The sequence below is a fragment of the Mesoplodon densirostris genome, chromosome 10 (assembly GCF_025265405.1).
Source record: "Mesoplodon densirostris isolate mMesDen1 chromosome 10, mMesDen1 primary haplotype, whole genome shotgun sequence".
NCBI lineage: Eukaryota > Metazoa > Chordata > Mammalia > Artiodactyla > Ziphiidae > Mesoplodon > Mesoplodon densirostris.
In genome coordinates this window covers 14,303,917-14,411,471 of record NC_082670.1, presented here as the reverse complement: position 1 = coordinate 14,411,471, position 107,555 = coordinate 14,303,917, and the positions used below count along the sequence as shown (strand labels likewise).

Genomic DNA, 107,555 nt, shown 5'->3' with positions numbered 1-107,555 from the left:
AAAAAGGTGAACTGGCCTCTCTAAATAAATTAAGAGGGTGTTTAACAATAATGTAAGCAAATCAATGCGAGCAATTTTTAAGAATCTTACTTTGTAATTTACGCATGTTGGGAATATATCTTAATTGCTTAGGCCTTTCCTCTGGAAGTATTCCCAAGCTTTGAAAAACTGGGATGCTTAGATCTGCTGATGATTCTTCCTAAGAACCAAGCAGCATTTAGGTCTCTGGGAAATAGTTGTGCATTTGACACAGGATGGAGATATGTTGTTGGATAGTCCTGTTTGATGGGTTAGACTGAGATTTCTTCTTAGAATGTGGACAGGACACTGAAGGATGAGAAAAGTGGGGTAAGAGATAAGAGGAGACGAGACTCTTGAACATCCTCTTGCCCTCCAGGTTATCTTCCCTTTGAAAGATGGATACGGAACTCCACACTAGGTTTTGGTTTTGTGCAAGTCACGTTTAACTGGATGTTGCCTCTCCAGGGATAAGAAAGAAAGGGAAAGAAGGCAGAAGATGTGGGAAAGAAAAGGGGAGTCATTCTCAGAAGCAGGCCAGAGGACAAGTGCAACTGAGCATGTAAGAAAAATGGTGGGAGTTTTAAAAAATATGCATTCCTAGATTCAACCCTAGAGATTCTATAGATCTGGTTGGGGCCCTGACAATCCATGTTTTAAATGCTTCCCCTCTGCTGCTGATGCCAGATTTGGGGACTACTGTGGAAAAGCAAAGTTTGTGCCTAAAACAAACCAGGATCTAATTCTTTAGCTTTGACATTGGGGGTAAAAAAAAAAAGGGAGGGATGGGGCCTGAGGATGTTTAAAGTCAGTTGGTTAGGATACTTTCCTTGATTCTCGCCTTATTCTCTCTCCCCCTATCAAGAAAACTGTTTCGTATTCATTGCCTGGCAGGGGATGAGGGTGGGGAGGATAAGCCAGGGTGAAAAGGAATAACCTTCCAAAAACCTAAGATCCTTAGGGGAATTAGATACACAGGAAAAATATTTGAGAGCTGGAGGGTGAGGCCATGCCCAGAAAAAGACTGAAGAAAAAAAAAAAAAAAAGAAAGATTGTTTAAGCAGAGGGTATTTAGAGAGGGGAGGGGAACAGAGAGGACACAGGTGCCTGGCGTGCTCCAGAGGAACTACGTGCCCTTCCCACCTGAGGCGGTAGGATTCAATGGCGAAAAGCCTCAGGCTTCACTCCCCAAAGCAGAGGCCTGGAGTGCAAGGAGACCCTGGAGAGGGAAGGGCTACACCGTGCATCTCAGCCCAGGAGGACCCGGAGGAATGCAAAGGCCTGGACTGAAGGGGGCAGAAAGAAGGCCAGGAAGGCGAGGTGCCTTGGCAACAATTTGCAGGCACAGAGGACATCAAGAAACACATCCCTCCCCACAGCATGACGTGCACCCTAGGAACGACTCTAGGAAGAGGCGGGGTGCTGAGACCTGACTTGACTTAGTTTATGTTTCTGCTACCTCTAAAAAATGGGGTTTTGGAACAGAAATTCTGTTGAGTTCAAGAAATAGGAATTTACATTTCTTGAATACCTGAGTCACGGACACTCTCATGTCTGCTCATGTCAAGACATGTCTGCTGCACTAGAAGCTAATCGAATGAATAATGGCAGCATCCCATGATAAACCACGGAACAGCCTGGGTAGGTATGGGGAAGGGATGATGGGCTTGCCGTTGAGTTTCCTACATTTCCGGTCAATAGCCAGGATATCTTCATTCTAAGCTAAAGATCACGTGTAGAGTTGTAAGTTACTCCAGCATGCGTGCAACTCTCTCTAATTCTAATCCAAGACATTCTGAAATAGTGCCAAGAAGCAGGGTGGCCAGATTTAGCAAAGAAGTTGTCCCATGCATTATTTGCACAACTGGAGACATTCTTCTACTAAAAAATTATTCGTTGCTTTTCTGAAATGCAAATTTAGCTGGGTGTCTTCTAGGTTGTCTGGCAACCCTACAAAGAGGGGAACTCACAGGTGAGGGGGCCCAATAAGACATCTCCCACTGTCCCCGACCTGTTTAGCAGAGCCCTTACTCCACTCCAGAAACCCTGCCAAGGCCCTGGCTGAGAAGCAGCTGGACAAACCTCTGGTGAGAAGAGGCCGGAATGTCAGTGGGCTGAGCAGCTTCCGTAAACATCTCAGACTCCACCCCCTGTGCCCGCCCATTGGCTGTGGGAAGTTCTAGAATGCTGCCTGGCTTAAAGAAAGGAACACAGGTTTTGAAATTAGTCAGATGTGAGTTCAGAGCCCATCATGTCAACTACCAAGTGTATGACCTTGAGTGAACTCCTTAACCCTTCTCTTTTAGACAGCTCCCTAAAAGACGTTTTAAGGATGAAAAAGAATGAAAAAGAATGCACGTAAAGCACACAGCGAAGTGTATGGCTCACAGTGGGTACGCTTAGTGCTATTTTTTTAAATAAATTTATTTCTGGCTGCATTGGGCCTTCCCTGCTGCGTGCGGGCTTTCTCTAGTTGCGGTGAGCGGGGCTACTTCTCGTTGTGGTGCGTGGGTTTCTCATTGCGGTGGCTTCTCGTTGTGGAGCACGGGCTCTAGGCTCGCAAGCTTCAGTAGTTGTGGCTCGCGGGCGCTAGAGCACAGGCTCAGTAGTTGTGGCGCACGGGCTTAGTTGCTCCGTGGCATGAGGGATCTTTCCGGACCAGGGCTTGAACCGGTGTCCCCTGCATTGGCAGGAGGATTCTTAACCACTGCGCCACCAGGGAAGTCCCCCCTTAGTCCTCTTATTTCATGCAATTAATTACTAAATAAGAGTGTGGGAAACTTTAAATCGTATTCCTTGGTCTCTTCCTCTCCTCTGGAAGATCCTACTTGGATATTGCAATTATTTGGGGACACAATTTGTCCCGTTGCAAACTCAGGGCTATGTATCTCAGTCCAGAGTTTACATTTTACAGTATTTTCTTTTACCCTGTTCTGTTATCCTAAAGAATTTATTTACATCTAAACAAAGGGCTAGGGAATTCCCTGGCAGTCCAGTGGTTAGGACTCTGTGCTTCCACTGCAGGGGGCCCGGGTTTGATCCCTGGTCAGGGAACTGGGATCCCACAAGCCACATGGCCATAAAAATAAATAAATAAATAAATTTTCAAAATGGTTAATTTTTAAAAATAAATAAATAAAGGAATAGCGTACTCAATTCATTCCTTAGTTGAGCATCCTGATCACAATTCCACTGAGCCCAGGGTATGGGGACAAATCTGGTTTAGGTGAAGCTGTTTTCTGACTGAAAATTGTTTAAAATAAAGAATGTAAACTTACAGCCATTTATGCAATACATATTTCCAAAAGGAAATTTATCTGCATTAAGTATTTATTCAAAACCCTTAAAGTAAAAGTATAACCATTTCTACTTGTCCCTAAACGGCAGGCCCTATGTCGTCATCATGTTTCTATCTGCAGAACATATGGCTCAGAACGCTAGTAAATATTTGTTGCATAATATTCCAAAGGTCTGGTTTTAAAGGATATATCCTCCTCCTGTAGTTCCTATTTTGGTATAATCCCTGAGGGAAAGCACTATCTTCATCCAATTACATAAAAGTGATTTTTTTCTGTTTACTTCTGACACAGCAAGTAGTACATGGTCTAAGGTAAACTGTGTTTAAAAAGAAAGGGAGGATTAAAGGTGTTTTAATAATAAAAGATTATTTTAACAAACTAAAGTATTTTTGAAATACACAGAAAAATAATTCCATCACATAAAAGTGGTTGAGGGAAATAACAAATTGAAATAACGAACCTCTGTGAATATGCATTCAGCCATCTAGTAAACATTTATCCAATTTGCACACGGTACTCTGGATATAAAATGTTAGGAAACCATGATGTGGCAATAATGAGGGGCTTTTCTTTCTAATGTATTATTTATTAGTCCTTCATTATTTACGACGTTAGTAAGTGATACTCTGCACGTCTGTAGCACCATTCCTGCAAAGTACCCCTCATCCCTCCTTCGTTTATTTTACAGCATGTGAATTTGGATCAACAAGAAGCCAGTCTAGACTCAGAAGACTGACTTACGAAGGGTCAATCCACCAAAGGTGAGTTCAGGTCGGCTGCGGACCTGGCAGAATATTTGACTGAGTTTTCAGGAATTGCTCATCGTGACTATTTGTCAGAATTTAAAATTTGCTCTTCCCTGTTTCTCCTCAGCCCTCCCTTCTTCTCTCTATGTCACCCCTTAAACATTTCCCCTTTCTTTTTCCACATTGTTGGCATGGGTAGGAAGTTGTCAGTGAAAGTTGCTGAAAAAAATCTAAACAAATGATCTTACTTGTCTTGTTTTGACTTGATGTAGAACTGGTCGCTGTACTTTTATTTTCCTTAGTTTGAACTTAGGACAGAAAGCTTCTAAGACCTATTGCATTTTTTTTCCCCTCCATCTCAGTCTTTAAGACTTTTCAAAAAATCCCGTTCTAAAGTTAACGATGGAGCAAATGAAGGGGAAAAGTCAGCTCCTTTTTGTTTGTAAACTCAAAGCAAACCTTGAGAAAAGGAAGAGGCTGTTATCTGAGGAAGTGTGGCTGCAAAGTGTGGCTGCAGATGATGAGTTAAGGAGAGGCATAGTCGCAAGGGCCAGCAGTGAAAAGAGAAAAATGGCTTTTCCTTCTTAACTGTCTACTCCTAGTGGCCTTTTGCAGGTCTGTGTCCTCACCACCTGTTTGCAGAGTAACTGCCGTTCTGCATGGCACCATCTAATCTGGGAGAGACAAGGGATTATACTCCAGTGTGAGCAGGCATGAAGCTAAGATCATTCACTGATCTCTGCACCTCAGCTGAAAGACATGGGCTTAAAAGCAGGTGCTTCTTATAGTAAGTGCTTAGGAGTTACTGCTGCTTCACAGAAGGGTCAAGATTTTATGACCACACAAGTGAAAAAGGGCTGGTTTAACTCTTACTAACTTAAAGCATCCAAGTTGTGGCTTGGATTTAATCGTGGCTGGTAGAAGCTGTGCGTTGCTTGGTTAGGGCCTCTGCGGAAACTTTTGACGTGCTTTGATGTTTTAATTCTGAATCTAAACCTTTGTGGGCAGAGGTAGCTTTCTCTAACCGGAGGTGGTCTGTTTAACAGGCTTTGCTCCATGTCTGCAGAGTTGCCTTTGTTTGGCAACACTGCCTATTTAATATTACATGTAGAATAGTTTAACTTCCCTCATATTTGCTTTGGAGAATATTTGTAGAGTTCTTTTTGTTTTCTGGTTCTGAAGAACCATGTTGGTGGTGACTCATGATATGCTGTTGTCCTTATAATGGACCCAAACAAGGTGAGATAGTTTGAAGACAGGCCGTGGGTTATAGGTACTGGCTTTAAAATCATCTTGTTAACCGTTATGTTTGGTTAGTTGCTCTGTTAAATCAGCTCTGCTATCTGCGATAATAGACACTAAAAAAGTACTAAATCCAGAATTTCATTTCAGGTAATAGTCTAGCTTCCTTTGAAAGAAGAAGCTAATGAAAATTTTAAATGTTTAATTTCATCTCTGCTCACATTGTGGTAAAGGTGAAATGTACCAAATGTTAAATAAGAGGGAAAAAATCTACAAAAAAAATCTATAAGCTGCAGGTTCATCAACTCTTACTTAAATTGTTGATTGCAGACTAATGAAGAACAGGGATTCCTAAGCCTGCTCTTTACAGAAACTTTGGTTAACTTCAATACCTTGATGTCTTGATGTGTAAGTTGTTCATATGAACAAGTGTGTTTATATTTGGCCTATAGGAGGGGAGGTATGTGTGAGTCTTTTAAAAACGATTTTTCATTTCTTGTGTTTCACAACTTTTTAGGCCTTCCCTGTTGTAAGAGTTAAGAGCTATAGGTGTGTTGTGGAAAGAATACTTTTGATGACCAACGTCAGGGAAGGAATTTTTACTCTAAAGATCCATTACTATTTAATTATTTTCCACAAGTAATTTTTGGAGAAAATACTGTATCGGAATTTTGTCTTGACTTCATAGCACCTACGTAGGAGGTCAGGCTATTAGTAGGTGATCTATTTAATTGCTTTTATAATTTGTTAAGTAGAAAGCTGCCGTCATTTGTGTCCTGACAGTTTAGGAAAGTGAAAAAATCTATAGATTTTACTCCAAGTTGCCTGACTTCTTATCCAACATTTTAGATATTAGTTGCTAACCCAGTACCAAGAATATTCCCCCTTAAGAGTTCCTACCTTAGTATTGGTTTTGTGAGTGTTTGGAAAAGAGAAAAGCCACAGCAATTCTAAGGAAGTAGTCTGATGTTTCTTTTCAGAATTCCTCTCTGCTCACAGCTTCTGGGATTGTGAGATGGTTTACTCTCCATCCATGTCTTTTGTTTCTTGTGAATTAATTCTAAAAGAAAATTTGTACAAGTAAAGAAGGATAGTTGGGAATTAGCAAAGTGCTCTTTAAAGTGCTCAAGTATGTTTCATAACTGATGTTTAGTTTCAGACTGTTAACGTTTCAGATGTGCTTTATGAATTCTACAGCATGGTTAATTCTTAAAACAGTGCCTCTCAGATGTCCTGTGCATAGAAATCACCTGGCGATCTTGTTGAAAGGCAGATTCTGATTAAGTAGGCCTGGGATGATCTTTATTCTAACAAGCTCCCAAGGACTGGTGCTGCTAACCCCTGAGTAGCGAGGGGCCAAAAGACACCCTTTAAGCTAAGTAGGTTGTACCTTTCTGGTGGTGGTGGGGTGACGTGTACAGTAGGGTTGTTAACATGTTAATTAGTAGAATGCTCTTGAAAAGAAGTCTTAATAAGTTAGGGTCTAATACATTCCAGCATTCCCTACAAATGCTTTTAAAAAATGAAAATGCTTGGTCTCACTGTGAGCAAATTGAATTTTGCAAACGTTATAGTTTTACCTAGATTGATGTAATGATGAGGCCAGTTTTCTAATGAAACTGAGGAATTATATTTAAAAAAATAAACTAAGCCATTAGATGTATTGTATGGGATGAATTCAATAACAGGTGTTTAGAATTTAGAAAGTAGAATTTGGGAGTAATTATTAGTGTTACGTGCTAGGGGTTAATAAGAGCATAATACAGTAAACTTTAAGAGAATTCAGTAAAATGATAAAGTATAATGCACTATGTGGACAGAGCTCGTTTTAATGTTTTGTACACTGACATATATACTAAATGCTGAGATTAGAAATCAACACATAGTAGGTTCAACACATAGTAGGTGTTAATGTTTAGATTATGTTTGTAAATTGTTTATAAATATCTATATCCTCCTTTAGCCTTGATCTCAATTGTTTATGTTTACCCTAGTTTACATTTTGCCTATAGGCTAATATATGTTTAATCTTTGTTGATTCATTAACTGTCTTAAATAATAGGATGGGACTGGTCTTCCTGAATTTGGTTATTATTTCATTCAGTAAAACTGAATTTCCATTTAGGATTGATGAATTTAAAATGTGCCTTCAATTATAATGGAAGGTACATAAACACATATATGCCAAAAGCTACTATATATTGACATACGCAGTCAGGAAGAAGAAAAATGTTATTGGCATGTTGGAATTAAGTGATATATATAGTTAATCAAAATTTGATTATATTAGTTAATTCAGTTAGTCTTAAGTATTACTTTATTCCCCAAAGACAGAGAACACAGTAAGTTAATGAGAGTATAATGATGTACATCTTTAAATATCTTCCCAATGCTGTGGCCTCTCTGTCCCTAAAATACAGACAAAAACCCCAGTACTTTTCTAGAATCCCAACCCCACTTTGAGTTTTTCCAGCTGAGATTGAAGTTCATTATATCATTATAATACATTTTTTTTAAAAACCCACTAGTTTAACCTTATTTTTCTATCTAATGAAATGCTTGGTAATAATTATCACATAGAAATGTCTGTTGGAAGATCAAGGAGATCTGTCTAAAACTACTCTCAATAAAATAATTTGCTTCAATACACATCATAGCAGATACCTCATTTTGTGTAGGTAGGGTAAATACATACCTTTCTAACTCCTTGTAACTGTCATCTCTAAATACTCCTTTGGCCAGAATTGTCTTACCTTTTGAAGAAGATACAAAGGCTGTTTTTCAATCCAGGTTGGGTGTAGACCAAATTGTATTTCACTTGTAATTGGTGGATATTCCTTATCTCTAAAGAAAGGTCAGAAACCTCTCTATTTGCTAATTTATAATTGTCAGATGGATACCATATTATATGGGGAAAAATAAAGACGTTTCTTTGTAGGGAGGGACTTTAGTAGTAACAGTCTTCTCATAAATTAAGATCTCTTCCAATACACCATCTGTTTTGGCTGAAAAAAACTGGATCCATGTTTAAGTGAAGTTGGTCTAATTTTTGTTTTCAACTTACTGAGATGGAATTTCTGTCCTTCTGTGTTTTGTGTCCATTTCTGCCACTTGATCTGAATATGAATAGCTGTCTTTTTTTTCCTTATCCTTCATAGAGACAAATACATTGAATTCTACTGATTTTGCTAACATGGCTTCTCTCTGTGATTTGGAGGTCTGATGTACAATATCCTTTCTACCCCAATGCACCTGCTGATGTACTCTTCACTCCCATCCTTCAACATGTCCTCATATCCCCATGCCATGATGGGAGTCCTGGAATTCCCAGGTGATCCTAAGCCAGCTATTTGAGTCTAGTCTTTCCAATGGCTATCATATCATACAGGTGGCAAATGTCTATGCTCACTATGCAGTAAGACAGTACTAGGATCTCAACATTTTAGTCAACATGAAGGCCATCACAGAGAGAGTTTTTTAAGTGTGAAGTTCTCCACTGAACTGGAAAAAAAATCTTAAAAAAAAATGTTTAAGTGGGCTTCCCTGGTGGCGCAGTGGTTGAGAGTCCGCCTGCCGATGCAGGGGACGCGGGTTCGTGCCCCGGTCCGGGAGGATCCCACATGCCGCGGAGGGACTGGGCCCGTGAGCCATGGCCGCTGGGCCTGTGCGTCCGGAGCCTGTTCTCTGCAACGGGAGAGGCCACAGCAGTGAGAGGCCCGCGTACCGCAAAAAAAAAAAAAAAAAAATAGTTTAAGTGGTAGTTAGGTTCCTAAATTGGCTACAAAAATGGCAGAGTGATGGCAAAGGTAAGAGGATAATAATTCCTGCATAATATTTTCATAGGGATCTGTTTACAATGCTAATGAGTGCTTTATCATGAATAAATAAATGAATTTGAGAAATATTAATTTGTTATGCAGTATAGGAAATGAATGTATGCAAGCTAGGAAAGGTTATATAAAGTAGTTCATCTGTATTCATCATTGTATTATTTATTACAATAAAATGGAAACAGTTGGCAATGGTAGTAATTGGATGTTGGGCAAATGAGCTAAAGTATATGTAGAGCTACTGCTATGTGTCAACACTCTTCTATGTGCTCAGATTATAGCAGTGAGTAGAAAAATCTTGGCGTTTAAAACCTATTAGGGGAGAAATTAGTTTCTATTAAAATACTCCCAGTGAAACAACCCAAAACACAAGATCACTTCTCAGAGTTATTTCAATTTTGTCTAGACCTAAAGACTGATGGGAATAGAAATAATGAAAAAAGGATGAATAAAGAAGATAACCACTTTATAATAGAAAATCTGCAAGTGATAGCTTCCAATTCTGTGAACTACAGAATATCATAGGTTTTGTAGGGATTAAATTTTATCATTTATAGAAATTGCTTACTTACACGTACTAAATAATACATATTATTCCCTTCCCCCCAAACTTAACTCCTAATATCGCTGGAAGGATTTCAAGAATACCTATTATTATTCCATGCCATTTGATATTTTTCCCAACTTATATATAGTATCTCTTAGAGAAATATCCAGTAATTATTTGTATGTTTTGAAGGTGGGCAGGTTAAGTTTTATAATCAGAATAACTTATTATAACGCATTCAACTACTAGTAATTCCTAACTGAACAATGAGTTCTGTACCAAAAGTGTGTGAAGAATTCTAGATTTGGTGATTTGTAACTCCAAACTGAATTTCAGCACAGACACCATATTATTTTAGAGTCTCAAAGTATGTACAAGAAGTTATTTCATCCCATAGCGAGGCTGATACTATTTCAGGGTAAAATTAGGCAGTGGAAAGTTTAGGATGCAGATTTCTTCTTGCTTCTTATTGCTTCTCTGCTGTCAAGATTGGTAAAGTTTCCAATAACTCAGTTACCTGAATGTGGGACTAAAGTATTATTGTTCCCTCACATTTATTTTACTTCAAAGAAATAATCATAAAATGAGTTAAACAACTGAGATCAAGGCTAAAGGAGGATGTGGATTTTTCCTTATCTCCCTGAATCCTACTAATCTTCTGTTCTGAAGTTTTATCCGAGTGTGGCCCAGCTCTTTCACATGTCCTTTCCTTTCAGAGCTCGGATATGAATGCTGTCTCATACACCAAATAACAGCCCCCAAGAAAGGAATGATTTTTGAGTCCCAGCCAGTTTATTCTCCTGTGCTGGAAATTTTGAGTTTGGTAGGGTGAAGAGGGCAAATGGTATGTGGCTATAGTTCAGTCTCCTATATATGAAGGGCAGTTAGAGATTCAGGTACAGATGTTTCCTGGGAGTTGGCTTATTAGGCATTACCTTACTCTGCTTGTCACATACCTAGCTAAGAATCATGAAAGACAACTGTATTGAAGAAGGATGAAGTGCTTCAGGGGGAAGAGCTTGTATACCTGGAGAGTTAGTGGTGGAAGGGAGCATGAAGCTAGGACACTGAAGCACAAAAGGAGGTAATTAATTTTGTCTATCCTATTTGGGAACTTTTTATAGTCTTGGTGGTTATAGTCAGAGGTGCCATTTGTTCTGTAAGCCTATGCCTTATACAGCATGATTCTTTAGGTGCTGGAAGGTACTACAAATTCCAAGGTACTGTTAATTTGGCTTCACCTTTTTTTTTTTTTTTTTTTTTTTTGCGGTACGCGGGCCTCTCACTGTTGTGGCCTCTCCCGTTGCGGAGCACAGGCTCCGAACGCACAGGCTCAGCGGCCACGGCTCACGGGCCCAGCCGCTCCACGGCATGTGGGATCTTCCCGGACCAGGGTATGAACCCGTGTCCCCTGCATCGGCAGGCGGGCTCTCACCCACTGCGCCACCAGGGAAGCCCTGGCTTCACCTTTTGACTTATATGATTTATATAGTGATTGGAATATTGTAGTGAAGTTTGGTGGTAGAGATGGTATAAAAGTCTTGAAGTTAGTTATTTGTATCTGATAACTGGATGATATTAGATGCTTTGTATCTAAGCATTTATTATGAACTATACAGAGATACATAAATCCTTTCATCAGAACCACCAACCTGTTGAGGTTAATATTCATTCTATTTGCAGATGAGGAAACTGAAGCTTAGAAAGAGGATCAGTAACTTCCCCAAGGCTACACAGCTAGTAAGTGATAGATTTTAAATTAAGTTTATTTGACTTCGAAGTTATTTATAAGCTTTAAAACCAATTATCTCAAATGGAACATTAAGCCTATGTTTCTTCACAGTAGATTTTCTCCCTAAGGTTACTTGTTTGAACTCTTATAGAAAAGCTGGGTTATAGTCCTCGCTTTGACTGCACAGCTCAGTGTCCTCCAGTATGCCACCTGAATTCTCTGGACCCCTGTCTTGTCCGTTGAATGAGGGCTGGACCACGTGATCACCAAGATCTTTCTAACAGTCAGCTCTTACAATCTCTCTACTTTGTGGATGCAGTCTCTGAGCCTAGCTCGCTTATTCACTTTCCTAAATATAATGCCCTCAATTTGGGGCAAATATATGTATATTTTTATTACTGGTAATATACCACTCACCTCTAATGTGAGCTGACTGCTGTAGGTAATCATTTATTGCATTTCTTGTATACCAGGAAATATACTAAGTGCTCCATTTGGATGATCACAACAGCTCTATAAGGTGGATTTTAAAGTTCCCGTTTTATAGGGGGGAGGAAGGTTTTGACTTATCCAAGGTCAAACTAGAGAGTGGTGGAGTGAGAATTCCAGCACTTGTGTGTTTTGACAACAAAGCCCTTATATGTTAATGGAACATTAACGAAACTATGTATTTTCTATTTCTGCTTTAGGCTTAAAGATCATGGACATTGTCTTTTCAACCAGTTTTTTTCTTTTTATAAGGTATTGTTAGCTTCTGTCTGTGATTTTACAATCTGCTCACTTTCTGCCCGCTTTACCAACCACGGGGAGAAGGAGACTGGGAAGGAGGTTACTCTTTTTGTGCTAAACGCCTCTTTCGAAGTCTACGTTTGCAACGAAGAGCAATAAAGCGAACGGAACCCCTGGCTTTGTGCCTCTGCGGCGAACCGTCCATCTCCTTCCGCGTCCTGAGAATTCGCCTTCTTCCGCTGAACTACGTTTCCCAGCGGCCAGCGCAGCCGAGAGCGCGGGCTCGACCCGCCCTTCCTTCCTCCTCGCCTATCACCCGGTCGCAGCGTGATGATGCAAACTAGTCGGGCGCTGACAAGTGACGACCTTCTGGCTCACGACTGCAGCGGCTTTAGCAGCGTCAATAGACGCAACAGCGGCGACTGCAGGGGCGACGACAACGGCTGGGCGGGCGCTGTGCGCAAAGGGGAGGGGTAGGCGGGCGGCGCCGGCGGCTTCAACTGCGGCAGCTACGGCTAGGGCGACGGAAGAAGAATCCCCAGCAGCCGGCGGTTGAGTTAGGCCTAAGCAGCGCCCGGAGCCGCTCGCACTGTCCTCTGCGGGGGAACCTCCACAGAGACGGTGACATACACAGAGGCGGGGGTCCGCGGGAGCCTGCCGGACCGGAGCCAGCTCCTCGGCCTCTGTCGCCGCCACCCCCTTCTCTGCCGCCAGCGCGCGTTCTCTCTCCGCTCCTGCTCGCAGCCCCGCGATTCCCGGTGTGCCTGTGCCCCGCTGTGTGGGCAGCGCGTGCGTACTTCTGGGCTGGGGCCGGGCGGGGGGGGGCTCTAAGGCCGTCTCTGCCTCTCCCGCCCCGGAGGGGGAAGCCGCGGAGGCTCACGCCATGGCCTCGGGAGCTGGAGGCATAGGAGGGGGCGGTGGCGGCAAGATCCGGACTCGGCGTTGCCACCAGGGGCCAATTAAACCTTACCAGCAGGGGCGACAACAGCACCAGGTACGGGACCCCGGCGCCGTGGGGGCCTAGCGGGTAGGGAACTGGGCGGGAGTGGACGGGCGGCGAGGGGCCCCGGCGCCCCACGTGGAGCGGACGGGAGGGCCTGAGCGGAGGCCCGAGCGAGGCGGCGGGAGCTCTGGCCGCTGGGGCGGCGACGGGAAGTGGGCTGAGACGGGCCAATCCTGCGGCGCACACGTGTGGTTCGGCCGCCTCTCCCCAGCCCTCTCCGCCTGGGGCTTTCCCCCGACCGGCGCAGGGCGGGAACAGAAATCCTAGGCCACGCTGGGCCTAGAATTCTTCCGTTTTTTGGCGGGGATTGGGGGTTTGGGGGTATTACTCACGTCCTCTCGAGGGAGAAGGAAAAAGATGTGACTGGAGGCCCCTACGCCTGCTGTTTGCTAGTCTCCCGTGTCTTAGCGTGTGTGGGGAGGGGGCTGCCCGGAGGAATCTGCCTCCGGGGCACCCGGGGGTTGTCGGTGCCGCTGTTAGGGCGGAAAGTGGAATAACTTACAACGCGATTAATTAATTCTCCATCTCCTGGTGTCCCTCCCCGATCTGAGAGCACTGGCTTCGATTTTGTTTTGTTTGTTTGTTTGTTTGTTTCTTAACCGGCTTATAGTTAGTGGCACTGGGGCATTTTGAAAGTCCCTCTCCACACTTACGTCCCTTTTCCGTCGCGAGACTCTTTCCTCTCCACTTTTGTCCAATCCCCCCCCCGCCTCCCCACCCCCCCCCGCCTTTTATTTTGGAAGCTGGAATTGGCCATTCTGCACAGCTGACCGGGACTCCAGTTCTGATCTCACGCACAAACTATTTTAATGTTACGGGGCGTATTCTAGAAGTTTAGGTACTTTTGACACTCCAGGAATGTTGGTGGTCTTATAATCTAAGCACCCTGTGCATTCGTGGGTGTTTGAAATTATGAAAAGGAGTTTATCCTAATTGTAACTAAGACATTTGATTCTGAGACAACTCCGTTTTTAAAATTTTACTTGTTATGGGGATTGAGTAGGAATATGTTAAGAATATTCTAATAAACGTCACTTACAACACTTTTCAGGGATACTAGGTAGAAGTAAGTGTGGGTCTTAAACCTATAAAAAACACAAAGGTATAGCAAAAGGGTCTGATAACTTGTTGCTTACTGTTAAGGGTAGACTTCCTAGATTGCCTTATTCTGGATGATGATGAATATTGAACACTTCAACATGTTTGGTGCTGGTGTTAAATTGTATTATTAAAAACAGAATTTTAAAAGATTTCAGAGAAATTTCTTAATAGTAAAAATTGTGGTTTATAATATTAGGTAGCTTTCTACTTAGGGTTACAGGTCTTGGCCTTACTTTTACCTCCCACCGGTTTTCCCCCAGATATATACCAAAAGAGCTTGGTTTTCAGATTCCTTTGTGAGGAGCAGGGGTACTTGCAGGCAGATTTAAGATTAGAATTCAGGTCACAAGCCTGGCCATTTAACCTAATCCTTTGGTTGAGTGGAAGTTAAACACACATGCTTTCTGTTTTTCCTAAGAATAAATGTCTTTGAGTGCTTTCGTAGATCTCCTCAAAAGAAAGTTACTACATAAAAAAAGAAATTTGTAAATACAGATCATTGGATGGTCTGGACAGAGTTTAGAAAGGAGCTCATATATTCTGAGTGGCAAAAGCCAAAAATCACACCTTATTTTTATTTTTTTTTATTTTTGCGGTACGCGGGCCTCTCACTGTTGTAGCCTCTCCCGTTGCGGAGCACAGGCTCCGGATGCGCAGGCTCAGTGGCCATGGCTCACGGGCCCAGCCGCTCCGCGGCATGTGGGATCCTCCCGGACCGGGGCACGAACCCGTGTCCCCTGCATCGGCAGGCGGACTCCCAACCACTGTACCACCAGGGAAGCCCCACACCTTATTTTAAAATGTACTTAGATAAAAATCTAATTTGGCGGAGATGATGCCTTAACGACGTAACACCTATGATCCAAATGGTCTTAGAGCTGGTATGATTTCAGACTGTGTGGTTTTGTTTTAAAGCCTGATAGTTTATCATTCCCCCCTATCTAAAGTACTTTCAGCTTTTTGCCCCACCCATTTAATTGAAAAAGAAAGTACATTTTTAGCTTTTGAATTGGATCAAAGGTGTTTGGGGGTTTCTTAATCAACACTGCAGGTATTAATATTGGCAGATACTACCAAAGAAAAGTATCCAGGAATATACAAAATAATACTTTAAGGATTTTTTAAAAAAAATCTTAAAATAAGGACTTTCTTTAATCCTTACTGGAACTTTTGTGCACTTGTAGACAGACTACCTGGTTGCTGTCAACTATCCTAGGCTGTCACCTCTCTGTTTTGCAGCAACTGCTGAGTCATCATGAATAGCAAGGAGCTTCATGACATGGCATGTTTTGTACTAATGTATTTTGATTAAATGTCCAGTGGTTTCTGGGCAAAAACGAAGTTTTTGGGTTGTGTAGTAGAGGCTTGAAAGAAGAATGAGCGATCTGGCACTGTTAGTTAATGGATGTTTGCCATTGCTTGTCAGGCCAACTGGCTTGTGCAGTCACGCAGTACCTGCGACTTTCGCATGTGTTCAACTGACTTGTAATTTCCTGTTTTGACTTATTCTGGTTTAGCTCTGCTGAGGTATATCTAAAGTTCACATTTTTTTTCCTATTAACTTCTGATCTTTAAAATGGCATCTTGCTTCAAGTTGTGGAGACAAAAATCCATTGTCTTATTCAACTAACTGAAGGGTAGTAACTTAAGAATTGTAGAAGCAAAAATGAAGAACAGCAGCAAATGATTAAGTTGATCATTTTCACTTGCCTTCTTTCCTACCCGCTAACTCTTAGCCCAGATGCATTTAGGAAATGGTATCATTTTTCTAGTGGGAGTGAACAGGTCAGTAAAGAGAATGTGCTTAGTTCTTGTCACCTGTTCAGTCTCCTTTCCCCTTTCCTTTTTGTGCAGATTGTCAGGCCCAGAAAGTCAGCTCTGGAGAGGTCAAGCTGCTTTTCTTAATAGCCACCACAAAAAACTTGAGCCCATGGGCAAACCAGAACATTGCCTCTGGAAGAATCTACTGCCACCTCCTGGTGAGAAGGGAACTACTTATTTTTGCCCTTTTTTGGGGGGTGTCCTTCAGAGGTTTTGTCTTCTGGTTTGGAGCTAAGGGAATCCACTCATTTTATCTTCCTAGATGCAGTTTGTCTTACAAGTCAGTTTCTGCATTTAGCTATTTTTTAAAAAGGGGGGGAGGAAACCCCTTTATCTATTCAGTAGCTTAAATCAGGAGTCTGCAAACGTTTTCTGTAAAGGACCATAGAGTAAATATTTTAGGTTTTGTTGCTGCAGGTTCTTTGTTTTGTTTTTATAACCCTTTAAAAAATGTAAAAATCATTCTTAGCTTGCCGCCTGTATGAAAACAGGCTGAGGGCTGAATTTGGCCCACAGACCGTGGTTTGCCTAATCTTGGTTTATATGATAGTGTAGCTTTTTTTGTTGTTTTGGTAGCTTCTGTATGATACTTTGTCCCAAATAACTATGTCCTGCTTGGATTCTGATGGCAAAAGAGTGTTCTCAGTTTTGAAAAGGAGGGATATTTAATGGCTGAATAATTAACTCATTCCAGAAGTCGCTGAGTAGTTTTGACTTTTATCTTTATTTGCTTTATCGTAGATGTTTAATTAATACTGTTAGTGAAAATAGAAATGGAAATAGTTGATAGGAAAAAGATGTGCTGTAATACAGTCAGAACCGCTGAATTTGAATCCCTATTCTGCCAGAACTTGGACAAGTTCTCTCTGCTTAATTTACTCATCTGTAAAGTGGAAATTGTTGGGAGGGGTTAAATGAGATAATATAAGGAAAGCTCTTAGAACAGAGCCTGGCATATAGAGTAAGGACTCATTTGAAATTGTTGTGATTAAGTAGAACCTTTTGATTTAAATGTTTTATTGTCTCTGAATTTTGCTGCCTCTTAGTAGAGGTATTTTTCTTTTATGTACCAAAGTTCAATCTTTTATAGGTTTGTACTATATTTAAAAACTTGTTTTCTTTTCTTTTCCTTTAAACTACCTTAAGCTACATAAAAATACATTATTTTTAACATGTTCCTCATAGAAATGCCAGTCATTTAAGTGTATAGGAAAATAAATCCAAGTGTTAAATTACTTAATGCATAGTAGGTTTTTTTGTTTGTGATGAGAGGCCCTTGTGTGTGATAGTTTATCAATTTACTCACCAGTTTTTCAGATAATGACAAAAGAGCCCAGGTGTCTCCATTTCCTGGAAAGTCCTTTGATGAGGCAATTACCTATTACTTAAGTAGAATGGTCTGATGTCACTAATTAAAACCATTTCATTAGGCACAGAATATTATTGCAAAGATGTGATGACCTTGTATTTTCAAAAATGTTTTATTTGTAGCTACTTGGCTAATGGTCATGGTTGTTTTATATATATATACATACACACACATATTTCTCTTTTAGATATCTGTTTTTGTTTTTTTTTAAGATCTTTACTGGACTATAATTGCTTTACAGTGTTGTGTTAGTTTCTGCTGTGTAACAGGGTGAATCAGCTATATGTATACATATATCCCCATATCCCCTCCCTCTCGCGCACCTCCCTCCTACCCTCCCTATCCCACCCCTCTAGGTGGTCACAAAACACTGAACTGATTTCCCTGTGCTATGTGGCTGCTTCCCACTAGCTGTCTATTTTACGTTTGGTAGTGTATATATGTCCATGCCGCTCTCTCACTTCGTTGCAGCTTACCCTTCCCCCTCCCTGTGTCCTCAAGTCCATTCTCTATATCTGTGTCTTTATTCCAGTCCTGCCCCTAGGTTCTTCAGAACTTTTTTTTTTAGATTCCATATATATGTGTTAGCATATGGTATTTATTTTTCTCTTTCTAACTTCACTCTGTATGACAGACTCTAGGTCCATCCACCTCACTACAAATAACTCATTTTCGTTTCTTTTTACGGCTGAGTAATATTCCATTGTATATATGTGCCACATCTTCTTTATCCATTCATCTGTCGATGGACAATTAGGTTGCTTCCATGTCCTGGCTATTGTAAATAGTGCTGCAATGAACATTGTGGTAGATAACTCTATTTGAATTATGGTTTTCTCAGGGTATATGCCCAGTAGTGGGATTGCTGGGTCATATGGTAGTTCTAATTTGAGTTTTATAAGGAACCTCCATACTGTTCTCCACAGTGGCTGTATCAATTAACGTTCCCACCAACAGTGCAAGAGGGTTCCCTTTTCTCCACACCCTCTCCAGCATTTATTGTTTCTAGATTTTTTGATGACGGCCATTCTGACGGGTATGAGGTGATACCTCATTGTAGTTTTGATTTGCATTTCTCTAACGATTAGTGATGTTGAGCATCTTTTCATGTGTTTGTTGACAATCTATATCTTCTTTGGAGAAATGTCTGTTTAGGTCTTCTGCCCATTTTTGGATTGGGTTGTTTGTTTTTTTGATATTGAGCTGCATGAGCTGCTTGTATATTTTGGAGATGAGTCCTTTGTCAGTTGCTTCATTTGCAAATATTTTCTCACATTCTGAGGGCTGTCTTCATCTTGTTTATGGTTTCCTTCGCTGTGCAAAAGCTTTTAAGTTTCATTAGGTCCCATTTGTTGATTTTTGTTTTTATTTCCATTTCTCTAAGATGTGGGTCAAAAAGGATCTTGCTGTGATTTATGTCATAGAATGTTCTGCCTATGTTTTCCTTTAACAGTTTTATAGTGTTCGGCCTTACATTTAGGTCTTTAATCCATCTTCAGTTTATTTTTGTGTATGGTGTTAGGAAATGTTCTAATTTCATTCTTTTACATGTAGCTGTCCAGTTTTCCCAGCACCACTTATTGAAGAGGCTGTTTTTTCTCCATTGTGTACTCTTGTCTCCTTTATCAAAGATAAGGTGACCATATGTGCGTGGGTTTATCTCTGGGCTTTCTATCCTGTTCCATCGATCTATATTTCTGTTTTTGTGCCAGTACAAGACTATCTTGATTACTGTAGCTTTGTAGTATAGTCTGAAGTCTGGGAGCCTGATTCCTCCAGCTCCGTTCTTCTTTCTCAAGATTGCTTTGGCTATTCGGGGTCTTTTGTGTTTCCATACAAATTTTGAAATTTTTTGTTCTAGTTCTGTGAAAAATAGCAGTGGTAATTTGATAGGGATTGCATTGAATCTGTAGTTTGCTTTGGGTAGTATAGTCATTTTCACAATGTTGATTCTTCCAACCCAGTAACATGGTATATCTCTCCATCTGTTTGTATCATTAATTTCTTTCATCAGTGTCTTATAATTTTCTGCATATAGGTTTTTATCTCCTTAGGTAGGTTTATTCCTAGGTATTTTATTCTTTTTGTTGCAGTGGTAAATGGGAGTGTTTCCTTAATTTCCTTTTCAGATTTTTCAACATGAGTGTATAGGAATGCAAGAGATTCTGTGCATTAATTTTTTAAAATTAATTTATTTATATTTTTGGCTGTGTTAGGTCTTCGTTGCTGCACGCGGGATTTCTCTAGTTGCGGTGAGTGGAGGCTACTCTTCATTGTGGTGCGCGGGCTTCTCACTGCGGTGGCTTCTCTTGTTGCAGAGCAGGGGCTCTAGAGCACAGGCTCAGTAGTTGTGACACAGAGGCTTAGTTGGTCTGCAGCATGTGGGATCTTCCCGGACCGTGGCTTGAACCCGTGTCCCCTGCATTGGCAGGCAGGTTCTTAACCATTCTGCCACCAGGGAAGCCCCTGTGCTTTAATTTTGTATCCTGCCACTCTACCGTATTCATTGATTAGCTCTAGTAGTTTACTGGTAGCATCTTTAGGATTCTCTATGTATAGTGTCATGTCATCTGCAAACAGTGACAGTCTTACTTCTTTTCCGATTTGGATTTCTTTTATTTCTTTTTCTTGTCTGGTTGCTGTGGCTAAAACTTCCAAAACTATGTTGAATAAGAGTGGTGAGAGTGGGCAACCTTGTCTTGTTCCTGATCTTAGAGGAAATGGTTTCAGTGTTTCACCCTTGAGAACAATGTTGGCTGTGGGTTTGTCATATATAGCCTTCATTATGTTGACGTAGGTTCCCTCTGCCTACTTTCTGGAGAGTTTTTATCATAAACGGGTGTTGAATTTTGTCGAAAGCTTTCTCTGCATTTATTGAGATGATCATATGGTTTTTATCCTTCAGTTTGTTAATATGGTGTATCACATTGATTGACTTGTGTATACTCAAGAATCCTTGGATTCCTGGGATAAACCCCACTTGATCATGGTGTATGATCCTTTGAATGTGCTGTTAGATTCTGTTTGCTAGTATTTTGTTGAGGATTTTTGCATCTATGTTCATCAGTGATATTGGCCTGTAGTTTTCTTTCTTTGTGACATCCTTGTCTGGTTTTGGTATCAAGGTGATGGTGGCCTCGTAGAATGAGTTTGGGAGTGTTCCTCCCTCTGCTATATTATGGAAGAGTTTGAGAAGGATAGGTGTTAGCTCTTCTCTAAATGTTTGATACAATTTGCCTGTGAAGCCATCTGGTCCTGGGCTGTTGTTTGTTGGAAGATTTTTAATCACAGTTCCAGTTTCAGTGCTTGTGATTGGTTTGTTTATATTTTCTATTTCTGGTTCAGTTTCGGAAGGTTGTGCTTTTCTAAGAATTCCAGGTTGTCCATATTATTGGCATATGTAGTTGCTTGTAGTAATCTCTCTTGATCCTTTGTATTTCTGCAGTGTCAGTTTTTACTTCCCCTTTTTCATTTCTAATTTTATTGATTTGAGTCTTCTCCCTTTTTCTTCTTGATGAGTCTGGCTAATGGTTTATCAATTTTGTTTATCTTCTCAAAGAACCAGCTTTTGGTTTTATTCATCTTTGCTATTGTTTCCTTCATTTCTTTTTCAGTTATTTCTGATCTGATCTCTATGATTTCTTTCCTTCTGCTAACTTTGGGGTGTTTTTGTTCTTCTTTCTCTAATTGCTTTAGGTTAGGTTGTTTGAGATTTTTCTTGTTTCTTGAGGTAGGATTGTATTGCTATAAACTTCCCTCTTAGAACTGCTTTTGCTGCATCCCATAGGTTTTGGGTCATCGTGTTTTCCTTGTCATTTGCTTCCTAGGTATTTTTTGATTTCCTCTTTGATCTCTTCAGTGATCTCTTGGTTATTTAATAATGTATTGTTTAGCCTCCATGTGTTTGTGTTTTTTACGTTTTTTCCTTTTATTGATAACTAGTCTCATAGCATTGTGGTCAGAAGAGAAACTTGATACAATTTCAGTTTTCTTAAATTTACCAAGGCTTGCTTTGTGACCCAAGATACGATCTATCCTGGAGAATGTTCCATGAGCACTTGAGAAGAAAGTGTATTCTGTTATTTTTAGATTGAATGTCCTATAAATATCAATTAAGTCCATCTTGGTTAATGTATCATTTAAAGTCTGTGTTTTCTTATTTTCATTTTGGTTGATCTATCCATTGGTGAAAGTGGGGTGTTAAAGTCCCCTACTGTTATTGTGTTACTGTCGATTTCCCCTTTTATGGCTGTTTGCATTTGCCTTATGTATTGAGGTGCTCCTATGTTGGGTACATAAATATTTGCAGTTGTTATACCTTCTTCTTGGATTGATCCCTTGATCATTATGTCATATCCTTCTTTGTGTTTTGTAATGGTCTTTATTTTAAAGTCTATTTTGTCTGATATGAGAATTGCTACTCCAGCTTTCTTTTGATTTCCATTTGCATGGAATATCTTTTTCCATCCCCTCACTTTCAGTCTGTATGTGTCCCTAGATTTGAAGTGGGTCTCTTGTAGACAGCATATGTATGGGTCTTGTTTTTGTATCCATTCAGCCAGTCTGTGTCTTTGGTTGGAGCATTTAATCCATTTACATTTAAGGTAATTATCGATATGTATGTTCCTATTACCATTTGCTTAATGTTTTGGGTTTGTTTTTTAAGTCTTTTCCTTCTCTTGTGATTCCTGCCTAGAGAGGTTCCTTTAGCATTTGTTGTAGAGCTGGTTTGGTGGTGGTGAATTCTCTTAACTTTTGCTAATCTGTAAAGGTTTTAATTTCTCCATCAAATGTGAATGAGATCCTTGCTGGGTAGAGTAATCTTGGTTGTAGGTTCTTCCCTTTCATCACTTTAAATATGTCCTGCCACTCCCTTCTGGCTTGCAGAGTTTCTGCTGAAAGATCAGCTGTTAACCTTATGGGGATTCCCTTGTATGTTATTTGTTGCTTTTCCCTTGCTGCTCTTAATATTTTTTCTTTGTATTTAATTTTTGATAGTTTGATTAATATGTGTCTTGGCATGCTTCTTCTTGGATTTATCCTGTATGGGACTCTGCACTTCCTGGACTTGATTGACTATTTCCTTTCCCATGTTAGGGAAGTTTTCAATTATAATCTCTTCAAATATTTTCTCAGACCCTTTCTTTTCTTCTTCTGGGATCCCTGTAGTTTGAATGTTGGTTCGTTTAGTGTTGTCCCAGAGGCTTCTGAGACTGTCCTCAATTTTTTTCATTTTTTTTTTTTATTCTGCACTGCGGTAGTTATTTCTGCTCTTTTATCTTCCAGGTCACTTATCTGTTCTTCTGCCTCAGTTATTCTGCTATTGGTTCCTTCTAGAGAATTTTTAATTACATTTATTGTGTTGTTCATCTCTCTTTGCTCTTTAGTTCTTCTAGACCCTTGTTAAGTGTGTCTTGTATTTTCTCCATTCTGTTTCCAATATTTTGGATCATCTTTACTGTCATTACTCTGAATTTTTTTTGGGTAGTTGCCTATTTTGTGTTCATTTATTTGGTCTTGTAGGTTTTTACCTGCTCCTTAGTCTGTAATACATTTTTTAGTCGTTTCTTTCTTTTTTTGGGGGTGGTGGTGGTGCTGTATTCCTGTCCTGCTGGTTGTTTGGCCTGAGACATCTAGCGCTTGAGTTTGCAGGCAGTTGGATAGAGCCAGTTCTTGATGCTGAGATGAGGACTTCCGGGAGGCCTCACTCCGATTGATATTCCATGGTGTCTGAGGTTCTCTGTTAGTCCAGTGGTTTGGACTCAGAGCTCCCACCACAGGAGCTCAGCCCTAACCTCCGGCCTGGGAACCAAGATCCTGCAAGCTTTGTGGCATGGTAAAAAAAAAAAAAAAAAAAAAGAAAAGAAAGAGAAAAGGAGCAGTACAGTATCAAAGAATAAAAAAGAAAATAAAATTAGAAAGATAAAAAATATATTAGGAAAAATAAAACTGTAGTTGAAACAACTGCAACAAGGTAAAATAAAACTACAACAGATAAAAGAAAAACAAGGGGCGGGGGGACAAGCCAAAAGGAGAGAACAATGACAAGGTATAAAGAATAAAATAAAATTAGAAAAATAAAAGATTTATTAGGGAAAATAAAAATATAAAAGAATTGGAACAATGAATCAACAAGGTAAAACAGAATCTCAATCTAAAAGAGGAAAAAAGAAAATAAAAAAGCCTTGGCTATGGGAGTCAAAAAAAGCTTGGTGAAGTTTAGGTGTGGGTGGAACTGAGTCAGGAGCGAGGTTTGGCGTTGGGTGGGGCCTAGGCAGGGTGACTGTTCAAGCGTGGGGCGGGGCCTCTGCTTAGGACCTGCTCGGAAGGGGTGAGGCAGCACCTCCACAGGGGGGCCTGCAGAGTGTGGAGCTCCAGGGGCTCTGGTCAAGGGTGTGTGGGAGGGGTGTAAGCCCAGCGCGTTGGAAGGGGTCTCAGAGGCGATCTGAGGGTAGAGGTGGGGCCCTGGGTGGGGGGCAGGGGCGGGACTTGGGCTCTGCGCAGCAGGAGTGGGGCTCCGAGGGCAGAGGATTAGGCCTGGGAGACCAGCAGGCGTCCTGGTGCCCAAGCGGACAGGGAGAGCACGCCCCGTTCCCTTCCGTTCCTTTGTGCCCCTCCCCCACCGTCTCCCCCAGTGTCTCTCCCGTAGCCCGTGGACCCCTAGCCGGGGTGGGTCCCGCTGCTGTAGGACCCCCTCCCTTCCCCTAGCCACACCTCAGGGGTGCCGGCCCCAGAGGTCCGGCCTTTACTTTTGCTCCCCCTTCCCTCCCTCCCACTCCCTCAGGACCCATGCAGCTGGAGGGGCCCTTGGGGCCCTCAGCAGGCTCCCGGGGGCCCACGTGGGCAGGGGAAACCTGGCCGTGCTCCCTTTTGATCCTCTGCCCCCCAGTGGTTCCCCAATTTCCCCCTTCGGGCGTGGGATCCCTTCCCCTCCCCCAGCCGCCCCTTAGGGGCACCAGTCCCGTCCCGCCTCCACTTCTCCTCCCCCTTCACTCCCCCCACGCCCCCCGTCCTACCTGGTTGCTGGGGGTTCTTCCCGTGTCTGTGGTCCCCCACTGGTGCCTGGTAGGTGCCCTAGTGGTGAGGAGACGCGAATTCAGCGTCCTCCTAGTCCGCCATCTTAACTCCGCCCTCTCTGTAATATATTTTGAAAGGATTTCTTCTGTGTTGCTAAGCCCAGTTGAAAGTCTTGCCACCAGATACAATTTACTCTGTTTACTATTGGAAAAAGGATGGTAGAATGCCTCTTCTGTCTAAAGATATTTCAGTTTCCCTGCCCCTTTGCTTGTGACTTAAAGAATAAACTTTTACACCCAGTTTTCAAGCAGATTGTGAAAGGAAAGTGACAATATCTTGTAGATAACTTTTAGTGGATTAAATTGCTTTAGGCTTTTATTGTGTCTCCTATTGCTAGTTTGAAAGGTCTTTTAGGGACTCCTTTTCTTGTCCTTGTTGTTTGATTACTGTTAATTATCTATTAATACCACCTGTATAATGTAGATCTCTAAAAATAAGAGACTAAGCCAGGTCATGTTTCTCCTTCCTGAATTAGTGTTAGAGTCTTAAAGGACGTTGAAAATTGTGGCCAGTTGTAATTTAAAATTTTCTTAGCTACAATAACTATTATGCTCATTTTTTAAAAAATTAATTAAGTTTATTTTTGGCTGCATTGGGTCTTTGTTGCAGCGAGCGGGGGCTACTCTTCATTGCAGTGGCTTCTCTTTGTTGCAGAGCGTGGGCTCAGTACTTGTGCCGGCAGAGAGATATGGGAGAGCAAGGTGTATGGGTTTGGTACTACTGGGTGGAGAGGAATTACGGCCTCATTGATTAGTCGGAGGTCCTGGACCAGGCGATAATCCCCAGAGGCCTTGCGGACAGGCAGGATGGGGGTGTTGCAGGGAGAGTCAGTGGGGATAAGGAGTCCCTGGTTTAGGAGTCTGGTGATAATAGGTTGTAGGCCCCTAAGGTGAGTCTCAGAGATGGGAAATTGGGGCCTTGATGGAAATTTGGAGGGGTCCTTTAGGCGGATGAGGACGGGGGAATGGTGTGTTGCTATTATGGGCTTAGAAGTATCCCAGACTTGGGGATTGATTGGGTTTGGTGTGATTGGAAGAGGGGGATAGGAGGGGGAGGGTTCTAGAGACAGGCCGAGAAGAGGAAGCAGGAGTTGGGAGGAGGGGACCTTAGGGTCAAGTCTAACCAGCTGGAGGGAGGCCCCTAAGTGGAAAAGGACATCTCAGCCTAGCAAGGGAACTGGGCAGGTTGGTATGACTAAGGAATGAGTAAAAGGGAGGCCTTCGATATGACATGGGAGTGGACTGGTCTGGAGTGGGAAGGATGGTTTGCCATCAGTACCCATGACCGAGATCTGGGAAGGAGAAACTGGCCCGGAATAAGTAGGCAGGACCGAATAGGTAGCCCCTGTGTCCACCAGAAATGAGATGGACTTACCCGCTACCTGTAGTGTTACCCTGGGCTCGGCGAGGGTGATGGGGGTCTTCGAGTCCGGGCGCTATCAGTCGTCAGCCAATCCCAGCAGTTCGAGTGGTAATGCCGTGGGGTCGGCCTGCCCCCCGCGTGGAGACGCCGAGGGAGGGCCAGTCGTAGGGCAGTCACTCTTCCAGTGGCCCGTTAGCCCGCAGCTGGGACAGGGCTTAGTAGGAGGTCGGGGATTGGGACATTGGCGAGCCCAGTGGCCTTCTTTTCCGCATTTGAAGCAGGCCCCCGGTGGGGTTGCCTTTTGCGGACCCCGTGGATGCTGTGATCCATGGGAGATGGGCCGGCCTTAGGGCGGGTACAAGAGCTTGGGTTTGGAGGGCCACCTTCTGGTGCATCCGAGCCTGTCGGCTGGATTCTGCCAAATCCTCATGGCCATTGTAGACTTTTTTTTTTTTTTTTCAGTATGCGGGCCTCTCACTGTTGTGGCCTCCCCCGTTGCGGAGCACAGGCTCCGGACGCGCAGGCTCAGCGGCCATGGCTCACGGGCCCAGCCGCTCCGCGGCATATGGGATCCTCCCAGACCGGGGCACGAACCCGTATCCCCTGCATCGGCAGGCGGACTCTCAACCACTTGCGCCACCAGGGAGGCCCTACCATTGTAGACTTTAAAGGCCATCTTTAACAGATCTCGAATAGGGGTTTGAGGGCCGTCTTCTGCCCGTTTTAAATTCTTTCGGATGTCCGGGGCTGATTGGGTGATAAAGTGGGTGGCTAGGACCGCTGCCCTTGCTGGGATGTTGGGATCCAGCCGGGTGTAGAGAGTTAAGGCCTCTGTAAGGCGATTGAGAAAGATAGCTGGATTTTCGTTAGGTTCTTGGGTTATCTCTTGTAGTTTTTCAAAATGGACTACCCTATGAGCGGCAGCCTGCATGCCAGCCAGGAGGCATTGGATCATGAGGTCGCGTTTACAACGGCCATTTTGGCCATCCTGATAAGTCCAGCCTGGATCGGTGCCAGGTACGGCAGTCGCTCCGACAGGCATGGAGCTGTCGGTAAGGTGAACCTGATCTGCATGGTTTCGGGCAGCAGTTTGAATTCTTTCCCTCTCGTTAGGGGTCAGAGTAGAAGATAGGATCACAAAGATATCGTGCCAGGTTAGATCGTAAGCTTGAGAGAGGTAGCGAAATTCTTTGATGTAGCGGGAAGAGTCGGCAGAAAAGGAGCCTAATCGCTTTTGTATTTGAGAGAGATCTTGGAGGGAAAAGGGAACATGAACTCTAATCCTTCCGCTCCTGCCATCTCCCTCAGAGGGCAGAGGAGATTTGGATCTTGGGAGTCGTGAGAGCGTGTATGTGCACTAATTGGCGAGGCAAGGGGCGTGGGAGGAGAAACCGTTGAGGGAGGCGGGGAGCGGTTGGATGGACCGTTGAGGGAGGCGGGGGAGCGGTTGGATGGGCTGGAGCGGGTTCCGGAGGAGGAGGGACCGCTTCAGGGTTGGGTGGAGGTTGGGGAGAGGCGAGAGATTCGGGTGGGTCCGCTAGTGGAGAGGCGTCATCGTCAAAGGGAATGAGGGGCTTGGATGTAGGAGATGTCTGGCAAGAAGGATCTGGGAAGTGGACCAATCGACGCAGAGGGAGGGGCGGGAGCGTAAATACCAGAAGGCCTGAACGTAGGGGACCTCGGACCATTTGCCCGTCCTGCGGCAGTCATTATCTAGATCACGGAGGATGTTAAAATCGAAAGTCCTTTCAGGAGGCCATTTTGGATTGATAGTCTAGAGGATATTGTGGCCAGGCCACAGTGGAATAGAAAATAAGCAGTCTGCGACGGAGATCTTGGGAGAAACCGAGGGCTGTAAAATTGGCTAGGAGACACCCCAGGGGCGTCTTAGAATCTGGTTTCGATTGTGAGGTTCCCATGACCCCCAGTCTGTCCCTGAGTGAATGGAGAGGGAGAGAGGCGTCCCTGGTCTCAGTCTCCAATTCACGGCAGGTCGGAGGGCGGTCGGGCAGTTGGGACGTCTCCACAGTTGCCCGAGGCCCGGAGAGAGGACGGAGGAGTCCCTGACGTGGCCGCGATTAGAGACAGGGAGTCTGGCGGGTAGGGACTCTGGGGTTCGGAGGGAACAAGGGAGCGGGACTTACTCCATTTTCTGCCGGATCGGGTGGATGAGTAGAGGTTCCCTGGTTGTCTCCTGGGGGAGGGGAGGGGAGGAGCGGCCTGCGTGGTAACCCGCGGGGCTTGGTACCCCTCCCGGGTTTCGGCACCAAATGTAAGGTTGGATCTTAACAAACGGCACCGCGAAACAGAGGAAAGCTTCAAGTGAGCTTTATTAGGGGGCGCTCCCGGGCGAGGCTCACTGGTCCGAGAGAAAGGGGCCAGAGAAGTCGCACCCGGGCGAGGGCTGGGCAAGATTTTATAGGGGAAGAAGGGAAAGGGGTGTGGTGAATCTGGGAGTGCGCATGGTATTCCTTATTTGGTGGTCTCTTCAGGTATGGTGGCGATATCTGGTGCCGGTTACATCAGTCTTGGGACCGTTAGTCCCGCCCCTCGAAAGGCGGGAAGGCTGGGCTGGGTGGAAGGTCCCCAGGTCAGTTCCTGGAACTGGGTGGTCCGGAAAGTCTCCAGATCAGTTTCTGGAGCTGGGTGGTCCGGAGAGTTTTGGTCTGATGCAACCTGTGAATCTGATTGCGTTCCCCTGCCTCGGGCCAGTTGGCCTTACAATATATAGGATTTTTTTTTCCATTACAAATGAGTTGAGTTAGGATTGTAGAAGAGCCTTGTCCCACCTCAGCCTCTTTCATTAACCCTTGAACTCAGGTTAAATGAAATTTGAAAAGCTAATATATTCACAGTACCTTACAAATTGGATGTGCTTGATATGTGTATAGTATTGAATTGAATTTACTTCTGGCCCCCAAATTGAGTATTTATTCTAGATCTCAGTGACATTTTGATAGTGTTGTTGTTGTGAGGTTTTTTGTTTTTGTTTTTGTTTTTGCCATGTTTGCCAAATGAAGAACGCTTAGTTCTTGAGGAGAAGAAAAATCCAATCATTTTAACCAGTCCAGGTTTAAAGATTCACTCCTGTAAATCCTTGACTTTAACTTCATTACTTAGGATCATCTGGTGTAGACTTTGCTTTGGCTATGAGGAGTATTTTAAAGATTTTAATGCCCTGTTTGTTTTGTTGCTTTTTCTAATAAGCCCTTCATTAATTTTTCTTTCTTTGACTACTTTTCTGCTTCTCTTCATTTAGTTGGCTTTGTTTTATTTATCATTCCAGAGGATGGTTCAGTTTTCCCATGCTCTTGGCTAACTTCACAAGTTGTTTTTTGGAGGAAGGACTATTAGTGTGGCAACAAAAATAATATTTGTTTAAGCTGAAGCTATTATACCAAGCAAATGTATTATTTATTTTTTTGAATTCTAGGATTATTGATGTCCTTTTTTGAAACTTGCCACAGCATATTCGTATGTGGGAATAAAAATCTGGTTGACTAGTGCAGCTGTAGAAAATTAAAATCTTGCACCAGCTGATCTGTGCACTGTACAGACCTGTTGCCTACCTTCACAGAGCTCATCCTCCAGGGGAGGTGATAGACTGTGATTACCATCCCATATGACAGATTGCCTGTAGGAAGTACAGGGTGCTGTTGGTGCATGTAAGTGAGTGACTGTCCTAGACTTGGAGGATCAGAGAAGATTTTCTGTAGGAAAACTTAAACATCAAGTTATAATGATGGCAGTTATGCTTGCCACTGAAGCCTGTGGAAGTGGAGAGAAAGCTATTCTGGTAAAGTAGGACTTGAGTATTCACTCCTTAGTAGACCTTTACTCAGTGTACCTCTTTCCCCCTCAAGGTTGGTTGGTTTGTTTGCTTGTTTATTTTTAATATCACAGAACATTCTTTCTTCAAGTCCATATAGGAAGCTGATTTTCCCCATTCCTGTAAAGAACTGAAGTATATTATCTCAATAATTTCTGAAAAGGTAGACCTTCTTTGGTGACTGTAAAAGGAACCTTTTCTTCCATAAGAAAACTATTTTTCCCCTTTTCTAACTTCCTTCACTTTTTCTCAGTTTTCCATTAGTGGCTGAAGTACTTCGAAACTCATAAAAATTGCCCGCCAGGGAAGTACTTCTCCAAATCTATATGATAGACAGGGTCCCTTACATCTTCAGTCTACCCTATTCTGTGCATAATCAGGAGATTTCTTTTCCCTAACAGTTTTTCAAACTTCTAATATCTGGTAGTTGGTTATTTACTATAAATAAGCATGTTAAGTCTTTAACTGGAAATAAAAGAGATTCAAAGGTAGCCTTTTATGTTTTACTTCTGTTTACTTCTATATTTGATTTTCAGAATTCATATTATAAAGTAGGTATTTATGAAAGTTGGTATAATGGTATGACATCTTTGATGAGATAATCTTGGAAACAGTTTATTTTGTAGTTAAGTTTATACTCAGGGTTATGTTTATCATGGCCTTAATTGGGAAACTTGTCAGAGTTTTTAGATGATTTTAGTACAGTGTTTCTCAAACTTTATAATTTGCGTAAGAATCGCCATAAGAGCTTGTTAAAACAAATTTACATTTCTAACATGCCCTTAGGTGACACCAAACCAAGGCTGCTGGTCTGAAGATTCCAATTTGAGAACCACTTTTTAAGGCTTTTTTATAGTCACTAGATGAGCCACAGAACAAAAGGTTACATGTACATTCTCACACGTACATGTATGTGCACACACACATGATTAAAGGGGAGTTTTGAAGGATCGAAATAGTTATTTCAGGTCTATCAGATTTTGCATTTATTAACAACGTTATGAGAAGCTTGGATAGCATGTGCCAAGGACATTCCTACATTTGAGTCTTTGCACCTTTTGCTTCCTCAGCCTATAATACTTCTCTGCTAGAAACGTATATGGCTCATTTCTCACTTTTTCAGGTCTTTGCATATATAAAATGACTATCCCCATTTTGCTTCCCTGCTTTATTGTTGCCCATAGCACTGAATCACCATATCATGTGTTATATGTTATACGTATTTGTCTCCCTAACTTAGAATCTAAGCTCCATGAGGGCAGGAACCTGTTCCCTGTTTTTTATCCCTAGTGTTCTTGCCTGACATGTAGTATGTGATCAACAAGTATAGATTAAATGAAGAAAAGCAATGTTTGCCTTTTACCTCTGTGATCTAGATAAGATTTTAAAATATTCATCAGGGTAAGCCTCTTTCCTGGTCCGTTTATATACTGTTTTACAGAGAAAACAGTTGGATATAACTTTTGGATAGTAAGTGCTTCCCCAAGTGTGGTATATGTGTTCCATTGTTGCTAAAGAAGATGAATCTAACTGATACGTGGACTGACTTTTTATTTTTCATGTTAATTAGAAAACAAATTTAACAAGTACACTAAGGACCCAACAGGAAACAGTTCTCCAGATGGTTCAGCTGAAATATCTTTAAGAAAGAGTCTACTCAGGGCCTCCCTGGTGGCGCAAGTGGTTGAGAGTCCGCCTGCCGATGCAGGGGATACGGGTTCGTGCCCCGGTCTGGGAGGATCCCATATGCCGCGGAGCGGCTGGGCCCGTGGGCCATGGCCGCTGAGCCTGCGCGTCCGGAGCCTGCGCGTCCGGAGCCTGTGCTCCGCAACGGGGGAGGCCACAACAGTGAGAGGCCCGCATACCGCAAAAAAAAAAAAAAAAAAAAAAAAAAAAAAAAAAAAAAAGAAAGAGTCTACTCAAAGATATGGTGGTGATTAAAGGAATACATGCGGGATAGCAGGATACCCAGAGACTAGCAACAGTGGGAAGCTGCTACCATCCCTAGGACTGGATGGATAAAGGGAAGAAATTGTGTAACTGGAGTGGAGGGAGGGCTACCTGGCTGGAGCTGTAGTTTTGGAGAAGGGGCGCTTGAGCAGAGGGAGCACAGGAAGAAAGACTTCTCTTTCCTTCCATCCTCTAGTATCTAATATCCTCCAGAATCTCTCATGAGCCAAACCAGAAGCCAGTTTGTTGAGACAGCCAGTCAGGAATGGTGTCAGGGCAGCGCAAGTGAAGACCAGTACAGCATCAGATTTGTGATTTGGTAGATTTTATTGTGTAGGAAAAACTGTTTATTAAGAGAAATAAAATAAATAGAAAGAAAACCATTAAATAACAGTACAGGTAAAAATCATGGCTAAAGTTTGGGAAACACTGGGGAAATAGTTATTAATCCTCATTGTATTCAGCACAGTCCACAATAAGATTTGTTTTCCTGATTCATTAAATAGCATTTTAATATTATGATATATTTTAATTATTGTCTGACTAGTACTCCACATGTATGTTTTCCAGATAACTGAATATTAAGATTTAAGTATACATAATTTTATTCACCTCTTGTAGAGGGATTTCTTCCCTGAAATGTATTGTGATTTCCTGAAATGTATCTAATTTCCTAATCTCTTTAATTAGATTGGTGGTTCTCAAACTGTAGCATACATCAGATTCACTTGGGAAGGTTTGTGAAAACAGGTGGGCCCTATCTCCTGAATTTAGTAGGGCTGGGATTGGGCCTTAGGTAATGCAGATATAAATGGTGAGGGGACCACATCTTGGGAACCACTAGTACTAGGGTATACTGAGCTTAATTTAACTTTTCTTGATGACTTAGGGTCATTTACCCTATAGAGGCATATTGAAGTAAGGGGCTATTTCCTTTTAATAACGGTTCCAGGTCAGTTTTAGCATCTGTATTTGATTTTGTTGTCAAGTGCATCATGCTGACATTCATTGTGCCACTAGTAATTCCTCTCTCTCACTGTAATTTTTTTTTAATTTGTTTATTTTATTTATTTATTTTGGGCTGCATTGGGTCTTCGTTGCTGTGTGCGGGCTTTCTCTAGTTGAGGCAAGCGGGGGCTACCCTTCGCTGTGGTGTGGGGACTTCTCATTGTGGTGGCTTCTCTTGTTGCGGAGCACAGGCTCCAGGTGCATGGGCTTCAGTAGTTGTAGCCCATGGGCTCAGTACTTGTGGTGCACGGGCCCAGCCGCTCCACGGCATGTGGGATCTTCCCAGACCAGGGCTCGAACCCATGTCCCCTGCATTGGCAGGCGGATTCTTACCCACTGTGCCACCAGGGAAGCCCTCTCACTGTAGTTTTGTACTGAGCTGCTCTGGGCTGAGACTAAATAAATTGGTTACATTTTAGTTGAGAAAAGAGAAGGTCTCCAAGCAAAATTCATGAGTTTCAACGAAGGAGCTTTTTTTTTTTTTTAATCCATTTTGCCTGTTCAATTTTTACTGATTATTCTCCACAATACCTAATGCTGCCACATAAGTGACCTTTGGTTAAGTACGGTGCTAATTTTAAGTTGTTCTGTACTTGCCTCCTTCAGTGAGTAGAGATCACAGGAATCTCTGATGCTTTTAGCAGCTAAACACCTTAGAGGAAGTCTACAAAACATTTATTTCACACTAAATTCTTGCTATAGTGCCTTAATGTCACTTTGTATCAAGTGTGTCTTTTTTTTTTTCTTATTTAAACTGTGTTATGTATTGAAAGCACTTTCAAGTCTTTTGGAATATGGGGAGGGGGTAAATAAATATTTAAATATAAATAATTAGCAAAATAATAAACATGAATGTTTTTATAAATATTAAATCTTAGAATAGGTATAGAATCTTTCTTTCCAAAGAAACTAATACTGTGTAACATTGGCATAGAAAAGGGGAACAGTGTGGGCTTCCCTGGTGGCGCAGTGGTTGAGAGTCCGCCTGCCGATGCAGGGGACACGGGTTCGTGCCCCGGTCTGGGGGGGTCTCGCATACAGCGGAGCGGCTGGGCCCGTGGGCCGTGGTCACTGGGCCTGCGCGTCCGGAGCCTGTGCTCTGCAACGGGAGAGGCCACAACAGTGAGAGGCCCGTGTACAGCCGGAAAAAAAAAAGGGGGGGAACAGTGAATTTGTGTTTTTCAGTAGTGAGTATTCTAGGGCTGCTGGCTTCATGTGTTGTTAGAGATCTCACACAATGTAGATCTGTTCAAAGTTTCTGTTTGGAGGAAAAGTAATTACTTTTTTCCCAGTTGTTACCTACAGCTTTTCAGATAATCAGGAAAATACTATTCAAGTGCTTATATCAGAGGTGTCTTCCATCTTTCCTATCGACAGAATTTTCAAGGCCTCTTTGTCTTGGGTTTGCTTTCAAGGTTTATGTGTTCTGCGTTAACTTTACCGTTTTTTTTTTTTTTTTTTTTTTGTACCTGGTGATTCATTCTTTCCCTTCCGTGACTTTCTCTCTGAAATCCTATTCTGTGAAGGGAATTGTTGCCTAAAACTGATTACTTCACCCCAGCTTGTTTCTGCTAATTTTTTTTCTCATTAGTAATAAAATTATCAGTGTATGTTTCTGTTAATATTTAGTAAATTGTGAAGTGCTTTCACATTACTTCATTTGATTTTCATTATAATTCCTATCAGGTAATAATAGGAGAGAGTGTTATTCTTATTTTACATAGAATAAATCGTAGTACAGCCTACCAACCCCGAAGTCGATGCTTTTACTCTATCCTAGATATACCACAGCAGTCGTATTTGTACCTGGGCAAGTTACTTAACTTCATTGTCTCTCTTCATCTGTAAAGTGGCACGGTTAAAACCAATTTCATAAAATTATTGTGAGGATTAAATTGAATAATATGTTTAAACTGCTGAGAACAGTGTCTGTTCGATGATGAATGTTAATAATGCTGGTAGTTTTTATACCACATCTTTTTCTCTCTTTAAAAGTTACTGTAATAAAATTCTTGGTTTTCAGGCAACATTTGATATAACAAAATTTTACCATCAAAGAAAAATCTTAGATTATTTCTTGAGTTTATGTTAGATTAGTTGTCTTATTGCCTTTTAAAAAAATTCTAATTTTTATTTGTCTAAATTTTTGTTCTTAAAGAATGTGCAATAAAATATTTGAGGAAGCTGTTGAAGGTATTTATTGCTTCTTTTAATATGCTGGGATCAAGATGGATGCCTTTTGTCTGGGATTATAACATTTTAGTGCATATCTTATTACTAAATCTAAAATTTATATTGCTTAGTTGAAGACCTGTGGGAGCTTTTTAAAGATTAGAATAATATGGCCATTTGGGACAATTATTGGCTCATGGACATATGCATATGAAAGAAAGAAAAAGTAGGAATTTCATAAAGTATAGAATTCGTAAAATACATTACGTCAACATTAACTCACGTAACTGAATTTTAGGAAACTTTGTTGGAAACAGTTGTGTTTTGCTTGGTTTGGCTTTCTATAAATAGGTACTTATTTAAAAGATAAATTTCTAAAACTGCCTTACATGTTTTCCCGCCAACAGGGCATTCTCAGCAGGGTTACAGAATCTGTTAAGAATATTGTGCCAGGATGGCTACAAAGATACTTCCACAAGAGTGAAGATGTATGTAGCTGCTCAGCAGACACAAGAGAGATGGCACAGTGGCCGGAAAATAGGGAAGATGACCGTATAATATATGCTGATGAGGAGAACCCTAACATGCATGATGGGAGAATCACTCCTGAGCCAACAGTCAGTAATACAGAAGGTAAATAGAATGTGGATATTTTGTTGTGAATGATAGGTTTTCATGCCTTAATTTAAAATATGTTACCTGGCTATGGTAAATCTAATTGTGTAGTACAGAAACGATGTTAGAGGAGGGTGATGATCACCTTCAAATTAGAAATCTTTTTTATTTATCATCTTTGTTGTTTATTAAGGGAGGCTGAAATACTGTATCAGTTGAGAGTGCAAGCTCTGCTGTTAGACTTTGGGTTTGAATTTTCATACCACCAATTGTTAGTCATGTGGCTTTGGTCAAGATAATCTTTGGGGCCTCCCTGGTGGCGCAGTGGTTGAGAGTCCGCCTGCCGATGCAGGGGACGCGGGTTTGTGCCCCGGTCCGGGAAGATCCCACATGCCGCGGAGCGGCTGGGCCCGTGAGCCATGGCCGCTGGGCCTGCGCATCCGGAGCCTGTGCTCCGCAACGGGAGAGGCCACAACAGTGAGAGGCCCGCATACCGCAAAAAAAGAAAAAAAAGAAAAAAAAAAAAAGATAATCTTTGTTCTCCTCTGTACCCTCAGAAATGGTTTTGAAAAAAGTAAAGGTGAAGCCCTTTGAGTAGGTCGTGGCACTGAAGGAGCAGCGTGGCAGTGCTTCCCACAGCACACGGACTTGGGTATGGTGTCACTGCAGTTGTCTCCAGTCCTCTGCAGCTAGCGCGGCTGGGCCACTTCATTAATCTTACCACTGAGTGACCCTGCATTTTAAATGCTTTTTTGGATCCATTTATGGTGTTTTTGTGGGGTTTACAAGTATTAAATAGCTTCAGTGTAACCCATGAATGTGACATATTTGGGAATATTACTCTGTCATTTCACTTTATTTTTTACAGCTTTAGTGAGATGTACTTCACATAACAATAGGACTCACCCATTTAAATTGTATAGTTCAGTGGTTTTTAGTATATACAGAGTTGTTCAGTCACCACAGTCAATTTTAGAACATTTTAATCACCATCCTTCCCTCCCCATCACCTCAAAATCCTATACCCATTAGTAGTCACTCCCCATCCCTACCCCTCTAGCCCTAGGCAACCAGCAGTCTGTATACTGGACATTTCATATAAATGGAATCATAAAATATGTGGTCTTTTGTAACTGGCTTCTTTCACTTAGCATAATGTCTTCAGGGTTCATCCATGTCATAGCATGTATCAGAACTTCCTTTTTATTGCCAGGTAATAGCTCATGGAATGGAGAAACTATATTTTATTTATCCATTCATCCGTTGATGGACATTTGTGTTGTTTCTACTTTTTGGGTATTATGAACAGTGCCAGTCTGAGTTGAATTGAAAGAGGTCTTCACATATTCTGGATATAAGCCCTTACCTGTATATGATTTGCAAGTATTTTCTCCTATTCTGGCTTCTTGATGGTGCCCTTTGAAGCACAAAATTTTAAATTTTGATGAAGTCCACTTTATCCCTCAAGTATATGTTTCTTTCAGTTTATATATTTTTTCTTTCACTACATGTTTTACTTATAATTATAAAAAATTTTTTGAACTCTGAAATCTTGTCTTGCCTAAATAATTGATGTGGATGTGCCTATTAATTTTGGTATACTCAGTAACTTATTTTCCTGCCTGATTTGCTTATAAGGGAAAACTAGTGAGGGTGAAATGGGCTGAAAGAGTGATTCTTATTTGGGAGAAATGGCAAATCTAAGTTTTCTTAGTGATATTCAGTTTGGCTTAGTCTTCAAATCCTTGCTTATTTTTATTAGAGTAACTTAGGGAGTTTTAATATCTGTGCTCTTCAAGATTTCTTTCTAATATATTACCACCAACCATCTTGAGGTTTTATTTGTTAGATCTCTAAGGTGACTGCTTCTATATTGTTCTCTTTTCTGGACATCAAGTGGGACCACAGCTTCCTTCTTTCTTTTGACTGGAGACTTTTAGTGTGCAGCAGCGTATATCTACAGTGACTGAAGCCTTCTTTTGCACCCTAATGAGTATGCTTGTGGGGATTAACTAACTTGAAGAATTTAATTCAGGTGTGAGATTAATGGCGTTTCTCATTTTACATCTGTAAAGTTCTTTTCTGTTTGTATTTTCATTGAAATTATGGAATTAATTCAGTGGTCTGCCAAGGTTAATTCCAACTTGGATTTTATTCATTATATTATTAGGTTTGTAAGGTAGCTTTTCTGTTACGTGTATATTACACACGCCTTTGTGAATAACTTCTAAATTTAAATTATTGTGGAAATTTTCAAACTACAAAAGTAAGGAGGATAGTAGAACCTCCATGTACCTGTTACCCAGCTTCAAAGACAACCAGCTTTTGGCTGACTTTGTTTCCTTTATTCCCACATCTATTCACCTACCTTCTCAGTCTAACTCCCCTGATTATTTAGAAGCAAATTGTGAACAGCTTTCTGATATTAACTTCAAAAACTTGATGGCATTTTCCCTCTGTCTTGTCTAAGAGCTGACTCCTGATCCTATCTTAAAATCTGTAAGTTCCAGGCAGTTCTCTTCACACAGTCTGCCTCCATCTTTCTCAAAGTATTTATTCAATAGTTGCAGTCACATAATGTGTGACTACAGTACCATTGATAACTCCCCAGTATGATGACTATAGATCTTACTAGATGTAGCAAATCAGTTTATATTTACTCTGTGAAACATTGCTCTTAAATTTGACAATGCATTCTCAAAACAACTTAGAGGGCTTCCTTGGTGGCACAGTGGTTCAGAGTCTGCCTGCCGATTCAGGGGACACAGGTTCGTGTCCCGGTCGGGGAAGATCCCACATGCTGCAGAGCGGCTGGGCCCATGAGCCATGGCCACTGAGCCTGTGCGTCCGGAGCCTGTGCTCCACAATGGGAGAGGCCACAACAGTGAGAGGCCCGTGTACCGCAAAATAAAAACCAAAAAACCCCCCCAGAAAAACAACTTAAGATATACTTGCTCTTAAAGTAGTGTAAAATTATCAAAAGCTTAAAATAATTTAGATATAACAGTCCTGAGGGTTGTTTACTAAATAGTAATTTTACCACTGTAACTTTTGTATTAATAGTAACTGGAGCTGGAGACTATAGGACATTCTTCAAAGAGCACAGTGCAGTATGACAGTTATAGAATCTGTGGCCCCTTTCAGATCTGTTGTTTGCAGCTGTCTGCTTATATGTACCTCCTTGTATTGACTGTCTTAATGATGGTGAGCCATTAGGTGTCTAGATTTCTTCTGCTAGGGTAATGAAATGGATCAGTGAGGAGAACCTCAAATAATGTACCTGTTAGATTTTTATTGATTCAGTAAGAGTTCAGGCCTCTGAGAGCCCCACGATGGCATATCTAATATGCTAGTCAGCAGTAGATTGAAGTTGTAGACCACATTGGCTGATTGATACTATGTGATCATAGGTGTACTCTTAGAAACTGGGCATTTATGGCTGATGTGAATCTGTAGATGATGTGGCCTTATTTAGTCTTATTATCCCAAAATGCGTCCTTCATTGGGCCTGATTTGGAGGTTAAGGAAGCTCTGTAAGTATAAAAAACTGGCATTGCTATTAGCAGCATACCTTCCAGTAGAAGTATATCATACTAGATTTCTTTTTTCTCTATAGCTTCTGTATATACTAGATTACTAAATGTCTGCCAATATCTAGAAAGTTGTCCTATCACTTTTATCCTATAGGATAAACTGCTGTAGGGATGAGAGAATGGGTAAGTGAACAGCACTTTTAGGATATAACATACTACAAAATTAGAATACTTAATACTCTAAGAAACAATTCAGCCTGTATGTGTATGAATCCTGACTGCAGAGAAATTGAAATATGATCATCTTTAGATGCCAATAGGTTTAAATGCCAATACCAGTAGATTTCGAAGCTCCAGCCAGTTTCTGTCTTAACTTGAGCAAGCTTGATAAGAAATTATTACATATACATTAAATTCTAATTCCCCATTCCCCCTCCCCGCAAGCCCCTGGCAAACACCATTGTAGTTTCTCTGTGACTTTGACTACGTACCTCATATGAGTAGAATCATACAGTAATCTTTTGTGACTGACTTATTTCACTTAGCAGAATGTCTTCAAAGTTCATTCACATTATTGTAGCATATATCAGAATTTATTTCCTTTTTAAGGCTGAAGAATATTCACTGTATGTATTTACCACATTTATTTATTCATTCATCTGTTGATGGACACTTAACGTTACTTCCACCTTTGGCTCTTGTGAATAATGCTGTTAGGAACATGGTTGTACACATCTCTCTGAGACTCTGCTTTCAGTTCTTTTGGATATATACCCAGAATTGGAATTGCTGGGTCATACGGTAATTCTATTTTTAATTTTTTGAGGAACCACCATACTGTTTTCCACAGTGGCCGCATCCATTTTACATTTCCTCTCAACAGTGCACAAGGTTTCTAGCTTCTCCACATCCATGCCAACATTACTTTCTTTTTTTCTGATAGTAGCTGTCCTTATGAGTGTGAAGTGGTATCTCATTGTGGTTTTGATTTGCATTTTTCTGATGATTAGTGATGCTGAGCATCTTTTCATATGCTTTTGGTTGTTTGTATATCATCTTTGGAGAAATGTCTGTTCAAGTCCTTTGCCCAGTTTTTAATCAGGTTATTTGATTTGTTGTTGTTGTTGTTGAGTTGTAGGAGTTCTTTGTGTGTTCTAGATATTAACCCCTTATCATATATATGATTTTCAAACATTTTCTACCATTCTGTAAGTTGCCTTTTTACTCTTGATTGTGTCTTAGTGCACAAAAGTTTTTAAGTTTTATATAGTCCCACATGTCTTTTTTCTTTTGTTGCCTGTCATATCTAAGAAATCACTGCCAAGACTAATGTCTTGAAGCTTTTCTCTGTTTTTTTTCCTATCAGTTTTATAGTTTTGGGTCTTACGTTAGGTCTTTAAAACAGTTTGGGTTTATTTTTGTATATAGTGTAAGATAAGGGTCCAGTTTCCTTCTTTTGCCTGTGGGTATCCAGTTTTCCCAAAATTATTTGTGGAAGAGACTGTCCTTTCCCCATTCATTGACTGGTCTTGGCACTGTATCAAGGATCATTTGACCATGTATGCAAGGGTTTATTTCTGGGTTCTCTATTCTTTTCCGTTGGTCTACCTGTCTGTCTGTATGCCAGCAGCATACTTTTGATTACTGTTTTGTAATAAGTTTTTGAAATCAGGAAGTGTGAGATCTCCAGTGTTGTTCTTCTTCAAGATTATCTTGGTTATAAGTGGTCCCTTGAGATTCCATAGGAACTTTAGAATGGATTTTTCTATTTTGTCCAAAAAAAGTCATTGGTTTTTTTAAAAGGAATTGCATTGAATCTGCAGATCACTTTGGGTAGTATTTACATTTTAACAACATTAGGTCTTCCAACCTAAGAACATGGGATGTCTTTCCATTTATTTACATCTTAAATTTCTTTCAGCGATGTTTTATAGTTTTCATCATGCAAGTCTTTCACTTCCTTCCTTAGTTAATTCCTAAGTGTTTTATTCTTTTTGAAGCTATTAATAATGGAATCATTTTCTTTATTTACTTTTTAGATTGTTCATTGTTAGTGTATAGAAACAAAAGTGATTTTTGTATGTTGATTTTGTATTCTGCTACTTTGTCGAATTTGTTTATTCTAACACTTTTTTTTGGTGGAATATTTAGGGATTTCTGCGTATAAGATATATCATTTGAAAACATAATTTACTTCTTCCCTTCCAATTTGGATGAATTTAGTTTCTTTTTCTTGCCTTATTACTCTAGCTAGAGTTTCCAGTCCTGTGTTAAATAGAAGTGGGGAACGCAGGCATTCTTATCTTATTCCTGGTCTTGGAGGAAAATCAGTCTTTCACCATTAGGTATGATGTTAGCTGTTAGTTTTTCATATATATGGCTTTTGTTATGTTGATGTTTCCTTCTAGTCTTATTTGAGTGTTTTTGTCTGCACTTTTTTTTTTTAATATAATAGCACTTGGAAACTAAATAATCCAGAATTGTTTTGCATTGCTTAAGCTGGTAAATATTTTTGAAGACAAACTTTTAGAAAGATAGTATTGATACATAGAAGAAGATTACAGAGTAATTTCAAGTAGCAAATACAGTCAAACACCACAGTAAAGAATAGCAGACTCTTCTTACTCATTGGGGACAGTTAATGTAGGGATGCAAGGAATCATTAATCATTAGGGAATTATTAATATAGTGTAGCATGTTAATAGGTGAAATGAGGTTGTAAATTGTTTCTTTCAGGTATATACTAAATAGGCATTTGTTAAAACTTAAAAATCTATTGTTCTTTATTTCTACTTGTAATATGGAAACCACTGCTTAATATGTCAGTCATCCACAGACCAGAAATCATGTGTCATAGTGAAACAATAGAAGCATTTTTTAAAATGTGATTTTTCAGGTGATTTTTGACTAAATTATTTTGTAGAATATGGGTGGAGATTCTGGGTTCTCTTGTCTTCCTCTGAGAAGTATTGATTCTTGTTTCAGCAAGCAGTTGTTACTGAATGATCATTTTGAACTCTTACGTAGTTTTATGTTTTATTAATGTCCATCTGTGGAAAATCTAAGGTGTGTGTTAAGTCCCCTAAAGTGACAGGATTTAGCCTCCAAACTCTGTCTCCTCTGTGGCTTTTTAGATGGGTTTACAGCAGGTCTTGTTCTAGGACATGGCCCTTAGTCTCAAGGGAAAGCTCTTCTGGTATCTCAGCTGAATGCCAGGGTTATTTAAGGAGGTGTTTATGGGACCTCTAAATTCTGGCAGTCTTGGAACTTCACTGTCCTCAGCACTGCTTTTTTCCCCTAGCACTGATCAACCTTCTAGTAGCTGTTTTCTCAATTTCATAGCAGCTGCTGTTTGGTAAGCCTTAGGTGGTCTTGCTCTGTGTATGTATAGCCCGTCCATGCTCTGGACACTCCTGTGTAGACTTCTGGAGGCCCCTTTCTGTGTAGTTTTCTACTGTTCAATGCCCTTAATTCTGATTTCTGCCTACTGTATTTTGCTTTGACTCCACCTCTCTCTGCCAGGTCTGGAAATGTTCCTAGACAGCTGGGTAGTGATAGGGCTCACTGTGAGTTTTCCTTGTCCGTTTTCTGTTGTCTGAAAATTACTACCTCATGTATATTGTCCACTTTTATAGTTATTTTCAGTAAGAAGGGCTAGTCTAGGGCCCCACTTATTCCAGCCTAACTGGAAGAGAGTCTTTTGGAAACTTGACAAATGATTCTAAAGTTCTTAAAAATACACCAGAAGGGCCTCCCTGGTGGCGCAAGTGGTTGAGAGTCCGCCTGCCGATGCAGGGGATACGGGTTCGTGCCCCGGTCTGGGAGGATCCCATATGCCGCGGAGCGGCTGGGCCCGTGAGCCATGGCCGCTGAGCCTGCGCGTCCGGAGCCTGCGCGTCCGGAGCCTGTGCTCCACAACGGGGGAGGCCACAGCGGTGAGAGGCCCGCATACCGCAAAAAAAAAAAAAATACACCAGAAAATGAATAGAGAAATCCTGAAAAAGAGTAAGGGAAATGTGATGTAAGTCAGAGTAACTTTTACAAGCATTAAATGTGTTATAAAGGTATAGGATTTAAAACATTATGGTACTGGTATAGATATATATCGTTGGGGAAGGCCTCTTAGAATTTACTATGTGGTAGTGGTGGCTTCTCGATCAGTGAGGAAAAGATGGCTTACTTAAGAAGATTATCTTATTTTATTTTATTTTATTTTATTTTATTTTATTTTATTTGCGGTACGCGGGCCTCTCACTGTTGTGGCCTCTCCCGTTGCGGAGCACAGGCTCCGGACACGCAGGATCAGCGGCCATGGCTCACAGGCCCAGCCTCTCCGCGGCATGTGGGATCTTCCCGGACCGGGGCACGAACCCGTGTCCCCTGCATCGGCAGGCGGACTCTCAACCACTGCGCCACCAGGGAAGCCCAAGAAGATTATTTTAGAATATAAACAGACTAACCATTTGGAAAACAATGAAGCTAAATCATTCCCTCACTGCTTCATCATAACTGATTCCATATGGAGTCAAGATTAAACCTTATATTGAAATAAAAGCAATACTGCCAAAAAGAAGAGAGTAAAGTTTTTTATTTCTCAGTCTTGGAATGGTAGAAGTCTCTGTTAAAATAGGTATTATTTTCTATATTACAAAGGACACCATCAAAAAAATAATGGTTTCAACCAACAGTGAAAAAAATTAGTTGTGATATTTCAGATCATGTCACACTAATCTTACTGATCAAAAAGAAACTAGATTGGACTAATTTTATTAGCAAGATAAACTATATCAATGAGCAGTTAACAGAAGAAATATAAATGACCAATGAATAGGGAAGGGTGCTCAATATGTCATTTAAATAAATGCAGATAGTAATGATGCCACTGGACACAGTAGATTGACAGAAATCAGAAAAGGTTATTATTATCCAGTATTGGAGAGCATGGGGGAAATATACATTGTCATTTACTATTTATGCAGTATAGCTTAACAGAAAACCTTTGGATCCACAGTATCTCTCATAAGCAAAAGTGAACATGTACTCTGATCCAGTATGACAGGGCAGTTCCACAAATTATTGTTTATCCATTGATTCTCAGGATACCTTGCACTACTTAGGCTGCTTTATGGGCCCAATTTCAGACTTAGAGTCAGATTTTTTGTGGGTCACTTAGGCATATTTCTTAAATAATTTCTCCTCATGTTTCTCTTACATATTTAAAGAACCATGGATTTATCCAAAAAGAATACAAAGTCTGCAAGTATAAGTGCTTGTATGTTTGATAGAATATTGAGAAACAATTACATAAATAATTATGCTAAATCAGTCTGATAAAATAGAATGTGGTCTTCACATGGAATGTGCTCTGTATATGGAGACAAAATTATATGATAAATGAAAAAAACAAGTCACAGAACATAATGCATAAGCATGATTATGTGATTAGGGAAAATGTGTGTATGCATATAGAATGTCTGAGAGGATGTACAAATTTTTTTGAGATATAATTGATTTACAGTATTATATGTTTCAGATGTACAACATAGTGGTTCACAGTTTTTAAAGGTTATTCTCCCTTTATTGTTATTGTAAAATATTGCTTGTATTCCCTGTGCTGTACAATAAATATGTCCTTGTAGCTTATACATTTTATATGTAGTAGTTTGTATCTCTTACTATCCCTACCCCCGTCTGGTGCCCACCCACTTCTCTCTCTCTCCACTGGTAACTATTAGTTTGTTCTCTGTATTTGTGAGTCAGTTTCTTTTTTGTAATATTCATTAGTTTGTTCTGTCTTTTAGATTCCTCATGTAAGTGATATCATACACTGTTTGCCATTTGCTGACTTATTTCACTAAGCATAATACTTTCTAATACTCTCCATGTCCATCCATGTTGATGCAAAATGGCAAAATTTCATTCTTTTTTATTGACTGAATAGTATTCCATTAGAGGATATACAAATTTAATAGGGGTTGTTTCTGGAGGGATGGACTTACCTTTTTGTTTTATGACTTTTTTTTTTTTTTAGCAGGAAGTTGAATGATATATTTATTTTAAAGAAGTGAAATGTTTTCAAATGTAGTTCATATAAACAAAAGAAAGTGCTAAGTAATAGAAAATGAGTATTACAGTTAATTTTTTGGATAATAGTTCTTATGTATTAATAGATATGTATATGGCTTATAACAGGGAAAAAAATATTTTTTTTTGAAAAAAACTTTTAGACTGATTTGCCAATTTATTACACTGGTAGCTTAAACATGAAGAAATGGATTTCCTCATCCTTCTATACCCCGTGATTAACAGCTAAGGCTTGGGAGAAAAAGACACCTAGATTGAAATCTCACCTCAGTGCATCTTTAGCTGTATACCAAGCTTATCAAGATATTTAAATTCTCTGTGACTCATCTATAAACAACTGACCACAGCTAACTGACAGGATTTTATGAGTCAAAGAAGTAAAGCAGATAGCACAATGTTTAGCACATAGTATGTATTCAATAACTGAAAGCTATTATTGTGATTCCATATGTACGTGGGCCCCTCAACCCCAACTTTAAATTATTTTCGGACTTTAAATTCCTGAAAATGGGATCGCTAACTATATTATGAATAGAGAAAGTGGCTGGGAACTTGGTAGCTGTAGTAATGATGTTCTTGCAAATACTGCAGATAAAAGTTAATTTGGAAGGGAGCAGGGGAAAGGTGCAAATCCTAGTTTTATATTATTTCTGGGTAAAACCTGTGTGAATGTGCCTACTTAAGCTCAAGGCAAGGATCTCTGAGTAGTTTTGCTTAGCTAAGTTTGTTGAAGCCAAAGGACTTTATGCTAAACAGCCTGCCCTGACCCAGAGAGCAAACTAAAGCTATGATTTCTTATTCCTCATTGGCATAGCATTAGTGAGGGGCCCACAGTGCAGGCTTTGGTGGAGATTAACTGGAAGAGCCTGTTGTCTGCCAGTAAAATATTCCCTTAGGCAAGTCTCCTAGGAGGGGCAGTTTCTACTCTATCAGACTGGTTTCTCCTTCTGTTTTCAAGACTGGGCTACTCTTGAAGTGGAAGGGGGTTGAGAGTGAGTATTCAAATTAAAGTTGCGGCTATAAGGGTTAGACTCTGTAGCCTATGAGTTCTGCTAACGTGAGGGTCATGCCTCATTCATTTTTGTGCCCCTGATGCCTCAACAGGGTTCTGCATTCAATATAATTATGAATATATGAATCCTCATAATTTTTCTTTACCTAATTGTTGCGTGTAGGAACACTACGCCAGTTTTTAAAACAAGTACACCTTTTTAGGTAGTTGCTTTGGAAATGTATGACCTGTGGTGTGAGTAATAAGGCATACCAAATGCCAAGCACTGGAGCTAAGCATTTTACCTTACTACTGAGTGAAGTCAATTTTGGAAACGGAGGCTTCGACATTAAAGAATACAACTAAGATGGCACAGCTCATAGGTGACAGGGTTTAAAACTTGAACCCAAGGCTGCCTGACTTTTAATCACAAGAGAAAAGGCCTCGTGTTAATTCGGCAAAACTCGGTGAGCCGCCGCCCTTCAACTTGCAGTTCTCTGGCAGGTTCCACCCGGAATTTAAGGCCTGGTTTACCAAGAAGAACCTCACCCTAAAGAGAACTGGATGGGAAAAGGTAAAACGTGGCCCCTGCGCAGGCTCAAACGTCCCTTCCTAACTCTTCCTTCTCCGCTCCTCGGGACGTCACGGCGGCAACTTTCTAGAGTCGGCAATGACTCTAGAACACTCCCGCCCACTGTGAAGTCAAACGGGTGGAAGCTGTACCCTTCTGTGACGTGGACAACCTTCTCTTCCTAGGGCCTTTCCAACTTGGAAGCCAACACCACGCGCCTCGGCTTCTTGGGGATTCAAGCAGGAGTTTGCCAGATGTCAATATGGCCGCTCTATGACTTTCTTATATAGCTTCTTCGCTTTTATTTTTCCATGAGCAGATTTTATTGTTTTTTCTCTTTCTTATTGAGCATGTTTTATAATACCAATTCAAGGGAAATCAAGAACCTTGTACTTTTAGAAGTGTATTTGATAATGAAGTATATTTTGACACTAGGTTAGGTAAATTTCAGTTAGTTGAAACTTTGGCTAAAGAATATCTTAAATTGGGCTTATGGGAGGCTTCAGTGTTTTTAATTGAAGCTATATTACACAGTATATTTTCTTGAAACAAACACTGTTTTGTTTTGACAGTGTATTGCTTTTTCTACGTTGAGTATTCATAACATTAATGCTTTTCTTTTAAGAACCCTCAACAACTAGTACTGCTTCAAGTTATCCAGATGTATTAACAAGGCCTTCTCTTCATCGGAGCCATCTGAGTCTCTCTGTGTTGGAATCTCCTGCGTTACACTGTCAGCCCTCCACATCTTCGGCATTCCCAATTGGCAGTTCTGGATTTTCCCTCGTAAAGGAAATTAAAGATTCTACCTCTCAGCATGATGATGATAACATCTCAACCACCAGTGGTTTTTCTTCAAGAGCTTCTGATAAAGGTATTCTTGGCATTTGGTAGTATATAATTTTGGTAGTAAAAATAAATTTCATGGGATAATTTTTTCTAATTTGGTTGTCATTTTCAATTTATAAAAATATAGGCCTTGTAATCAGTGGCATTACTATGCATTGCATATTTTTGTTTCAGATATAGCTGTTTCAAAGAACACTTCAGTGCCACCTCTGTGGTCCCCAGAGGCTGAACGTTCTCATTCATTCTCACAGCACACCGCCACCAGCTCAAAAAAACCAGCATTCAACTTGTCTGTCTTTGGAACACTTTCTCCTGTGAGTACTAATTTGATTTGATTTAACCACATTAGTTTTGAGTGTTTATTGCTTATAATTTATCATTATGTTTTTGTGCAGTCACTTGGGAATTCTTCAGTTCTTAAAACAAGTCAGCTTGGAGATTCTCCTTTTTACCCTGGAAAAACGACATATGGTGGGGCAGCAGCTGCTGTAAGACAGTCTAAACTACAAAACACACCCTATCAGGTTGGTTTGAAAAGGAGGAGGATTTGTAACCCTTTTTTTTTTTTTTTTTTCCTAATAATCAATAAGTAACTTGGCACTCAAATAGAGTTTTGGTTTAGTTATTCTTTAGTGAAATGATAGAACTCTGGATTACATTCTTTTCATTTAGGGGCTATATTAATATTATTTGAGACCTAAGGGAACATTTTATACATTATTTGTGATTTATTTATTCATTCATTCACTCATTCATTCGTTCATTTATTTTTGGCTGTGTTGGGTTTTTGTTGCTGCACGCTTGCTTTCTCTAGTTGTGGTATGTGGGCGTCTCCTGTTGCGGAACACGGGTTCTAGGTGCACGGGCTTCAGTAGTTGCAGCACGCGGGCTCAGTTATTGTGGCATGTGGGCCCTAGAGTGCACGGGTTTCTGTAGTTGTGGAATGCAGGCTCAGTAGTTGTGGCTTGCGGGCTCTAGAGCGCAGACTCAGTAGTTGTGGCGCACGGGCCTAGGTGCTCTGTGGCATGTGGGATCTTCCCCAGCCAGGGATCGAACCTGTGTCTGCCGCCTTGGCAGGTGGATTCTTTTTTTTAAATTTATGTATTTTTTGGCTGCGTTTGGTCTTTGTTGCTGAGCGCAGGCTTTCTCTAGTTGCGGCGAGTGGGGGCTACTCTTCGTTGCGGTGCGTGGGCTTCCCACTGGGGTAGCTTCTCTTGTTGCGGAGCATGGGCTCTAGGCACGCGGGCTCAGTAGTTGTGACTCGCAGGCTCTAGAGTGCAGGCTCTGTAGTTGTGGCACATGGGCTCAGATGCTCCGTGGCATGTGGGATCTTCCCAGACCAGGGCTCAAACCTGTGTTGCCTGCATTAGCAGGCAGATCCTTAACCACTGCACCACCAGGGAAGTCCGTGTGTGTGTGTGTTTTAGGAAGTATGATGATTAATTCCTTTTTTAAAAAATTGAGGTATAATTTACACGTAGTAAAATTTACCCTTTCCACGGTATTTGAATTTTAACTAAACACATACAGTTGAGTAACCACTTCTGCAATCAAAATACTGAATAAACATTTCATCACCCCAGAATATTACCTTGTGTATCTCTGTAGTCAGCCCTTCTTCCTACTTCTACCTCTTGGCAACCACTGATCTGTTTTCTTTCCCTGTAGTTTTGCTTTTTCCCAGGATGTCATAAATTTAATCACATACTGCGTAGTTTTCTGAATGTGGCTTATTCTGCTTAGCATAGTGTATTTAAAATAGATCAGTCTCTGTATTTGCATATATCAATAGTTAGTTCCTTTTTATTGCTGAGTTACTGTTTATCTGCTCACCACTGAAAGGATGCTTGGGTTGTTTCTAATTTTTGTCCATTGTGAATAAAGCTGCTATAAACATTAATTTTCATTTCTCTTGGGTAAATACCTAGAAGTTGGACTGCTGAGTCAGATGGTAAATATACATTAATTTTATAATAAACCATGAAAGTGTTTTCCAAAGTGGCTGCTACCACTTTGCATTCTCACCAGTATCATAAGTGTGTTCTGGTCAGCACTTGTTATCATCAGTGTTTTGTTTATTTCAGGCATTCTAATAGGCATGTAGTGATAACTCCAACTCACTGTGGTTTTGCATTTCCCTAATGACTAATGATGTTGGGCATCTTTTCATGTGCTTATTTACCATCAATATATCTTAGGTGAAGTACCTGTTCAAATCTTACTGCCCATTAAAAAAAATCTAAAAACATTTTTCACTGTTATAATTAATTTAGAATATTAGGTTTAGATGTGCAACATAGTGCTTTGATATTTTTATATATTATGAAACAACTGCATTAAGACCAGTTACCATCCATCACCATGCAAAGATGTTAAAATATTACTGACTATATTCCCTGTGTGTACATTACATCCCTGTGACTTATTTATTGTATAGCTGAAGTGTACACCGATTAATCCCCTTCACCTATTTTGTCTGTCCCTTTTGCCCATTTAAAAAAAATTTTTTTTCTTACTAGTGAGTTTTGAGAGTTCATTATTCAAGATGTAAGTCCTTTATTAGATATATGTTTTGCAAATATTTTCTCCCATTCTCTGGCTTGTCTGAACAATACCTTGTCAAGAGAAGTTTTTACTTTTGATGACATTCAGCATATTGTTTTTTCTTCCTTTTATGGTTCATGCTTTTGGTATCGTATCTAAGAAATTTTTGCCTAACCCAAGGTCACAGAAACTTTCTTCTGTTTTCTTTTAGAAGCTTTATAGTTTTAGGTTTTAATTTAGATCTGTGATTCATTTTGAGGTAAAATGTTTGTGTGTGGTATGAGGTGTGGATCAAGATTCATTTTTTTAACATACGGGTTTTCATTTTTTCTAGTCCTGTTTGTTGATAAGACTGTACTTTCTCCATTGAATTGCCTTTGCACCTTTTATGAAAATCAATTGACCATATAGGTGGCTCTATTTCTGGACTTTCTGTTCTTTTCTATTGATGTGTGTGTGTGTGTGTGCGAGTGCATATATATATATCTTTTGTCAACACTATCCTTTTGTCTTGATTCTTATATATTCTTATATTCTTATCTTTATATTAAGCTTTGAAATCAAGTAATCTGAGTTTTCCAAACCCCCCTTCCCCCGCCCAAGATTGTTTTGGCTTTCCTAGTTCCTTTACTTTTTCATAATTTTAGAATTACCTTATCAGTTTCCACAAATCTGCTGGGATTCTGATTGTGATTACATTGAATCTAAAGATCAATTTGAGGAGAATATACATCTTAACAAAATTGAGTCTTCCAATCAGTGAACACAGTATGTCTCTCCATTATATAGGTCTTTTTATTTCTTTCCTCAGTGTTTTGTAGTATTCATCATGCAGACCTTACACATATTTTGTTGGATGTATACCTAAGTATTTTATGTTATTTGGTATTAGTCAACAATACATAGCCCGAATAGTCTATTCAGTAAATTGAATTCATAGTTAAAGTACTTTCCACCAAAGAAAACTTCAAGCCCAGATAGCTTCCCTGGCAAATTCTACCAAACATTTAAGAAAAAAATAATACCAATTTTATACAAACATTTCCATACAATAGGAAGGCATACTTCCCAACACATTTATGAGGCCAACATTACCCTGATATTAAACCAGACAAAGACATTACAAGAACTCTACAAACCAGTATTTCTCATGAATTACCTACACAAGCCTTTTCAACAGATATTTGCAAATTGCACCCAGTATATATAAAAAGGATACTACATTATGATCAAGTGGGGTTTATCCTGGCAATGCAAGGTTGGCTCAACATTTGAAAATTAATGTGATCTACCATGGAAACAAACTAAAGAATAAAAACTGAATGAACATCTCCACAGATACATAAAACACATTTGACAAAATCGAACATCCATTCATGATAAAAATTTTCAGTGACCTAGGAATAGATGGGAACCTACTCAACCTGATAAACTTTATCTACGGAAAATCTTCGGCTAGCATCGTACTCATGGTGAAAGCTTAGTACTTTCTTCCTAAGATCAGGAAGAGAACAAGGATGTCTGCTGTCACCGCTACTGATCAGTGTTGTGTTGCAAGACCTAGCCAAAGCAAGAATACAGAAATACAAGGCACCCTGATAAGAAAGGAAGAAGTAAAAATGACTCCTATTCATAGACAACGTGCTTATCTACATAGAAAACCTTAAGAAACGCCAAAAAAAAGTTGTCAGAACTTACAGATGAGTTTAGCAAGGTCACAGAATAAAGGTCAACATACAAAATCAGCTGTATTTACATACATATATTAACAGAACAATTGGAAATTGATTAATTTTTTAAAAACATCAATTTAAGGTAAATTGCATCATTCTGTGCTTTGTCCCAAGAGTTACTTGATCATAAAAGTCCAGTTTCATGTGTATGTTGTCATGGTGCTTACATAACAGGTTTTGACCTTTTAAAGATGGAGGTGTAATAATACTTTAAGCCTGTAGGCTTTTGGTAGGCTTTTGGAGAGGGAGATCCATTTGAAGATGACAATCCATGATATAGAAGTGACACAAAAGCCAGCATATATGAAGATTGTGTCTTGTCCTTAAGAGTAGCTTCTTTCCTAAGTAGAGGATGCTTCTATATGTAATTGACAGTAATTATGAGTCTTATTTCTGAGTGTGTTGTTCATTAAGGGCAATATTTTGTTACTTAAAGTGTTAACTGGATGTTGGAGTTACACAGGGAGTTTTTTCTAGAGCTTAAACTGGATCATATTACTCTTCCTCACAAAATTTTTACAGTTAAAATAGTTCAGCGTGTATTAGAAGATGAAGCATGCCTGTGATTCATGGAATAGTCCAAGTCAGAGTATATTTCTGCTACTTCCTCCTCTGTTTCTTGTATCACATCCTGTACTTTTTAATGCTGAGTCCTGACATACCCTTAGAATCCTTGTCAGCATGAGCTTCCAACTGTTCATCATTGATATTTGGGGTTAAATCTATTTCCTATTCCTTTCCTAGGGTGTTAGAGCTGGGAGGTATATTAAAGATTCTCTAATTCAGTTCCATTTTATTGATTTGTGAATTGAGGCCCTGAGAGGCCAGTGACCAGCAGAATCCAATGACAGACTGTCATGTTTTCCCCGAGGATTTTAATGTTGCCTCATGTTTGCCAAAGCCTCTGGCCTGAACAGCAGTCCTAAACAGTGCACCAAGTTCTTAATAAAACTAACATAGAATATTGCAGCTACTCTGAAAATAAAATGAATATTGGTATCAGAGAAACTTATTTAAAGTAGTTATTATGATTCAAGTTTTCAGATATTATGAGCTATTTATAGAAACTGAGTTATATTTTGATTGTGAGCATATATATTTTTTTATATTAAGCATTTCCAGACTACATTTGTGGTAGTCACTTGTCTATTGGAATGTTATAATGCGTTCATGACAAAAGGAAGTGTTTCTATTAGAATTTGTAAACACTGCATGTGTGTTAAAGGGTACATGTTTATTCTTTATAAGGATTTTTCCTTAACTCCAATTTTAAGAACATTTAAAAGTCATTTATTAAGAAATAGCCTGAGTATTTTAAAATTTTTCTTATATTAAAATTTGAGAAATAAGTCAGTTTAAAATTTTTAATTTCCATTTCAGTAAAAGTTTACAGTCTTGTTTAGCTATCTTGGATGTTACTATAGTTAGAAGTTATTTAATACCAAAAATAATTAATACTAATGCAGTTCTCATTAGTGTTCTTTGATTTAAATATCAGGGATAAATTGATCCAGGTGATACTATAACTTTTTACCAGTTGTCTCATTTTTCACATTTGACATAGCTGACAGGTCTTTAGAGTAGTGTGTGCTATCTTATCATTTTTATCTGATTATAAAAGTAATTTCTCAGAGAATTGAATTTTCAATAAAGGCATAAAGAAAAAACGTTGAACATGAGCTTAATGATACCACCCAGAGAAAAGTTGCTGTTAACAGTTAATCCTATTTCACTTCTCACATTCATTCTATTTTGTAAATATTTTCATTTCCTGAAATGTGTGCTTTAGAGTTTACGGTTCCAACAAATAACTCCAGGTTTACATTATAGGCACCAGTCAGAAGACAGATGAAAGCTAAGCAACTGAACGCACAATCCTGTGGTGTGACTAGTTCAACTGCTCGGAGGATATTGCAGTCTTTAGAGAAGATGTCAAGCCCTCTAGTGGTAAATTTTTTAAATCACAAATTCAGAATTGTAACAGAATTTGAGTTTAGTGAAAAATCTTAATTTTGTTATTTCAACATTAACAGGATGCAAAAAGAATTCCATCTGTTTTTACTTCTCCTCTGAATTCCGTAAGTTGACTTTTAAATCTTTTTAGGAGATAATATTTTTATATATTGGTGATGAGAGTCATATTTTTTCAAAGTTTCCCATCTATTCTAATAGTGTTATTTTTTCAGCCTCTTGATAGGAGTGGGATAGATACTACCACAGATTTTCAGACCAGAAGGGAAAAGGTAAGACTTCTTTAGCATTTATTTAAGGTATTGGCAGTTTTGTTGTATTTATTTATTTATTTTTTGCGGTACGCGGGCCTCTCACTGCTGTGGCCTCTCCCATTGCGGAGCACAGGCTCCAGACGCGCAGGCTCAGCGGCCATGGCTCACGGGCCTAGCTGCTCGGCAGCATGTGGGATCTTCCCGGACCGGGGCACGAACCCGTGTCCCCTGCATCGGCAGGCAGACTCTCAACCATTGCGCCACTAGGGAAGCCCTGTATTTATTTTTAAGTTGGCAAATATACAAATTGACTTTAATTGATAGTCATCAGGGAACATGTTTGAAAAAATAGATTTTTTTACTTGGACATTGTAACCTCTTGTGAGGGCCTTACCACATGCTGTATATGTAGTAGATGCTCAGTGAATATTTCTTGGTTATTTGGCATTTCCATCTTCAGTATCCTGGCAGTCTTTTTTTTTTAACTTTATTTATTTTTAAAAATTTTGGGGGGGTATAGGTGATTTGCAATGTTTTGTTAGTTTCAGGTATATAGCAAAGTGAATCAGTTATACATATGTACACTCATTTTTTAGATTCTTTTCCCATATAGGCCATTACAGAGTATAGAGTAGAGTTCCCTTTGCTATACAGTAGGTTCTTATTAGTTATCTATTTTATATATTCCTGTCAGTCTTTATACCTTTTGATAAATGAAAATAAGAGTGAACGGAGTTTGACGTTTTTATTAATTAGAAGTTCAGTGAACTAAAGCCCTCATTGAACATAGTTATCTTTGTAAATTTTCCTCATAAACATGTCAAATTTGTTATGTGTGATGGGATTTCTAGTTGGCATATCTTCCATCAGTCAGCCAATGTACTGTTCCAAGATAGCAGAGCTAATAAAAAATATAATATAGATTATACATTGATAACCTTTTTTAGTGTATTCTATTTGGTTAAAATTAGCTTTGGAGGTTACTGTGGGGGAAAAAATGCTTGATAGTTAGAGTTAAAGAGGTATCTTTTTTGTCAGTTATATTTGTGGCTAGTTAAATATCCTTCAGGGGAAGCAGATTCCCAGATCATTACTTGTGAAAGCATTTATTATGACACCAAGTTCCCCCAGCAGTAATTGATTAAAATTATCATAAATCTCTGAATTAATTGCGGTAACTATATTCAAGATATTGGTAAATTATAATTATTGTTATGAAATTCTGAAAGCTTAATTGAGTTTTTTCTTGGGATAGCATTGCTTCTCAGTTTTCCATAGTACCCAGACATTTGTAATAAGGCAAGAGAGAATTCATTATTGGCTGCTGTGATGGGATTAATTTAAGCCATTAGCTGCTTTTCTCAGACTCACTTATATCAGATTGCTTAAAAAGACGTAAAATTAAAAAATTGTGCCATAAGAGAAGTTCTCATCAATAAAAATTTTATTAATGGTTGAATATAGTATCAATAAAATTTTGGTAACGGGTGCTAGGAAGTATAAAGACCAGAATACAGTATTGTAGTTCAGGTTTTATGGTTATAATCAGAACAGTCTACAAAATAGACTTGTTCATTGAATTATAGGATCAGCACATTTGTGATGAGGATTTAGGGAAGAGATAGTAACTATACAGAGGCTTTGCCCTGGAAACCAATGTTGTTCACAGCTGCTGCTGGGTGAAAGGACTGTATTCATAGTATTACAGTCTTTGGACAGAGTAGAAGCTCTTGGCTTTATAGTCGTCTTACACCAACAGGATTTTTAGTGTGTTTCAGTGTACCAAAAGAATGTTGACAAAACACTTGTGTACTTAGATAATGAAGCCAGTTCATCTTAAGATTTGGAATTCTTCACAGTGCTTTACTAATGAGACTTAAATTGTATGACTTTTGATTTGGTTTTTAAATAAAAATGGAAGAAAATTTACTTGGAGAGAGATTTGCTCATTTTTTAGCAATTAAGATATTTTCATAGCTAGTTAAAAAATACAGCTGAAGAGAATGTAGATAGTAATTTGGGGAAAATGTGGCAAAATCAGTTTTATGTTTGAATAAACATGTATGTATGTTTATCAGTTTTATGTATGAATCAGTTTGTATGTTTGAAGTTCATCCTGTAAAAGCTTAGATTATTCAAAATGCTCTGCAATAGTTTCCATTTTGTGTGTGTCACATGTGTGTGAAAAGGCATTAAGGAATAAAATAGTCTGTGAAACTTTTGAAATTATATGTGTATATGTAGGTATATGTCTAAATAAATAAGTACATACATAAATTAATAATATAAATACACACACCCTTGGTTCTTTACTTTCAGTTTTTCCTCCTAGTATTTGTTTGCACCCACTGGGTATTTCTCTAGGAAGTACTCATAGTCTCTGGGTTACATTCGCTACTGTCAAATAATTTTTAGATATACATCGCTGATACATGAAAATAAAAGTTTGTCTTTTGATTTCTGCCTGTCTGTAAGGTGGACTCTCAACACCCCCCTGTTCAGAGACTCATGACCCCAAAGCCAGTTTCCATAGCAGCAAATCGAACTGTTTATTTTAAACCATCTCTGACCCCATCTGGTGAATTAAGGAAGACTAATCAAAGAATAGATAAAAAGCACAGTGTGAGTATGTGTTTATTTTCACTAGTCTTTGAATATTGATTTAAATGAATAAGAATAAGTAATGTAAAGTACCAGTAACCTACTATTGCAGTCTAGCAACTAGATAATGCATAAAGTTTGTGAATTAGTGATGATTACGAATTGGTATAGCTTTAAATGTTTGGCACCTTGGTCAAATCCTAAATTAGTGTTTACTAGTAAACACTAGTATATATTCATTGTTTAGATTAAATAATTTTGCCACACTAGCTTTATTTGTGTGTTTTGTTTATGTTATTGAACTATTTGAAAATAAATTTGAGACACCATGCCTATTCACCCCAAACTACTTTGGTATAGATCTCCTATGTCGTCATGTCTAAGCAAATTACTGTCAGTTCCTTCCTAATATTATCTAATAGCTAGTTCATATTCATATGTTATTTATAGCTGTTTGGGGTGTTTTTGTTTTGCCATACCATGCATCTTGTGGGATCTTAGTTCCCCAACCAGAGATTGAACCCAGGGCCCAGGCAGTGAAAGCACAGAGTCCTAACCACTGGGCTGCAAGAGAATTAATTCCCTATGGCTACTTTTTTGAGCCAGAATCCAAACAGGTTTCACATATTACTTTTGGTTTTGTCTTTCTAGACCTCAGATCTTCATGCTCACCACATTGTTTTTGTTTTTAAATAACTTCCTTATTGAGATATAATTCACATACCTTGCCATTCACCTATTTATTTAAAGTTTACAGTTCAGTGGTTTTAGTATATTCACAGTTGTTCATCTACCACTACAGTCAATTTTAGAACATTTTCATCACCATCCCCTCCCCCTCACCCAAATCTCACATCCATTAGTAGTCACTTTCCACCTCTACCCCTCAAGCCCTAGGCAACCACTAATCTGTCTCTATAGGTTTGCTTATCTGGATAGTTCATATAAATGAAATCTTAAAATAAGTGGTCCTTGGTGTTTGGCTTATTTCACTTATGTTTTTGAGGTTCACATCATATATTAGACCTTCAGTACTTTTTTTTTAATTTTTTTTTTTTTTTTGCGGTACGTGGGCCTCTCACTGTTGTGGCCTCTCCCGTTGCAGAGCACAGGCTCCGGACGTGCAGGCTCAGTGGCCATGGCTCACGGCCCAGCCACTCCGTGGCACGTGGGATCTTCCTGGACCGGGCACGAACCCGTGTCCCCTGCATCGGCAGGTGGACTCTCAACCACCGTGCCACCAGGGAAGCCCAGAACTTCAGTCCTTTTTATGGCTGAATAATATTTAATTGTTTGGATATACCATGTTTATCCATTCATCAGCTGAGGGACATTTGGGTTGTTCTCACTTTTTAACTGTAATGAATAAATACTGCTGTGAGCTTTTGTGTGCAAGTTTTTTTGTGGACATAGGTATTCATTTCTCTTGGGTCTTAGAGCTTGGAGTAGAATTGTTAGGCACATTGGTATTTGAAAAGGCCAGGTCAGTTGTCTTATATGATGTGTCTCGTATCCTGGGTTTGTCTGTTTTCCTGTGTCATTTAACTAAAGTGTATTTTTTTGTATTTACATAACATCTTCCTATTTGTGCCTTTGTTTATGTTTAATTTCATTCAATCTTCATAACTCAATTTCTTGAAAATTTTCAAACTAAAGTTGAAAGAATAGTACAGTATTTACCCATTTCCTTTAACTTGACTCACCGGTCTTTAACATTTTGTCATATTTGCTTTATCAAACTTTAAAAAAATGATTTGAGCATAATTTTGGACTTGCAGGAAAAATCTTAAGAACTCTACATTTTACTACATTTCCTTCATGTTTTTCTGTGTTTTCTACAAACAAGGAATTCCCTCACATAACTGCAGAACAATTACCCAAACCAGAAAGAAACTTGACATCGGTACAGTACTATTATTTACAGATTTTATTTAGATGCCAGTTGTCCCAAAAGGAAGAAAATGCAAGATCATGTCTTGCACTTAGTTGTCATATCTCTTTATCTCCTTTAGTCTACAACAGGTTTTTAGGGTTTTTTTATTTGTTTGTTTTTTGGTATTTCATAACATTGGTAGTTCTGAAGAGTAAAGTAAGCTGCGTGTTCGACGTCTCCTCATGATTAGACTCCGGTGTGGTACTTTTGGTAGTAATACCACAGAATAGAGTCTGAACTCTCCTCAATGTGTCGTATTAGGAGGCATGCTCTACCAGCTTGTCCCACTCCTGACACTGTGATAACTAGTTAAGGTGTCATCAGTGGGATTTCTTCATTGTGAAGTTACTGTTTTACCTTTCGTAATTAATAAGATAACTTTGAGAGGATAAATATCTTTTTCACCCACCAGTGTTAGCATTTTTTTTTTTTTTTGCGGTACGCAGGCCTCTCACTGTTGTGGCCTCTCCCATTGCCGAGCACAGGCTCCGGACGTGCAGGCTCAGTGGCCATGGCTCACGGGCCTAGCCGCTCCGCGGCATGTGGGATCTTCCCAGACCAGGGCACGAACCCATGTCCCCTGCATCGGCAGGCGGACTCTCAACCACTGCGCCACCAGGGAAGCCCTGTTAGCATTATTGATGATATTTGCCTGAATCTGGTGGCTTTCTAATTACACTATTTCTTCTACCTTTATGAAGTTGGTTTTCTACTGTAGGAAGTTTACTTTTCTCTTTTTTTGTGTGTATTTCTCTATTTAAGTCAGTGTGAATTCTTTTATTTCATAAGATTATAATCTTTTACTAGCATTATTTATTTTGATGCTCATATTGTCCCATATTTGGCCTTTGAACTGTCTCCTGTGTGTCCTTTTAATATTTCCCCTTCATTTTTCAAGCGCTTAGTTTCTTTTTGATACTATAAAACAACCCAGGCTCATCTTGTGAGTTTTCAGCCCCAGCCCTGTAATCAGCCATTTCTCCAAGGAACCCTGATTCCTTTAGATGGAGGAATTCTTAAGTTGCAGAGAATCATTTCAAAAGGAATATCCTTGTAAATTTGATTGCACATTTAATAGGCCACAATGAGAGATAAATAAAAGTATTTTTGTGGTGGTAAGTGTATTAAATTTGTCCACTGCTGTTTTGTTGAAAGGACAGTTGTGTTTAGTGATAGTTTATGTGTATAATCACACTGTATGTAGCTCTTGGTCATCATTTTGGAGACAGGGTATAGGTTGCAGATTTTAGGATTCACTAACTAAAAAAATCATTAAATTCCGGATTCCAAATATTAAAATTCACAGATAGAAGGGTGGTGCTAAGAAAATTAAATAAGCAAGCGTGTAAATACGTTGTGTTTATTCTTTCCTAGACTGGATATGAAAAAAATATGACACCAGGACAAAATAGAGAACAACGAGAAAGGTAATGTCATCCTTATAGTGAAGCTTCTTTATACTCATTTGTAAGGTCTGTATTTGATTTGTATCTGCCTTTTTGAAGATTAAGAAGGTTAAAAAAATAGAAACCACACACACACACACATCTGTCAACTTTTAAAATCACATTCAGCTGAACATTTATTTTCTCAGTTGTTAGCAGTTCTAATTTTTCGGTGTTCAATTAGTTAACAAGTTATGGACCAGAGTAATACATCATTGGTTTTAATTTTCTTTTTCTTTGCCTAGCGGCTTTTCTTACCCAGATTTCAGTGTGTCTGCAGCCAATGGTTTGTCTTCTGGAGTAGGTGGTGGAGGTGGGAAGATGAGGCGAGAGAGGACGCGCTTTGTGGCATCTGAACCTCAAGAGGAGGAGGTAGGGTTGTACTCTTAACGTGTGTTCTGAAGCATCGTAATACCTTGAAGTTTATTATTAAAAGCTTTGGTGTGGTGGTGAGGGGGAGATCTGGAGGTCCCCTGGAGGGGTGGGGTTTGGGGAGACCCAGCACAAGAATAATCTGCTATTGAAACAGTTCCTTAAAAGTGTGTGTGTGTGTGTTAAGCTGTCAGGCTTTTTTTTTTTTTAAATAATTTTTGGCTGCGTTGGGTCTTCGTTGCTGCGCGGGCTTTCTCTAGTCGCGGTGAGCAAGGGCTACTCTTCATTGCAGTGCGCTGGCTTCTCATTGTGGTGGCTTCTCTTGTTGCGGAGCATGGACTCTAGGCGTGCGGGCTTCGGTAGTTGTGGCACGCGGGCTCAGTAGTTGTGGCTCTCGGGCTCTAGAGTGCAGGCAGGCTCAGTAGTTGTGGCGCACGGGCTTAGTTGCTCCATGGCATGTGGGATCTTGGTTTCCCCGACCAGGGATCAAACTGGCATCCCCTGCATTGCAAGATGGATTCTTAACCACTGGGCCACCAGGGAAGTCCAGAGAAATGTTTCCACCTGTGTAACCCAAACCCCTGTCAAGCTGTCACACATTTCCATCACTCCAGAAAGTTCACTCATGCACCTTACCTTTCAATGCCCATTGCCTCCTGCCCCAGGGACAGTCACTGTTCTCATTTGTTCCATCATATATATATATGGTTTTGCTGGTTCTAGAACTTCATATTGATACAGTTAGTCAGTATGTATTCTTTTGTTCCTGACTATTGTGAATAAAGCTGCTGTGAACATTCTTGAACCTTTTTGTAGACATAAGTTATTTCTCTTAAGGTAAATACTTAGAAGTGGAGTTATGAGGTTATATGATTTGTTTAACTTTTTAAGTAACTGACAAACTGTTTTCCCCAAAGTGATTGTAACATTTTACACTCCCACCAGCAGCGTGGGGCTTTTCTTACTCAATCAACTACTCTTTTTTTTTTTTTCTTTTTGCGGTATGTGGGCCTCTCACTGTTGTGGCCTCTCCCGTTGCGGAGCACAGGCTCCGGATGCGCAGGCCCAGCGGCCATGGCTCACGGGCCCAGCCGCTCCGCGGCATATGGGATCCTCCCAGACCGGGGCACGAACCCGTATCCCCTGCATCGGCAGGCGGACTCCCAACCACTGCGCCACCAGGGAGGCCCCAATCAACTACTCTTTATCAGTAGTTGACTGTCATCCTTTAAATTTTAGCCATTCCGCTTTGTGTCTGATGGTGTCTCATTGTAATTTTAATTTGCCTTTCTCTCTTGCTTAATAATGTGTTCTTCTTTATTGGCCATAATATCTTCCTTTGTGAAGTGTCAGATCTTTTGCTCTTTTAAAAATTGGATTGCCTTACTATCATCGAGTTGTAGGAACTCTATAAATTCTAGACCCAAGTACTTTGTCAGATACGTGTCTTACAAATATTTTCTCCCAGTTTGACTTGCCTAATCCTTTTCTTAACAGTATCCTTTGATAAGCAGATGTTCTAACTTTATGAAGTCTGAACTTACCCATTTTTTCCCATTATTTTTACTGTTCTTTGTGTCCTAAGAAACCTATCCCCAGCCTGCCAAAAAAGTCTCCTATGTTTTCTTCTAGGAGATTTATAGTACTGCTTTTATGTTTTTCCTACTTTCCTTTTTGATTCCTTATGTGATCCGTGGATTATTAAGAAATGGATTTAGTCCTGATTTTAATGTTTTGAAATGTATTGAGACTTGTTTTGTAGCCCAGCACATGGTCTGCTTGATGAGTCTTGACGAATGTGTATTCTGCAGTTGTTGGGTATAGTATTCTCTAGATATCAGTTAGATAAGATGACGGATAGTATTTCTAAGATCTTTGTTCTTGCTGAATTTTGGAGGGAGTGGGGTGGGGAGATGTCTGTTTTCTGTATTGTTGAGATATGAGTTAAAATTGTCAACTTTTATTTGGTGAATTTATCTTTTTCCCATTTATAATGTCAATTTTTGCTTACTTATTTTGAGGCCCTCATTGGTGCATACACACCTTATATCTATTGTGGCTTCTCAGTGATTTGCCCCTTTTAATATTACTAAATGTCCTTTAAAAAAATCTTTGGAAATATTCTCTGTCTTGAAACCTGCTGTAGCCGGTGTTTAATGTAGCCAGCCACTTTATTACTGGAATTAGCCTTCTTATGCTTACTAACTGCAAGTTATATCTTTTTCCATCCATTTACTTTCAATCTGTGCCTTTTCGTTTAACGTAAGTCTCTTATAAACAGCGTATAATTGAGTCTTGTCCTTTTATCTATTTTCTGCCTTTTAATTGGAATGTTCACTTATATTATTGGTATGGTTGGATTAAGATCTACCTTTTTTAAATTTTCTATTTTTCCCACTTGTTTTTTGTTTCTCTCTTGTTCCTTTTGAAAGCTGTCTTCTTTTAGGTTAAGTGGAAAAATTAAGAGGAAAAATGGATGTTTACCTCACATATTCTCCACTTCTTCCAGAAATCTGAATTTCCATTTGGTATCATTTCCCTTCACCCTGAAGAACCTATAGAGCAGGTTTTATGGCAACAGATTCTTAGTTTTGTTTTCTCCAAGTGCCTTTATTACACACCTGTAGTTTACAGAGATTTGGTTTGCCAGAGATTTAAACAGTTTATATGCAGACTTGGGACTCCCCTTCTGTGGCTCTTCATTCCTGCATGTCCCCTTATTTTCTACCTACTGTGATCACCCTCATGTGTCCTTTGAATGCCTCAATCAACAGATTTGCAGTTTTCTTTCTGAATTTCAACTATCCGACTGGCATCAACTCAAAGAGAGCAGGAAGCTCACTCAGAAGGAGCCTGTCTTCTAAGTATCTTCTTCCCTCCAGTATCTGCTTGCTTTTGGTTGCTTTGAAGTGTTTTCAGATGGATGTTTTTAATATATTGTCCAGAGTCTGTAATTCTTATCTGTCAGAGCATTGGTCAGACACAAGCTCCTCCACCATTAGCAGAAGTGGAACTCTTTTTGTTTGTTCTAATCTGGGTCATTTGAGACTAGTGGTGGTCTTTGCTATATTGAGTTAAAAACCAAGGCAGTTCACCAGACTTACCAGTGCTGACATTTATTAAATGCTTGTTTTACATGCCAAGACCAAAAGTGACTTTCTTTCGTATTAATACCACAACTGTGGTATGTTGATTTTTTTTCTCATTTTCACCAGTTAGGAAATTGGTACCGAGGACAGTTAGGTTCACAAAGTCGCATGGCTGACTGGTGGCACAGCTGGGATTCATATCTTGTTTAGTTTTTTTTTTATTCAAGAGCTCACATTGTTAACACTGCATAGTGCTACCGTATCCCTGTTTATTCTAAACTTACCTGTAACTATTGATATATCAGTTCTACCTGAAAATAAGTAGAGACAGAAGTATGACACAAAAGATGAAATATACCATTGTAAAACATGTTGTGTTTTAGGAACTGGAAGTCCCAGTATTACCGAAAATCTCTCTACCCATCACCAGTTCTTCACTGCCTACCTTCAGTTTTAGTTCTTCTGTGGTCACAACTTCCTCTCCATCACCCACTAGTCCTTCACAATCATTAACAAACCAGGTAAAAAACCATTGTACCAATAGAGGTGTTTTTGTTTTTTCTCATTCTTTATTTTTAAAAAAGCTAATCTGTTTAAAGCAGTGATTAATTTTCACTATGGAAATTAACAACTCAGTAAGATGAGAAAAATGGAAATAGTGTTTTGCTTCTTTTTTTTTAATGTACATCATGATGGGAGCATTCTTCAACTCTTATGAATGCATTAGAGGAAGAGTTTATTAGTTTGTTTCCAAACAATGTTTCCAGTTAAAATACTTTTTTTTTCAGTGAGAGTGGATTTATGTTTTTGTTTCTCAAGTAGTATTAACATTTTTAATCTGCTCCTGAAATTTTTATGCTGTTTTCCCTGACTTTTACATCTTCTGAACATATTCTTATAGATGTCATTTCTCCCCTTTAGATAAGTACCTCTCTCTAAGGTAATGTATATTCCTCTTCCAAGAGGAAGCAAGATCTTATAGCAGTTAACTGTTAAGTAGTTTTCAGAAGTTAAAAAGTGATTTTTAAATTCAGAAGGGGAAAAAATTGCTTTTGGCTTCTTTGTAATAATTAATTTTGCTTAAGGTCTATTTTATTGTCAATTTCTTTTCTAAAAAACTATTTTTGTATTGTTTCTTTAATAATTTGGAAAACCTAGGTACAAATGACCTCTCCAAACAGCACTGGCAGCCCCTTGTTTAGATTTTCATCTCCAATTGTAAAATCTACTGAGGCAGATGTACTACCTCCGTCATCTGTAAGTAGCAAGCAAGGAATATTTCATATTTATTGATTTCAAAGGCATACTATATTTTAAAAATCAAATCTAAGATGCCATTGGTAGTAAGAAATACCACTTTTCTTACCAAAAAAATTCCAGTGTACAGAAAACTTTCAATGAACATCTATATATTTTTCACTATATATATATACATACATATATATATATATATATATATATATATATAATATTATGCATATGCATTTTCTTATGTACCATTTGCAAGTTAGGATGCAGACGTCTTGGTACCCTTAATACCTTTCCGTGTATCCCCTAAGAAAAAGGATATTCCTTTGTATACCCACAATACAGTTATCCTATCCAAGAAATGTAACATGATATAATAGTAATAGTGTTCATGTTCAGATCTACCCATCAGCCCCAGACTGTCTTTTAATTGCTGTTTGTTTCTCTTGGTCCTGGATCCACTTACAATTAGGACTAATCTAAGTCATATTGAATTTAGTTAATATGTCTCTTGAATTGACTTTAATCTAGAAAAGTTGGAAGTTTTTATGTCCCACAGTATGTATTTTTTTCTTCATAATTAAGAATAAATATTTTGAGTAAGAATAATACATAAGTTTAATGTTCAAATTGTCCTACCTGTATTTGGCATGTGTATCATTTTAACATGTTACTTTCTGTTTTTCACTGTGTCCTTGTTTTCTGTCACAACTAGATGTTCCAGATCATTTTGTAACTTCCCTGCCACATGCCTGAAGTGCACTTGTTGGCCATAAAGTCTCATACTTTTTATTAGGAAATGGCATCTAGAAGTCCAGAACTGGGCATTAAGAACACATTATTTTTACGTATTGCTTTGAATGAAAAAATGCTTCAGAAATTTAAAATGCTGTTGTTAAACTGTGACACACCATTCATTATAAGAAGCACACCAATTTTAGAGATTTAAAATAGGAGAAACTGTGAATCTTAGAATATGTGAAATTCAGTATATTTTTTTGACTTGGCATAAAATAGAGCTTTATATTTGATAATCATTTGAAGCTAAATGGACACTGAAAAGACACCTTCTCTTTCTACAGATTGGATTTACATTTAGTGTGCCCGTGGCAAAGACAGCAGAACGCTGTGGCCTTAGTAGTGCCTCAGAGCCACCTACAAGGAGTTCAGGTAAGGAACCATTTCCATAATATTTCACATAAAAATACATTAGATTGATAATTTAAATTATCTTTTACCTTTGGCAGTTCTTGTAAATGGTTTCATTTGAATACAGTGAGCTCTCTAAATGTGAATGGTTACAGTTTGGATGTGAAAGGGATGGTCACAGTAACACATTTATCCACTGTCTTTATTTAGTCAAAATAAAGTGATATTTTATTATAAATGAAATCTTCCCTTTCTTTTTAACATCTTTATGGAGCATAATTGCTTTACAATGGTGTGTTAGTTTCAGCTTTATAACAAAGTGAATCAGCTATATGCATACATATATCCCCATATCCCCTCCCTCTTGCGTCTCCCTCCCACCCTCCCTACCCCACCCCTCTAGGTGGTCACAAAGCACTGAGCTGATCTCCCTGTGCTATGCGGCTGCTTCCCACTAGCTAGCTGTTTTACATTTGGTAGTGTATATATGTCCATGCCACTCTCAGTTTGTCCCAGCTTCCCCTTCCCCGAGTCCTCAAGTCCATTCTCTCGTCTGCGTCTTTTTTCTTTATTCCAGTCCTGCCCCTGGGTTCTTCAGAACCCTCTTTTTTTTTTTTTTAGATTCCATATATATGTGTTAGCATATGATACTTGTTTTTCTCTTTCTGACTTACTTCACTCTGTGTGACAGACTCTATGTCCATCCACCTCACTACAAATAACTCAATTTCATTTGTTTTTATGGCTGAGTAATATTCCATTGTATATGTCGATGGACACTTAGGTTGCTTCCATGTCCTGGCTATTGTAAATAGTGCTGCAGTGAACATTGTGGTACATGACTCTGTTTGAATTACAGTTTTCTCAGGGGATATGCCCAGTAGTGGGATTGCAGGGTCATATGATAGTTCTATTTTTAGTTTTTTAAGGAACCTCCATACTGTTCTCCATAGTGGCTGGAGATTTACATTCCCAGCAACAGTTTAAGAGGGTTCTCTTTTCTCCACACCCTCTCCAACATTTATTGTTTGTAGGTTTTTTGATGATGGCCATTCTGACTGGTGTGAGGTGATACCTCATTGTAGTTTTGATTTGCATTTCTGTAATGATCAGTAATGTTGAGCATCCTTTCATGTGTTTGTTGACAATCTGTATATCTTTGGAGAAATGTCTATTTAGGTCTCCACCCATTTTTTTTTTTTTTGGATAATGAGCTGCTTGTATATTTTGGAGATTAGTCCTTTGTCAGTTGCTTCGTTTACAAATATTTTCTCCCATTCTGAGGGTTGTCTTTTCATCTTTTTTTATGGTTGCCTTTGCTGTGCAAAACCTTTTAAGTTTCATTAGGTCCCATTTGTTTATTTTTGTTTTTATTTCATTTCTCTAGGAGGTGGGTCAAAAAACATCTTGCTGTGATTTATTAGAGTGCTCTGCCTGTAGTTTGATAGTGTCTGGCCTTACATTTAAGTCTTTAATCCATTTTGAGTTTATTTTTGTGTATGGTGTTAGGGAGTGTTCTAATTTCATTCTTTTACATGTAGCTGTCCAGTTTTCCCAGCACCGCTTACTGAAGAGGCTGTCTTTTCTCCATTGTATATCCTTGCCTCCTTTATCAAAGATAAGGTGACCATATGTGCGTAGGTTTATCTCTGGGCTTTCTATCCTGTTCCACTGATCTATATTTCTGTTTTTGTGCCAGTACCAGACTGTCTTGATTACTGTAGCTTTGTAGTAATAGTCTGAAGTCAGGGAGCCTGATTCCTCCAGCTCCGTTTTTCTTTCTCAAGATTGCTTTGGCTATTTCGGGTCTTTTGTGTTTCCATACAAATTGTGAAATTTTTTTGTTCTAGTTCTATGGAAAATGCCATTGGTAGTTTGATAGGGATTGCATTGAATCTGTAGATTGCTTTGGGTGGTATATACCGTATTCTTGGATTCTTCCAATCCAAGAATACAGTATACCTCTCCATCTATTTGTATCATGTTTAATTTCTTTCATCAGTGTCTTATAATTTTCTGCATACAGGTCTTTTGTCTCCTTAGGTAGGTTTATTCGTAGTTATTTTATTCTTTTTGTTGCAGTGGTAAATGGGAGTGTTTCCTTAATTTCTCTTTCAGATTTTTCATCATTAGTGTAGAGGAATGCAAGAGATTTCTGTGCATTAATTTTGTATCCTGCTACTTCACCAGATTCGTTGATTAGCTCTAGTAGTTTTCTGGTAGCATTTTTAGGATTCTCTGTGTGTAGTATCATGTCATCTGCAAACAGTGACAGTTTTACTTCTTCTTTTCTGATTTGGATTCCTTTTATTTCTTTTTCTTGTCTGGTTGCTGTGGCTAAAACTTCCAAAACTATGTTGAATAGTAATGGTGAGAGTGGGCAACCTTGTCTTGTTCCTGATCTTAGTGGAAATGGTTTCAGTTTCTCGCCATTGAGAACGATGTTGGCTGTGGGTTTGTCATATATGGCCTTTATTATGTTGAGGTAGGTTCCCTCTGTGCCCATTTTCTGGAGAATTTTTATCATAAATGGGTGTTGAATTTTGTCAAAAGCTTTTTCTGCATCTATTGAGATGATCATATGGTTTTTATCCTGCAGTCTGTTAATATGATGTATCACATTCATTGATTTGCATATATTGAAGAATCCTTGCATTCCTGGGATAAACCCCACTTTATCATGGTGTGTGATCTTTTTAGTATGCTGTTGGATTCTGTTTGCTAGTATTTTGTTGAGGATTTTTGCATCTATGTTCATCAGTGATATTGGCCTGTAGTTTTCTTTTTTTGTAACATCTTTGTCTGGTTTTGGTATCAGGGTGATCGTGGCCTCGTAGAATGAGTTTGGGAGTGTACCTCCCTCTGCTATATTTTGGAAGAGTTTGAGAAGGATAGGTGTTAGCCCTAATCTAAATGTTTGATGGAATTCGCCTGTGAATCCATCTGGTCCTGGGCTTTTGTTTGTTCGAAGATTTTTAATCACAGTTCCAATTTCAGTGCTTGTGATTGGTCTTTATATTTTCTATTTCTTCCTGGTTCGGTTTCAGAAGTTTGTGCTTTTATAAGAATTCCAGGTTGTCCATTTTATTGGCATATCGTTGCTGTAGTAATCTCTCTTGATCCTTTGTATTTCTGTAATGTCAGTTGTTACTTCTCCTTTTTCATTTCTAATTCTGCTGATTTGAGTCTTCTCCCTTTTTTTCTTGATGAGTCTGGCTAATGGTATGTCAATTTTGTTTATCTTCTCAAAGAACCAGCTTTTAGTTTTATTCATCTTTGCTATTGTTTCCTTCATTTCTTTTTCATTTATTTCTGATCTGATCTTTATGATTTCTTTCCTTCTGTTAACTTTGGTGGGGTTTTTTGTTCTTTCTCTAATTGCTTTAGGTGTAAGGTTAGGTTGTTGGAGATTTTTCTTGTTTCTTGAGGTAGGATTGTATTGCTATAAACTTCTCTCTTAGAACTGGTTTTGCTTCATCCCATAGGATTTGGGCTGTCACGTTTTCATTGTCATTTGCTTCTATTTCCTCTTTGATTGCTTCAGTGATCCCTTGGTTATTTAGTAGCATATTGTTTAACCTCCATGTGTTTGTATTTTTTACAGTTTTTTTTTCCTGTAATTGATACCTAGTCGTATAACATTGTTGTCGGAAAAGATACTCGATATAATTTCAATTTTCTTAAATTTACCAAAGCTTGATTTGTGACCCAAGATATGATCTGTCCTGGAGAATGTTCCATGAACATTCGAGAAGAAAGTGCATTCTGTTGTTTTTGATGGAGTGTCCTATAAATACCAATTAAATCCATCTTGGTTAATGTATCTTTTAAAGCTTGTGTTGCCTTATTTATTTTCATTTTGGTTTATCTATCCATTGGTGAAAGTGGGGTGTTAAAGTCCCCTACTGTTATTGTGTTACTGTCGATTTCCCCTTTTATGGCTGTTAGCATTTGCCTTAGGTATTGAGGTGCTCCTGTGTTGGGCGCATAAATATTTAAAATTGTTATATCTTCTTGGATTGATCCCTTGATCGTTATATAGTGTCCTTCTTTGTGTCTTGTAATAGTCTTTATTTTAAAGTCTATTTTGTCTGATATGAGAATTGCTACTCCAGCTTTCTTTTGATTTCCATTTGCATAGAACATCTTTTTCCATCCCCTCACTTTCAGTCTGTATGTGTCCCTAGGTCTGAAGTGGGTCTCTTGTAGACAGCATATATATGGGTCTTGTTTTTGTATCCATTCAGCCAGTCTGTGTCTTTTGGTTGGAGCATTTAATCCATTTACATTTAAGGTAGTTATCGATATGTATGTTCCTGTTACCATTTTCTTAATTGTTTTGGTTTTGTTATAGTAGGTCTTTTCCTTCTCTTGTATTTCCTGCCTAGAGAAGTTCCTTTAGCATTTGCTGTAAAGCTGGTTTGGTGGTGCTGGATTCTCTTAGCTTTTGCTTGTCTGTAAAGGTTTTAATTTCTCTGTCGAATCTGAATGAGATTCTTGCTGGGTAGAGTAATCTTGGTTGTAGGTTTTTCCCTTTCATCACTATAAATATGTCCTGCCACTCCCTTCTGGCTTGCAGAGTTTCTGCTGAAAGGTCGGCTGTTAACCTTATGGGGATTCCCTTGTATGTTATTTGTTACTTTTCCCTTACTGCTGTTAATACTTTTTCTTTGTATTTAATTTTTGATAGTTTGATTAATATGTGTCTTGGCATGTGTCTCCTTAGATTTATCCTGTTTGGGACTCTGTGCTTCCTGGACTTGATTGAAAACTTCACTAACATGGGAAAGGATATAGTCAACTGTAATCTCCTCAAATATTTTCTCAGTACCTTTCTTTTTCTCTTCTTCTTCTGAGACCCCTATAATTCGAATGTTGGTGTGTTTAATGTTTTCCCAGAGATCTCTGAGACTCTCCTCAATTCTTTTCATTCTTTTTTCTTTATTCTGCTCTGTGGTAGTTATTTCCACTATTTTATCTTCCAGGTCACTTATCCATTCTTCTGCCTCAGTTATTCTGCTATTGATTCCTTCTAGAGAATTTTTAATTTCATTTATTGTGTTGTTCGTCATTGTTCGTTTGCTCTTTAGTTCTTCTAGGTCCTTGTTAAACGTTTCTTGTATTTTCTCCATTCTGTTTCCATGATTTTGGATCATCTTTACTATCATTACTCTGAATTCTTTTTCAGGAAGACTGCCTATTTCCTCTTCATTTGTTTGGTCTGGTGGGTTTTTACCTTGCTCCTTCATCTGCTGTGTATTTCTCTGTCTTCTCATTTTACTTAACTTAGTGTGTTTGGGGTCTTCTTTTCGCAGGCTGCAGGTTCGTAGTTCCTGTTGTTTTTGGTGTCTGCCCCCAGTGGCTGAGGTTGTTTCAGTGGGTTGTTTAGGTTTCCTGGTGGAGGGGATTGGTACCTGTGTTCTGGTGGATGAGGCTGGATCTTGTCCTTCTGGTGGGCAGGACTGTGTCTGGTGCTGTGTTTTGGGGTGTCTGTGAACTTAGTATGACTTTAGGAAGTCTCTCTGCTGCTCATGGTTGGGGTCGTGTTCCTGTCTTGCTAGTTGTTTGGCATGGGCTCTCCAGCACTGGAGCTTGCTGGTCGTTGAGTGGAGCTGGGTCTTAGCCTTGAGACGGAGATTTCTGGGAGAGCTCTCGCCGATTGATATTACGTGGAGCTGGGAGGTCTCTGGTGGACCAGTGTCCTGAACTCGGGTCTCCCACCTCAGAGGCACAGGGCCGACACCCGGCTGGAGTACCGGGACCCTGTCGGCCACACGGCCAGGTATGTGGGACGTTTCTTGCCTTTTGGGAGGTCTGAGGTCTTCTGCCAGCGTTCAGTAGGTGTTCTGTAGGAGTTGTTCCACATGTAGATGTATTTTTGATGTATTTGTGGGGAAGATGGTGATCTTCACGTCTTACTCCTTCACCGTCTTGAAGGTTGCCCACTGTGTTTACTTTTGATTACAACAGTTAATGTTATTCTTCCCTTTGTATCATATTTGATGTATTATTTCAGGAATATCCTGATGGTTATAAACTTGTCCTCAGTTGGGGGAACCAAGCAACAGGGAGCTGTGCTGACGTTTGTTCCTGTCACTGGAACTACTCCTATTGCTGCAGCTTCACTCCTAGGCCTCCACTCACCAGATCCAGGCAGCCTTCCAGGTGCCTTGACTGCTGGTTACTGATCCCAGGGCTGCCCACCAGGTCTCACAGAGGTGTCTGGTATTAACCTGTCTACCAGTGCTCTCGGTACCAGACTCTCCTCTGTGCTAAGCAGACATCGTCATCTGAGCAACAGGAGAGCTCCCTCAGCGGGTCTCTCGCTGTGGAAGCTCTATAAATGAAATGTTACAAGAAGTTCAAGGGTGGTCTACATTGTAATTACAGTGGATTCCATCTGTAGATTTACTCTTGAGTTCATAAGCATTTTTATGTGTAAGGGTTATGCTGGCCTCTGCAGATAGTGATATATAATTTCTAAACTCAAAAAAATGGGCATAATTGAGGGAAAGAAATGAATATTCAGATAATTAAACCATAGGCTTTTGCTGTGGTGGTGGTGGTTTTGTTTCATGTATTGGGTGTTTGGGAAATGAAGAATAATCTGGGCTGAGTTACTCAGGTCAAGAATTCTGAGTAAGGGCATTTCTCACCCAACAAACAGCCAAATGCAAGAGAACAAGAGGAAAAGCATGGCATACTTTGAAAATCGCAAATAATTTGTCATGAGATTGAGAGGTAGCTTTAAATTCTAAAAATTCTGTGAATGCTATGCTCAATAATTGGATTTTAATCTGAATGTGGTAGGAAAACATGGGGTGGTTTTTATAGGGGGTGAGATGGTGCCTTGGAGTAACAGCAGTGTGTTGAGTGGGCATGTGAGTGGGAGTGGGGTGTCATATGCTGAGACACCAGTTAAGGGGCTGTTGCCTTATTCAGAAGTGTTTCGTTGACTATCTGCTGAGTTTGGGAATTTTTAAAAACTAGATCCTCCCTCAAAAGATAGATTTTAAAAACTATCAAAGAGCCAGGACCTATAAGCTAAGAAAGTCTTTGTCTTTGGATGATCTGGAAGACAAGAGCATAGGTTACGAGAGTGGCACAAAATAAGAATTTGGTATGTTTTCAATCCTAATTTTTGTTAAATAAAACAGCCCTGTTTAAGAGAAAGTAATAAGCATATTTCAGGGGTACTTAACACATGGTTTTTTTTTTTCTTTAATGTTACTGTGAATTCAAGAAGAATAAACTGATTCAAATTTCATTTTCATGCCTGGTTATGAGGGAAAGGCATTAAAGTCCTTCAGTTTTTATTAATGCTTTACTGATGGTAACTGAATGAGTAATAGTTTGTTAAAACAACTTTTTGTGTTTTATTACATCTGGGAAGATTATCCAGATTTTTCAAGAGTTTATTATGAGTGGCATATATAGAATTGTTCTTACATTGAGACCTCTGTTTCTCACCACTTCTTCTTTTTCTTTTCTTTTTTTTTTTTTTTTTTTCTGCGGTACGCGGGCCTCTCACTGTTGTGGCCTCTCCCGTTGCGGAGCACAGGCTCCGGACGCACAGGCTCAGCGGCCATGGCTCACGGGCCCAGCCGCTCCGCAGCATGTGGGAACTTCCCGGACTGGGGCACAAACCCGTGTTCCCTGCATCGGCAGGCGGACTCTCAACCACTGCACCACCAGCGAAGCCCTCTCACCACTCTGTCATTAAAAAACTGATGAAAATGTGGAAGTCATGGTTACGCTGTGATAGGAGCTAATTTTCCCATTATCTTCATTTTCCATCTCTTTTAGTACACTTTAGGAAATCCTTAAAACTTACCTTAAGTTACTAAAAGCAATTCAATTTTGATTATAAAGGAAGATAGAATGTGATAAAGTAATAAAAGCATTTTTCTTTGTTTTGACACAGTTGTAAGAGATAGGTATGGTGTTTTGTTTTTTGCACATTTTTATTATTCAGGTGAAATTGACACAAGATAAAGTTAATCATTTACAGGGAACAATTCATTGGTGTTTAGTACAATCACAATGTTGATTGTGTTTAGTACAGTCACCACCTCTAACTAGTACCAAACATTTTTATCACTTCCTAAAGGAAACCTGTACCCATTAACCAGTTTTTCCCCATTTCCCCTCCCCCCCAACTGCTGACAGCTACTAATCTGTGTTCTGTTTCTATGTATTTACCTATCCTGGAACCATACAATGTAACTTTTTGTATCTGGCTTCTTTCACGTACTGTTTTCAAGGTTCATCTGTCTTGTAGTATGTATCATTACTTCATACCTTTTGTGGCTGAATGATACTCCACCATATGGATATACCATAATTTATCTGTTTATTCGTTGATAGACATTTGAGTTGTTTCCACTTTTTGGCTGTTGTGAATAGTGTTGCTATGAATATGCATGTACTTGTATTTGTTTGAATACTGGTTTCAGTGCTTTGGAGTGTATACCTGGGAATGGAGTTGATGGATCAAATGAGAGTCCTATATTTAACTTCTTGAGGAACTACAAAACTTTTTCTCAGCAGCCGGCCCATTTTACATTCCCACCAGCAGGATTCAAATTCCTCCATGTTCTCACCATGTTTATTATTTTCCATTTTTTGATGATAGCCATCGTAGTGGGTATGAAGTGATGCTTCATTGTGGGGTTTTTTGTTGTTGTTGTTTTGTTTTGTTTTTTGCAGTACACGGGCCTGTCACTGATGTGGCCTCTCCCGTTGCGGAGCACAGGCTCTGGACGCACAGGCTCAGTGGCCATGGCTTACGGGCCCAGCCGCTCTGCAGCATGCGGGATCCTCCCGGACCGGGGCACGAACCCGCGTCCCCTGCATCGGCAGGAGGACTCTCAACCACTGCGCCACCAGGGAAGCCCTTCATTGTGGTTTTGATTTGCATTTATTTCCCTGAAGACTTATGGTTTTTAGTATCTTTTTTTTTGGAACAGAGGAAGGTTTATTGCAGGGACCAAGGAGAACAGGTGGCTTATGCTTAAAAAACCTGAACTCCTGTTTAGCATCTTTTCATGTGCTTTTTGGCCCTTTACATATCTTCTTGGGAGAAATGTCTGGTCAGGTCCTTTGCCCATTTTTAAATTGGTTTGTCTTGTTGCTGAGTTGTAGCGTTTTTATATAGTCTGGATACTAGATCTTTATCAGATGTGTGATTTGCAAATATTTTTCCCCATTCAGTCAGTTGTCACTTTCTTAATAATGTCCTTAGATGCACAAAGATTTCTAATTTTGGTGAAGTTCAGTTTTTTATTTACTTGTTCTTTTGGTGTCATATCTAAGAATTCATTGTCAAATCCATGGTCATGAAGATACACCTCCTAGGTTTTCTTTTAAGAGTTTTATGGTTTCAGTTCTTATGTTTTAGGTCATTGATCCATTTTTTTGTTAAATTAATTAATTCATTTTTGTCTGCGTTGGGTCTTCGTTGCTGCGCACGGGCTTTCTCTAGTCGTGGCAAGTGGGGGCTTCTCTTCGTTGCGGTGCGCGGGCTTCTCATTGCGGTGGCTTCTCTTGTTGCAGAGCACGGGCTCTAGGTTCACGGGCTTCAGTAGTTGTGGCTCGTGGGCTGTAGAGTGCAGGCTCAGTAGTAGTGGCGCATAGGCTTAGTTGCTCCGCGGCATGTGGGGTCTTCCCAGAACAGGGCTCGAACCCGTGTCCCCCACGTTGGCAGGTGGATTCTTAACCACTGCGCCACCAGAGAAGTCCCCATTGATCCATTTTGAATTAATTTTTGTTTATGGTGTGAGGTAAGGGTAGGTTGGGTTTTTGAACTCCTTTACCCACTGCTTTAAAATTGGCAAGCACTTTAGAAGAAAAACCTGATTATTTATATTTTACTATGGAAAATTTCAAACATTCTCAGAAGTGGAAGAGTAGACTGAGTCCCCATACACACTTTACTGAGCTTCAGCATTTGCCATTTTGTGACCAATCTTGTTTCTCTCTCCCTCCTTCCTTCCTTCTCCCCTCACACACACAAACACACCTATCGGGTAATTTTGAAACAATCCCAAACATATTTCATCTGTAAACAGAAATATAATGACAAAACGATTATTGTACTCACAATATAGATCTCTTATTTTAAGTATAAGGATATGTTCGTTTTAGCAAGTTTGGGAACTATGAAAAGTAAAAACATCACTCTTTCGATGTAAACTGTCAAAATTTTCTGGACTTTCTAACCTACTCTTTCCCATAACTGTGCTTCTGAGAATGATTTTTTGTGGCTGCATAGCATTCCATCATGTCAGTGTTCTGTAATTTATGTAGTTAGCTCCTTTTATTAAGTATCATCCAGGTTTTCAATATAATAACTGAAAGATATTTTCAATCATAGGATGAATTTCTAGAAATGAAATATCTGGCTTAATTAAACATTAAAATTTTTTAACATCTTTATTGGCGTATAATTGCTTTACAATGTTGTGTTAGTTTCTGCTGTATAACAAAGTGAATCAGCTATACATATACATATATCCCCATATCCACTCCCTCTTGCCTCTCCCTCCCACCCTCCCTATCCCACCCCTCTAGGTGGTCACAGAGCACTGACCTGATCTCCCTGTGCTATGCGGCTGCTTCCCACTAGCTATCTATTTTACCTTTGGTAGTGTATATATGTCCATGCCACTCTCTCACTTCGTCCCAGCTTACCCTTCCCCCTCCCTGTGTCCTCAAGTCCATTCTCTACGTCTGTGTCTTTATTCCTTTCCTGCCCCTAGGTTCTTCAGAACCATTTTTTCTTTTAGATTCCATATATATGTGTTAGCATACAGTATTTGTTTTTCTCTTTCTGACTTACTCAGATATTGGATAACAATTATAGATTATATATAGTTTATATAATTTTTTGTCCTTCTGGAGGAGAGAGATATACAGTTTGGGAAATAGTATTTTTTGCTTCGTTGTAATGGCAAGGTAACCCTGTACTTTAAGTCATTTGTTCATTATCTTTGAATTACAGTGACTTTTTTGGTGGGTATTTTTTTTTAAGATATTGATTCAAATTGACTTTGAGAGATTTTTCATACATGTAACTTGCTTTTTCTTAGCATAATATCTCTTACAATTAAAAAAAATTACAGCTCAAGATATCACTGCAGTGAACAGTCCAAGCTGTAAGAAGAAACCAGATGAAGATTGCAAGGGCCCTTTCAAGCCTGCAAAAGCCCTGAAAGAAGGAAGTGTCCTAGATGTTCTGAAGAACCCTGGTAAGATAATGGCTGCCCTTGAGATAATCTAAAATCTTAATTGCAAAATCATGATCTCATCTTAATATCACTTGTTAATACTTTGTTGTACTTCAGGCTTTTAAAAAATGATGTCTAGTTTGATAGGAGATTGGCTGTTGAATATAGATGTAGTCAGATGTAACTTTTTAGGTGCAAGAACTTAGAAACTATTTCTTTAGAATTTAAGGACTCTGCACTAAAATGAAATCTTTAAGGGGCAAGTATAGAAGGAGAAAATGTGAATTGCCTGTTAATTAGAGATGGGCCAATAATTGGAAAAAAGTAAATAAACCTGATGATATACCTGGACATGTCTCTCTCTCAGAGCATTGAACTGCCTTATTCCTCTCAGATTATTCCCCAGTTGTGGGATATATATAACAAAGCCAAGTGGAAAGAAAACATATGCTGACTGTAACACACACACACACACACACACACACACACACACACACACGAGATAGTACTCACTTCAAATAAAATAAGATATGAATGTTAGTGGGTAAGAATTTGAAAATAATGAATAGAAGTCCTCAAATAGGAATAGGTTTTCAGTTTGAAAATCAAAGAGGATAGTATAATTCCAACTGGGATGTATACTATAAGAATATAAAAGTGTTTATAAGATAATCTAGTAGCTCAGAAAGAATTTAGATTTATCCAGCACATGTGTTCATGTATAACTGAATATGAGTTTCAATAATAAGGTTGGATGCTCCAGCAAGATTTAGAGGGATTAGGTTCTTTTGGTGTCGCTCCCATTTTATAGATGAGTAGACTGCCTACTGGAGTCTCAATATAGACAGTTTTATGCAGTTATGGGCAGGACTCCAGAATGCCTGTGTCAGGGTGAACTGAGTGGTAGTCAGTCAGCATCAAATGCATATAGGTTATCTTCATAGAAGTTACACTTTGCATTCATAATGCCCACTCCTCCCCTCTTTTAAACTTTTTTTAAAGAGCAAAAATTTGGAGAAGTTACATGTTCTCTTGAGGGAAATCAGGAAAATCAAAAAAAGTGGGAGGAAAAGAAAACTTGTAACACCTTGAAGTGGTTACGTTAAAATTTTGCCAACCTTAGTGACTCAGGTTAATCATTAACAAAATAGTACATTTTCCTCCTTTGGGAGTAACTGAAGTACGTCGGATTGTTTTATCTTTAGGCAAAAAATAGCTCTAGGCTGGATTATTTCTTGGTACCACTAGAAAACCTCTTTAACAACCTTCTGTATCATCTTTCCCTCTGATTTTCTTTTCCCTTGATGCTAAAGGCTAGAGAAACGGGTGTTTTTTTGGTGTACGTAAAATAAAAGTTAATTGGTCCAGAGTAAAGGATTGAAAGGTCATTTCTACAAATAAAGTGTAGTTTGAGTGAATCAAGTCAATGTTACCAGTTTTGGTAGCACAAAGACTTTTCCTCATGGTTTTTTCCCTTATTTCCAAAGACTTTTCCTTATTTCATGGTTCTATGTGCATACCTTAATTAAGTCTCAAATTAGGTATTGGTTGAATAAACAGTAAACAGATTCCTAGAGGAAGATGATATACTATAAACCAAACATCTTTTGTAGACTTTTAACTAGGTCTGTCACTTATTAATTATGGGATTAGTACTAGAAATATAGCTTAGGTGAAAAACTACTCTTAAGTAGTCCATCTTGGATTGTAATAACTCTGTAATTAAGGTAAAAATGTTTTCTCCCAGGAATAATATTTTTATTATTAACAGCTATTCTATAATTATTATTGTCTATATTAATATTATTAATATTCATTAATGATTAATAAATAATAGGGAGGCTTTTTTTGGCTTTATAACAAATTTAATCAGTTATACATATACATATGTTCCCATATCCCCTCCCTTTTGCGTCTTAGGGAGGCTTTCTAATCAAAACATTGACTAATCTTTTCCTTCCCACTCCCCTCTTCCCCGCATTGTAGGTTTCACATCACCAAAGGCAGACTCTCTTGCTGCTCAACCTACCACCACAAGCCTGGTAGTTTATTCAAGACCAGCAATAAGTAGCTTTTCTTCTAGTGGAATTGGGTTTGGGGAAAGTTTAAAAGCTGGGTCATCGTGGCAGTGTGATACCTGTCTACTCCAGAACAAAGTTACAGACAACAAATGTGTAGCCTGTCAAGCAGCAAAATTGCCACCAAAAGATACTGCTAAACAGACTGGAACTGGGACACCAAGTAAAAGTGGCAAACCAACTGTTTCTGCACCAGAGACAGGCTTTGGAGACAAATTTAAACCAGCAGTAGGAACTTGGGATTGCGATACCTGTTTAGTGCAAAATAAACCTGAAGCGATAAAATGTGTAGCTTGTGAAACACCGAAACCGGGAACTGGTGTTAAGCGAGTCCTTACGTTGCCAGTGGCTTCAGAAAGCGCTGTTACTGTGGCTGCTTCCTCCTCCAGCTGCACTGTGACCACTGGTGCCTTAGGATTTACAGATAAATTCAAAAGGCCCGTGGGATCTTGGGAGTGTCCAGTGTGCTGTGTTTCTAATAATGCAGAAGACAATAAATGTGTGTCCTGTATGTCTCAGAAACCAGGTACGTTTATGGCTGTTTGGAATAATTTTGTTCATTTCTTTAATAGAACATTTTAATTTATTCTCTGTAAAACAGCTAAGAATAACCTCAATATTTTAGATGTTTCAAGATGAGCATTTCCTCATATGTCTTAATTTTTCTGAACTGTCTTGAAATTAAAATGACTTGCTTGGGACTGGAACTGCATGTTCTCTTAGGAGAGTCTGTGTGTTTAAATCAGTCCCGCACCTGCTTTGACCTCTTTTTTTGTGTGTAATTTTATCAGAAGCTTCTGGCTCTCCATGATCATTTTCAAAGTTGGCTAATATAGATGCAAAGGTCTTAGAATGGGGCAATCTTTCTCAAACCTTTACACAGAATAAAATATTCCTTTGTCTCTTTTCTTCTAAGTAGAAGTGAGGATGGCTAGTGGTCATTTACACAGCTGGTTTCACTGCATTATGAGAAGGCTGTGGCTGAATGTTAATGGTGATACCTGTACCTATATGTGCTATCTGCCAGAGATATTGCAATGATCATAAATTACTGAATCATTAATGAAAAGTTCTATTAGGTAACCAGAAAAATGAAGTTAGAGTTGAGTTTTTCCTGTTTCTGTTCAATTTTGAAAGAGTTACTGAAGATTTACATTGATCTTTAATTCATTTGGAATTAATTCATTTGACTCTGCTGTGTTTGTAATGCTATTATATAATTATTTGGTACAGATATATGGTAACATGGATACTAAATAAAACATGTTATGAGTATCCTGGGAATTATACTTCCTATTTTTATTGCATTATCATGGATGTGTGATTTTGTGTCTGCAATGGAAAGCTCTTGAGTTAATAGCCCACATCCCTCTCTTAACACCAGGGGTGAGCCATACTTCTGATTCCTGCTAGACATCTCTACAAGAATAAGGTTTCAGAATCTTTATTCTGAAATATTTTTCTCTTTCCATCTGGCATTCTTCCTCTTCCCCTTAACAAAAAAAAAAGAAAGAAAGCTCTTGATATGTGTAGGAAACCAAAATTTATTCTGAGTTGATGGGTCAAACATATTTTTGATACATCACCTGGTGGCTTTTTGGAGGATAGATTTGAAGGCAGCAAAATTTGGAAACCAGAGGACAGGTTAGGAAGTTGATCAATAATATAGGTAGAGATAGCAGTGATACGTACTAATAAAAGCAAATGGGGTGTAGAATAATGTACGGTTGAAGATATGTTGATTTCAAGCTGCTGAAGTTGACAGATATGTGTGAGGCCTTTGGATATACGGATAATGGACCCTTCGGACTGGGGATACAGATTTGGGAGTCATTAGCCCATAGTTTTCAAGTAAGTCGTGGGAGCAGAGGTGATGTAAGGTGAGCGAGCAGGGCAAATAGAGAAGACAGCCTGGAACTGAGCTCTGCCCGCGTAAGAGAGTAGCAGGACTAGAACTGTGGAGCAGTCAATCTGTTAAATGAATAACCAGACAGGAAAAACAAAAGCCACGTGGTACTAGTTGCTTTTTAGGAGGATGGATTTCAAGGGAGCGAAACCAGAGGTCTCAATAACAAGGCTATTAAAATAGCAAGAGATGAGGGGGCTTGAACCAGAAGAGCAGTAGAAGGAGGGTCAGAGAAAGAGAATGAAATCGATTGGAGAGATATATAAGGGACGAGTTGTCATCTCACCATTTTATTGGCAAGATGGAAGAGAACATACCACCAGTAAAACACAGATCAGGTAACTGGGAAAAGTGACAACAGCTGGAGGACATTTAGAGAAGTGGGGTTACCAGAATGAATGGCTCCACTCTCAACACTGTATTTCTTCATGCAGCTGTGCCTTGCTGAGCCATCCTTCCTGTGCCGCCGCATCTGCCCACAAAATTGCTAGTTCTGCTTAAAAATGTAAATACCACCCCTGTGAATCCTTCTCCTATCCCATAGTAATTTCTTCTCTGTACTCTTGTTTAGATCATTTGTCACTCTCCGTCTTAGTGATGGTGCTGCTATGCATTTATGTTCGTTTTGCTTTCCCCCCTTTTAGACCAGAAACACCTTTAGAAGTTAAGCAACGTTTTATTCATCTTGATATCCCCAGAACCTAAGAACGTTATGGTGCTTAATAAATGTCTATTAAATGGCTACCTTATAACAGAAATGCCATGAACATAGTAGGTAGTGTTGAGTTGAACTGCAAAGTGGATAAAAGAGCACTTCTATGCAAAAATAGTCATTTCAAAGTCAGAGATCTGTGCTTTGAAATCTTGAAATTAATATTGCCTGGGCTGTGTGTTTTATGAATCAGGCTGTTGCCTACAATTTAGACCTTATGTTTTATAATCTGTGATGTTTAACAAAGTTGGACAGATTATTAAGGAAAATTTAGTCTTTTAGGCTCTGATATGTGAGCATGATTCTTAAAAACCATGGCTGTTGAAACTGGGGCTTAAAAGGGGGCTCATCACTGAGCAAGGTGAGTGTGAGTTGCTCTTTTGTAAGATTAAAAGAAATCTGAGATGTCTGTACTGTTTTTAACAATGTGATGTTTAGATTTCTGGCATTTTCTCTTAATAGGAAACACATAAAAATCGTACATTTAGACTTAGTGGTGTCATGAGATCTTGACATAATGTAAGTCCGAATTTCCCTGTATCTCCCCATTATTTTTTAGGAAGTTCAGTACCTGCTCCAAGTAGCAGCACTGTGTCCGTCTCTCTGTTGTCTGGAGGCTGCCTAGGATTGGACAAGTTCAAGAAACCTGAGGGAAGCTGGGACTGTGAAGTGTGCCTAGTGGAGAATAAAGCAGGTTCTACCAAATGCGTAGCATGTGACAGTGCAAAGCCAGGCACAAAGTCTGAGTTGACAGGTAAGGTGTTGGTAAAGTGCCTCCTTAGATGACCACTTTAAAGTGAAATATTTACAAACAGCTTTGGTTTTAAAACTGTTCATTCTCTGTTGAAAATTCATGTTAAATGAGCTATTATCCTGGACTTTTAGCTCATACCTGTCTCTGAATTACTATGCAGTTGAATCGTTGGCTAGTCTGCAGTGAAGATAAGTACATTTTCTATTTTATTTGTTTTCATTTGAGAAGGAAAATGCTGGTTGCAGCCCACTGAATTAACATGGCTGAGGGGATACAGCTGGTTTGAAAAACACTGCATTTGGGTTTTAGAAGATCACTAAAGCTCCTTCTGTGGCTGCCACCTTATGGTCCCTTTCCCATTTTCCCCACCTGTAGTACAGTCACCACCACACCTGTAAACCTTCCTTTTGAGGCAGAAGTACCTTTGAGATCCTTTGAGTCAGAGGCGGTAACTAGTTAATTATTGTCTTTGGCACCTTTATTTTGAGCTTTCTGTCTAATATCACTTAAGGTATCTCAGAGACCATGTGGATAGCCATTTGCTTTTGAGGTGGGTTTTTTTTTTTTTTTTTTTTGGGTGCGTTGGGTCTTTGTTGCTGCACGTGAGCTTTCTCTAGTTGCGGTGAGCGGGGGCTACTCTTCGTTGTGGTGCGCAGGCTTCTCACTGCGGTGGCTTCTCTTGTTGCGGAGCACGGGCTCTAGGCACGCGGGCTTCAGTAGTTGTGGCTCGTGGGCTCAGTAGTTGCAGCACACGGGCTCTAGAGCGCAGGCTCGGTAGTTGTGGTGCTCAGGCTTAGTGGCTCCTCAGCACGTGGGATCTTCCCAGACCAGGTATCAAACCCCTATCCCCTTCACTGGCAGGTGGATTCTTAACTACTGCGCCACCAGGGAAGTCCTGCTTTTGAGATTCTCATACAATTTTTCAAATAAGTTTCTTATGGAAAGAAAGTGGGGTGGGTAATCATTAAGGGGGGAGATCTGAAGACAAGCGCTTTTTACAAGCCCTTGGCTGCCACTTGTCTTTATTTACATGTGGGTAAACAGAGTAATGGATGAATACCTTGGCACTGTTTAATGATTTTTGTATTGAGCCAGTCATTCAAGTGCTTCATTTCTAGTTTATTCCACTACAGAGAAGAATTCTGAAACCAAGACTTTGATCTTGTCAGTATAGTATTTTTATTTTTTAAAATATTGCTTCCAGGGCTTCCCTGGTGGCACAGTGGTTGAGAGTCCGCCTGCCGATGCAGGGGACACAGGTTCGTGCCCCAGTTTGGGAAGATCCCACATGCCACGGAGCAGCTGGGCCCATGAGCCATGGCCGCTGAGCCTGCGCGTCCGGAGCCTGTGCTCCGCAACGGGAGAGGCCACAACAGTGAGAGGCCCGTGTACCGCAAAAAAAAAAAAGAAATATGTATATATATATATATTGCTTCCACTCATATAATTCTGGTTCTTTGGTGCTAAAAATTTTAATTCTTAAGTAAATAACACATATACTCACAAGATTTAAAAAGCAAATTATGACAGGATTCACAGCGAAAAGTCTCTCTCTTGTCCCTTATTGGCTCATTTTCCATCCTTCCTGCTCCACCAATGGTAATAGCTATCTGTGGTTAGTTTCTTGTAACTCTTTCAGTGTTTCTTTATGCACATCACAAGCAAATATACTTCTATTCTCTATATTCTTACTTCTCTCTCCCTTGTTAGAAAAGGTTGTATACCACACCGCCTTTTTGCACCCTTGACATTACCACAGATTAGCTTGGACTTCATTCTTCATTTACAGCTGCCTGGATTGCCTATGGCATTCTGCATATCTTTGAGTTTATCATTCAAATAAAGGCTGTAGACTTGCTGGGTCAAAGGGTACATGTGTCTGTAATTTGGGGTAAATATTGGCAAGTTGCCTTCCACAAATTTTGTGCTCATTTACACATCCACCTGCCATGTCTGGAGTGTCTGTTACTCCTAGTCTCATCACCAGCACTTGTTTTATCACACTTGTTTGACCTCTGTCAGTGTGATAGATGAAATGTGGCACATCAGTGTAATTGTGAGTATTGAGATGCTGAATATGGGCAACTTGGTTCATGTTTACTGCCATTGTTAAACTAATACTCTTCGAAGTAGGCCTTTTCAGAGTTGTCCCATGTCCCTTTACTTTTCAAGGTTGACATTCTGTTTGAGAGAGTAGTATTAATTCATTGTCTTTGTGGTGTTTCTTACATTTTTGAAGGCTTCAGCCCATCTTCCTCATCTTCGAACCCAGCAACCTCATCCTTCAAATTTGGTATCCCATCATCCTCTTCTGGGCCTTCTCAGACTTCAACAAACACTGGAAATTTTAAATTTGGAGATCAAGGAGGTTTCAAAATAGGTGTGTCATTAGATTCTGGGTCTTTAACCCCTTTGAGTGAAGGCTTTAAATTTTCTAAACCAATAGGAGATTTTAAATTTGGAGTTTCATCTGATTCTAAACCTGAAGAAGTTAAAAAAGATAGTAAAAATGATAATAATTTTAAATTTGGACTTGCTTCTGGTTTAAGCAATCCGCCTTCTTTAGCTCCATTTCAGTTTGGGGTGTCTAGTCTTGGGCAGCAAGAAAAGAAAGAAGAACCGCCTAAATCTTCATCTGCAGGCTTTAGCTTTGGTTCCGGTGCCATTAACCCTCCCCCTGCTGCTACTGACACCACAGTGACCTCTGCAAGCCAGAGCAGCTTCAGTTTTGGAACCATAGACACCAAGAGTGTCTCAGTGGTTCCTTTCACATGTCAGACGTCAGAAGCAAAAAAAGAAGAAACCCCTGCCTCCAAAGGAGGGTTCACTTTTGGCAGCGTGGACCCTGCCCCCCTGCCGTCTGCCTCGTTGTTTGTTTTGGGAAGGACAGAAGAGAAACAGCAAGAGCCTGTCACGTCTACATCTCTAGTGTTTGGGAAAAAAGCTGACAGTGAAGAGCCAAAGTGTCCCCCAGTGTTTTCCTTTGGGAACTCAGAGCAAACCAAAGACGAGGGTTCTTCCAAGTCGACCTTTAGTTTCAGTATAGCAAAACCATCTGAGAAGGAATCTGAACAGCCAACGAAGGCCACTTTTGCTTTTGGAGCTCAAACCAGTACTACAGCTGGTAAGTATTAAACATTGTTTTTGTTTTTGTTTTTTACAAGGTGTCAACAAATGTAGCAAGTCAAGAAATGGTTTATACTGGAAATAGTTGAAAGAGTACGAGGAATAGAACTCTCTGGGAAGGAGCCGAGGGTTCAGCTCCTTTCAGAATCCCCCCCTCGCGTGATTCTCATGAAGTTATCTGTGTATCTAATTTTGAGAAACACAGCTCTAATGGAAAGCCCACAATATTTGCACATTTGTCCGTGACTTTCTCCCTTCTGTTTGGGCTTCTGTAATCAGAATTGACATATACTGTTCAGGAAAATAAGCATTTTTTTCTTAAGCTCATTAAATATTTTTTAACTAATAAAATCTTTATGTACAGGCCTTCATTTACAAATAGAGATAACCAGTCTTCATCTGGCATTTAAGGAACATAAACAACAAATATGATAAATCCCTGAGAAATAGAGGTGATTATGAAAACTAAGATCTGGAAGAAAAAAATGAAATAGCATTTTTAAAAGTTAAAGAAACGTGGTTTGTGAAATAAAACCATTGTGTGGACTGAGGAGCGGGGGTGGGGTGGGGAACAGCTGATAATTGGATTAGTGAACTGGAATTTCCCAGAACACAATGCAGAAGAACATGAACACTTTTGAATAATAAATTAGAAACACAAGAAAATGAAAAATTAACCTGAAAAAAAATGTATGGAATTCAGCACATAGGTGTGAGCAGTTTTTGTCTATAAAATTCTACTTAAATTTTAAAACACCCTTCAAAGGAAACAAAAACTAAATTATACATTATTATTTAGAAAGGAATAAAAATGAGATAGGGTCTAATCGAATTTAATCCTGGTATCACTATACTGTTTCCATTGAAATAGACATTTTTAACGTCCTATTAAACCACCTGAAAGTGAGCTAACGTGCTCCATTTTCTGTAAATTATACCAGTGCCCATACCACAATGTGACCAGCCCTGTCTAGTAAGTAGTGTTGGAACTGAGATATTATTGGAACAAGTTTTTTAAAAAAAAGTCTTCTACTGAAGGTAGCTGGATTCAGGGTCACCATATAAAAAGTCATTCTCTTTTCTCCAAATCAAGAATAAATAGTTGGACAGCATTTCCCATTTGTATTTACTAACATTTCCAATTTGTATTTTATAATATCAGCAGAACCTGCAACATGCTAAAGAATTAAGAGAACATAAAAGGCGTGTTTTATACTTGTTCCTGAGTGAGAATATCCTTTACTCTCCACCTCACTCACAATATAATTTCAGTTCTTAGAGGAATTTTTGTGGAGCTCGACAAGCTAAAATAATTCTAAAATTCACGTGGAAGGGAAAATGTATAAGAAATTTTGGGGAGAAGGGCACACATACAGTCAGGTAGGTTTGCCCTACTGATATCAAACAATACTACAAAGCTACAATATTTAAAATAGTCTAGTAACAGTAACTGTAGAGGTTTGGAAGTTTAATACGTTGTAAAGGTAGAGTTACAAATTAGCAAAAGGGTACACCAGTCAATAAAGGCGCCAGAGAAAACTGGCCATTGTTCAGATAGATTGAAGTTACAATCCTGCTAACATAAATTGCGAAATCAAATTTATAAAAGTGTAGCTCTCTCCCGTTGTCTGAATTTGTTATCCAGAGTATCCAGTTAGATTTGGATTTAAGGAATATTTTTTATTTTTATTAATCTGAATGCCAAAGGTTTTGCTATGTTAGACAAAATTCATAAGCCATAAAAGAAAAGATGGATATATTTGACTACATCAAAATTTAACATAACAGATGTCCATTCGATGAATGAATCTATATTAAAAACTTAATGATTCTATTTTCTAATGGACTCGTAATTAGACTTCAGGCTAGGAAAAAATGCTTTCTGGTATTACTTGTTCTTAAAGTTTTTGTTTATTTCTTAATTTCTGTCTTATAGATCAAGGTACAGCAAAGCCAGTTTTTAGTTTCTTGAACAGCAGTTCCTCTAATTCAAGTACACCAGCCACTTCAGCTGGTGGTGGCATATTTGGTAGTTCCACCTCGTCCTCCAGTGCGCCTGCGGCTGCCTTTGTGTTTGGACAGGCCAGCGGTCCTGTGAGCAGCTCTGCCTTTGGGAACTCTGCCGAATCCAGTACCTCTCAGTCTTTGCTGTTTTCTCGAGAGAGCAAACCAGCAACCACGTCGAGCACGGGCACAGCTGTCGCCCCATTTGTCTTTGGTCCGGGTGCCAGCAGCGGTGACGCTGCCGCCTCTGGTTTCAGCTTTGGAGCTCCCACCACATCGAGCTCTGCAGGTACATTTAAAAAAGAAGAGACATGTGAGTTTGAAGGGCCTTCATTGTAAGCAGATGAACTCTTAGCAAATAATACCACAAGAGAGCATGGCCGCTTTGAGGTCCTCTCTACCCAGGGTGTTGTAGTTATTCACTATGTGGAATGATGTGCATTTTGTGTATAGTGTAAGTCACTCTTGGAAGCAATATTTCTAATCTCATTAGGAGTATAATCTTTAGTTTTTTCAAGTGTTTTTTGTCTTTTTTTTGGGGGGGGGTTGTTTTTTTTTCTTGGCAATGTTAATTTGTAAATAGCCAGACACTGAAGATTATTTTAATAGACATTAGTCCTCATTTTGCAACGGATACATAATCACAACATTAGCTGATTTCTGCAGTGTGTCACACTTCTGATGGCAGACGAGTTGTCTTCTTAGATTTATCTCTTTAAAGACCTAAAAATTTTTGGCTGTTAAGATAGGAGTCTTGTTAATAGAAGTTTTTGTTTATTTGGATTTTATATGGTTTTACTAAATAATGGTAGAGAGAATTGTATTCTTAATCAGTTTTCAAAACTTGTCTTGATAAGATCTGTTCAGCAAGGTAAGAGTCTGGAAGGAAGCTTGACATTTGCTTTTCAGTTTATAGAAATTTCTTGAGGATTATCTCATTTTAACCATCATGGTAATTGCAGTATTTCTGTGGGCCTCTAGGATCCTCCTTTGTATTTGGCACTGGACCTTCAGCACCATCTGCCAGTCCAGCGTTCGGTGCTAACCAGACCCCAACATTTGGACAAAGTCAAGGTGCCAGCCAGCCTAACCCCCCAGGCTTTGGATCTATATCATCTTCAGCAGCATTATTTTCTGCTGGTTCTCAGCCTGCGCCACCTACTTTTGGGACAGTGTCAAGCAGTAGCCAGCCTCCCGTGTTTGGACAGCAGCCTAGTCAGTCTGCATTTGGCTCTGGAACAGCTCCTAATTCCAGTAAGTATGTAGTAGTGATGTCCTTTGTTTCCGTACTTGGGTTCTGTATGTCTTAATGAACTTTGAAACCATGCGTGTCTTTTTTTTTTTTTTTTTTTTTTTTTTTTGTCTCTTGTACTTGGCAGAACAGAGATGTGTATGTTTAGATTTACCTATAAACAGCATTCCCAACTTTCACACAGTTAAGCACTTCTTTTTGGCTGCATTGGGTTTTCGTTGCCGTGCGCGGGCTTTCTCTAGTTGCGGTGAGCGAGGGCCACTTCGTTGTGGTGTGTGGGCTTCTCATTGTGGTGGCTTCTGTTGCAGAGCACAGGCTCTAGGTGCGTGGGCTTCAGTAGTTGCAGCACGTGAGCTCAGTAGTTGCGGGACGTGGACCCTAGAGCACGTGGGCTTCAGTAGTTGTGACACATGGGCTTAGCTGCTCCATGGCATGTGGGATCTTCCTGGACCAGGGTTCAAACCTGTGTCCCCTGCATTGGCAGGCGGATTCTTAACCATTGTGCCACCAGGGAAGTCCCCCTCAGTTTACTTTTAAACACACCTGTTGAGATTTTACTTCCACTTGTATTACTTTTTAATTTCCAAGTCGTCCTCTTTGTTCTGTGGATGTTTCCTTTTTATATCCTTCTGCTTTTGTTTTAGAAGTGTTATGTATTGATCTCTTGAAGATATTAATGATGCAGGGTTCTTTTTCCCCCCTTAAAGTTTTTGCTTAGTCAGTTTTCTCCAACTTGCTTTTCTTTATTATTGTTTTGGTCTTAGTGTTTCTTATGAAATACTTTCCTCGCGTGTTTGGTGCTTCCTGCCTCTCTACTTGTAGTGTTTGGGGGTTTTGTTTTAATTGTAGTAAGCATGTTTAATGTGGGATCTATCTACTCTTTCAACAAATTAAGTGTGCAATGCAGTGTTGTTAACTCTGGGCACAGTATTGTGCAGCAGAGTTCTAGAATGTACGCGTCTTGCATGACTGCCACTTTATACCTTTTGAATAGCAGCTCCTCATTTCTTCCTACTCCCAAGCCCTCCTCTGCAGGCACCATTCTTTTAGCTTCTGTGAATTTGGTTATTTTAGATTCCTCATAGAAGTGAAGTCATGTAGTACTTGTTCTTCTGTGATTGGCTTATTTCACTTATGTCCTCCAGATGCGTGCATGTTTTCCCGTATTGCAAGATTAATATTCCATTTTATGTATATATGTCATTTCCTTTATCTGTGCATCTGTCTATGGATATTTAGGTTGTTTCTACATCTTGGTCATTGTGAATAATGCTGCAGTGAATGAGAGAGTCCAGCTATCTTTTTGAGAGCCTAGTTTCAAGTCTTTTGGGTAAATACCTAGAATGGCATTGCTAGATCATATGGTGGTTCTATCTTTAACTTTTTTAGGAACTTCCATACTGTTTTCCATGGTGGCTGCAGCGGTTTACATTTCTACCAACAGTTCACAAGGGCTCCCTTTTCTCCACGTCCTTGCCAACACTTGTTATTTCTTATCTTTTTTTTTTTTTTTTTTTTTTTTGCGGTACGCGGGCCTCTCACTGTTGTGGCCTCTCCCGTTGCGGAGCACAGGCTCCGGATGCGCAGGCCCAGCGGCCATGGCTTACGGGCCCAGCCGCTCAGCGGCACGTGGGATCTTCCCGGACCGGGGCACGACCCCACGTCCCCTGCATCGGCAGGCGGACTCCCAACCACTGCGCCACCAGGGAAGCCCCCTTTGCCCGTTTTTTAATTGGGTTATTTGAGGGGTTTTTTGGTTTGGTTTTGGTTTTGGTTTGTTGGTGGGGGGAGGTTTGTTCTTGAGTTGTAGGAGTTCGTATGTATTTTGGATATCAGCCCTTTATCAAATATATGGTTTGCAAATATTTTCTTCCATTCTACTTATAACTTTATGAGTGCAGGACACCTAAATACCACTCGATAATTCATTGTATGTGGTTAGGGCTTGCAGATCTTGAATATCATTGTAGGTTTATCTAACTGGCTTGTCCTCTTGGGAAGAACTGGATGCTAGTACAGTATCTTTAGAGCTTTCCTTTCAGACTGCCAGACTCCCCAGAGAAGATTCCTCCAGTCTCCTTCCTGAAGGGTATATATACTCCTGATTGCCAGTGTTTTGGGAGCTGTGTCAGGGCAGAAGGCTGCAGCTCTCAATATTCATTGTATCAACCTACTCTGAATCCTTCTGTTTTCAATATGGTATTCTTGCCTTTATGTGTGATGTCCCCTGGTCCAGAGGCCTCTCCAGAGACTAAAGTTCTATTTTTCTGCTGGGTAGAGGGGATTTATTATCCTGTTTGGTGTTGGTGAGGGATTGCTAGGTATCTGCTTCTTAAACAGATCCTCTACCATTCTGCTGTTTTTTTTTTTTTTTCCAGTCACACCTTCATTCTCACTTCCAGAAGTACCTGGAACCTAAACCTTTTGGGTATGTTTAGTGTGAACGGAAAGCCTCTGTGCTTTCCCTTGCTGCTAGTTTAGTACTTGGCTCCAGTTAGCCTTCCAGCTTCAAAATGTTGTTGTGTTGTCTCCTCTCTCCATTTGTTGTAAAATTCCCTTTACTGTTATTTTAACATAATTTTGAAGAAGATAGAGGTAAGTATGTTTGTTGATTCCACGGTCTTAGCGAAAAGTCCACTCTGCCCTTTTTTCCTTGGTCATGGGTGAGTTAGGTACTTGTTTGAGGGTGTCAGGTATATATTGTGTGAGTGGAGAAAATACTTCATTTTCTTTAAGTGACCATAAGAGCTTTAACCCTTTACAGGTTTTTGTATGTAAAGGTCAGAGTCATTACTAGAAGAACCATCATTTTTACCTTAATAAAGTTTTTCTGCTTCATCTATTGCAGGTTCTGTTTTCCAGTTTGGCAGCAGTGCTGCTACAAATTTCAACTTCACAAACAATAATCCATCAGGAGTGTTCACGTTCGGTGCAAATGCCAGCACACCTGCAGCCGCAGCCCAGCCCTCAGGCTCGGGGGGCTTTCAGTTCAGCCAGCCTCCAGCAGCGTTTACTGTGGGGTAAGAGAGCTTTTTGTTTAAATGGAGAATTTAACATAATGAGGGTGTGTGTTTGTGTGTGTGTGTGTGTATAGAATCACCAAGGTGCAGTATAGTTGAGGTGTCTGTCTGTCTGTCTGTCTCGGGTATGAGGTGTAGCAGAAAGTAGTGTCCCCCACCCCATCACCAGTCACATTTAGTGTTATGATTGTGAACTTTCATCTGAGCATCATGTCACATTACAGAGTTTTTGTTTTTCACAGGTCAAATGGGAAAAACTCCTTCTCTTCTTCTGGAACTTCAGTTTCTGGTCGCAAGATAAAGACTGCTGTTAGACGCAGGAAATAAAGGTCTTGATGCTGTTGTAAACACTGTTTTAACAGCAGCTGGTGCCCTACTTTCAGATTCTGGATTGTACTATGTGCTGGGTTATCTGAAGTCAGATCTTTAATTTTGGAATTTTCCTCCTTTTTTCTTTACAGAAGCCCCAACTTCACTTCTCCCACCCCCTTTTAAAAAAATGATAGCTAGACTGGTGACTCATTCTTCAGCAAAAATGTTTTATGATCCAGCAAATTATTCACTGGTTTGACATAGGCTGGCTGAACCCAGGAATCAAGCCCGCTCGAGAGAATGGCTTTGTATACAACCTCTTTGTCTGCATCACCATGTGCGTTGATGTGCGTTTTACGGAACGCACTGAAATTGTAATTATATCTGAGGAATTCTGTATAGATTAGAGGATGTTGAAATGAATGATTTCTATGCTGAGTTTGTGCTGGTGTATGTGTGAAGTGAGTGAGTTGGGTGTATTGTGCACTAAAATTTTCTGATAGAGGAAAAGCCTGATTAAAGAATGGTCCACGCTAAGGACTTGTTAGATCTAGTTCGTTCTCCATTTAATAGTTATATGCTATTTCTATATTGGCATTCTTCTATCACCTGTCTTGCCTTTTTCATTATTTTATTATAAAACTTGTGTAAATACAGTTTTGTTTCTGTACTTTTTTGGCATAACATAAATCTGTGAACTTGAAATTTTAATTTTGTGTTAGAAAGGTTTTTTTGTTGTTTAGTCTTGTCTCAGATTTTATTATGTAAATCCCATTATTCAAAGTTGCCTAAATCCATTTGGAAATCTTAAAAAAAAAAAATTGGGGATTCTTAAAGTGAGTTTATTGGCTTTTCTGATCCAGTTTTTGTTTGGACCAAAAACCAGTATTGTACAAAGTATTAAGCATATATTTTTATATTTACTGAAATGGACTGTGGTGACTTTGGATAATAAGGAAAAGTTTAATATTAAAGCCATGTTTATTACAGTATAATTAACATGTTAAACCATGGGATAAATGCCATCAATAAAAAGTTATGAAATACGTTTTGTTCTAGTGTTAAATCCTAGTGAAGGTATGAGTGTTAGTGGAAGGGAACCTTTATATGAAGGTTAACAATGGTCAGAAGAAAAATTCTGAAGAATACATTGAAGTGATTTGGACAACGCCTAAGTGAAGGGGAAGTGTCTGAAGGTAACTCTGCGTTATGTCTGGTGCTAGGAATTGCACCTACTTTGCATATAAATTGACATACCTTTTTAAAAGTTGAAAATAAACACACGCAGCCATTTCTGTTTGTATCTTCCTTGATAGGTGACTAGACAATGTTTTATTGATAGAGTTCTTGGAGATGGATGCCCAAAATAGCCCACAAAAACTTCAGTGGTCATTTTGTGGAATTTCTTTTGGATTATTTTATCGATTTTTTAAAACTAGATTTCTTTCTTATGGTCCATAAAAGTGCTCTTGGGACAGAGTTTGATAATTGTGTTCTTCAGTTTGTACATATTATTATTCTGTGGCGACTTTTATTTTGCTGAACTTGTGGTTAAATTCAGTACTTTAAAATGTTTAAGAGCTTTTCTGTGTTTCCAGTGACATGGTTTCTCTTACTGAAAATGTCTTAGGCCATCATCAAATGCTGGTTTCGGAGTAGGAATTTTGTATTTATAATTCTCACCTTATTAAATAATATACATTTGACATGAACCTCTTTGGGGGCAGATGATGGTGAATGCTAAAAGAAGTAAACTGGAAACCTGTGGGGTGTTGATGCTGAGAAGTTAATGCCTAACTAAACTGCATGTTCCTTCACTCTTAGCCATTCTTTAGGTCGATATGGATGGGAATATTAGGCTTTCTATTCTGGGAAAGATTTTTCATTAAAAATGTGCTGGAAATATTTCATTTTACTTAGCACTTTTTTTTTTTTTAAAGCAAGTAACTGAAAACCAAACTTAGGGTGGCTTATCTTATAAATGAAATCTCCTGGCCCCCAGAACTGAGATCTCTAGGGCTAGAGTATTTGGGACTTAGGTAGGACTTGTCTCTTCATCTCAACTGCTTTAACTCTCAGGCTGCACACGGCAGCTATAGAAAACATTCGTGGTAGCAGCTCCAGCCTCAAATCAGTCCCTTCTTAAGCCCAGCAGAGGTATCTCTTCGTCAGACTGGTGCAGGCTGAAGACCCACTCCCTGTGGCTGTAATAGCAGCCTTGGGTTCCATGCTCTATACACAAATGAAAGAAGTCAAGCACTGTTTGTGGAAGAAGGGGAAACGTTATGGAAAGAAAACAATAAAAGCCCACTTCTCGTGCTGGATCAATGAGGAATTGTTTTTAACTGAAAATAATCTCTGAAGGTAAGAAAGGCGTATGCAGAAAGATGGAATAATCAGGTATGTTTATATAATTTGATTTACAACAGGGTCCGTTGTTCTCACTGAATGTACATCAACATGCTTGGTGAGGTGGGCCAAATGTATATCCTGGGACGTGCTCACCAGAGACTGATGCATCACCGGGGCCAGGTAGGGCCCAAAATCGTTACGTGAGCACCTGGAAGACTTCTGATGCATGAGGTCCAGGCATGCCACTCTCAAGTGGTAGGTTGACTTTTTTTAGTAATTTACAGTTTGGGGCATTAAGAAAAAGAAGTACAATTCAGACAACTGAAATAAGTCTTTAGCTATTTATTACAAATTTCTCTTGGAATTAGGGTTTTATTACTTGAAATAAATGTTGGACTAATTTTAGCAATTTGTAACCAGGCCATAAACTTCCTGGTTTAGCCTGGGGAAGAACTTATGTTTTTCTTTAATTGTATCAGTATGTCATGTGCTGGGCCTGTTTGGAAACTGACGAATTTGGTACAGTAACATTGAGAAAAATGGGTGTGTTGGGTCTAGCTACACACACCAGCTATATATACCATGTCAGAGCTTTCATTTCCTTGTAATATAGGGCAACTTTTATAAGCTTACCTCCGACATCCACTGTGGTTTCCAGCATGTGTAGTAGCTCGTGGCTGAGGTCCCAACAGCACATTGTCTACAGGATTCAGACCACGCCACAGTTTAACTACATTTGTGTTTATCCTTTATTATCTTTGTGTTTCTCGAGGAACCTGTTGTGTGTCCTTCCTTGTTTTGTTTGTAAAGGGCTGAATAGGGAATGCTTACAAGACCAGACTAGGATCAAATTGCCCAGCTCAGTCTTCTCCTAGCTATGAGACTGACTTCTGGTTCCTCATGTGTAATGTGGGTCCTTAGCATCTTGCAACGCGGTTGGAATGGTTAACAACTTTAAGGAACGGACAGGATTAGTTTAACATTAAAAGCTTAGTCATCTACAGCTAACTTCTGAGTGACTTGCTAAAAGAATATATCTCAAAGTGGATGATTTTTTTTTGATAGACCTCTATTTCTGAAAGCATTCATCTCCTGAAGGCAGAGAATGCTAGAGCAGCTGTATTTGGAAGCAAGAGATTCTGGAGCAAACCTCAAAGAAACAGGCAAAACACAAAAGCATTGGCGACCAGGTATTTATTGAGACAAAGAATACAAATTGGTGGCAAATTATTAAAAATAGAATGTTGAATTTTCATTTATAGGCAGGCCATCAGATACTGTTTGTGGATCAAGCCATACTCTAATGAACTGCAAAGAAATACGCAGACAGCTTGAGATAAGGAACTTTACCCAGGGAAGCACGTATTGCAAAGATTTTGGCCTTTGGTATGGGCTGGGGGTGGGGGTGGGAAATGGCAAGTAACTGAAGTATTTGCCTGATTTTAGGAATACTGCTATTATTTAGGAATATTCTTTAAAAGGAACAACAGCCTGTTTTCATAGGGATAAGTATAGAATAAAAAAAGTTAATACATTCCCATCAAAAAGCCCTTTTATTCCCAAGTAGTTTTTCAACTCCTGTCTTCCTTTTGCTGGAAATATTTATGCCTAAGTGAAACGCCCAAACAAGTCACTTAAGGGAAAAAATCCTTCTTTTAGAGTTAGAACAATTTTTACTGTCATTTGAAACATTAAAGACTTTTATAAACTTAGACAAAGCCCTCAAATAATAATGTTTTTTCAATCCTAACTATTTAGGAGAAACTAGGTGACTGTTTAGGGAGAAAGAAGTAACTTCTGAAGCAGTGCCACACAGGTGCTGGCTTCCTCTCTAGCCACAGACTCCCTAAAAGCACAGCTTGCTTGCCGCCGCTCCCACTCACCTAGCTCAGCCCAGCGTGCATTTAGTATGTCAGACTTTTCTCAAGGTGCAGGAGCCACTCAGGCTGCACATTTCATAACAGAGTTTCTAGGTGACTAAATTAACCGCATGACCTGTGGTTTTATATACAGTATGTTCACTGAAATAGTATTCTCAGCATGACTCCTAATTTCTGTTCCCTTATTATTGTAAAAGTGATGAAGAATATTAATACTATGAAGACAACTTTCTTTTTGCCTTTTTAGGCTGTAGAGCTTCCGTATGAGAATTCTGTCTTGACACAAAATTCAGCATTTCTGTAAATGAAATATAATAAAAAGTATACTGAAAATAGGGAGGCCCCAGCCCCAAGAGAAAAACACGTGGCTCCCCCTTCTTCCCCATTTTGTCATTTTTTCCCCCCAACTTGGGAATCAAAAATCTCCCTAAGTGCTGAATTCATAAACAGACTTGGATTTTGTTGTAAAGGCAAAGTAACACTTTTTACTTGATAGGGCTACATAGTGTAACTTGAATCCTGAGAAATGCATCTACATAGATATTAAAGTATAAAACAAACTGGACTATGTATTTCCTTTTGTTTACTGTATAAAAATAGCCTAAGTGGTGAACCATCGAGGAAATTACACATTAAAGGTGTATTCCAGAGCTACATGTCGGAAGGGTACATTTCAACTCCCAATTCCCAATCGGGCAAAGGGGGTGTATACACTGATCCTAACGTATACACTACTAATTGGTAAGTTTATGTAATATTTCCTAATAATTTCTCCTCTAATTTAAGAAGTTAGTGGATGGTTTTGGTTTGTTTACTGTGAAGGGCCATAACACTTTCTCTTCCCAGAAACAGGTGAACGATCTGTTTAGTATTTTGACACATTTAACTAATAGGCTTTCTGTGATGGATTTACTATAAAGTTATTTTGAAAAACATTGTTTATGAAAACCATAAACCATGGCTCATGGTTTTCATGAAATTATATATCATGGTTTATGAAATTTTACAATAAGAAAAGGCATTAAGGACACTGTTAAGGTTTCTATAAACAAATTGAAAATATTCACATTTTAAATGTCAAAAAAAACCACTTTAAAAACTGATATAGTAATAGCAAATATATTTGCTGTTAAGACCAAAATAAAGCCTAGATTGATCCTGTAAGCACCCTAGTTATGAACTGTTCAACACAGTTTAGTGTTTTGGGGGAAAATAACAGATGCAGAAAATGCCTAAGAAACAGAACTTTTAGTTCAGATATACCTCAGCACAGCTAACTGGGCCATCTAACAAAAGCACATACACACACTTAAAACTCTACAACTGTGCAATCGAAGAATAAATTAAAATGGCAATACACAAAGTGTTACTTAACATTTCCCTCAAAAACATCATCCCTGGCAGGCCCCAAATGAGCTGTTGGCCCACAGAACCAAAGAACTTGGAATAATGTCTGGAAATGCTACTCTTCCTTGTTACAGAGAACAGTGCCTAACGGGAAAACTGGTAAGTATTTCACAGGCTACTAGTATTTAATCATGAAATGCTAAGATTATTTAATTCCTTGATGCTTCAAAAGTTATGGAACAATATAATATAATAAAAGGAAACTAGTATGTGAATATCCTGTATATAAAGAGAAGTTATATTCAGAACACTGAAAAGCACTAATACCTTCTTCATGCTGTGCACATACTGGGAATATTGTTTTACAGTAAATATGCAACAATTTGATAGGACTGCTTTTCCCCACATATTTATGGTTTGATTTAGGGCACTGAAAACACTTGCACATGAGTTTCAATTTAAATTTACAGTGAAAACTTACCCCTCTCCCCCAACCCCATTAAAAGCAATCACTAACTTACCTTTTTCTTAAAAAAAAAAAAAATCAAGGATAAGATAGCAATATGACTTAATACTTTTTCATCATCATGCAAAATCTGCCCACAAATACATGTTTAGGCATTAAGAATAGTTATAAAGTTACATCATTCCTGCAGTAACTGCAGTACAGATTTTAAAATTTCAAGTCAGGGAACTGCTAGGCCGGCCTCACCTTCCCCTCTCTCTTGCAGCTAACTCACCAGCTCCTGGGATGGGCGCTAAGTGGCTCATCAAATGTGTGTCCCCACTCCCTCCCCGCAAAAAGCAAAGACAAAAGTTTCCTCAAGAAGTGTTAACTAAAAGATGAGTGTGTTCACAAAACACAACTGGACATTTTCCATCATTTTGGGATAAACCAAAATAAGTTTTTAAAGTTTCATTTGGAGATTTCAAAGCTGAAAATGCTTTCAGCAAGTTCTAACACCTTAGACCTTAAGTATATACTGTCCGTTGTTGATTATGACACCACTTGCCTTCGGCTCAATCTAAAAACTTTAACACTTGGACTTACTTAACAGGTTTTTCTTCTGGAAAAGTTCTTTCTTTGACATTCAAGTAAAATCAATACTTTCAGCATAGTCACCTGCATCGCACTGGAGCGACTGCTTTAATTTCTAAATCATCAGTTAATGTAACCCAGGGATACTGATGGCCTTGATATATAATTTAGTCTTGTCATTATTCCAGAGAGTATGGAATTCAGGGCTTTTTGGGGCATCATCTGACCCCATTTCTTTTTACCACAATGGTTCCTGCTACAATGTCATAGGCTGTTCGATTATGCTGAAAAAACAGCAGTGTGATGAAAGCAGGGAAAAAAGAAGCAATAGAAAAATTCTTGATCAAAGCTCGTACAGTGGACCTAAAAAATTAAAGCAAAAAAAAAACACCAAAAAACAGATTAAGTCGTATACCAACTACATATAGATTAATTGTATTCTATCAAGTTCAAGATGTATTTAAAACATATTCAAAGTATAATTAACAGTTTTAACCTTTGCCACTTGAAAGTAATTCAGTTATCAAAGTATGATCAAACCACCTGGGCTAGTTCTAAAGACTTCGTAACATAAAAGTTAGACTTTAGAACTTACACATGAAAAGCAATGGTATGTCTTAGAATGTGAGCTAAAAGTTTACAGTATTTTCTAGTATTTTGACAGAAGACTAGAATAACTATTCCCTTTACTTATTTACTTACCCTTTCTATAGTCACTCACTACTTTTAGTACCTCTATGCTTTTAGTGTTTTCACTATCTTCTAAACTGAGTACACTTACGCAGTCCCATTTTCTACCTTCTATGAAGAGCACCAGCATTTCAAATTACTGTATTTGTTTATCAGATCTTTCTTTGTGGGCTTCTGTGATTAAGGAAAGCTTTCAACAGTAGCTCAGAATGGAGAATTGTCCTACTAACATTAGATTTCTGCCTTTCAGTGCACTGAACGGTTATAGGATAACAGCAGCTGAGTGTGGGCTCTGAATCCAGACTGCTTGGTTTCAGATACATTTTCTACCAACTACTAGTTGTATTACACATCTGTAATAAGAGGGTAATAGTACCTATAGTACCTAACTTAAATTAGTTAATACATATGCAATGTTTTTAAAACAGTGGCTGGTTTATGAGGTGCTCAATAAATATTAGCCATTATTGACTCATTAAAAGTAATAGCCAGGGTTATTAGAATCACAAAAATGTAAGGAAATTTTGAAGATGTGAGCAAATTCAAGGCTTTTTCTAGAGTCTCTTGTTTAAACAACCCAACTCTGAATCATCCTGGCAGCAATTCCAGCCAGTTTCCTGTTTTGCTCAACTGATTACCACCTACTCACCTCCACAACTTCCATTATCACTATCTGTACCTTCCCCCAGAGCCAGATGCCAACAGCTAGCCATGAGTACTGGAAGTATTACAAGCTCTATCACTTAGGAGCAGGATGCACGCATGTATAGCTGTCAAAATTCTTATTGCCTATTCAAGATGGGATAATGACAGGTATTACCAAATGGAAGCTTCAAGGCAGAGCAGTAACTAAACTCCAATATCCACAGATCTAGAGAATAATAAAGGTAGGCCTGGAGCACTGACATAGAGAGCAGCCACGCCCAAATCCTCCTCTCATTATTGTGACCTACAGTTCATAAAATGCTTACCTTTGAAGATGTATACTGAAGAGGAGTCTATAATCATTGAAAACATTCAAATTTTGTTTTAAACTTAATAAATTAAGCCTATTATATGCCATGAAGAACCAACATCCTAAAAATACTTTTATCAAATGGTATAACTTATGAAAATAATTTTTAAGTAATCAGTACAATTCATAAGTACATAATACATTAGGCTAAAAAAAAGAACTTACGTTGTAATGCTAACATTTGAGGAAGGAATCACTAAAACCCGACTTGGCGCAATAAGCACCGACGTATCGCATGTCACAACTCGAAGCCCTAGCAGGAACTTCCCTGGGGTGGCTCCACCTGCTCCCCAAATGCAAATTATCTAAAGAAAGAAGGATAATTTTATAATAATTTACTGGCTCAACGATACCAATTTTAAAGGTAAATTTTCCTGCCATATGATTCATGTTTAAAATTTTTCAAGTTGGAAGAATTTCATAGAATACTTAAGGGTTAACCTTTTAATGCATTTCTGCAGGTCTCTAACATCTTCAATACCACAAGATATCTACTGTAATATTTCTCTATGACCCATTATATTTTTTAGCAAGTTGCTTCTATGGAAAGACGCATTTCAAGCTCCACAACCAACTTACAATATATTTTTGGACAACAAGACTGAAATGTATTACAAAGAAACTGAAAAATGTCTCCATTCCAAAAGTTTTAACTTGGAAAGTATTATGTTAAAGGTAATTTAGAAAAAAATAAAGACATTTGACAAATACATGATTAAAAACAAAAATCTCCACTACTTTTTTGTCTTGGGCTGATAATCTAAAATTAGATTGTTAAATATTAATATTTGCTGAAGTCAGTAGCTTACCTCATAGAAACAAACTAATAATCTGTATATAAGCGCCACAACCATCATTTTCTGCAAGTCTTCCATTGATGTGTCTTCATCTATTTCTTCTATTATATAATGCATAGCAAACTTGGAGATATCCCTACAAAAAATAGTTTTCGGTTACAAAGAATTAGTTACCAGAGCAGTTGCATTGATTTTTTTTTTCATTAGTGTAAATCAAAAACTTTAATTGAAATTCTAAACTGATCTTTAGGTTTCCAACTGTCTAGTTTCACAAAATATTCATTAGCTTATTCAACAAATAAGCAGCACTACCCTGAGCAGGCGCTGTACTAGCCCCGGGGATAAAATGGCAAGTGAATTCAACATGGTCTCTGCTTTCACAGAGCTGCTAACCCAGCAGGTAAAGCAGAATAAATAATAATGAAGTGGGAAAAGGGCTATAATAGAGAACCATTGGGTACTTGGAGACACGTACCAGGCACACTTAACTTAGTGGAGGCTTCCCAAAAATGACACTTAAGGTGAGATCTGAAGGATGAGAGAAGTTGGCCAGACTAAGAAGGGAGAAATTTCAGAGAGAGGGACTAACAAGAGAGAGCCTTTAAGCAAGAGTATGATGGAAGCTGTAGGCAGTTCAATGTGGCTCAAATAACTAAGTGAGAGGTGAGTGATTAAGAAATAAGGGTATCTGTTAAAATATATGAGGACATTAATAAGACTTACCCTGATGGCAATGAGAAACTATTGAAGGATTTTAAGGCAGGAGAGTGGCAGAATCAGAATTTATGATCTCTTTGGTTTTCTATCAGAGACTGAATTGAGATAAAACAGGAGACAGTAAACTGAGATACCAGTTAGAAGACTTGTGTTATAATCCAAGCAAATGATGGCAGTGACTGGACTAGGGAGAAGCAATGATGAAAAATGAAATTCTGACAGTGAAAAGGAAATGGTATGGGCTGAAGGTTATTCAAGAGACTGAACAGAGTTAGCTGGTACTTGATTGGATGTGTAGGGCGTAAGGGAGGGAGAGACAGGGAAGAATCATAGTAACATTCAGGCTCCTGGCAGGGGCCCTGAAATTTAATTACCAGGGTCTGAACTTGACTGTCACTTACTGCCTTTGTAAATTCTGGGCTTAACTTTTTGTAAGCCCAAATTTCAATCTCTATAAAATGGAGATATTAACCTCTAATTTACAGTGGTGGCAAGATTAAGAATCCATACAAAGCCTAGCACACGGAAAGTGCTTAGCAAGTGATAACTGCTATTATGATTGTTAATCTGAAAGGAAGATTATTCACATAAATAGCTCACTTTGCAGTTCACTTGGAACTTGCCTGACAATATATGCAACCCCGTTTGGAAATGCCATCTAGCTGATTATTAATAGTTCATCTACCAAAACCTCTTTATGCCTTTGTGTTTAGATACTCCACTCTGAAAACGATTGTAAGAGAAAAATTTGCAACTGGCCTAAGAAAATAGTGAATAAAATCAAACCAGGGTTGGAGGTTCCTTTCACCTACTTTTGATAAGTTAAATTCCCCACATCTTGCAGAATTAAGTGTTTTTCTCCTTTTGTAGTTATTTCTTAAAACCAACAAGAAAGCAAATCCAACAAAGCTCCTATAAAGAAATCATGTACACTGCCACACAGATTATCCATGTAGTCACTTGCAGGCATGAAAAAAAAATTAAAGCAAGATCTCTAGACAGTGGACATTAAAACCCTTCTGCAAGTGGCCTTAACTTACTTTATTCCGCTGAGGTGCATAATGCTTAAGACAATGGTTGCTTTTATAAAGAAGAGAATAAAGAAGTCCACCATCTCTGCCATGAATCTGTGGGCCAAGGATGGAATAACATACTCTCTACCTGTAAATTTAAAAAAAAAAAGAAAAAAGTTAGGAAAACTAATCGTTGTACATAGGCCTTGGAACCCAAGCTAGGTAATGAATGTAAAGTCAAGGTACAACTTGCTGATAAAAAAAATTTTATAACTGCAACAATTACTGGTATTGACTTCAACAGGGCATGTTAATAAAACAGCAACGCTACTTCACTATTTACTGAGCAGTTTAAAGCTTGTTTTCACCCCCTTAACGTTTAGAAATGATTTCACAGATAAATTTCATTATTTCAAGTACTCAATACATTTCACTAGGGATTCAAATGAGACTCCAGGTGATTACAAGCCTATGACACAAAATTAAACTTTTTAAGCAAAATATCAAGTGTAGACGGTACGAAGTAAATCCCTGTGCCCCTCATCTTACCCCTTATTTAGTCTGTCTTGCTTTCTATGTAACAAATCCAGGGATTATCAAGCTGCCATCCTAAATTTTGAATCAAATTCAGGCAACTAGGTCTTGTCCCATATTATCTGTGGCTGGATAAAGTAAACAAAAAGTCTAAATAATACACTAAAAAGTGTAAGTGATTCAGAATATTCTAATTCCCATACAGAAGTAAACATACAACACACAAGATGAAGCCAAGGCCCAAAGGTTCATAATTCCATTTGCATTAATGAAAAGCTTTAATATCCGTCAGTTCCACTGTCCCTAATTCACAAAACAGTTATCATATTAACTATAGATAATATAGTTAATACATCCATGTCTGGATTCTTTCCAGCATCATCAGTCAAAACTTCCCCTTCCCCCAAGCCGGGTTTGCCGTCTGAGAGTGAATTAAGCTTCGGATCTCACTCCACACCGTGGAGACGAAGGCTAAGAGGACGCTTTGAGGAGCAAAGGCTTCTTTGCACGTGGAAACCACCAGACCGGGGAGCCAGGGAACCGATTCGGAGCGCTAGGTCTAAGGGGAGGCGCACGCGGGGCCGCGCTGTACACCCTGCGAGCTGACAGCCGCGCAGAAGCCACGGCGAGCGCGGCAGCGGTGACAGCGGAGAGGGGCCCGGTCGCTCCCCAAGAGCCTCTCACCTGCCTGCCGCCCGGTCTCGCTCGGGGCTCGCGAGGCGGCGACGGGTCCTACCCTCGTCGCGGGGGCTGCCCGGGCCGGCGGCTGCACGTGAGGCGCGCGGGCTCCCGGGCCGGCGACCGGAGCCGAGGCGGTGAGGCCGGCGGAGGCCGGCGGCTCGGGCCCGGCGGCCGCGGCGCTCAAGAAGTAGAAGGGGTTGTAATAGCCCAGCTGCAGGGGCGGCGGCCCGGCGGCCGGGGCAGCGGTGGCGCCGGCGCCCGCGAGGTAGCTAGGCGCAGGCGGCTGGGGGCTGCAGTAGGCGGGGAAGGCGGCCAGGCCGCTGTGCCAGGTGAGGTAGCCGCAGTAGGACTGCCACAGCCACTCGTGCACCTGCCGGGAGTACTCGCGGGCGCTCAGCCGCGCCGGCTTCTCCCGCGACGTCGCCGCCTCGGGCGCCTCGCAGCCTGCCAGCGCCTGCAGGCCCGCGCCGGGGCCGGAGCCCGAGCCGGAGCCCGCCTCCCTGCCATTCTCGGGCTCGCGCGGTGGCTCCGACTCCTCGGCGACGGCCGCGGGGGGAGCGAGGCCCGGGGCTGGGGGCCGGCCCGGAGCCTGGGGTTCGGCCTGCGGCCCGTCCCGGGGCCGTGGGGCGGCGGCGGGAAGGCCTCTTCGGGAAGGAACGGGCTCGTGGTCCCCTCCGCCGTCATCCTGCCCGGGAGGGCGGCCTCGGGCTTTCTCCGGCCCCTCCGCCATCATTCGCCTCAGCAGCACACTCGGCGGTGCTGTCACACTGCGCCGTCTCACTCTCCCACTGGCCCCTCCCCAACGGCCCGGTAGCCACCGCCGCAGCCGCAGGCGTCAACAATTCGCCACCGGAAGCGGAAACCCACCCCCTCGTCGGCGTCGCCGGCGCGGGGCGGAGCAAGGAGGCGGGGCGTGAGAGTGGGCCTTGGTGCTCAGAGCCTTGGGAGGCGGGACTTCCTCGGCCGGGCGTCGTGGGCTTATCGCTTGAGGGGCCCAGACTATCATCACCCGTCCCCCAGACACACACCTCTTGTGGTTTTAATGAAGTTGGAGGCCCGAGGCTTCTCCAGATAATCTCACGGGATGTGGACTCAGGCTGCTCCGGGAGAAATAGCTGATGGAGGAAGGGGATTTCAGAGAGAAGTCCCAGGGCTCGGCGCCGCCTTTTGTGTTTGGGGCCGCGACAGTTTTGGTCTCTAGGCACAGGGCTTGTTACTTGTTTCCGCCTGCGTTCATTCCAGTTAACTGGTCCTCGCCCATCTGTACTCAAGGTGATATAAGGCATATCCCCTTAGAGGATAAGAAATTAATAGCCAAACCACACTGGGATCTATCAAGAGAGTATGGCTCAGCGGCAGACATCTTGATTGTAAGAGAAAAGAGGAGTTATGTTGATTTAAGAGCTAGACTCTGTCCTTATCCTGGAGCTGACCTGTGTCCATAATATCTTACTCTCCACTGCTGCAGACACAAACCTACTTCAGCAAAACTGTGCCTTTCCTCAGACCCGTTGTCTCAACCTTTGGTGCCTGCCTTGTATTTTCTGTTAAGGCAAGGCCCCGTTCATATCCCAGGGCTTTGGAGCCTCCTCTGAGTATCGAAGCCCAGGGACGATTTCCCCTTCCTCTGAACTATGTATGGCACCTTACATAAGTATAGTTTAATACACCTTCCTATGTCCTTAAGTTGGTTAAGTGATAGGAATATATCTTTGTATCCCCAGACCCATACAGGAGATCTACAGGGGCCAGGTATTGTGGGTTATACTTGTTAACAATGATTCCCATAATCACTCTTGACTTTGCTCTGGGAGATGAAAGTAAAAGGCTTAACTTTTGCCCTGAAGGAGCTAATGATTTGGTTAAAGGGAAAGACTTTCATGAAACACTCTAAGGCCTATTTAAGACAATACCAATATGAGTCCAAAATAAGGGAAAGATAATGGTGGCCTATTGCTAGAAAGGTTACCCTTACAGATGTGATTTTAAAAATCAACTCTGGGACTTCCCTGGTGGCGCAGCAGTTAAGAGTTTGCCTGTCAATGCAGGGGACATGGGTTGGATCCCTGATCCGGGAAGATCCCATATGCCACGGAGCAATGAAGCCCACGAGCTGAAACTACTGAGCCCACGTGCTGCAACTACTGAACCCGGCACTTCTAGAGGCACAACACAACACAAGAGGCACTTCCACAACAAGAGAAGCCACCGCAATGAGAAGCTGGCGCACCGCAATGAAGAGTAGCCCCTGCTCACCGCAACTAGAGAAAGCCTGCACGCAGCAACGAACACCCAACACAGCCAAAAATGAAAAAAATCAGCTGTGAAAAAGTTGTAATATTTAAACATGCATTCCAAGTTTGGGTAGGGGAGGAAGGAGAAGCAGGAACAAATAAATGAAGACGGCATGGAATGAGTGTAAAATATTGTGGTTATTGGAGACACTGGTCTTTGTTTTCATACCACTGATTAGGTAGCACCTGGCATAGTGCCACTCACATAGCAGACATTTATATTAATCAGTACTCTTTGCTGCAGTTATCAGAAATCCAATTGTAACTGATTTAAGGAGAAAAAGTAAATGAATTTATTGACTTGCATAGAAAGTTCAGGAGTAGTTTAGGTTTCAAGGATATCTAGTTACAGATAATCATAACAGCTTCAGGAATCACCTGTTTTTCTCTTTCTTTGACTTTGCTTTTGAGAAAGTAAGAGTGTTTCTGTTTCAGTGATAAACCTAATTCTAACTGGCTTAAGCAAAAATAAAATTATTGCCTTTTGTAATCAACAAATTCAGAGGTTCTACATAATATAAGAAGGTTCAACAGTACATTTAATAGGCATTCCAAAAGAGAGAAAAAGAAATAATGGCCAATAATTTTCTAGAATTGAAGGAAGATGACTCTTTACATTGAAGAAGCACATCAAGTTTTAGGAAAATAACATAAACATATAACACATATATGATGAATATAAGCAAAGAGAAAAATAATGATCTTAAATAGCAGCAGTTAAAACTTAACCTAAATAGAAAGAAATGACATTTAGACTGGAAGCCATATTGTCAAAAGTGAAAATATGCCAAAGATAGTGGAACATATATAGTACAGAGTATGTAACTATATATATATAGTTATATATATATATATGTAACCTGGACAACCTAGTAAATCATCACTCAAGAATGAGGATGTGATGTAATGCACCACTGCTAATCCAAACAACACCCTGATCAACCCTAGTCCCTTCCCATCATACTCAGCCAAGGACTGAAGTCTCAG

General features: G+C 39.6%; 2 protein-coding genes across 3 annotated transcripts; one reads left to right on the top strand and one right to left on the bottom strand.

Annotated features, from left to right (window-relative positions):
• Nucleotides 1-12,570: 12,570 nt before the first annotated feature.
• NUP153 (nucleoporin 153) lies at nucleotides 12,571-93,255 on the top strand. Of its 2 annotated transcripts, none has more exons than XM_060111359.1 (22): nucleotides 12,571-12,932; nucleotides 35,243-35,468; nucleotides 47,255-47,503; nucleotides 47,653-47,792; nucleotides 47,874-48,002; nucleotides 53,586-53,702; nucleotides 53,789-53,833; nucleotides 53,942-53,998; nucleotides 56,456-56,602; nucleotides 59,889-59,941; nucleotides 60,205-60,331; nucleotides 63,804-63,941; nucleotides 64,579-64,677; nucleotides 65,751-65,838; nucleotides 76,941-77,066; nucleotides 79,032-79,649; nucleotides 82,301-82,495; nucleotides 84,735-85,619; nucleotides 87,558-87,914; nucleotides 88,607-88,879; nucleotides 91,726-91,897; nucleotides 92,140-93,255. In XM_060111359.1, the coding sequence occupies exons 2-22, from the start codon at nucleotides 35,354-35,356 to the stop codon at nucleotides 92,222-92,224; spliced, it is 4,215 nt and encodes a 1,404-aa protein (XP_059967342.1). In that variant the 5' UTR covers nucleotides 12,571-12,932; nucleotides 35,243-35,353; the 3' UTR covers nucleotides 92,225-93,255. The 2 variants fall into 2 exon arrangements, with proteins under 2 accessions (XP_059967342.1, XP_059967341.1); XM_060111358.1 differs by having other exon boundaries at nucleotides 12,571-13,137.
• A 2,485-nt stretch (nucleotides 93,256-95,740) lies between these two features.
• On the bottom strand, nucleotides 95,741-105,098 carry FAM8A1 (family with sequence similarity 8 member A1). Its single transcript, XM_060111360.1, has 5 exons — nucleotides 104,278-105,098; nucleotides 103,087-103,207; nucleotides 101,342-101,465; nucleotides 100,698-100,837; nucleotides 95,741-99,190 (listed from the first exon to the last, which is right to left on the bottom strand). Exons 1-5 carry the CDS (start codon nucleotides 105,005-105,007, stop codon nucleotides 99,046-99,048), a joined length of 1,260 nt encoding a protein of 419 aa, XP_059967343.1. The 5' UTR covers nucleotides 105,008-105,098; the 3' UTR covers nucleotides 95,741-99,045.
• Nucleotides 105,099-107,555: the final 2,457 nt, after the last annotated feature.

What these genes read in the sequence shown, in the direction of transcription:
- FAM8A1 (XM_060111360.1), bottom strand. Translation starts at nt 105,007, where the DNA reads ATGATGGCGGAGGGGCCGGAGAAAGCCCGAGGCCGCCCTCCCGGGCAG. An exon ending in CGAGACCGGGCGGCAGGCAG is followed by an intron (nt 103,208 to 104,277) that starts GTGAGAGGCTCT and finishes TTAAATTTACAG; the next exon opens with GTAGAGAGTATGTTATTCCA. An exon ending in TCAAATGTTAGCATTACAAC is followed by an intron (nt 99,191 to 100,697) that starts GTAAGTTCTTTT and finishes TTAATTTTTTAG; the next exon opens with GTCCACTGTACGAGCTTTGA.
- NUP153 (XM_060111358.1), top strand. Translation starts at nt 13,027, where the DNA reads ATGGCCTCGGGAGCTGGAGGCATAGGAGGGGGCGGTGGCGGCAAGATC. An exon ending in GCCACCTACAAGGAGTTCAG is followed by an intron (nt 65,839 to 76,940) that starts GTAAGGAACCAT and finishes AAAAAATTACAG; the next exon opens with CTCAAGATATCACTGCAGTG. An exon ending in CCAGCAGCGTTTACTGTGGG is followed by an intron (nt 91,898 to 92,139) that starts GTAAGAGAGCTT and finishes TGTTTTTCACAG; the next exon opens with GTCAAATGGGAAAAACTCCT.